Source organism: Sebastes umbrosus, chromosome 22, assembly GCF_015220745.1.
Source record: "Sebastes umbrosus isolate fSebUmb1 chromosome 22, fSebUmb1.pri, whole genome shotgun sequence".
Classification (NCBI taxonomy): domain Eukaryota; kingdom Metazoa; phylum Chordata; class Actinopteri; order Perciformes; family Sebastidae; genus Sebastes; species Sebastes umbrosus.
In genome coordinates, this window is record NC_051290.1 from 4,245,588 (window position 1) to 4,364,312 (window position 118,725).

General features: G+C 38.8%; 10 protein-coding genes and 1 long non-coding RNA gene across 16 annotated transcripts; 6 read left to right on the top strand and 5 right to left on the bottom strand.

Moving 5' to 3' along the window:
- Positions 1-401: 401 nt before the first annotated feature.
- cd99l2 (CD99 molecule-like 2) lies at positions 402-13,524 on the bottom strand. 4 transcript variants are annotated; one of them, XM_037758344.1, is made up of 10 exons: positions 13,188-13,522; positions 8,514-8,570; positions 7,806-7,862; positions 6,737-6,859; positions 5,132-5,212; positions 3,267-3,338; positions 3,028-3,087; positions 2,802-2,921; positions 2,087-2,152; positions 402-1,086 (listed from the first exon to the last, which is right to left on the bottom strand). In XM_037758344.1, exons 1-10 carry the CDS (start codon positions 13,246-13,248, stop codon positions 1,025-1,027), a joined length of 759 nt encoding a protein of 252 aa, XP_037614272.1. In that variant the 5' UTR covers positions 13,249-13,522; the 3' UTR covers positions 402-1,024. The 4 variants fall into 4 exon arrangements, with proteins under 4 accessions (XP_037614272.1, XP_037614273.1, XP_037614275.1 ...); XM_037758345.1 differs by having other exon boundaries at positions 3,028-3,084; positions 13,188-13,521; XM_037758347.1 differs by lacking the exon at positions 5,132-5,212 and having other exon boundaries at positions 13,188-13,524.
- A 3,171-nt stretch (positions 13,525-16,695) lies between these two features.
- On the top strand, positions 16,696-26,463 carry arrb2b (arrestin, beta 2b). The gene is made up of 14 exons (XM_037758343.1): positions 16,696-16,811; positions 20,633-20,663; positions 20,757-20,817; positions 20,929-20,973; positions 21,060-21,256; positions 21,900-22,027; positions 22,137-22,272; positions 22,363-22,447; positions 22,612-22,684; positions 23,758-23,895; positions 24,032-24,115; positions 24,200-24,276; positions 24,584-24,638; positions 24,979-26,463. Exons 1-14 carry the CDS (start codon positions 16,780-16,782, stop codon positions 25,067-25,069), a joined length of 1,233 nt encoding a protein of 410 aa, XP_037614271.1. The 5' UTR covers positions 16,696-16,779; the 3' UTR covers positions 25,070-26,463.
- med11 (mediator complex subunit 11) lies at positions 26,415-30,445 on the bottom strand. Its single transcript, XM_037758349.1, has 3 exons — positions 30,178-30,445; positions 27,992-28,122; positions 26,415-27,219 (listed from the first exon to the last, which is right to left on the bottom strand). Exons 1-3 carry the CDS (start codon positions 30,245-30,247, stop codon positions 26,989-26,991), a joined length of 432 nt encoding a protein of 143 aa, XP_037614277.1. The 5' UTR covers positions 30,248-30,445; the 3' UTR covers positions 26,415-26,988.
- A 1,327-nt stretch (positions 30,446-31,772) lies between these two features.
- Positions 31,773-43,749, top strand: pelp1 (proline, glutamate and leucine rich protein 1). The gene is made up of 19 exons (XM_037758333.1): positions 31,773-31,972; positions 32,669-32,733; positions 33,027-33,132; positions 33,459-33,608; positions 33,779-33,850; positions 33,951-34,010; positions 34,093-34,249; positions 34,596-34,728; positions 36,874-36,961; positions 37,122-37,210; positions 37,313-37,426; positions 37,545-37,695; positions 38,268-38,421; positions 38,514-38,569; positions 38,671-38,804; positions 39,226-39,328; positions 39,507-41,147; positions 41,958-42,320; positions 43,313-43,749. Exons 1-19 carry the CDS (start codon positions 31,796-31,798, stop codon positions 43,403-43,405), a joined length of 3,906 nt encoding a protein of 1,301 aa, XP_037614261.1. The 5' UTR covers positions 31,773-31,795; the 3' UTR covers positions 43,406-43,749.
- A 4,656-nt stretch (positions 43,750-48,405) lies between these two features.
- On the top strand, positions 48,406-81,379 carry alox12 (arachidonate 12-lipoxygenase). The gene is made up of 15 exons (XM_037758341.1): positions 48,406-48,706; positions 52,110-52,256; positions 52,340-52,541; positions 53,592-53,673; positions 53,773-53,895; positions 54,976-55,082; positions 55,169-55,341; positions 55,454-55,597; positions 56,592-56,795; positions 57,673-57,759; positions 57,884-58,053; positions 58,146-58,267; positions 59,145-59,245; positions 59,333-59,503; positions 80,504-81,379. Exons 2-15 carry the CDS (start codon positions 52,110-52,112, stop codon positions 80,681-80,683), a joined length of 2,013 nt encoding a protein of 670 aa, XP_037614269.1. The 5' UTR covers positions 48,406-48,706; the 3' UTR covers positions 80,684-81,379.
- Positions 61,082-64,045, bottom strand: LOC119481444 (calponin homology domain-containing protein DDB_G0272472-like). Its single transcript, XM_037758340.1, has 2 exons — positions 61,711-64,045; positions 61,082-61,378 (listed from the first exon to the last, which is right to left on the bottom strand). Exon 1 carries the CDS (start codon positions 63,782-63,784, stop codon positions 61,769-61,771), a length of 2,016 nt encoding a protein of 671 aa, XP_037614268.1. The 5' UTR covers positions 63,785-64,045; the 3' UTR covers positions 61,082-61,378; positions 61,711-61,768.
- LOC119481443 (calponin homology domain-containing protein DDB_G0272472-like) lies at positions 68,731-71,621 on the bottom strand. The gene is made up of 2 exons (XM_037758339.1): positions 69,287-71,621; positions 68,731-68,954 (listed from the first exon to the last, which is right to left on the bottom strand). The coding sequence occupies exon 1, from the start codon at positions 71,358-71,360 to the stop codon at positions 69,345-69,347; it is 2,016 nt and encodes a 671-aa protein (XP_037614267.1). The 5' UTR covers positions 71,361-71,621; the 3' UTR covers positions 68,731-68,954; positions 69,287-69,344.
- On the top strand, positions 68,852-76,782 carry LOC119481452. Its single transcript, XR_005205189.1, has 2 exons — positions 68,852-69,182; positions 76,410-76,782. It is a non-coding gene; the product is annotated as an uncharacterized LOC119481452 (long non-coding RNA).
- Positions 81,380-82,015: 636 nt separating the features above from the next.
- rnaseka (ribonuclease, RNase K a) lies at positions 82,016-86,121 on the bottom strand. Of its 2 annotated transcripts, XM_037758350.1 has the most exons (5): positions 85,913-86,121; positions 84,898-84,980; positions 83,570-83,696; positions 83,375-83,425; positions 82,016-82,984 (listed from the first exon to the last, which is right to left on the bottom strand). In XM_037758350.1, exons 1-4 carry the CDS (start codon positions 85,985-85,987, stop codon positions 83,402-83,404), a joined length of 309 nt encoding a protein of 102 aa, XP_037614278.1. In that variant the 5' UTR covers positions 85,988-86,121; the 3' UTR covers positions 82,016-82,984; positions 83,375-83,401. The 2 variants fall into 2 exon arrangements, with proteins under 2 accessions (XP_037614278.1, XP_037614279.1); XM_037758351.1 differs by lacking the exon at positions 83,375-83,425 and having other exon boundaries at positions 85,913-86,099.
- A 2,935-nt stretch (positions 86,122-89,056) lies between these two features.
- si:dkey-6n21.12 (schwannomin-interacting protein 1) lies at positions 89,057-96,026 on the top strand. 2 transcript variants are annotated; one of them, XM_037759627.1, is made up of 7 exons: positions 89,057-89,447; positions 90,834-91,140; positions 93,183-93,307; positions 93,673-93,775; positions 93,894-94,019; positions 94,146-94,263; positions 94,596-96,026. In XM_037759627.1, exons 2-7 carry the CDS (start codon positions 90,871-90,873, stop codon positions 94,694-94,696), a joined length of 843 nt encoding a protein of 280 aa, XP_037615555.1. In that variant the 5' UTR covers positions 89,057-89,447; positions 90,834-90,870; the 3' UTR covers positions 94,697-96,026. The 2 variants fall into 2 exon arrangements, with proteins under 2 accessions (XP_037615555.1, XP_037615554.1); XM_037759626.1 differs by having other exon boundaries at positions 89,066-89,443.
- Positions 96,027-97,255: 1,229 nt separating this feature from the next.
- On the top strand, positions 97,256-102,242 carry si:dkey-6n21.13 (P2Y purinoceptor 3). The gene is made up of 2 exons (XM_037759279.1): positions 97,256-97,612; positions 100,332-102,242. The coding sequence occupies exon 2, from the start codon at positions 100,384-100,386 to the stop codon at positions 101,788-101,790; it is 1,407 nt and encodes a 468-aa protein (XP_037615207.1). The 5' UTR covers positions 97,256-97,612; positions 100,332-100,383; the 3' UTR covers positions 101,791-102,242.
- The last annotated feature ends 16,483 nt before the right edge of the window (positions 102,243-118,725 follow it).

Below are 118,725 nucleotides of genomic sequence, written 5' to 3' on the forward strand. Positions count from 1 at the left end.
GGGCTGTGCGCTGCTTTTCATTGGAAGTGGAAAACTAATGAAATTTAATTAAATAAAATAATAAAATAAAATAATTAAATTATATTAAATTAATTTAATTTAATTTAATTTAATTTAATTTAATTTAATTTAATTTAATTTAATTTAATTTAAAATTGAATTTAATTAAACTATTGTCTACACAAATGTAACCTGGTAGCTAATGTCATGATTCAGTGATTTTTTTTAAAGAAATTTCAAAGACTTTAATTATCATCTATTTACCAGCAGACATGTAAATAAAGCATATTAATTTACTTCTTTTTCTGGAAATGTATTAAATTACCAGCTATTGGGAAATAGTGGAATATAATTATTACATTTTTAATTTTTTTTTTTTAAAAAGATACATTTTGAGGTAAATATTGGGTTAATTTGGCAGTAATTCCCCCAAAAATTCAAATATTTGCTAATTATCATGAAATTTGCAGACCTGTAAATAAATTGTTACCCAGTAAACTAATCCGCCTGACTACCTGTGAACTCAAAGAAGCTCGACACACACCCATAGAGGAGTTTCTTCCTCCAATGTATAATAAGATTAACCGCTTTTTGTATTTTTCTTTCCATTATTCCTTCACTGTGTCCGGAGCTCAAAATGCTACAACTAAAGCCCCAGCTCACAGCAGAGGAATCACAACATGCTGAAGGCTGGATAACTGTAAACCAACACTGTTAATGGTGTTCAAACAGAAAACAATAAATAACTATATACACATACATTTTGGCAAAGTTCGAGTACACTGTCGGCCATGTTTACAGCGGAGAATTAACAAAACGATCTGGTTCACATTCAGCGCAGACGGACTGCAACACCCCGACGGTTACAGCACAGAGCTGCAGGATCAACGAGGACATGCTGCACAATAGACTAGAGGTCTATCCTGTAGCATGGCTGTGTGTGTGTGCAGGGAGAGGTGGGGGGGTGTTTGGGAAAGAACGTGTGTGGTGTGGTGTGTAAGTGTGTGTGTGGTGTGTAAGTGTGTTACACAGCATTCTCTTCAGTGGGAGGTTCAGCGTTGGGCGGCTCCAGAAGAGTCTGCTGGACTGCAGAGGCAAAATAAAACAGACAGTAGTTTACACACAGATCATCTCTATCAGATATTACAAGAGACATTAGATCAGAGGCCTGTACTACGAAGCGAGTTCAACATCTCCAGGGTATCTTCTCATTATCTGGCTTCACTAACCCGAACAAACGAGATCACGCTAAGCGGTCCTACGATGGTGGTTATCAACTCGGTAAATCAAACCAGGGTTTCTCAGTCTGGCTGTGAGCGCGTTCACATGAACGGGGAGGTGTTTGCAGTTTATAACCAATCACAGACATGAACAAGACTACTGACTTACAGACAGACAAGCAGAGCGGCACTTTTTACAAAGGAAGAGTGAACTATATTAGACACATACGAAGAAGTTAAACACTTAATCCAGACTAAAAGTAACACAGTTGAAGCTGCCAAATGCAGGAAGAACAGCTGGCAAAAGAAAAAACTCCCAATGTGTGAATGCTGCGTCCCCGTCTTCGGCGGTGTGAAACGGACTCAAGAGGAAGTAAAAAAGTATAAATAGAAAACATAATTCAAAGCGGTAAACACCCACAGCATAAATCCAGATGTCCTTCCTGCATCTGTCAGTTTAAACTGTGTTGTTTTTAGTCTGGATTATGACGGTAACTTCTTCATATTTGTGTAATATTACCATACGATCCCCGCACTGAGCTCTGATTGTTCAGTAGGAGGTGCTTTTATACGAGTTGATCTTTTATCTGGAACATAACTCCGGAGCGGGTTAGCCGTTCAGCATCAGTTACCATGGCGATCTACCACGGTAAGAAGTGAACCAGCTTCATAGTATGGAAAATCCTGAAGGGTTAACCCTGAAGTTACCTTGATAACGCCAAATCCTGCTTCGTAGTACAGGCCTCATATCAGCTAGTAGTATGCAGTGAGTGTAATGTCAACAAGCTTTTTAAATGTTGTATTAATAGCTTCTTATTATTAAAAGGAAGAAAAAAAGGTCTTAGTATTAGTAGAGATGTGTTTACCTTGTGGTTCTGTAGCCACCACGGCCTCGGGGTTCTCAGCCTTCACCATGTCGGTATTCAGGCTCTCTGTCACGACACAACAACACATCTTAGTGAGCATCAACAAGTACAAGTACTGAGCCACTGCTGCTACAACTACTGCAACTGTATGTACAGCTACAAAGCCCCTTCATTGCCATTTTCCATCCATCCACCAGATGCCCTCGGACGTTTCCTCCTTGTCCCCATCACTCACCTGACTGCCCCCCCCATCCACACACCTGCTCCCACTTCCCTCATCAGCCTCTCAGCCCGGTTCCATTCACTCCCTGTCAGACCATCCTAGTTTGCTTTGTTGGTTTCTTGTTTTTTGCTTATCAGAATGTTTACCTGTACCTGTAAGCTAGTCCATCAACAAGTCACTGAGCTCATCCTCCTCAGCCTGAATAACCAGCTGTGACAGTAAGTCCAATATTCTCTCTTCCTTTAGCTCCGTTTAGCTCAACTAGTCTCTAACTGTGTCTGTCTGGTGCTGAGCAGGTAGTGTCATCGGCTTTATCACAGCTTCTCACTGAAATCCAGGTTGATGGAGGTGGACAGACTGCACCAAAACAGTTAAGTTACGGGTCGTAAAACCGAAACAATGAGCTAAAAGAGGCCAAATAGCTCTGTGGAGCTAAGGGGAACTAGTTTTAGTATTGTCATTTTAGCCGTACAAAAAAGTAAAATCACTTACGTTGTATACCGAAACACAGCTTCTTCTTCTGGTAGGAGACGTAGCTGGTGATTGCGCCCATCAGCGCCATGGCAACCGCACTAACAATCCCTGCAATGGTGCCCACTTCTGCTGTGGTCTCTGCAAACACACACACACCCACAGGTATACATACATTAGAGTCCGGCAGCCGAACAGACAAGACGTGCATTTATGAACAAACACACTATGGACAGAATAAACCCACCCCCGTTGTTGTCATTTGATCGTCGATTCATTTCATCGTCGTCAGTCGGACGTCCACCTGTGGGAACACAGAATAACAGCAGGGTTAAATTCCTCAGCTACGGAGCCTGGATTTTCTATAAAAGTGCAGACGTTACTGTTGGGAGAAGTCCCTGCATGTTTCGAATGCATTCAGGCTGACAATAATAATTCCCCCTTTTAAATCATAAAACTATTTGAGTGCACAGATTCCTACATTACCTTTGCCTTTGTCGGGTTTGTAGGTGTCGTCTTTACCAACATCCCGCAGATCATCGTCAGAAAGTCCAGCACCTGAAAGAGGAGACAGATAGTCACCACACTGAGGATGAACGCAGTCACTACATGATAAACTATCGCTTAAAAGAAGCTGCTTAAAGGTACAGGATATTGCTTCTAGAGAGAGAGCCTTCGCATTTTCACGTCGGCCACCGTAGTTCTCATACACGCTTGGCACACGGGAGAAGTTTCAGTCGGTTGCAATCTGCAACCTCACCGCTAGAGGCTGCTAAATCCTACACATTGCACCTTATTTTAAAAAGTATAAATAGTAGAAAACAAGAAAAGTCGTAGCATTAATGTCCTTAAAGGGCTGAATATTTTGATAGTTGATTCTATAGTATGCAGAAGTAGTTAAAGTCTAAAAACACGTACGGAAGAAATAGAAGAAGTTGAACTACAAAATGCATTTCCTGCTGAAAATGTGTGGAAATGCTGACAGCTGAAATTAATTGCAAAGCATTGCTGAAAACACGGAACTGAATTGTCAAACTGGCAGAGTAGAAAGCTCAACTGCATGACCCAAAATGTATGCCGTATGCAGAAGTAGTTAAAGTCCAAAAAACGTACGAAAGAAATAGAAGAAGAATGCTAAATCAGCATTTCAACAAATATAAACAGAGAATGAAATATATAAAATGGTTTAAAAGCATACGAGGAAGGACTTCAACTAATAAAATCGTGAAACTAATTTTGGTCTTCAGCAGTTAACCTCAAAGAAATGCAGAAATAGCATGCAAAGGACAGTGTTGCTCAATCAGCAGAGTGGGAGGGGATAATGAGCAAACAGATGAAAACAATGAGCTCCCTCTCTTGACATGGAAGAGTGTTATTTAGTTCTTCTGTAGCACTCAACAACGGAGTACTTATTCAAGCAGACTGAGGGTTCAATTGTGCAGATGGTGAAGCAACCGTCTAAAGTACTACTGCTTAAGTACTTCTTTCAGAGTCCGTCCAGTGCGACACGTCTGGCTCACAAAACTTGGACCGAGCTGTCAAACTAGGCGATCTAGCTCTAAAATGAAACGGGATTAAGCTGCGGCATAGCCTGTCTCTCGCTTAAAATGTTTTCAGAAGTAGATTTTCGTGGATTGTTTAGACCAGATGTCAGCAGCCTGCGGCTCCGGAGCAGTCATATTATGAAAATAAAGTCAAAGGTTTACGAGAAAAAAAGTCATAATATTATGAGAGTTAAGTCATAATATTATAAAGTAGTAATTTGACGTGCTATTTTCTTTCTTTCTCGTAAAGTTATGACGTAATATTCAATGGTAATTAGGTGATAATTAGCAAGTAACATATTTGAAATTTCTCCTTTCACCCTAAATTCACCTAATTACCATGAAATTTGCAGTAAAATTAAGTGTTACCCAACTTTGTTAGAATTTCCCCATGACATCTGGACACTAAATAACTTAATTTTAGAAGGATGTGATATGTGGGAGAGTTGGAGAACTTGAATGGAGACACATGTGTTACGTAACAAGTCCCAGTGTGGATGAATGGATCGGTTGGGCTACAGTATATTTATTGAAGGCGGGGGGGTTCTTTATAATCTGGTACCAACACTCAAATTAATTTAAAATGCCCAGCCAACCTTAAATATACTCACTGACAAACCACAGATAATGACTTACTACCTATTAAAGCCGCTACATGTAGAACTTGTATGTGATGACATTAAACTATTCTGACGTCAGAGGTTTTTAGACAGATTCTGAAATGTTCATATTCTACACATAGCGGCTTTAATTCCACATGAAGTGTTAGCTACGAATACTAATCCGACGGTAGACACTCCCACCCACCTCCCTGACCCTTGTTCTTATCCTTGCCACCAATGTCATTGTTGGGGTCCAAGGCGTCAGACAGGTCAAAGTCATCGGCAGCTGTAGAGGTCAAAAGGTCGGTGATCAACGTTAGTGCAAAAGTAAAGAGCAAAAGCAGGAGTCTAAAAAAACATTACAACAAATAAACTGAGAGGGTAATAATGACTGTAATTAAAGAACTACAAGACTCTTTAATCAATAAAATAATGTATGCTGTAGCTAAATTTATATAAAGATGGACGACATGACAGATCCCTAAAAGTGAAACCAAAACATCTGGATCGCCCCCTGGTGGCTGGCTGCAGTAATGGTCATAAACCCCGCCCCCTCCGTGTTAGCGGATGAGCCAAACTAAAAAGTTAAAGTACACGTCAAATACATTTTTCCCAAAGATGATTTCTGTCATTTAAGGTAGTTCTTGTCACGCTGATGTACGTTCAAGTATAAATTTTTCTGATAAGTTTGGTTTTAATTAGTTATGTGATGCTATAAAAAGAGGGTGTGATGTAACTTTAACTTTCTATAAACCGTGATTGTCTGTTTCGAATATAAGGATCTGTACATATAAAGACTAACTGTATATAAAAGAAGATCTTTATGTCTATACCAGGGGTCAGCAACCTTTACTATCAAAAGAGACGTTTTAGGCCCGGGATATTTTGGCTTCACTTTTGTACAGTGGGAGGAAGTCGTCCAGACCAGTCGGCCATCTTTATATATATATATATATATATATATACAGTCTATGTGAACTAGCTAACATACGATATAAGCTGTTCGTCTGGTACCTCATTAATAATTCAACGATTTTTTATAGCATAACTCCTGACCTACTGGTGCCTTCAAATGGGGTCGTGTTTACGAGTTGTGACGTGTTTGTTGACGTTGTCAGAAATGGCGGAGGCCTTGGAAGTTAATTTTTTGGTACATAATAAGTGAATGTATTGTCATTTTAGTCGTATATTGTAATAATAATTTATATTGTAATAATTTTATAATATGTCCGAGGAATATGTTGATATTCCCAACGGCCTCTTTTTCCTCTGTCATTATGTTACCCACTTGCTAGACGCCAACAGTAATGTTAATATTGCCGTTGCTTAGCAGTGGTGTTCTCACGACTTGAACGCCGAGCATATCGTGTACACGACTTCCCACGTTGTAAAACACGAGTTTCATTTGAAGGCACCGTACATTCAAGCTAAACTACACATACAGTAGACTAGCTGTTGCAACAGGCTGCTTGTACATAATGGAGCTTTCACACAATCAAAATGTTATGTGTTGCATACATGTAATCATTTTATTGTTCTGTTAAGCGACTGCCCAAATTAAACTCTGCACTTCCTGCAAGTATTTCACAATAAAAGCCTACCAGTAAATGGAGGCATTATTCCATTTGAGGAGCTTAACACCTGATCTAGTGGAACTGAATTAGTGCGATAGAGCAGTAATCATATAAAGAAGGAGGACTACAGGTAAACATGGAGGAAGTGTTGAATTTAGATTAACAGAGAATTAAAAGAAGCAGATCAGAAAACTGAAAGTAGAAATTATAAAGCAGGGGTAGTTAGAAATTAAGACCTGGTTTGGGTTTGGGTTTGAGCGGGGCCTTGGTAGCTGCGGGGGCTTTAGGCACGACCTTGGGTGGGGCTTTGGTGGTCGTGGTGGTGGTGCCGACGTCAAAGAAATCATCCAGACTCAAGTCTGCACAGAACATTGAAAGCACAAATCTGTAGACCCAGTGACCTCAGTTATGAAAAGTGCACCGTGAAGTGTTTCTATGTCATAGTCGGGGTGGAAAACACAAAATGTAAGACAGTTGTTACAGTTGAAAATAGTGTCGCTAATACAGTAAAAAACTTTGTAAAATACGGTAACACTTAATTTTACAGGTCCGCAAATTTCATGGTAATTAGGTGATAATTAGCAAGTATTTGGAATTTCTTTGGAATTACTGCCAAATTACCCCAATATTTACCTAAATGTTTATTATAAATTACTTTATTGTAAACATTATTTAATAATTATATCCAATAGTTGATCATGTATTTAATATATTTCCAGGAAATTAATTAATATGCTTTTTTCCATGTCTGCAGACATGCTATTTTAGCATATAATTATTAAATTATGTTTATAATAAAGTCATTTTCAATATATTTTGAGGTAAATATTGGGGGCAGTAATTCCAAAGAAATTTCAAATAGCTTACTTGCTAATTATTACCTAATTACCATGAAATTTGCAGACCTGTAAAATGAAGTTTTACCTAAAATACTTCCTGGAGAACAGTATTATAACAGGTCTGGTTCTGCCCAAGGTTTCTACCCGTTAAAGGGGAATCATACCTAGTGCATGCTCATGGAGGGTCTCTTGCCGGGTCTCTAAATTACAGAGTACGGTCTAGACCAGAGGCCTGTACTACAAAGCAGGATTTACGGTTAGCGAGGTAACTTCAAGGTTTTCAGTCCTACGACAGTGGTTCACTTCTTACCGGAGGTACAACGCCATGGTAACTGATGCTGAAACACCTGACCTGCACCGTCCTGTCACTGTTCCTGGTTAAGCTGGTGTTGTATTTACATCATATTATATAGTTATTATAATAGAATTAAATGATGATTGGATTAATAGTTGTGTTGCTTCTTACCTCCTCCTGTTCCTCCACCTGGTGCTGCTGGCTTGGGCGGCTTAGGAGCAGGGGTCGCTGTTGTGGAGGATAAATTATGTATTAAATTTATGCATCATGTCATATAAAAGTTTTTACTTGCTGTCATTCATAAGTGGATATTGTATTGTACTTAACGTCTTTGCTGAACTTTTTTCAATGCATGCTACACATTTTTTTTTTTATTTCAGGGTGTATTTTTCTCACTGTTCCAGGCAGCCATTATAATAGTAATAATCCACAATTAAAACGCCATACTTTATTCATTCATGGAGGTTTCCAAGTCACTGCATGTTCTACAACACTGTCCGGCACATATTTCAGAATAAAAGCCTTGTGTTAACAAATTAAGGAATTCTGTCCACAGAAAAAAAACGCTTGAGGGCTTTTATTTTGAAATGAAAGCAGGAAGTGTTGATTTAAAAATAAGTCTTTACTTTTTTTTCATCTCCGTAACATATTCTACAGATGTCTAGACATTGAAACTGTAGTAATGTAGACGCGCGTCTCACGCAGGCAGTGTGGCTGCTCTAACCTGTTAACACGGACGGCGAAATAAAAAACAACAGGTAACGCAGCCGCCACGCGCCGCTGATGTTCCTGCTGTGTCCACGCTGTAAGGGTCTTGCAAACTACACACATACGGGACTTTAACATTTAAACAGGTGAACAGTGTTCTATTGTACTTACTTGGTTTACTCTCATCATCACCCAGAGCATCAGACAGGTCAAAGTCCTGAGAGAGGACTACAATCCAGAGAGGACAGAGAGAAGGACAAGAGGACACATTACTCAATCTGACACATAAAACCAAAAAGGATTCAACACATACTTTAGAAAAATGTTGAAGCTGGTCTCTTTTGATTTAAGCTTTTTTTTGTGGAGGTGATTAGTTTTCCAGGTCCTGCTGGTGTTACTGTGTCACACACACACACACACGCATACATACATACAAAACCCCCGTCCCTGGTGCCAAACTGGGCCCATAGTGCACTAATCCGCACTGTTTGTTGTCTGGATTGCAGAACAGAGATCATTTACCAGAATGGTACACAAAAGAATCAGAGACAAACAAACAGTAGCTAACCTCATTGGCTGCCACTCATAAACAAGCAAATGGTGTGTGTGTGTGTGTGTGTGTGTGTGTTTGTTTATCTGCCTTTGTGGGGACCAATTTGAGTTTTAGACCTTCAGAGTGAGGACATTTTGGCCGGTCCTCACTACCTCAAAGGTCTGTTTGAGGGTTCAGACTTGGTTTAGAGTTTCAGGTGCACCGATACGACATTTTGGCCCAATTCCAATCCGGCCCCTCCACCCTCCCTCTCCGTAATGGAGTGAACTCCGTTTGTAGTCACACTCACAGCTGAATGAAGCTCCTTCATTAAGGTGGAGGGTAGAAATACAGCAGCCACTTTGGGACGAACTTCCCTCTCTTCAGCAAGGAAATAAATATCAGAATCAGAAATACTTTATTGATCCCCGGGGGGGAAATTGAGGTCCGTTTTGCTCCCTTTCTAGAATATAAATATATAAAAATAGAGAAATATAGATAATAGAGAAAATATAAATAAGAAACATATATAACAACAGTGCAAATAATAATGCTGAAAAATAGGATCTATGCAAATGATATAAATGCACGCATTTATAAAAATTCAAGAATAGTGCAAAATAAGAATATTAGTTTAAATGTACTGTATAAATAAATGCAGTGTTAATGCCGGAGTAAACCAGATTATTGCACAGCTGAATGAATGCACTAAATTATTGTACTGTTAAGTCAGTATTGCACAGCTGAAAATATAATAAATTATGGGGTTATAACTCCTGATAGGGTAAAAAAAGGATTGGAATTGGGCCTTTCAGTCCCGATAGCAATACCTGGACTTTGGGTGTCGGCCGATACCGAGTACCGATTCAATACCAGTGTTTAATTAATAAGCTGTATGCCTCAATGTGTGGAAGTGACTGGGATCACTCTGTTATGTGTAATTCAAAATGAGGCTTGACTTAGACATCGCTTTCCTAACTTCGTAAAACAAAATGTGACCAATAAATACATAGATATACACGTATTTTAATTGTTCTTAATTATTAAAATGATGAATCATACACCAACAAATTAATCTTGATTTGATAAGGACGCAAATGATTTTGGTTTGATTTTATAAATGTCTTTAGTTATACCTCATTCCATATAGAACCATTTCCTTGCTAAGATGTACATTTAATATTAATAAAAATAAATAAACAAAACAGAAATTTTAAATTATGCGGCGTTAATGAATAAAATGAAGATTTCCTAAATTAAAGGGTAAACAATAAAACTTATACACTCCATCTAATTGTGATTTAAGCAGTAGTTGCTGCTCCTATCCGTTTCTATCTGTTTTTCGAATCTGACAGTCACATCTAATTTCCTCCCCGGAAATCAATTCTTATCTTATCTTATAACTTCAGTCCAGCCTTCCGGTTTTGGCTTCCTATCCATGCTAGGGCAGATTTTAAACTGCTCCTCTTGATTATTTGTTTGGTATTTTTTCCTTTATTCAATAGATGACAGTAGAGACAGACAGGATATATCTATAAGCAACAAAACTATTTAGTTAGGCTTTGGAACAGATATACTTGGTTAGGTTTAGGTAGGGATGCACCGATACCACTTTTTTCAGACCAAGTACAAGTACTTACATTTGGGTACTTGCCGATACCGAGTACCAATACGAGTACTTCTCTGTGCCAGAAGACCCTCGTTAACAGCCAGCTGGAGGGTGTGAGCGACGAACGGTAGGCTGCGGAGTCCCGCATACGAGACGGTGCGCCGCGCTCGGCTCTAGGTCGGCTTGGAAAGGCTCGGGGCGGATCGGGCTCGCGGCTGCAGCTTTACAGCGCTCCCCGCCCAGACCTCGCCGCACTGTGATGGGGCTCCCTGCTACCGGTGCGACTGTCGAACCGCGTCGTGCCGCGGCCCACGTAAAAGGCGCCAGGGGTCTGTGGCGTTGTCGGCAACCCACCCGACTCGTCTTGAAACACGGACGCCCGAGTTAGAGGGTGCAAGCAAAACCCCGGGGTGCAATGAAAGAGAGGGCCGGCGCGCGCTGGCTGAGGTGGAGCGTGAGGACCCGAAAGATGGTGACGAGAGGTTAACGTCACGCTGCTGTAAAGTGGTATCGGTGCCGTTGTATCGAAGCCGTTTTGCAAGTACGAGTAATGAGCACAGTATCGGACCGGATACCCGATACTGGTATCGGAACCGTTGCATCCCTACAAAGCAATTAATACTTGTTAATTGTTACATACTGTATAGTACCTTTTAAGGTATGGCTCGGCACATGATTCCAAAGCCCCCTGAGGCAAATCAGTGATTTAAAATAAAATAAAATTGATATTACCTTGTGATTACATTTTTTTTTTTTTAAATGTTTATGTTGGTCTGTGACGAAAAAATGTAGTCTCCTGTCTCATCCTCCAAGCCGCCCCACCCACAACATAGGGTATCGGCCAGATGTGACTTATCCACACTAATACAGCTTCCTCAGTATTTAGGTCAACAAACAGCAATCCCTGGCCACATGTTACCATACTGTACGTTGAAAAGATTCCAATGACCTCCACACAGTGAGGTATACTGACTTAAATTAGCAGGGAAAGAGAGCACTGGTATTGGATTCAAGATTCAAGCCCTTTATTGTCATTGTGTAGTACAACAAAATTAGATTGTGACAATCCCATAAGTGCTAATGAAAAGATAATACAATAAAAAAAGAGAGTGCAATATAAATATTAAAAATATAAAAGATAATACAATATTAAATATAAAAATACAATATGTATATTGATGAGATGACAGTTTTGCCAGATTATTACACAAAGTGTCCGTCAGATAATTATATTAATATTGCTATTGGATATATATGTGCTCCATATATGAATCCAGACAGGGCCGGCTTAAGGAGTAGGTCAAATAGGCGGTCGCCTAGGGCGGCACCTTTCGTTAAAAGAAAATAATAAAACAAATCTATGGTGCTCATAGTGACTGATAACGCCTATTTAGTGGCCTGATAACAGTCAAATCTGGTGCATTATCAGGGGATAAATCACAGCAGCAGGTATGGGCAGAGACGGAAGTTCCGCCTACATTCAATCCTTACCAACACCTAATCTTGACCTACTGACTTTAAAATCAACCATAACATAACTACCGTTTTAAATCTTATGCATACCTAAACCCAACCCCTCCTCCCGGCTTGGCGAGCCAAAATCAATTCACCTAATTTGCATCTCATTTGCATAATTTCCCCTCATAGCATTGCATTAACTAGCCGACCACTGCAGCTTTGCAGTCAGTACACCTTATTAAAATCTATCATGCAGACCTTTTGAAAGAAATGTAATCCTCATATACAGTGCAATCAAATGTCAGGAGCTCCTCTGCACCTGGTAGTAGTCTGGATCTCATACTAATACATCCATGCTCTGTGTAATGGTGGTGATGGAGATAACTGGGGTGTGGGGACACGTGCTATACGGTGACACAGAATGAAATCATCTAGCTGCTTTTAAATGATTCACCCCTTAAAGTGACTAACTTTTCATATTAATCATCACTGCATGCAGGTGACATCATTGTCAGAATAGCATGTGCAGCTGCAGACAGACAGACAGAGAGGAAACTGTGGGTGGTGCCACATCACTATGATCTTTAAAAACTATATTATATTATATTATATATATTATATTCAATTTAATGTTAATAACTAAAATTACTGGATCTGCTATTACAAATTCTATAGAATCATTTAATGTGTAATTACTACTGAATCTATTAGGTTATGTGGAGCAAATGGAGCCATAATAACTGCTTCAATAATACAATATATTATAATATATATAGTATGTATAATAAAAGATATATTGTTCTGCATGCACATGTAATAATCTTTTTTAACGGAGAGGAAACTGTGGGTGGTGCCACATCACTTTGATCTTTAAGAATTAACATTATATTCTATTATATTCTATTATATTCTATTATATTCTATTATATTAATAACTAAAATTACTGCTGTTACAAATTCTATAGAATAATTTAATGTGTAATTACTGAATCTATTAGGTTATGTGGAGCAAATGGAAGCCATAATAAGTGCTTCAATAATACAATATATTATAATACATATAGTATGTATAATAAAAGATGTATTATTCTGCATGCACATGTAATAAAAGGTGTGTTTTTTTTCATGTCTATCTTGCAGGCCGGTGGATGAACCGTTACTCCGGCCTGCAGAATCAAAGTGCGGCACAAAAGGCGCAGAACATGTGGATGATGTTGAGGTGTTGCAGGACAAAGCGGTTTATTACCTTGGAGAGGCAGCAGCAGCGCCAGCAGCAGACAGAGCGACCACGGGGAGCGGGGAGCCATGACTCGGGTAACGGTAAACCAGAGAACCAGAGAACAGCCGGTTAGAGAGAAGAGAGAGAATGAGCTGCTGTCACCGGTGCGTCTGATTCTGTTGGTTCAGCTCCGTCTCGCTGTGAAAACCGCATACAAGGCGTTCACTATATTCACTATGTTCACTATGGCACACTGGGACACTCCCACACAGGGCCCACACTTCCTGCAAAGCCTTTCACAATAAAATACTCGGTTTGCCAACAATAAAAAATAAAAAGTGAAGAATGCCAGTAACACTAAATTTTTTTTTTTTTTTAATAATGCATGATTTAATATGAAGTTTCAATCATGTCCTGCAATTTGGGACCTTATTTTGGAAAAAAAATATGAACGGAAATCAACGGGGAGAGATAAATATTTTTGTTTATCCCATTTGAATTGCGCCATGAATCACACATATGATGTTTGTCAATTTCAAACATAAGTTTTTTATAATATTACGACTTTATTCTCGTAATATTACGACTTTTTTTCTCGTAAACTTTATTCTCATAATATTATGACTTTATTCTCATATTACCACTTTTTTCTCGTAATATTACGACTTCATTCTCATAATATTACCACTTTTTTTCTTATAATATTAAGACTGTTTTCTTCGTAAACATTCGCCCACGTTTCCTGCCACACTCTTCAAAATAAAATACTCGGTTTGTCAATTTAAAACATTATTTTTTTAAATATTATGATTTTATTCTCATAATATTACGACTTTATTCTCAGAATATTACAATTTTTTTTCTCGTAAACATCTGACTTTATTCTCATAATATTACGGCTTTTTTTCTCGGAAAGTTGATGACTTTATTCTCGTAATATTACGACATTTTTTTCGTAAACTTCTGACTTTATTCTAATAATATTATGACTTTATTTTCATATGAGGACTTTTTCTCGTAAACTTATGACTTTATTCTCATAATATTATGACTTTTTTTCTCATAAACTTATGACTTTTTTTCTCGTAATATTACGACTTTTTTTATTGTAAACGTATTACTTTTTTTTCTCATAATATTACGACTTCATTCTCATAATATTACAACTTTTTTTTCGTAATATTAAGACTTTTTTTCGTAATTTTACGACTTTTTTTCCCATAAACTTGTGACTTTTTTTCTCATAATATTACGACTTTTTTTTCTCATAAACTTCTGACTTTATTCTCATATTGCATTTTTTTTTTATCGTAAAACAAATGACTTTATTCTCATAATATTACAACTTTTAGGTTGGTTCAGCTCCGTCTCGCTGTGAAAGCCGCATACAAGGCGTTCACTATGTTCACTATGGCACCCTGGGACACTCCCAAACAGGGCCCACACTTCCTGCCACACTCTTCAAAATAAAATACTCGGTTTGTCAATTTAAAACGTAATTTTTTTAAATATTATGATTTTATTCTCATAATATTATTACTTTATTCTCATAATATTACGACTTTTTTTCTCATAATATTACGATTTTTTTTCTCGTAAACATATGACTTTATTCTCATAATATAACGACTTTATTCTCATAATATTACGGCTTTTTTCTTGGAACGTTAATGACTTTATTCTCGTAATATTACAACTTTTTTTCTCATAATATTACGACTTTTTTCTCATAAACTTCTGACTTTATTCTCATAATATTATGACTTTATTCTCATATGACGACTTTCTGTCGTAAACATCTGACTTTATTCTCATAATATTACGACATTTTCACATAATATTACGACTTTTTTTCTCATAATATTACAACTTTTTTTCTCGTAAACTTCTGACTTTATTCTCACAAACGTCTGACATTATTCTCATAATATTATGACTTTTTTCTCATAAACGTCTGATATTATTCTCATAATATTACGACTTTTATTCTCATAATATTACAACTTTTTTTCTCGTAAACTTCTGACTTTATTCTCATAAACGTCTGACATTATTCTCATAATATTACAACTTTTTTCTCATAAACGTCTGACATTATTCTCATAATATTACGATTTTTTTCTCATAAACGTCTGACATTATTCTCATAATATTCCGACTTTTTTTCTCGTAATATTCCGACTTTTTTTCTCGTAAACTTCTGACTTTATTCTCGTAATATTACACCGTTTTTTCTCGTAAAGTTATGACTTTATTCTCACAATATTACGACTTTTTTTCTCATAAACATATGACTTTTTCTTGTAAATTTATGACTTTTCTCGTAAACTTATGACTTTATTCTCATAATAATACGACTTGTCAATTTAAAACATGATTTTGCAAGTCAAGAAAGTCAAGAAAGTCACAGTTTGTCGTAGGGAGAGCGACCACGGGGGAGCGGTGAGCCATGACTCCGGTTAACGGTCAACACATAACAAGAACAACCGGTTAAAGAGAAGAGAGAATTAACAGGTTTATGTTTTTCTGCAGCCTGCGGTTGGGTCAGCTCAGTCTCGCTGTGAAAGCCGCATACAAGGCGTTCACTATGTCCACTATGGCACCCTGGGACACTCCCACACAGGGCCCACTTCCTGCCACTCCTTTCAAATAAAATACTCGGTTTGACAACATTACTTTATTCTCATAATATTACGAATTTTTTTTCCGTAAACATCTGACTAAGCAGTACTCTACAGGATGATTCTGAAAGCATTCGAGGCGAGAAATACGCATAAAAATGAAAAATATTTATAAATATAACTTTTTTTTAAATCAGATTTGCTCCATTTCTACCCACTGCAGCTTTAAAGGTCCCATATTGTAAAAAGTGAGATTTGCATGTCTTTTATATTATAAAGTAGGTTTAAGTGCTATATAAATACTGTTAAACTATCAAAACGCTCAATATATGGACAAACACACACAGCCCGTATTCAGAAATTGTGCGTTTGAAACAAGCCGTTAGGGATTTCTGTCCATTTGTGATGTCACAAATATACAATATTTAGACCATTACATGGTTTTAAACATAAACATTCTAAATGTGTCCCAGTTTATTTCCTGTTGCAGTTAATGTGAATGACATCAGCTGATAGGAGGTAAACAAGGACCGACAACTGTTGCCTAGCAACGCAATTCCGTTGAAATGCACTAAAACGGAGTGTTTCAGACAGAGTGTAAATACAGTTATATTCAGGCAGACAGTATGAGGAAAATAAAGATTTTTTTTAAACATTACAGCATGTAAACATGTTCTAGTAGAAACACAAAATACAAGTATGAACCTGAAAATGAGCACGATATGGGACCTTTAAGTAAAGTACTTCTTCCACCACTTGGTGCAAGTACAAGTACCTCAGAAATGTACTGAGAGGCTTTACGCATGCCGATCTGCAGGTGTATCTTGTTTGGTTGGGTTTGTGTTCATCATATAACATGTAGGCGTGGTTTTTGTCTCTAAACTGCGCTAACAGGCGGAGATTATTCCAAAAGGCAGCAGCAGCAACACTCTGGAGCAGCACAGACCTCAGACCTGCAGCTTATATCAGACTACTAGTGTCCACACAGCTCTGAGGAGATGGGGGACAAAGGGGACAAAGCGGGGACAAGGTAAGACAAACATCTAGTATCAAGTTGTCTAATAATCTGGGCTGTCAGTGTCACAAAACGGGAGAATAATAGAAGTCGCAGCTTCTCTCCGTTAACTCGTGAGGAGCGAAAAAGGGGAACTAACCAAAAGCCCCTTTAAAAAACACGTAATTTTCTTAAATACATGAATAAATATAGATTAAAGGTAATGCCGAATTGAAGAGTGGATGCCAAGAAATACAAACAAGTGTAAAGTCGTGTCTGTCGTGTGTGCAGATGTTGAGCAGAGTGAATTTGCTGTTAAATGTTTACATTTTTTAACGGAGTCTGGCGTAACTTCCTCATAGGTGAAAACGGGGCGTATGTGGGAGTTTTTGCATCTTAATAGAGTAATAATCGCTTTTTCTTTCACTTAAATGATTATTCAAGGTATATATAAGTTGTATAAGAAAGAAGTTAAACTTTGTTGAAGCCACAGGTGTTTTATTTAGGCGTTTTTAGCGTTTTATTCTGTTTTACAAGCTGCAGTTTAACTTAAATATCCAATTGGATACAGAGAGAGACCGGAAGTCCCGCCCCTTCCGGTCCGAACCACCATGGGACCTTATTATGGGAAAATAATATGACAGGAAGTCAACAGAGAGAGATAAATATTTATTTTTATCCCGTTTAAATTGCGCCATGAATCACACATATAATGTTTGTCAATTTAAAACATAATTTAAAAAAAAAAAATGATCGTAAAGTTAATGACTTTATTCTCTTAATATTACAACTTTTTTTCTCATAAACTTGTGACTTTATTCTCGTAATATTACGACTTTTATTCTCATAAATTTATGACTTTATTCTCATAATATTCCGAATTTTTTTCTCGTAAACTTCTGATTTTATTCTCATATTATAACTTTTTTATCACAAACGTAATGACTTTATTCTCATAAATATTACAACTTTTTTCTCATAAACTTAATGACTTTATTATCATAATATTATAACTTTTTTATCACAAACGTAATGACTTTATTCACATAATATTACGACTTTTTTCTCGTAAATTTCTGACTTTATTCTCATATTACAATTTTTTTCTCATAAACTTATGACTTTATTCTCATAATATTACAACTTTTTTTCTTGTAAACCTATGACTTTATTCTCATAATATTACGACTTTATTCTTGAAATCTCCGATTTATTAATTTTCCCCTCAATGTGGCCCTAATACTCCGTCATAAGACTCTGATTATTTCTTGTGTTGTGGAAAAAATGAGCATCTTTTGGAGGTCAAAGTCTGCCAGGCAGTTGGATCATTTCCAAATCTATCAATCAAAACTCCCAACATTTGTTTTGTTTTCCATGTAATTCCACTTGTGGCTAAAACAGTAGAGTTTGAGCAACATTTAAATGACATTGTGGTGATGTATCCTGTCCTTAGTGCTGACCGCAGTAGCTCCATGCCCTGCTGAGTTTTATTATGATTACATGTTGCCTTTAGGATAACGGGTTGACAGGAAGGGGTTCACATGTCCCGTGTTAAGGAAGTAATGTTGTTGATAATCAGGATGTGCATTTTGTTCTTTGCCCCTGTTTTCTTTCCTCAGAATGTAAAAGTGCAGCACATTCCTGGACAGGGACATGCTAATGTCTTTAAAACTGCTGCAGTGTGCAAAAAAACTCAAAGCAGACACGTCCTGAATGGTGTGCTCTGCTCGTAGGCCTGTAGCAGTCTTTTTCTACAATCATGTACATTATAAAGACAGTTTTCAGTTTGTGGTCGTAAACATAGACTGATTGGCTGATTAGTCTCAACACTTGGTCACAATATAATAATTCCTGGGAAACACATTACTGGTCGAACACTGGCCACATTTCCTGGAATACGCTTCACCCTCTTCCTGTTTAGCTTCAGAACAGACACTCTGCTCTTTTCTCTCTGCTTTGCTTTTGACCGGCTTTCTCAACTCTCCACAACACCGACTGTGAGCAAACTCTGAATTTAACCCCTAATATACTTGATTTCAAAGGTGTTTAATGCGAGATTTATGGAGGACGGAACCTGCCAAAAATAAATGAATCAATAAATAAATGACTGAAAAAATAATGAAATGTCTTTTAAATGTAGCAAAAATAATATTAAAAATAAATGTAGCCATTAATTAATGTGATAAAAAAATTGACACTTTTTTCATTTATCTTTGTATTTATTCCCTTATTTATTTATTTACTCTTCTGTTTAATTTTCCCTTTTATTTATTTATGTATTTATTTTATTTTTTATTTTTTTAATTTATTTAGCATTTCTTTTTAATTTCTTTTTGCATTCATCAGTTCTTTTGCATTTTTTTTTTATTATTTTAGCATTTATTTTCAAATGCATGCATCTATTTTTATTAATTTTTGAATTTATTTTGCATTTATTTTTGCATTTATCATTTATTTTGCATTTATGTATTTATGCATTTATTTGTTCTATGTTTAATTGTCCCTTTTATTTAATTATGTATATATTTTTATTTATTTATTATTTATTTATTTTATATTTATTTTTAAATATATGTTTTTATTTATGCACAATTTTCCCTTTGCATTTATTTCCCTGAATGTATTTATTTTTGTATTCATTTCTTTACAGATTTCTTTATGCATTTCTTTTTAATATTACTTTTTCTGCATTTAATGACATATTTATTTATATTTTGAGTAATTTATTTATTTATTCATCTATTTTCAATTTTGGCAGGTTCCGTCTTCCATAATTTGGAGTATTTGTATTGCCTCTGCACAACTCTGTTTGACCGTTTGATTGGAGTTTGCGAGTGATTGACAGCTGCCCCCCGTTGAGCCAATAGGAACGCTCTCTCTCTCTCTCTCTCTCTCTCTGAAATGACCTGTGATTGTTCCCATACAAATAGTCTAGCCTCGTTGATGATATCTAACACTGAGAGAATCAGAGGGTGGAGATTTCCTTAAAATGAATAGTTCCTCGAGTGTGTTTCTCTAAAAATCTTTTCTCCTATTGTTCTTTGTTAAGTGCTGTTGTAATATTGATTGATGTCTCCCTCAGGATCAGAACTGGTCCTTACTGTGTGTACTGTAATCTGATCAGGCACACAAGCACCATACTGTCGCTGAATCCGCTCCGTTCTGCTGCACGTATAGAGGCTGTTGAGAGTAAACGTCATCCAGGATCAGTTTAGAGACGCTGTGTGAGACTCCAGAACAGTTGTAGTTTAATGCTCACTTTCTGCTGACCTTCCTGTCCTACAGTTCATTGTACTGTCAGCCACCACTGCTGCTTTCTAACTGCTCACTTTGTGTTTACACCAAACTCAAGCATTGGTTTACTGCTGCACAGTGTGTGTGTGTGTGTGTGTGTGTGTGTGAAGGACAGGAAATGTGACATGATTATACGGTGCCATCAGTGTGTATCGGAGTGTAATGAGAGCTACAGTTCCTACTCTCACAGCTTGTTGTTGTCCATCCCAGACACTCTGACTACAACATGTTTCACTTGTTTACTCTGAAACTAAAGACAATGTACAAATATTGTCCCTGTAGTGGTCATGTGACCAGCGTTAGTATTACTGACCGGCGTTGGAGGTTTGTCATGTTTTAGGTTAGGTCATGGCACCAATGACGAGCTGAAGATCTTGCCGTTCTATAGCTGTATTGGTTGTGATTCTATCATGAGGGCAAGAGGGATGAACTTTGACCCTGAAGTGACCATGCTCCTTTTATTTGGTTGCTCATATCATAGCATTAAAAAATACAAATTAATCCCAAATTTGAGTTTTACATACGCACACTGTTAATAAGATATGCTCTCGCTCTTTCTACAGAGTCTTTAAGAAGTCCAGCCCCAACAGCAAGGTAGGATATATGTGTGTGTGTGTGTTTCTTCCTCTCTGGAACACCTCCTGTTGTAGATTATTATCCTAATAATCACTCTCTTTCTTTCCACAGCTCACCGTTTATCTCGGCAAGCGAGACTTTGTTGATCACTTAGACCACGTGGATCCAGTAGGTGAGTCGAAACGCACACACACAGGCAGGCATGTACGCACATCTTTATGTTTACTTAGGCCACTTTTGGGGACATTATATGGAATAACACTGATTCCTCTGTGTTCTGCAGATGGAGTGCTCCTTGTAGACCCAGAGTACCTGAAAGATCGAAACGGTAAGACAGCCTGAAGGAAGACGCACTAAAACCGACTTAATGAGTGATTGACCTTCCATTCAATCGGTGTCTTCGTCTGTCCCCAGTGTACGTGACTCTGAACTGTGCGTTTCGTTACGGTCGGGAGGACCTGGATGTCCTGGGCCTTTCCTTCCGGAAGGATCTGTACGTCAGCACCATCCAGGTGTTCCCTCCCGTGGAGGAGAAAAAGATGCCTCTGAGCCGGCTGCAGGAGCGGCTGATGAAGAAGCTGGGTCGGCATGCCCACCCGTTCCACTTCACTGTAAGACTTCTAAACACAAACACCACGACCTCTGCTTCACTCTGACACTACTACAGACCAGCGTACCCAGCCTCTACCATAGACATATATACATAGACGCCGCATTGGACGCTTCAGCTCGTTGCAGCGATACGTCAAAGTGGGCGCCATATTGGACAGGGCAAGACTGGCCTGTAACTTTATACAAGTGAATGAGGGAGCTGACGTTAATGTCAGCACCATAACGTCTACATTTCTCATTATCATTATGATATTATGTTAAAGGGTTTATGATCTACGAGGAATAGAAAAATAAAGTTTTGTCTCCGGTTATTTAGAATCTCGATAGTTCAGGAGACGAGTGTGTACCGTAGGCTTACATGAACTAATTAATGTTTATTTTAGATTTATGACTAGAACAACTCGACTCACAGTGCTGAGCAGCATCTCAAATTCATCATCAGGTTCTCAGCTTTCAGATGATGTACACCACTTCTATGTGACATCGACTGTTGACCTGCTATCTCCCCCTAAAGAACCCCCTAAAAAAGAGAAAAATGGGTCTATTGTGGGTCTCAGAGGGTTAAGATATTTTGAGCATTATAGTATTGTTATGCATCTAGAGCTGCCATGTAGAGTTCACCTTGTTTTTTACATGTGTCAGATCCCCCAGAACCTGCCTTGCTCAGTAACCCTCCAGCCGGGCGCAGAGGACACCGGTAAGGCGTGTGGCGTGGACTATGAGCTCCGAGCGTTCTGTTCTAGATGCGTGGACGAGAAGATCCACCAAAGGTTTGACACATATTCAGACATCTGACACTACAGCCAAACTAACACTCATCTCCATCAATGTGCATATATATATATGTATATATATATGAACCTGCTGTGTGTTGTGTAGGAACTCTGTGCAACTGGTGATCCGGAAAGTTCAGTACGCTCCAGAGAAGCCCGGTCCACAGCCGATGGTGGAGACCAGACGCAACTTCCTGATGTCCGATAGATCTCTATACCTGGAGGCCTCGCTGGATAAGGAGGTACAGTAACTCACACACTTTGATGTGCTGTTTGATGACTGGGACACACACTATGCTAAGAAGTGCCTGTCTCTCTCTCTCTGTCTCCAGCTGTACTACCACGGCGAGCCCATCAGTGTCAACGTCCACGTCACCAACAACTCCACCAAGAGTGTGAAGAGAGTGAAGATATCCGGTAACTCCACCTTCTCTTACACACGTTATTATCACTTCAAGTCAACATTGGGAGCTACAGTTAAAGTCAAGCATTGCATCTGCTGTGATGTGACTCAGATCTGACTTGGGAGACAGATGAGAGCTAAAGGAACTACTGAAATAATTCTCCTCTCCTCCTCTCAGTTCGTCAGTGTGCTGACATCTGTCTGTTCTCCACGGCCCAGTACAAGTGTCCAGTTGCCGTGGTTGAAGCAGAGTGAGTTCTTCTATACTGATATCCTTCTTTTCAACCATTTCATAGTCATTTTGCATCTCTTTGTAGTTATTTTGTGTCTCTTTGTAGTAATTTTGAGTGTCTTTATAGTTGTTTTGTGTCTCTTGTGAACATTTTGAGTCTCTTTGTAGTTGTTTTGTGTGCATTTGAAGTCATTTTGAGTCTCTTTGTAGTTGTTTTGTGTGCATTTGAAGTCATTTTGAGTCTCTTTGTAGTTGTTTTGTGTGCATTTGAAGTCATTTTGAGTCTCTTTGTAGCTGTTTGTCTCTTTGTAGTTGTTTTGCCCCTTTTCATAGTCATTTTGCATCTCTTTGTAGTTGTTTTGTGTCTGTTTGTATTTGCTTTGACCCTTTGTATAGTCTTTGTGAGTCTCTTTGTAATTGTTTTGTGTCTCTTTGTAGTCATTCTGTGTCTCTTTGTAGTTGTTTTGCCCCTTTTCATAGTCACTTTGCATCTCTTTGTAGTCGTTTTGTGTCTCTGTAGTTGGTTTGTGTCTCTTTGGAGTTGCTTTGTGTGTCTTTGTGGTCATTTTGAGTCTCTTTCTGGTTGGTGCCGGTCTCTTTGAGTGACATTTTGTATGTGAAGGCCAGGGGGAACCTTGACACTTGACACTTTGCCTGGTAGACCCGTTTAGTAATCCATCCATGCCTGGCCATCTAGCCGTTATGAGCATGTTCGCACTTCTCAATATTAACAAAGGGGTTCCACAAGGATCAATTTTAGATCCTGTTCTCTTTACAATCTATATTAATTATGAAAAGCACATAATAAATTGTCAAATGTGCAAGTATGCAGATGACACAATTTTATACGCAAACGCAGACACAATTGAAAACGGAATTAAACACCATCAACATATCTTAGCAGCCTCCTGAAGTATTGAATTTATATCCCACTAGTGCCGTCTTCTGCAGTCAAGAATGAATTTTCGTGCTCAAAGTCTCATTTTGTTTTCATTGCAAGCTTTCAGTATGTAGGAACAGCATGGATCACTCTTTAACTTTCCCATTTTTCTCTTTTCTCCCTGACCTTTACCCCCCCACCCACAACCTCAGTCACCAGATTTCTCCCAGCTCCACCTCCTGCCAGGTCTACACTCTGACCCCCATGCTGGGTACCAACAGGGAAAAGAGAGGTCTGGCCCTGGATGGAAAGCTAAAGCATGAAGACACCAACCTGGCCTCCAGCACAATGTACACACACACACACACACACACACACCTGCATCAAAAGGGTCTACTTTCAATGCAAAGAAGCACACAAACTCATGGATATGAACAGTATAGTGACGGATTGTGTCTCTCATACCTGTGTGCGTGTGTCCTGCAGAGTAAAAGAAGGCACCAACAGGGAGATGATGGGGATCCTGGTCTCCTACAGAGTCAAAGTCAAGCTGGTGGTGTCTCTTGGAGGGTAGGTGAACACACTCAAGTTTTCACAGGTAACAAGGGTGTTCAGAGAGTTAATTGTATATCTTGTATTTGTGTGTGTGTGTAGGGATGTTGCGGCGGAACTTCCTTTTGTCCTGATGCATCCCAAACCTTCAGAGGAGCCCAGCTCCCAACCACAGCCAGGTAGGACACACAGAGGTCCTGTTCAGACCTGGTATTAACACGCGTCCTCAGTGATCCGAACACAAGCGGACAGCCTTCAGGACGTCGTGTTCAAACCTGGCATTAGAATGCGTGTCCACATGAGTAACCACTTGTGATCTGATCTCACTTCCTCGCTCTATATGCACATAAACACGTAGTAAACACACGGCTAATACAGCAGACGTTGTGACATTATATCACAGGAATGTCAGTAGTAATATCCTACATATTCGAGAGTATTAGTATTAGATTGTAATTTAATGACTCACTGTGTTCTTGTTTCTAGTTGAACCAGAGGCTGAAGCTACTGTGGATACAAACCTCATAGAGTTTGAGATGAAGTAAGTGTGTGTATAAAGAAAGTAAACTAAACTTTTCTCTCTATATTTCTCACTCCCAGACTGCAGAGTGTCAGGTTGTGATTTGAGTCCTCTGATCATGTAGCAACGTAATTTACTAGAGCGAGAGACGCTTTGCGAAGTACCCGTATGTGCTGGTTTGATGTATAGATAAGTATCATATCATCTGCATACACATGAATCTTTACTGGACTCCTATTGTGATTGTGGGACTTCAGACTTGAACCAACCTACAGCATCTTTACCGATACCTATTTGCCTTCATTTCTGTAGTAATATCTACGTATATATAGCTTATTTTGATGACGTTCTCTCTTTTTAGTCCCCCCTCTCAGGTTGATGACTTTGTGTTTGAAGAATTTGCTCGCCTGGGGCTAACGGGGACGAAAGATAAGGGCAACCCCTTCTGTTAGCAGGGTTATACCTGTCTTGAGTGGGAGGTTACAGGACGCCTCAACCCGAGCAACCCAAGAAGAAGAAGAAGAGCATCCTGAGTCTGGCCCACTGTTTGAATTGTACCAATGGTCAGTGACTCAGGTAACTATAGTGTCAATTTAACAGGAGTTTATTGAGTGAAGTTACAGCACAAGATGTGTTTGCTGCTTGACTCTTTTCATTCCGCTGATATCAGTGTTGTACATGGTGCTGTGATTCAGGATTTATAATTCTAGCCTTTACACAAAGGAATAAAAGTGGTGTTTTCTATTGATGATAGATCAGTTGTTGTCTTCAGGGGAACCTCTGCTTCCTATTGATTTATCCTTAAAGCTGGGCATACACTGTACCAATTTAGAAATGTTGTTGTGTAACTCCTATTCCTACTATACGAGTAGATCGTATAGTAGAAACATCTGTGCCATCCTGTCTGCTGAAACATCTTAAAAAAAGAGGCAACGGCGTAACGTTATATGGACTCGCTGTGGCGAGGAAGACGTGGACAGTATGGCTTGTCCATTTTGCAGAAAGAATTGGAGGTCAGCTAGCTACGTTTTACTCACTGTATCTATTGTAACCTATATTGTTATCTTGATAGCTACACTCCGATTACTGTAAAAACAGTATAAAAAAGGCACCGACGTTGGGGAATTAGCTCGTGGCTCTGCTTCAACTGTGCCAGAAATTCATGCCCCCCTGTACACTGCACGGCAAACGACGCCCGACGAAGCGGAAATTCGTGCCGCTCAAAATTCGTGCCAGAAACGGGCTGAAATAGTACAGTGTATGCCCATCTTCAACCTCTTTATAATGAAATAAATCAAATGTATTTGGAGCAGAACAAGCTAGAGGATAGAGTTAAATAAGCAGGAATGATTTTATTTTTATAGTTTTGTATTTTGCATATCAGTGGAGTAAACTAACAGTGATTTAAACAGATTTCTTTTTTTATGTCTGTTGAACAGCCAGGGATTTTTTTTTTTATCTAGCTTTGGCCTTCCAGTGTTCAGCAGTGGTGGAATGTAACCAAGTACATTTACTCAAGTACTGTACTTAATAAGTCCAATTTTGACATTGGCTATAATGTCCTTCTTGTGTCACAGTCAGTGTTCGTCTCTAAACAGGCTCTCGTGTTTTTGTATCTATGAAGATGCATGATTTTAGATAATGAATGTTTTTTTTATTTTTTCCATGATGTAAATGTGTGCTATATAAGTGTAAGATACCACAGCTATTAACAATATAATCAAACCAAAGATTTATAAAAAACACGTCGTTTGAAGACTTCACAATATACAAAAGAACATATTACAAGACACTCCATTGGATGTATTGTTATTTTACTCAATAAAATGAAATCAAATGTACCAAATATCTTGTCAAATGCGTCTTGAACTGATGTAAAACATGACAAAAAGCTTTGAAATTACAAACTTCAGTGAACGGTGGACAGCTGCATGGCACATCATTAACTACGATATTGTCGAGCAAGCAGAACGAGTCCAGATTTAAGAACGTGCAGGACGAGTAGAGGGCCTTTTTGAGCGTTAATGAGGACAGTTTGGCGGACATCACTGAGGTTTTGAAGACAAAAGAAGTCGCTTTTCCTCTGTTAGATCCCTCCCTGTATGATGCGGGTGCCAGATCACAAGATCACAACAAGTGCTGAAAACATATGCTGAAACATTTGGTATGAAATGTCTTTGTATTAGAGGTATCTTTACAAGGTCACATGAATAGAAAAAAACACCACCAAACAACAAAAAATATACCCAGAAATGCACTTAGAGGAAAAAACAAAGTTATTTACAAGAGTTTTTCTTTACGTTTCTTGTAATAAAAAAGGATCTATGAAAAGATTTTAAGGCTGGTAGCAGATACGGTCACATCTCTGCTCTCATGTCTGCTGCTGCTGCTGTTGCTGCTGCTGCTGTTGTTGTTGTTGCTGCTGTTGCTGCTGTTGCTGCTGCTGTTGCTGCTGCTGCTGCTGCTGCTGCTCCAGCATCACTTCACAGGTCCGTCCCAGTTCTCCCAGTTTGACCTTGGCATATTCCGCTCGGTTCAGTGCCATCTGACAGTCCTTCCTCGATGAATAAGTGGAACCTTCATGAGGTTGACCGGTGGCTACCTGGAGGGAAAAGATGGGAGGATTACTGCTTTGTTCTACTGATGTCATATCATTACCTACAGTTTACTTTTCAGTTTTAAAGGGGACCTATGTCCATTTTCAAAACTCATACATGTTATTCCTATGGTCTAAATAGGGCTGCACAATTATATGAACATGATCTCCTGAGATATTAACGTTTTAAAATGCTGCATTCTACTCATAGAAATCTCTGCTGCATATCAAATCAAGCGCTTCCTAAACTAACAGCCACCAGCCGGTGAACGAGATGTTTTGGCTTCACTTTTGGGTATAGATATTATCTATACAACCAATGTGTTTATGATTAAATTAAGAGCATTAAATTGTTTAATGCTAATGTTTGCTAATTTAGCAACATTAAAAGCTGGATATTTCAGTATAAAAGGGACGGTGTGTAGGTTTTGTCGGCATCTAGCGGTGTGGTTGCAGATTGCAACCAACTGAAGGTACGTGTCCACAGCCTCCGTCCTTTCCACGCTTCCCATTCATTGTCTATGTAAGCGGCCGTGCAATGCATTCTGGTAGCGTGGCGGCGCGATTCGAGAGACGGGTCGTCACGTCGCCCGCTCTTCATTTGCATAAAGTTGAGGTCTAGGCTACTTTAAGCAAATCACGGGCGTTTCCTCTGGAAATTCCTGAAAAAAACGTTTAAAGCGTTGTCGATCCAAAATAAAGACAGACATTTTCTGTTTCACAACTGAGAACACAAATAAAAACACTACTACTAGTACTACTACTGTGTGTGTTTGACCTGTGTGAGGTAGCGGATCTGGCCGCTCAGTTCGTTCTCCACTCGGTTGACGGAGCTCTGGAACTGGACCAGCTGTCTGTCCAGGAGGCTGGCGTTGTGTTTGTCTTTGGAGAGCTCCAGCACTATATTACCTGCCGGGGAAGCAAACAACATAATAGATCGGTTTTATTATGACCACACATGTTAGCAATGCGAGTTGTTACATTGAAATCTGTGAGGTCACCATTTCATCTGAAAAAAAACATAGATGCATTTTAATATCTTTAATTTAAAGCAGCAGTAGGCGAGATTGGAGCATTTAAGATTTAAAAAAGTTATTTTATTCTCGTAATATTACGACTTTCCTTCTCGTAAAGTTATGACTTTATTCTTGTAATATTACGAGAATTTTTCTTGTAATATTACAAGAATAAAGTCATAACTTTACGAGAAAAAAGTCGTAATATTACGAGAATAAAGTCATAACTTTACGAGAAAAAAGTCGTAATATTACGAGAATAAAGTCATAACTTTACGAGAAAAAAGTCGTAATATTACGAGAATAAAGTCATAACTTTAAGAAACAAAAGTCGTAATATTACGAGAATAAAGTCATAACTTTACAAGAAAAAAAGTCGTAATATTACGAGAATAAAGTCATAACTACGAAACAAAAGTCGTAATATTACGAGAATAAAGTCATAACTACGAAACAAAAGTCGTAATATTACGAGAATAAAGTCATAACTTTACGAAACAAAAGTCGTAATATTACGAGAATAAAGTCATAACTACGAAACAAAAGTCGTAATATTACGAGAATAAAGTCATAACTTTACGAAACAAAAGTCGTAATATTACGAGAATAAAGTCATAACTACGAAACAAAAGTCGTAATATTACGAGAATAAAGTCATAAGTTTACGAAACAAAAGTCGTAATATTACGAGAATAAAGTCATAACTTTACGAAACAAAAGTCGTAATATTACGAGAATAAAGTCATAACTACGAAAGAAAAGTCGTAATATTACGAGAATAAAGTCATAACTTTACGAGAAAAAAAGTCGTAATATTACGAGAATAAAGTCATAACTTTACGAAACAAAAGTCGTAATATTACGAGAATAAAGTCATAACTACGAAAGAAAAGTCGTAATATTACGAGAATAAAGTCATAACTTTACGAGAAAAAAGTCGTAATATTACGAGAATAAAGTCATAACTTTACGAGAAAAAAGTCGTAATATTACGAGAATAAAGTCATAACTTTACGAGAAAAAAGTCGTAATATTACGAGAATAAAGTCATAACTTTAAGAAACAAAAGTCGTAATATTATGAGAATAAAGTCATAACTTTACAAGAAAAAAAGTCGTAATATTACGAGAATAAAGTCATAACTACGAAACAAAAGTCGTAATATTACGAGAATAAAGTCATAACTACGAAACAAAAGTCGTAATATTACGAGAATAAAGTCATAACTTTACGAAACAAAAGTCGTAATATTACGAGAATAAAGTCATAACTACGAAACAAAAGTCGTAATATTATGAGAATAAAGTCATAACTTTACGAAACAAAAGTCGTAATATTACGAGAATAAAGTCATAACTTTACGAAAGAAAAGTCGTAATATTACGAGAATAAAGTCATAACTTTACGAAACAAAAGTCGTAATATTACGAGAATAAAGTCATAACTTTACGAGAAAAAAAGTCGTAATATTACGAGAATAAAGTCATAACTTTACGAAACAAAAGTCGTAATATTACGAGAATAAAGTCATAACTTTACGAGAAAAAAAGAAAATAACACGTAAAATTACTACTTTATAACATTATGACTTTATTCTTGTAATATTACGACTTTTTTTCTCGTAAAGTTATGACTTTATTCTGGAAATCTCAGATTGTTGTTTTGCGGCTCTTTTGATAGTAAAGGTTGCTATATCCTGGCAGTAGTGGATGAGAGAAAACAACCAATCAGAGAAAGGTTATTATAGAATTTTTAGCCCATTGATGACAACAACTTGCTGCCTACTGAAGCTTTAATGATATAATCACTAAACTGTCAAAGAAAAGTAAAAGATGGGCACATTTTCTGCTGACAGCCGTCAGAAATGATGTGTTGCTGGTCTTATAAAGAGTCTTTCTGCTGTCTAAATCGTGTAATAATGATGATGTTGTGTGTAACGTGTCCTCACCAGCGCACTGCAGGATCATCGCTATCTCCTTCTCCACCTCCTCCAGAGCTCTCAGCCTCTCATTCGCCATAAAGAGGACCTGAAACCCGCTACAAGAACCAGAACCAGTCCTACTGTAGTCCACTCGGTGTTGGTTCCGGATAACTCGGTGTAAACAGGAGTAAACTAATCTGCTTTAACTTCTACTAAAGACTGAAGCATCACCTGAACTCTGCACAATAACAACAAAGAAGAGCGCACTAAAGAGACGTCACTTCCGTCGTTGCACACTTGTGACGTCGAACGTTTTGCAGAGAGGCTGGGTTCCTGCAGAAATATTATATTCGGTTGCTATGATTACAGTGACAAAGACAGTAATGCATTTTTTTTTTTTTTACAAAAAAAAGCTTAATTTCTTTGTATTTATGAAAGAAATGGAATGATATCTGTCAACACTTTCTTCCTCACAAAAAAAAGCAATGAAAACAATGAATGTATGCAATATCTTTAATGTTTTTAAGTGAAATTATTGTCATACTCTCGCGTGGTCGAAAAAAAGTCAGAAGTTTACGAGAAAAAAAGTCGTAATATTACGAGAAAAAAAGTCGTGATATTATGAGAATAAAGTCGTAATATTATGAGAATAAAGTCGTAATATTATGAGAATAATGTTGTAATATTATGAGAATAAAGTCGTAATATTATGAGAATAATGTTGTAATATTATGAGAATAAAGTCGTAATATTATGAGAATAATGTTGTATTATTATGAGAAAAAAAGTCGTAATATTACGAGAAAAAAGTCGTAATATTATGAGAATAAAGTCGTAATATTATGAGAATAAAGTCGTAATATTATGAGAATAATGTTGTAATATTATGAGAATAAAGTCGTAATATTATGAGAATAAAGTCGTAATATTATGAGAATAAAGTCAGAAGTTTACGAGAAAAAAAGTCGTAATATTATGAGAAAAAAGTCGTAATATTACGAGAAAAAAGTCGTAATATTATGAGAATAAAGTCGTAATATTATGAGGATAATGTTGTAATATTATGAGAATAAAGTCGTAATATTATGAGAATAAAGTCGTAATATTATGAGGATAATGTTGTAATATTATGAGAATAAAGTCGTAATATTATGAGGATAATGTTGTAATATTATGAGAATAAAGTCGTAATATTATGACAATAAAGTCGTAATATTATGAGAATAATGTTGTATTATTATGAGAAAAAAGTCGTAATATTATGAGGAAAAAAGTCGTAATATTATGAGAATAATGTTGTAATATTATTAGAATAAATTCGTAATATTATGAGGATAATGTCATATGTTTAGTCGATGATGGAAATATTACATTGGGGAATCTGCTAGGAAAGACACCTAAGAAAGTACACTTCTAATTAATTACGTAAGAGCAACAGGAATAATGGAGAGAATTTAATTATTATTATTATTATTGTTATTATTATTATTATTATTTTTAATTTTAATTTTATTTATTTATTTATTTATTTTTCCTGCACAGTCTGCTGCTCCACGCTCCAGTCCGGTAGGTGGTGGTAACGCACCTCTAATAAACACCAAAGAAGAAGAAGAAGAGGTCACTTCCGTTGCACCCTTGTGACGTCATGACGCTTCAGAGCAGAGAGAGAGGCAAGATGGCTACCTCCTCCTCTGCCTGGCTGCGTGCTCCCTCTGCGATGCGACTCACGGAGGGTTTGGTGTCGGTTCTGAAGGAACAGCGACCAGAATACCTACCGGCTCTGCTGGCCAACTACAGAGAACACGGAGTGTTTCAGAACCAGGTGAGAACCAGACCAGAGGAGAACACGTGTTACCATGGAGATGACTAGTTCACCTGTTAACTAGCTGTTACCATGGAGATGACTAGTTCACCTGTTAACTAGCTGTTACCATGGAGATGACTAGTTCACCTGTTAACTAGCTGTTACCATGGAGATGACTAGTTCACCTGTTAACTAGCTGTTACCATGGAGATGACTAGTTCACCTCTTCACTAGCTGTTACCATGGAGATGACTAGTTCACCTGTTAACTAGCTGTTACCATGGAGATGACTAGTTCACCTGTTAACTAGCTGTTACCATGGAGATGACTAGTTCACCTCTTCACTAGCTGTTACCATGGAGATGACTAGTTCACCTGTTAACTAGCTGTTACCATGGAGATGACTAGTTCACCTCTTCACTAGCTGTTACCATGGAGATGACTAGTTCACCTGTTAACTAGCTGTTACCATGGAGATGACTAGTTCACCTCTTCACTAGCTGTTACCATGGAGATGACTAGTTCACCTCTTCACTAGCTGTTACCATGGAGATGACTAGTTCACCTCTTCACTAGCTGTTACCATGGAGATGACTAGTTCACCTGTTAACTAGCTGTTACCATGGAGATGACTAGTTCACCTGTTAGTCTGTTAACTAGCTGACATCTGGAGGTGGAGGTGTTTTAACACCTGTGTTTGTTGTTTCTCTGCAGGGCTCGAGTGCTGTTGGGGGTCTCGTGGGTTTCAGCAATGCCAAACTGGGCTCGAGCAAGACCAGGTGAGAACACACCTCGTGTCAGGTGGATCTATGAATCACATTATCACACCTTAGTCACTGGTGTTACACTGAATAACTCTCTGTTTGGAGGTACCTTGAGAGGAGGGTTTGGTGGTTGTATGGAAATGTAATCTCTCTCTCTGTCTCTCTGTCTCTCTGTGTCTCTCTGTGTCTCTCTCTCTGTCTGTCTGTCTGTCTGTCTGTCTGTGTGTGTGTGTGTGTGTGTGTGTGTGTGTGTGTGTGTGTGTGTGTGTGTGTGTGTGTGTGTGTGTGCGCGTGTGTGTGTTGTGCAGGTTTGAGGGTCTCTGCCTGCTCTCCATGCTGGTGAAGGACAGCTCCAGTGATCTGTTCCAGCAGCACTGTGTTTCCTGGCTGCGCTCGCTGCAGCAGGTCATACAGGTGAGATGAGACATGACACACACATGCACTAGGGATGTCACCATACCAGAAATCTAGTAGTCGTAGAAAAAGAGTACCGTCACATTTTTAGAATTTTGGCATCGACTTGGTACCGAAGTATCGGTTCTCGTGACATCCCTATCTGTGTTTCAAGACGGGTCGGTTGGGTTGCACCGTCAATGCAGAAACGATATATCGTGCAGCCCTAACATGCACACACAAACACAAAGCTGTCCTCTTCCTGAATTAAAACCTGAATTATGACAAACTGGAAACCTGAAATTCTCCCCAGCCTAACACCTTCTCTTCTGTTTTTGATCCCGTAGTCTCAGGCTCCGGTTCAGACCATCCAGCTGGCGGTGAACATCCTGAAGGACTTACTGCAGTACTCGTCACAGCTAGCAGAGCTGGCCAGGGAGGTCGGCCTCAACTCCATCCTGGGCATCCTCACATCTCTGCTGGGCCTCAAGACGGAGGTGAGGGGACACGACATGGCCACCTCACAACATTTAATACTAGGGATGCTTAAAATGCTTAATGTCGGTTAACGGTTAAACGGTTAATTATGGACATCCCTAGCATAGAGATGAATTGACAGTGAAGAGAGCTCTAATAGTAACCAGCTTTGTTCCTCCTGTGGTCTCAGTGTGAGCTGGCAGCCATGGAGGGGATGACTGCCTGTATGACCTTCTACCCCAGAGCCTGTGGATCCCTCAGGGTAAGATACACCGATGAACACATGAGATGAAGAAGACAGAAGTGAAAGATTTCTCGATGTAGAAACTTTGAGTTAAAGAGTCTTTTTTTTCTTCTTTTAGGACAAACTGGGGGCGTATTTCCTCTCCAAAATGGACAACACGAACAAGAAGACACAAGAGGTTTGTGATTCTCTGAAACATGAAGCTGCTTTTTTCTGAAGACATTTCTTCCATCTAACTCTCCTCACTGTCGTTGTGTCAGATGGCCTGTCAGTGTTACGGTCGCCTGCCCTGTCTGGGCGGCCTGTTGGACAGAGGCGTGGGCGCCGGCAGAGCCGAGGGCTGGACCAATCAGATTCACTGCCTGCTGGCCTCGGCCAATGGCCTGCTGGCTCAGATCTACCAGGGTTCAGAAACAGGTACGCGTTTCTATCGGTGATGGTCGAATGTTTCTGTAGAGCCAGGGATGATCTAATTCTCTATCTTTATATATAATAGAGAGACAGACCATGAGAGCCAAATTAATTGAAATTATGATTTCTTAGATTTGTTTATTTCTCTCTTAACCTTCTGAGACCCACAACAGATCCGTTTTCTAGTTTCTGAACCTGCTAGAGCCTCTGAAAGACAGTAAAGTGAGTCTGGATCGCGGGTCTCAAAGGGTTAAAGCTGTTCAAACCCTCGGTGGCAGTGATGATATACATCATGTGTCGTACTCTGTTGATGCAGTTTGTTTTAAAAGCTCTCGCTGTTTGCTGGTGACAGATGGAGCGGTGCAGTACGAAGGTCCGGGCGTGGAGCTGGCCTTCTCTCATCTTGACCAGTCGGATCCTCTGCTGCTGCTGCAGCTCCAGCACAGATACACAGCCGTCTGCCTGGCACTCAAACACACACTCAGGTAACACACACACACACAAACAAACCTTCAAGGGAAATCCACCTTTTAAAGGGTCAGTTCACCCAAATCACAAAAAAATATATTAGGGCTGTCAAATTTCTTGGCGATTCTTGGGTTGTAGCGGGCTCAGTTTTTAAGCTGGAGTGAAGATACTGGTATCATATGAAACAACAACAAAAAAAAAGAATCCATCGGTACCAACCATGTCTTAAAAGCTTGTTGAGAAGGAGGTTAAATAACGCTTCAAACTTGCGCTACATTTTGGCGAGGAAAAACTGTCACGACCATTTTCAAAGGGGTCCAGTACATTTTGAACAGATAAAAACTGCGATTCATTTGTGATTAATCGCATTTAAGTACGGACAATCATGCAATTAACCACAATTTAATATTTTAATTGATTGACAGCCCTAATATAAATATATATAGCGGGTAAAATAAGTATTGAACACGTCACCATTTTTCTCAGTAAATATATTTCCAAAGGTGCTATTGACATGAAATTTTCACCAGATGTTGGTAACAACACAAGTAATCCATACATACAAAGAAACCAAAACAAACAACTTCAGAAATTAAGTTATGTGTAATAATGTGAAATGACACAGGGAAAAAGTATTGAACACGCTTACTGATATTTATTTAATACTTTGTACAAGAGCCTTTGTTGGTAATGACAGCTTCAAGACGCCTCCTGTATGGAGAAACTAGTCGTATGCATTGCTCAGGGCTGATTTTGGCCCATTCTTCCACACGAACAGTCTCTGGGCCTCTTCTATGAACTCTGATCTTCAGTTCTTTCCATAAGTTTTCAATTGGATTCAAGTCAGGTGATTGGCTGGGCCATTCTAGCAGCTTTATTTTCTTTCTCAGAAACCAATTGAGAGTTTCCTTGGCTGTGTGTTTGGGATCATTGTCTTGCTGAAACGTCCACCCTCGTTTCATCTTCATCATCCTGGTAGATGGCAGCAGATTTTTATCAAGAATGTCTCGGTACATTTTTCCATTCATCCTTCCTCCAATTATGTGAAGTTTGCCAGTACCGTATGCTGAAAAGCAGCCCCACACCATGATGTTCCCACCTCCAAACTTCACTGTTGGTATGGTGTTTTTAGGGTGATGTGCAGAGCCATTTGTCCTCCAAACATGGTGTGTATTATGGCATCCAAAGAGTTAATCTCATCTGACCAGACTATATTCTCCCAGTATTTCACAGGCTTGTCCAAATGTTGTGCAGCAAACTTTAAACGAGCTTCAACATGTTTTTTCTTCAGCAATGGAGTCTTGCGTGGTGAGCGTGCATACAGGCCATGGCGGTTGAGTGCATTACTTATTGATTTCTTTGAAACAATTGTACCTGCTAATTCCAGGTCTTTCTGAAGCTCTCCACAAGTGGTCCTTGGCTCTTGGACAACTCTTCTGATAATTCTTTTCACTCCTCTGTCTGAAATCTTGCGAGGAGCACCTGGTCGTGGCCAGTTTATAGTGAAATGATGTTCTTTCCACATCCGGATTATGGCCCAAACAGTGCTTACTGGAACATTCAGAAGTTTAGAAATGCGTCTGTAACAAATGTCATCAGTATGTTTTGCAACAATAAGGTTGCAAAGGTCTTGAGAGAGCTCTTTGCTTTTACCCATCATGAGATGTTTCTTGTGTGACACCTTGGTAATAAGACACCTTTTTATAGGCCATCAGTTGGGACTGAACCGGCTGATATTAATTTGCACTGACAAGGAGTCGGATTAATTTCTAAATACTAATAGATTTCAACTGTTGTCTTGGCTTTCCATGCCTTTTTACACCTCCCTTTCTTCATGTATTCAATACTTTTTCCCTGTGTCATTTCACATTATTACACATAACTTAATTTCTGAACTTATTTGTTTTGGTTTCTTTGTATGTATAGAATATTTGGGTTGTTACCAACATCTGGTGAAAATTTCATGTCAATAGCACCTTTGGAAATATATTTACTGAGAAAAATGGTGACGTGTTCAATACTTATTTTACCCGCTGTATATGTGTGTGTATATATATATATGTATATATATATATATATATAACGTTTTTGTTCAGAAGAGCGCTCCAGTTTTAGGATTATACTTCTTTATCCATACCAGCTCTTATCTCTCTGTCCTTCAGGGTGGATCCAGCCTCTGCTGTCCGTCTGCCTGTCAGACCGATACTCAACCTGGTGTGCCGAGTCCTCGCCGTCAGCTCCAAGAGCATAGTGAGCACACACACACACGCACACACTGAGTATTTCACATTCAGATATTTAGAAGATGGTGGTGGCGTATAAGTGGAAAAACAGAGGATGTAATCTATATTTTTGAATACACGTGCAAATTATCAATATTGATCCGTGTTTTTCGTTGACTTTGTGTCAGAATTTAACAGGAGATGGCAGCGTGAGGTTGCTGGTTTTGCCCATCATACACACCAACACACTGGAGGTGTTATCAGCTCTTATCATAGCGTGAGTACTGACACACACACACACACACACACTCACTCTTTGCTCTTTAATTCATAGACTTGTATATCATATGCTGTGGTGCTGACACTGCCTGTCTTGCAGTGTGCGTAGCGGCATGGTCCAGTACGCTGCTGTGCTACAGAGGCTGTTCTCTCAAACGCTGTCTGCCTGGACGCCGCTAGCTGAAGCCAGTCTGGGACAGCAGAGAGCCTACAGGTAACGTACTGCAGCCGATAACAACACAGGATACACACTGGTTCGTTAAGGGGTCGAGGCATGGAAGAAGGCTGGAACATCAGATCATGTCTTGTGCGTCTCTTCTTCATCCTCACAGCTCGGTGCGGGTGTCGGTGTACAGGACCGTAGAGCTGTGGGTCCAGGTGGCCGGAGCCTCCGCTAGCATCCTTCAGGGAAGCCCCGGCCACTCCGAACTCCTGTTCAGTCACCTGCTTAGTGACATCACACCAGGGGCGGAGTCTGTCAAGGTTAGTTCCACGTGGTTAGTTTGAGCGTATTTAGAGATTAAGGCTTTCAATCGATTAAAGTATTATTAATTGATTTACCAATCGCATGATTGTCCATAGTTAATCACGATTAATCGCACAACAGCATCCAAAAACAAATTCAGTGATTCAGAGAAATCAACTGTGTAGTTTTTGAATATTGACAGTTTTATGATATTAGATGGCGAATTGAACATTCGCTCCAACGTTTTCGAGTTTAGAAGCTCCACAAACTGCCGTGACAGCTAGCTAGAGCGCCTGCCGGGGTCGCTACCTCGCCAGCCGGGCAGTCACGCTCACCGCTATGAGCTGGCTGGAGATCTCTAGAGACCGGTCTGTAGATGATGAGGGGCTTTTATTTACTTGTTGACTCATAGTTTGTTTAAATATCACAACACGGATGTCCATTATAAATTAACAGGAACCTGTGATTATCTGCCTTTCTGGAGTTGAAAAGCTCCACAATCGCCAGCCGCTCAGAGCCAGTAGTTTGAAGGAGCAAGTGTCTCCTGTTTGTCTTCAACTGTCCCTCTGTGTTCTGTCCTGTCCTGCAGCTCCGGGCCGGTCTGTCAGCAGATGCGGTTCCCGGAGGGAAGCCAGGCCCGCGGAGGACTAAACCGCTGGTCATCGCAGACACCATCGGGCCGTCACTCCAGAGGAAAGGAGACCTCCTGGCCAATCAGGACACTTGTCTTTCAGCCCTCAGAGGTGAGATGCTGCCTCGCTTTGATTACATCCTGTAGAATAGACTCGTATCTGTCTGGTGTCATCACACCGATTACATTTTTTTGTCTTCACAGCACTGAGGCACATCATACTGACCAGCGGTACACTGCTGAAAGACGATATCCACAAGGTAAATGTCATCACGTAACCCCCCCCTCACCTCTACTGCAGAACGAACGTCTCATTCTCTTTTTCACTGTGAGTTTTTTCCGTTTTCTTTTTCTCTCTCAGCGTCTCCATGACGTCGTGCTGCCGCTGTGTGTGCGTCTCCAGCAGCAGCAGACCAGCAGCAGCACTTCATGTGAATCAGCAGGGTGCGTCAGCGGGCAGTACAGCAGCGCCCTCACCCGACAGGAGCTGTACAGGTACTAGATTTACACGTGCAGAGCTTTTGGTTGTTACTTTTAATGTAGAGCATTATTTCTGTAATAAAGTCGCTGCAGGCAGAGCGCCAGAATTCAACCTTTTCCTTCACATGATTTAACTTTGTCTACCAAAGGTGTATTTAAATAATGTTTAGTTTGGCTTGCAAGTTGTAGAAGATGAGAACTAGGGATGCACCGATACCACTTTTTTTCAGACCGAGTACAAGTACTTACATTTGGGTACTCGCCCGCACCGTCAGGGAGGTGGAGCGTGAGGACCTTAAAGGTAGTGACGAGAGGTTAATGTTGCGCTGTTATAAAGTGGTATCTGCTAGTGTCGGTGCATCCCTAATGAGAACGATGAAGGCTGTTGTGTCGTGTAGATGGGTTCATATCAGTGTATTGTTGTTGTGGTTTTCAGGCTATTGCTGGCTCTGGTCCTGGTCCCGTCACCCTGCTGGCCTCCACCTCTGACCTGCGCCGTGTCCATCCTCAGCAGCGGACGCAATGACCGCAACCTCAAGGTGAGGAAGGGAGGAAGAGTGTAGGAGGAAGACCTGCTGAATGACCGGGTCATGCACTTGATCAGTTTTTAAAAAGGGGGGCGGGGTGTCAGTAGAACAGGACCAGAAGTTGCGGTGTGTCCTGTTGCTGTCCGTCATTTCACAGTGTTTAACGCGTCTCTCTCTGTGCTCCTCTCAGGTCTCTACATTCTGCGCCGAGGCTCTGACCGTTTGTAACGCCCTCCTCCACCCCCGCACTCCCTCCATCGCCCTCCCCTTACCGCCCCTCACCCTGAAACCCACCCCCACCGCCCCAGTCCTCCCCTCCTCCCAGGGACCTACCGCCGGACTCACTTTGCCAACGCTCCTAGGAGGCCCCGCCCCCGGTCCTCCCTTCCCCACCCGCCACTCCCTCGGCCTGGGTCCCACCTCCCTGCTGGGCTCTCTGGAGAACCACCTCTCCCTGGTGCCGGGGCTCCCGGGCCAGGCCCCTGCCCCGGGAGACATGATCCTGTCCCCGCACGCGCACCACCATCAGGACCCCGCCGGGCTGGGCCTCCCGGAGGGGCAGAGACCCGTGTTCGTCCGCTACGACAGGGAGGAGGCGGAGGACGTGGAGATCTCTCTGGCGAGCGACTCGGATGACAGCGTCGTCATCGTTCCTCCGGGGATGCTGAACATGGAGAACCAGCAAGATGAGACGGCGGCAAACTCTCAGAACATGACCTCCGCTGCACCAGGAGGCGCTGCAGTCACACTACCAGGAGGAGAGTCCGTCACCATGGTCCCCACCACAGCAACAACAACCACAATAGACAGGGTCTCGCTCCCCAACGACCTCGCCACCTCCTCCCCGCTACTCACCACCTCCACCACCCCGATCAACTCCTTCCCGCCTCCCAGCTCCTCGGTGGTCTCCCTGGTTCCACCGTTGAACTCCAGCACGCTCCCGGCTCCGCCCGGCGGTCTGGGTGACTCGTTGCCCGGCCGACCCCAGCTCCAGCAGATGCTGATGCAGCCCTCGGCGGCGGGCCAGCCCGGCGCCATGGCGCTACCACTCCAGATGCACCAGCTGCAGAATCAGCTGAGCCAGCAGGGACGGCACCTCCACCAGCACCAACCGCCGCCCGCCAGCAACGAAGACTCCGCCGTCATCAACATTAACAGCACCGACGAGGAGGAAGAAGAGGAGGAGGACATGGAGGATGACGAGGAGCTGGACGAGGAGGAGGACGGGATGGACGAGGAGGACGAGGAGGAGGAAGTGAGCGATTTCGCCGAGGACGAGTTCTACGACGGGGAAGAGTACGACGAGTTTGAGGAAGAAGAGGGGGAAGAGCTGGAGGAAGAGGAGGAGGAGGAAGAGGACGGGGATATACCTCCACTGGAGGGAGCGGAGGACAAGGCTGGGGAGGCGGGGATAGAGGGGGGGAACGTGCTCCGAGCGGCGGTGGATGAAGCAGGGATGGCCGGGTTCAGCGTGGAGGGAGAAGCAGAAGGAGGGATCGAGGAGATCCAGACCAACAGGACGCTGTTTGCAGAGGACAGGATGAAGGTGCAGAAGGTGGAGAGCATCGGCGTCCTGGAGGAGGCCCGGGAGGGCGAGGGGGACGGCGAGGAGGACGAGAGTGAAGGGATGGACGACCCCACCATGCCGCAGATCCTGTGCGTCACCGGAGGAGCGCTGGAGGAGAGGGAGGAGACCGAGGAGGAGGGAGGCGGAGCGGCAGGAGGAGGAGAGCTGCAGGACGAGGCGACGACGAGGTCGTGGGAGCAAGGAGCCAATGAGATCGAGCTGACAGCCGCCGCAGAAGAATGCTCAACCAATCAGAATCAACAGGTCGGTACCAGGGATGTTAATAATTAACCGTTTAACCGATGGGTCAGCAACCTGCAGCTCTTCAGCTCCTCTCCAGTGGCTCCCTGTGGATTTTTAAAAATGGAAATGAATAACTGTTTTTTTGTTTATATTTTATTTTTTATTTATCATTGTTGTAGGACTATGGTACGACGGTACGACGGAGTATTAGGGCCACATTGAGGAATAAAAAATAATCTGAGGTTTCGAGAATAATATTCAGTCATAATATTAGGAGAAAAAAAGTCATATTACGTGAATAAGGTCATAGGTTTACGAGAAAAAAGGTCGTAATATTATAATAATAAAGTCATAGTATTATAAATTAGTAATTTTACATGTTACATTTTACATGGAATTTATTCTCGTAATATTATGCCTTTTTTTCTCGTAAAGTTATTAATTTATTCTCGTAATATTACGACTTTATTCTGGAAATCTCAGATTGTTGTTTTGCGGCTCAAGACAGATTTTTTTATTTTTTATTTTTTTGCCTAAAACGGCTCCTTTGATAGTAACGGTTGCTGACCCCTGCTTTAACCGATTAATGGTATTGTTAAACGGTTAACCCTCTGAGACCCATAATGGACCCGCTTTTTTGTCTTTTTTAGAGGGGTACAGGGGGTCTTTAGGGGGAGATGGCAGGTCAAATGAAATTTGGTCCGACTGTGGTCCGTGCGGCTCAAAGTTCGGGCCAGAAACGGGCTAAAATTGTTCAGTGTATGCCCATCTTTAGATAAATAAAGCTGTTATGAGCGCCCCACCTAAAGCTGACTCTCTTCAACTCAACAGGAGCCGGGAGCAGAACCTGCACAAGAAGCCACCGTGAGTGGCGACCGGCCACCCAGTCGTCAGGAGGAGGAGGAGGAGGAAGAGGAGGAGGAGCTAGCAGCTGTTGAAGAGGGAGACCCCCCCATAGTAGTAGCAGCAGCAGCAACGGATCCCGAAACCTCAACAGACCCGACTACAAAAGAGGAACGAGAGGAGACGACGGACGCCGAGAAAAGAGAGCAAGTGAAGGCAGAGCAGCAGGAGACGGAAGGAGCAGGAGGCAGCGGAGAGAGTGATGGAGAGGAGGAGGGGAAAGGAGTGAAGAGGAAGAGAGACGATGCGCACAGGGAGGAAGAGGCGGGGCGAACCACGGAGAAGAAAAAGGTATGAAGTCAGGGCTGATTTTGGATTTAGTGGTTTTCCTAGTTAAATATTACGTGCCTTGAAAATTAATTTAATTTCTTAGACTGAAATAAAAAATAGAGAAAACAACCAATCAGCTTGCTGGACACATAATATAATATTAATAAGTATGTTTTCTTTAGTGTTTAATCACCTGGAAATAAGAGTCGTTAGCTTAGAATGAGCCGTTCATATCTACATAAAGACGAAACTCTGCTGTATATTTGACAACACCCGCTGCCGCCATTTTGGACTGACAATGCTTATTATATTTATAATAATTTATTGTTCAACACAGACCAGTTTGGTAGAATATGACAATAGAATAGAACTAATTGTGTTTGAGTGACATCCCCCTCATTTGCATAATGAGGCAGAAATGTGTAAAGAAAAGATGCCAAATAAATAAGTTTGTGGGGAATAAATAAGGGATGAAATGCAAAGGGAAAATCATACAGTAAATAAATACATACATTTATAAAAACGAAATTTAAATACATAAATATATAAAAAAATAAATGCATAAATATATAAAAATAAATGCAAAAATTAATAAATCCATTTAAAAAAAATATATAAATATATAAATAAATAATGCAAAAATAAATAAAGAAGCAAATTAAAACTGAAACGTCAATTTCAGAAGCGAAGAGACGAAACTCCGGTGTTTTTTTTAATAATATTTATTGTTCAACAAAGGCCATTTCGGTAGAACATGACAATAGAATAGAAATCATTTTGTTTTACTTTTGTATGGCACTTTTTAGGTGTTTAGACGTTTTACTGGACTCGGCTTTCACTTCTTAGCAATATACGTTCTACGATGGCGACGGCCAAAATGTCGAACTCGACATAAAAAACCCTACACATAGGGTCATTGTGTAATTATTTCCCATAGTTAGTTTGACTACATTTTTCCCTTCGTCATCTGTCGACATGTCTCAGCAGTTGTCTCTCTCTCTCTGTCCCTTAAGCGGGATGAAGAAGCCATTGCGTCCATGTTGGCCGATTTCGTCGCCTGTCCACCCGACGACGAAGACGGCGCCTCCGGATCGAACCGCTCATAAATATTTACCAACCCTGGACTGATTTGACGTTACCATGGATACAGCAGATACTGCTGGGATACTGAATCATTAGTGACATTTCCCAAGTTTTAGTTACCTCCATTACATCATGACACCACCAACTTTTTACTCTCATCCAGCTTGAAGTAGTTTAACATGAAGCTAAGAGAAGTAGCACATAACTTCAGTCCCAAGTACAGCTGCCTTTTGTTCTTGTATACAGTACATAGTATCCTACAGTTGGTGTATCCAGTGATTTTCTCGGATTTATATGTATCTTGTGTGCTCTTTATGTTTTGTCATCACTGTCATATGCTTTGTTATAAAAGAAAGTAAAAAAAAAAGTTGTAGTTTTGTTTCCTAAACCTAAAGAAGTTGTAGTTTTATTGCCTAAACTTAAAGAAGTTGTATTTTTGTTGCCTAAACCTAAAGAAGTTATAGTTTTATTGCCTAAACCTGAAGAAGTTGTAGTTTTATTGCCTAAACTTAAAGAAGTTGTATTTTTGTTGCCTAAACCTAAAGAAGTTATAGTTTTATTGCCTAAACCTGAAGAAGTTGTAGTTTTGTTACCTAAACTTAAAGAAGTTGTAGTTTTCTTGCCTAAACCTAAAGAAGTTGTATTTTTGTTGCCTAAACCTAAAAAAGTTGTAGTTTTCTTGCCTAAACTTAAAGAAGTTGTAGTTTTCTTGCCTAAACCTAAAGAAGTTGTATTTTTCTTGCCTAAACCTAAAGAAGTTGTAGTTTTCTTGCCTAAACCTAAAGAAGTTGTAGTTTTCTTGCCTAAACCTAAAGAAGTTGTATTTTTGTTGCCTAAACCTAAAAAAGTTGTAGTTTTCTTGCCTAAACTTAAAGAAGTTGTAGTTTTCTTGCCTAAACCTAAAGAAGTTGTATTTTTCTTGCCTAAACCTAAAGAAGTTGTAGTTTTCTTGCCTAAACTTAAAGAAGTTGTAGTTTTATTTCCTGAACCTAAAGAAGTTGTATTTTTCTTGCCTAGATCTAAAGAAGTTGTATTTCTGTCGCCTAAACCTAAAGAAGTTGTAGTTTTGTTGCCTAAACCTAAAGAAGTTGTATTTTTGTCGCCTAAACCTAAAGAAGCTTTTTTGTTTGTGTTCAAAATGTGACGTTACAACGTGTTGCTTTTAAGTTTCACTTTCACTTTTACAACATAGTAGGTGTAATAGGCCCCAAATGACCAACATCTATGGTGCTTATAGCGACTGATAGCACCTATTTAATGGCCTGATAACAGTCGAATCGGATGATATAGTAGTACATACTGTAGTAGACTGGACTGGAGTCCCTCTGGGTTCTGTTCTGTTCAAATAGATATTTGATGATGGTCTTGCCTGCGTCACACATCTGTTATAAATCAGGGAGTAGGGGGACAAAGGGAATACCGAATCGAGCCAAATAGTGATTCAGAGTGTTCGGACCTCAGTTTGACAGCTGAGACAACACTACAGGGAGGCTTTGGGTGTCTGAATGTGCATAAACTTGAACCATATTGAAAATCTGTAGAGCAGGAAGGGTTCCAGCTGTGTTTGTTGCCAGTATCTTCTGTTTTGGTCTGATTTGTAACAGTCTTCCTGGTAGAAATAACGGGACGCAAGTCTTGGCAGGTACAAAACCAGTTCAGCCACATAATAAATCCACTTCTTAAGTTTCTGTCCTGAAACTTAGGAATCAGGTGTGGTTATTTATGCAGGACAAAACCTGCAAAAATAAAAAATAAATATGTCATTGAATGTAGCAAAAATAATATTAAAAATAAATATAGCCATTAATTAATTGATAAAGTGTGACATAAATTGATATTTCAGTTTTAATTTGCATCTTTATGTATTTATCTTTGTATTAATTCCCTTATTTATTTGCTCTTCGGTTTGATTTTCCCTTTTATTTATTTATTTGTATTAATGTTTTAATTTATTTATTTTTGCTTTTTTTTGCGTTCTTTTTTTAAGATTTATTTTAAAATGTATTTATCTATTATACATTTATTTATTTATTTTTGCATGGTTTACCTTTGCATTTCACCCCTTATTTATTTCTGTATTTTGTGTCTTTATATGTTTCTTTTGGGTCTTTATTTACCTTTGTATTAACTTCCTTATTTATTTACTCTTCTGTTTGATTTTCCCTGTTAATCATTTATTTGTATTAATGTTTTAATTTATTTATTTATTTTTAAATTTATTTTTAAATGTATATATTTATTTAATTATTTATACTTTTATTTATTTCTGCATGATTTTCCCTTTGCATTTCACCCCTTAATTATGTCTGTATTCTTTTCTTTATACGTTTCTTTACACATTTCTTTTTAAATTTCTTTATGCATTTGATGCTCGGGAAAACTCTTTAACTGGTTGGTGAACAAATACTTGATTGTTATCGCTGCATACGGCTCCACCTCCCTGGCAGTCGACGCTCCATGTCGTATAATCTGTGGGAAAATCTAACATATAGAGTACGTTTTGTTCTGGCATGTAAGGACAAGAGTTGAGCCAGAAGTAATTGCATACCAAGACAGAGAAAAATGAGCTCAAGGCCGAGAGGAACAAAGTGAGCATTCTTAGAGGCCCAGCTCAGAAGGATCAAACTGAATGATGCCTCCGTTCTACTACTAGTATCACAGAACCTAAGATAAGCTAAAACTCCACCTCTCTGGAACGTCCCTCCTTCAGACCACTTTAGTACCGCCGTTTGGCCGCTACGAAAACTGCCATCAACGACCGGCGCTCTTCCTGAGGGGCTTATCTTTCTCCCCTCACTGGCAGCATCCATCATGGAGAATCCCCTTTATGAACCTAACCCAGGGGTCAGCAACCTTTACTATCAAAAGAGCCGTTTTAGGCAACAAAAAAAAAATCTGTCTGGAGCCGCAAAACAACATTCTGAGATTTCCAGAATAATGTCATAATATTACGAGAAAAAAGTCGTAATATTATAAAGTAGTAATTTTACGTGTAATTGTCTCTTTTTTCTCGTAAAGTTATGACTTTATTCACATAATATTACGACTTTTTTCTCTTAATATTATGAGAAAAATGTCATAACTTTACGAGAAAAACATTCGTAATATTACGAGAATAAATTCATAACTTTACGAGAAAAAAAGTCGTAATATTACGAAAATAAAGTCATAACTTTAGTAGAAAAAAGCAATACCACGTAAAATTACTACTTTATAATATTACGGCTTTTTTTCTCGTAAACCTTTGACTTTATTCTCATAATATTACGACTTTATTCTCCAAAACTCAGATTTATTTTATTTTCCTCAACGTGGCCCTAATACTCCATCGTACCGTCGTACCATAGACCTACAACAATGATAATTAAAAATGAAAATATAAACAAAAAACATTTATTCATTTCCAATTTTAAAAATCCACAAGGAGCCACTGGAGAGGAGCTGAAGAGCCGTATGTTGCAGACCCCTGATCTAACCAAACCATTGTACATACGATGAGTGATGGGAAGAGGAAGCCAATATTAATTTACTTTGTTCAAACTTTCACACGGTCAACAGTCTGTTCATTACACTCCCACAGACATGTACATCCTGAATGCGGTCCTCAGGGTTACAACATAGCTGTGTTTCAGGGCTGGTTACATCATCATCATCATCTGGAGGATGAGGTGATGTGACCCAGGCTTCTCATATTACTAAATGGCTTTTTAAGAATTTTTGAGAAATTTGAGGCGGAGTTAGCAAGCTGTGACGACAGCGTGACGGCTGTGACCCCGTGACCAAGCAGACGCCACTGGGCATGTCCGATGGCCCAGTGGATGCAGAAGATCGCCGGAAGATTGGGGTACTTTTCCAGTCGGAAGTCGAGCCATTTTGGCTTCATGCGCCACTGAGCAACTCTCATAGGAATGAACGGGGCCCCGCCTCCAACGCTGTATCCAGTTCTGTTAGTACATCTATGGTTTTGCAATCTTATTTGTGTAGCCAAAAATCACAAATTTGCCTCAGGGGGCTTTACAGTCTGTACAGGATACGACATGCTCTGTCCTAGTATGACCCTCTTTGTTCAAACCTTATCCGATTGATAAGGAAAAACTTCCACAGAAAAAACCCTAACAAACAGGTAGAGCCAGAGCAACACGACCTCCTCTCCACGCCAGATAGATAGAACCAGAGCAACAGAACCTCCTCTCCACGCCAGATAGATAAAGCCAGAACAACACGACCTCCGCAACACGACCTCCTCTCCACGCAAAACAGGTAGAGCCAGAGCAACACAACCTAATCTTGTATTTTATGTTTCTATTAGAACATGTTTGCATGCTGTAATGTTCAAAAAAAACTTTATTTTCCTTGTACTGTCTGCTTGAATATATCTGTATTCACCCTCTGTCTGAAACGCTCCGTTTTAGTGCATTTCAATGGAATGGCAACGAAATTGCGTCGCTAGGCAACAGCTTGGGTCCATGTTTACTTCCTGTCAGCTGATGTTATTCACATACACTAAAACAGGAAATAAATAAACTGGCACACATTTAGAATGTTTACGTTTGAAACCGTGTAACGGTCTAAATATTAGTATATTTGTGACATCACAAATGGACAGAAATCCTAACAGCTTGTTTCAAACGCACAATTTCTGAATATACGGACTGTGTGTATTTCTCCGTATATTCAGCGTTTTGATAGTTTAACAGTATTTATAAAGCACTTAAACCTGCTTTATAATATAAATGACATGAAAAAAATCTAATCTAATCTAACTTTTTACAATATGGGACCTTTAAACTTTGGAGCGTTACTTCACTTCACTTTATGTACTTCTTTAAATTCAGTGTGAGAGAATGTGACGTTTTTCTCAGCTACTGTTGGTATGCTGCTGCTGCTGCTCTGTAAAGTGTGTTATCAGATAGGCTCATCCTGTGGTGCAGCCCAGATATTGACCCAACTTCCCTTTTGCAACTCCCTCTCTCTCTCTCTCTCTCTCTCTCTGTCCCTCTCTCTAGGTGAGACTACACAAAGCACTGAGTGTGTGAGCAGCAGAGAGTTCAGTAGAGCTGTGAGGTAACTCCTCTCCTGCTGTACAGAGTCAAACTGCGCCAGAGAGAAAACAGAGAGGGAGGATTTCTGCATTCTTACATGCTGACCAGGTAACTGTTGAACTTACTGACCTGTGAGGACTTTTTAAAAGAGAAGAAATAGGATCCGGGGGGAGAAAGGAACCAATAGGGAGGTGCCAAAATACAAACAAAGCCAGAGGAAATCTCTTTTTGGAAGAAGAGGACAGGCTAATACTCATCTGGGAAAACAGTCTGGACTATAAGGTGAGTGAGACTCATGTGCCGCAATCAACAAGTTAAAACTTTAGAAATTAAATTAAGCTGATGTGCAAACTCTTTACTCTTTCAAAGCCTAATATTCCAGGCATCTGTCCTGTCAACCTGTGTAAAAATATAGATAATATTATTGTTAAGATGCTGATTGCATTGAGTTTACTCCGTTAGGTTTGCAGGGACGTTTTGACACTGAAGTGTTGGAAGCTATTGCACTCTGGCTGACACTGCTGTGGGAAACACAGTTTCATCACTGTGTTTGGTAAAACCTGCAGTGTTGACTCAATGCGTAGGAGTGATTATCTGTTCAAAATATACCTTAAAGGGAGATCTGTCAAGTATTTAATACTCTTATCAACATGGGAGTGTTGCAAATATGCTGCTTTATGCAAATGTATGTATATATTTATTATTGGAAATCTGTTAACAACACAAAACAATGACAGATATTGTCCAGAAACCCTCACAGGTACTGCATTTAGCATAAAACAATATGCTCAAATCATAACATGGCAAACTGCAGCCCAACAGGCAACAACAGCTGTCAGTGTGTCAGTGTGCTGACTTGACTATGACTTGCCCCAAACTGCATGTGATTATCATAAATTGGGCATGTCTGTAAAGGGGAGACTCGTGGGTACCCATAGAACCCATTTACATTCACATATCTGGTGGTCAGAGGTCAAGGGACCCCTTTGAAAATTATTAACTAATTATTAATTAATTACATTAATAATTAGCTGTTTTCCCTAACTTCCCCAAACGTATTTATTTCTGTATTATTTTCTTTATACGTTTCTTTTACGTCTTTATTTATCTTTGTATTAATTTCCTTATTTATTTACTCTTCTGTTTGATTTTCCCTTTTATTTAGTTATTTATTTTATTAATGTTTTTATTAATTTATTTTTACATTTATTTTTTATTTATTTATTTATTAATTTTTAAATTCATTTTATATTTATTTTTAAATGTATGTATTTATACATTTTTTTTTTTTTATTTCTGTACGGTTGTCCCTTTGCATTTCCCCCCTTATTTATTTCCCCAAACTTATTTAGTTCTGTATTCTTTTCTTTATACGTTTCTTTTACGTCTTTATTTATCTTTGTATCAATTTCTTTATTTATTTACTCTTCCTTATATTTATTTATTTTTATTAATGTTTTAATTTATTTATTTTTTGCATTCATTTTATAAATTTATTTTATATTTATTTTTAAAGGTATTTATATATTTATTTATACATTTATTTCTTTATTTTATAAATATATATATATATCTCATGAATATATAAACACATATATATATGTATATATATATACATATATATATGTGTATATATATATATATGTGTGTTTATATATTCATGAGCTCAGAGCTTGGAAAATGATTAATTAAACAATTCTTTAATTTAACAATATCCTTTCTATCAGTACAAAAGTAATAGCAAAATGTCTCCATCTAAGCCTAAATTAAAATATATTTAATGTGTGTGAATAACACCTAACACCATATATCTACTGTCAGATATGTATGCAATGACAGCAGGTCTTTGTCACGTCCTGCCACAGGTGTGCGGCCTGAAGAGCTCTTATCTGTTGTCACATCAGCTCATTTGCGTCTGTGTGGTTTAAACATTTGCTTACTTTTGGAAAACATATTCAAATTGACCATGACCAGGCAATATTCATATCAGCATGTCAGTGCCCGATGTGACAGCTACAGTGACAGCTGAGGGAGCGTTTGATTCCTATGACATGCTGGATGATGTAAAATCTTATATGCAACAGCTTAAACTGTGAATCATCATCATCATCATGAGTGTTTGAGACTAAAGTGTGTCATCATCTTCAGTAAACATTTCCTGTAGAAGCATGTGGGTTTCCTCTGAGATATCACCATATGATATGATCATCTTATCTAACTACTAATACTGCCTTGTTGACAAATTGTGGTTGTGCAGCGAGCAGAGTTTTAAAGCTAGAGTTAAGATACTGTTATCATATGAAACTAGAAAAACCTAATGAATCTATTGATACCAACCATGTCATGCTATCTTGTCACGAAGGAGGTTGAATAACACTCCAAACTTGTGCTAATTTTTGGTGAGGGAAAACTGGCATGGCATTTTCCAAGGGGTCCCTTGACCTCTGACCTCCAGATATGTGAATGCGTGAGGGTCTGAAAAATGTCTGAAAAAATGTCTGAAATTTGTTTTGAAAAATGTCCAAAAAAGTCTAACAAAAAGTTTTAAAAATTGTCTGAAAAAGTCTGAAAAATGTCTGAATAATGTTAAAAAAAGTCGAAAAAAAGTCTGAAAATTGTTAGAAAAAAAATCTGAAAAACGTCTGAAAAATGTCAGAAAAAATGTCAAAAAAAGTCTAACAAAAAGTTTTAAAAATTGTCCGAAAAAAGTCTGAAAAAATGTCTGAATAATGTAAAAAAAAAGTCAAAAAAAGTCTGAAAATGTCAGAAAAAATGTCCAAAAAAACCTAAAGAATCCATCGGTACCAACCATGTCATACTAGCTTGTCGTGAAGGAGGTTAAATTACGCTCCAAAACTGGCATGGCCATTTTTAAAGGGGTCCCTTGACCTCTGACCTCCAGATATGTGAATGCATGAGGGTTTTTGTCTGAAAAATGTCTGAAAAAATGTCCGAAAAAAAGTTTGAAAAATGTCCAAATAAAGTCAGAAAAAAGTCGAAAAAATTTCCAAAAAAGTCTGAAAAATGTTCAATAAAAGTAAAAAAAAGTCTGAAAAATGTCAAAAAAGGTAAAAAAAAGTCTGAAAAAAAGTTCGAAAAATGTCCGAAAAAAATAAAAAAAAGTCGAAACATTTCGAAAAAAAGTTTGAAAAATGTCAGAAAAAAATGTCCCAAAAAGTCGAAAAAAAGTCTGAAAATTGTTAGAAAAAATGTCTGAAAAAATGTCCAAAAAAACCTAAGGAATCCATTGGTACCAACCAACCATGTCACACTAGCTTGTCATGAAGGAGGCTAAATAACGCTCCAAACTTACGCTAAATTTTGGCGAGGAAAAAATGGCATGGCCATTCTCAAAGGAGTCCCTTGACCTCTGACCTCCAGATATGTGAATGGTTCTATGGGTACCCACGAGTCTCCCCTTTACAGACATGCCCACTTTATGATTATCACATGCAGTTTTGGGTCAAGTCATAGTCAAGTCAGCACACTGACACACTGACAGCAGACAGTTATGAGCATACATACATTTGCATAAAGCAAACATATTTGTCCCCTCCCATGTTGATAAGAGTACTACATACTTGCCAAATCTCCCTTTAAGCAACATTTTAAACAGATAAAAAATTAGTGATTAACCCACTTGTTATCAGTTGAACTTTGTGTGTGTGTGTGTTCATGTCCTTAGATGGAAGTCTACACGGTAACCGTAGCAACGGGTAAATCAGAGTATTCAGGCACCAACAACTACATCTATGTGACCCTGGTGGGGGAGAACGGGGAGAGTGAACGCACCGTGCTGGACAACCCTGGACTGGACTTCTGTCGAGGAGCAGTAAGTGTGTGTGTGATGGTGATGTGAGTGTTTATAACCAGCGATCGCAGGGATGATTTTTCTCCTTTCTCTTTCTCCGTCAGGTGGACCAGTACAAGGTGACCAGCCCTTCACCTTTAGGCCCCCTGCTACTGGTCAGACTGGAGAAACAGAGGTACTGGTTGGAAGATAACTGGTTCTGTAGCTACGTAACGGTGGAGCCTCCAGGCGGAGACAAAGCGCTGACTTTCCCGTGTTACCGCTGGTTTATAGGAGACGTCAAGGTGGAGATAAGAGAGGGAACAGGTAGGAAACACTCTAGGCATTCAGAATCAGCCGATTATTAGACTGTTGTCAGGCTATTAAATAGGCGTTATCAGTCGCTATAAGACCCATAGATGTGAGTAAATAGGGGCCTACTACACCTAGCAGTAGGTTTTATCATCTATTGACATGTTAGATCACCAAAAGAAGGTATAAAAGAACACAACAGCGACCTTTAGCAACCTAAAGAAGTTGTAGTTTTGTTGCCTAAACCTAAAGAAGCCTCTTTGTTTGTGTTCAAAATGTGATGTTTCATTCAGTTTTACATGCTACATGTTCACTTTTAGTAGTAGGTGTAGTAGGCCCCTAATGTCCCACATCTATGGTGCTTACAGCGACTGATAACGCCTATTTAATAGCCGATAACAGTCGTATTGGGTGCACGAACTCAACTCCTAATGGTCAGCTGAGAAGGTACCGTTGAGCTGCAGCTATGCCATTCAAATTTCTCCTGATAGCCGAGCATCAAGTTCTATTTTTGTCTTGGCAACAGGGACATGCAAAACCTGCTGTGTGGACTGATCATTCGTTCAGCTGTTTTATAATGTTTAGTCTAACTCAGCCTGCTATGAACCCACCTGAGCAGAGATGGATGCAGTAGTGTAAACAAACTAAATATCCGTTGTAGCACGAAATCGGCACTGATCCCAATCTTGGAACAAGGGTTGGACAAGACGCCGTGGTAGCATCCCCTGCTTTATGGTCTATCTGACTCTAAATGGGACCATAATTTACTAAATGAACACCATGCTGTATTGAAGAAGACTTGAAACTAGCAATTGAGACCATAAACTCATGTTTACAATGTTTACTGAGGTAATAAATCAAGTGAGAAGTAGGCTCATTTTCTCATAGACTTCTATACAATCAGACTTCTTTTAGCAACCAGAGGAGTCGCCCCCTGCTGGCTGTTAGAGAGAATGCAGGTTTAAGGCGCTTCAGCGTTGGCTTCACTTCTCAGACCTCAGAGTTTGGTCTGAACTGTTGCTAAAGATGCTCTTTCCTGCCTCCCCTCTCTTCCTGTCTCCGTAGCGAAGACACTGAAGGACGAGTCCTTACCTCAGCTGCTGGCACACCGGAAGACGGAGCTGCAGGAGAGACAGACGACCTACAGGTCCAAACAACACAAAGCTTCACTTTCTGGACTGGATGTGTTGTTAAAGATTTTTTATGTATTGATGTTTGTATCACGCTGTGTGTTTCTGTCTCTCAGATGGGTAACCTGGGCTCCAGGGGTCCCCAGATGCATCGACGCTGAAACGGAGGAAGATTTACCCCAAGACGTCCGCTTTGACAACGAGAAGAGGAGCGACTTTGAACATTCATTACAATATGCGTAGGTCTTTCTATACTTGTGAGGACCAGCACTGACATCATGTATTTGCCGGTCTCTAACCTTCACAACTAAATGCCCAACCCATACCCTAACCCTAACCTAAACTTAATACTAACCTTGTTTTAGAGCATGCACTTTTTTTTAAATCACTTATAAAATTAAGCAGTGACATAGACTTGGCATTTTTTAAGGTTTGATATTTTAAATCAATAAATTCTCTATAAACAAGGACGCCACCTGCAGGGGAAATTTTCTAATTACCCTGTAGCAAATGTTTTTATAGCAGCTTATTTTCTATATATATATATATATATATTAATATTATATTTTCTTAAAACTCTTTTTAAATATTTCCTAAAAAAAACAGCACTTATATTTATTTATTTATTTATGTATTTATTTATGTATTTATTTATTTTTGTATTATTATTATTATTATTATTATTATTATTATTATTTATACTAACCTATGGCTAGTATTGTTTGGTGTGTCTTAAATTAACTTAACTTAACAATTTTATTTACAGCACATATTCTCTTAAAATAGCACTTATATTTATTCTTTTAATTTTAACCCAAGCTGTGAATTGTTTGGTGTGTTTTATATTTTTTTTATATATAAATATATTATTTTTGATGAGTTTTAAATTTTACAAAATATCTGTATTCATATTTATTTTATCTATTTATTGGGGCTGCTATTTTAACATTTCTCTTTTAAAGAAAGGGGCTGATTAGACCATATTTCATGAGAGTCTTACAGTTTTTTAAACCAATCTCTCCTCTGTCCATCTTGAGCTAGTGGACTCAATTGATTTTAGGGGTTTTAGAAAACATTATATATTTTTTTTTTATGATGGCATTTTAAAGTATTTTACTCACCTCAATAAGAGTGCTGTATTTTAACCCAAACCTAACCTAAACTTAATTCTAAGCTTGACCTTAAAACCAAGTCTGAACCTTCAAACAGTCTTTTAAAGTAGGGGCGGCGACAATGTCTTCACAATGCAGAAATGTCCTCATTATGAGGGTTTAAACTATGAACAACAAATATAAACATGCGCCCTTTCTTCTCTTCAGCTTGCTGGAGTTGTCCCTGAAGAAGCTGGCCATCCGGTTTGGGAGGTCCTGGAGCGACCTGGACGATTTCAAACGGATCTTCTGGAAGCTGCGAAGCCCCATAGCTGGTGGGTAAATACACACTACACATCATATTTGTTCGAATCTGTCCTACTGCTGCTTTAATTACACACCCAGTATGTGTTTGACTCAGAGTACTGTATGGAGCACTGGAAGGAGGACGGGTTCTTTGGCTACCAGTGCATGAATGGCTCCAACCCAAGAATGATCCAGAGGTGCAAGAAGCTGCCGGAGAACTTCCCGGTCGTAGCCGACATGGTGCAGAGCTCCATGGCTCCCAGGACCAACCTGGACAAAGAACTCAAGGTGGAGAAACGCTCTACAGCCGCCTCCACCATCTATACAGGCTTTAATAATTCACCTCATCCTCTGCTCCTTCCATGTCCACATTCTTCTTCTGCTTATATCACCTGTCCAGGCAGGGAATATCTACCTGTTAGACTTCGCCATCATGGATGAGATTCCCACCAACACCATCAGGGGTAAACTTCAGTACATCGCCGCTCCGCTCTGTCTCCTGTACCAACACCCAGACGACGGACTCATACCTATCGCTATACAGGTATATATCCTCATTCACACCCATCATTCCCATAGACCGAACTCAACATGTTACTGATGTGCATGCACACAATCACACCGGCACAGATTATATTCAATGAATAGTTATTAAATATTTAATGAAAATCTGAGAATATTGAATGAAAAACTTAGACATCCGAGATTAGTGAATGCATCGTGAGAATGCTGAAAATACGAGAATATTGAATGAAAACCTGAAACTATTGAATTTAAATCTGACAGAAAAATATATACAATCAAAGAATATTGATAGAGAATACTGAATGTAAACCTGAGAAATATTTATAAAATCTTAGAAAACTGAAAGAAAAATCGGAGAATTTTTTTTTGTAAAAATCTGAGAATACTGAATGCAATTTTCAAAAATATTATGGAAATCTGAGAATACTAAAGGTAAACCTGAGAAATATTTATTAAATCTTAGAAAACTGAAGGAAAAATATGAGAATACTGAATGTATATCCGAGAAATATTCATTAACTCTTACAAAACTGAAAGAAAAATCAGAAATTCTTTTGGAAACTGAGAATCATGGATGCAATTTTCCAAAATATTATGTAAATCTGAGAATACTGAATATAAACCAGTGAAAATGTTATACAAATCTGAGAATTGTGAATGTAAATCTGAGAAATATTTATAAAATCTTAGAAAACTGAATGAAAAATCTGAGAAAACTTTTGTAAAACTCTGAGCATACTGAATGCAATTTACAAAAATATTTTGGAAATCTGAGAATACTGAATGTAAACCTGTGAATATTTTATAAAAATCTGAGAATATTTAATGCCAACATAAGAATATTTAATGTAAACCTGAAATAACATTATGAAAACTCAATGCAAACCTGCAAATACTGAATGTAAACTTAACAACACTGAATGTAAATGTCTGACGATACTGAATGGACGCTGAGAATATATGAACATCAAAGAAAGGCTGTTTATTTGATAGTTTCCCCTCCTCGTCCTCAGCTGGACCAGACTCCGGGCCTGGACACGCCGATCTTCCTGCCCAAAGACCCGCCCCTGGCCTGGCTGTCGGCTAAGATGTGGGTGCGTCACTCTGAGTTTCAGGTGTTCCAGGTGCTGTCTCACCTGCTCAGGACTCACCTGGTGGTCGAGGTGTTCTGTGTGGCTACTCTGAGACAGCTTCCTGCTGTGCACCCTATATATAAGGTCAGTCATATTATTGTGGGGATGTGAGATTCAGCTATATGTTAACAGACCACTGGGGAGGGACCTGTTTTTTGTTTTTTTGGGGGGGGGGGTTTCAAAATAAAAACCCCAGAAGGTAATTGTATCTCAACAGGGAACTCAAGACAAGTTTTTTTTTTCAAAATAAAATCTCTACAGAGTAACTCTATCTGCTATATTCTGTCTAGCGACTTACAGTTTTAAAAGTTCTAGCTACTACTACTACTACTACTACTACTAGTGCTGTTGCTACTAATACTACCACTAATGCTCCTGCTTCTGTTCCTTCTGCTTCTACTGCTACTGCTACTAGTGCTACTACTACTACTAATACGACTACTGCTGCCACTACTACTGCTGATGCTACTAATACTATTACTACTACTACTGCTACTGCTTCTACTACAACTGTTGCTCCTGCTGCTGCTCCTTCTGCTACTACTACTACTACTACTACGACTACTACTACTGGTACTACTACTACTACTACTACTACTGCTACTTTCCACCCAAATACCACTTTCTGTCTAACGACTGATAAAAAAAAAAAATTCTACTTGTAGTTTTAAAGGTTCATTCCAGCCAAACAGTACTTTCTGTCTAACGAGTTAATTGATTTCAACTTCCACCTTTGACAGTATTACAGTTTAACTTCCTGCTTTTCTAGCTTTCAACTCTGCCAGTTTTACAATTCAGTTCCGTATTTTATAACATTGAGGAGGGGTGGAATTACCTGTACTCTGATAGGTCACATGGTAAATTCAGAATAGGCAATAGACTCATGTCGCTTTCTCTTTTTTAACACAAATATTGTTTTTATTGACTAATTTATATTATTTTCTGTGTCTTCCTGCTGCAGTTGCTGGCCCCTCATCTGCGCTACACTCTAGAGATCAACGTTAGGGGGCGCACTCAGCTCATCTCGCCGAATGGCATCTTCAAAAGGGTGCGTCGTCACCTCCACTTCCACCTCATCACAGCCACAATATTGACCTTTGAAATAAACACACAGTGCTGTGTGTAAAAAACAATCTGAAGATGATTATTATGATAATGTTGGTGTTGTGTAGGTCGTGTCTACGGGTGGTGACGGCCTGTTGATTCTGGCTCAGAGGGAGTACAAGGTGCTGACCTACCGATCCCTCCAGCCCAACAATGACTTCAATGACAGAGGAGTTTCACAGCTCCCCAACTATTTCTACAGAGAACACGGTCTGATGGTGTGGGAGGCCATTCTCAGGTAGATAACACACACTGCAACGAGGTCACAGAGGTCATATTCATTACATAAATGTATGGTATATTATTATAATTATGTGCCTCTTCCTCCAGCTTTGTCTCAGGTATGGTGAACCTGTACTACCAGTCGGACCGTGATGTGCAAGAGGACCTGGAGCTCCAAGCCTGGATCAGAGACATTGCACTGGAAGGCTTCACAGAGCTCCCCAACTTTGGTCAGTTATTAATATCTTGCATTTTTTATCCTTAAAGGTCCCATATCGTGCTCATTTCGAGGTTCAAACTTGTATTTTGTGTTTCTACTAGAACATGTTTACATACTTTAATTTTTAAAAAACACTTTATTTTCCTGCTTGAATATACCTGTATTTACCCTCCTGTCTGAAACGCTCCGTTTTAGTGCATTTCAACAGAATTGCAACAGAATTGCGTTGCTAGGCAACAGCTTGGGTCCATGTTTACTTCCTGTCAGCTGATGTTATTTACATACACTGCAACAGGAAATAAAATGGGACACATTTAGAATATTTACGTATAAAACTTTGAAATGGTCTAAATATTGTAGATTTGTGACATCACAAATGGACAGAAATCCTGACGGCTTGTTTCAAAGGCTCAGTTTCTGAATACGGGCTGTGTGTATTTCTCCGTATATTGAGCGTTTTGATACTTTCACTGTATTTATATAGAACTTAAACCTGCTTTATAATATAAAAGCAATGAAAATGTCACTTTTTTTCAATATGGGACCTTTAATACTTGGCATTCATGTTAAAAAGCACACTTCCAGAAGGGCATTTTTACAAAGATATTAAAGGTACTATGTGGAACTTTCAGAAAATCCTTGTTACCGTTGAGTGAAATGCAGTCAGCATCCTGTTGTTCATATTTAGATTAACGTTACTATGTGTAATGTTATATTTTATTTGGACCAATGCCTCCATAATATAAACTAGCTTGCCGTTTGCAAATTACTTTATCAGCTAAGCATAAAATATGTAAAAGTTTTTACTAATATTAGAGGAATCATTCACATAAAGTGCTGTCAGAAATGATATATAATGTGTGCGTGTAATTCTTGATTGTGTTCAGGTCTGCCCAGTAAGCTCAGCACCAGAGAGGAACTGTCCACGCTGCTGTCGGTGTCCATCTTCACCAGTACAGCCCAGCATGCTGCTACCAACAACGGACAGGTGCTGAACACCTTCAGTACATACTTACTGACCAAAGTCAGACATCCTTTAACTCAATCTCTCTCTCGGTTGATGTTTTTTTTGCAGTTTGACTGGTGCGCCTGGGTCCCCAACACCCCGTGCACCATGAGACACCCACCACCAACAGACAAGGATGCTGTTACCATGGAGATGATCATGGACACCCTCCCTGATGTCAGCCAGTCCTGTGTGCAGATGGCTATCACGTGGCATCTGGGACGAGCACAACCGGACGCAGTGAGTGTCCATTTCTGTCTGGTTTACGTGGTAATAGATCGCACAATAAATGAAGTTAAAGGGTTGAGTACGGAAGCCCTGAGAGGCAAGTATAATACCAGAAACCTTGCAAATTGCGGCTGTTTGAAAGGTGTTGTAACACCGAAATAAACCTTCTTGCTTAAGTTCTTACGCCACTTTAGACTTTTAGTAAACCTGCAAAATGTTGCTGAAAGAAGGTGTTTTTTGTTTGTTTTTTTAACTTCTTTTTATTTCCATACATTGTTCCATTAAGTAGGGATGAATAATATTTTTTCGTCCATAGGCCAAGGGAAAACATAAATGTACAGGGAGGAAAAATAACATGTTTATTTATACTTATATTAGGAGAGAAGAGAAGAGAAGTATAGAAAAGGAATTGAAAAAGAATAAATAAATAAAAAATAAAATAAAAATGAGAGATAAAGTTAGAAAATTGAAAGAAAGGAATACAAAAAAAATAGGAATAATAAACAAAAATAAATAAATAAAAACTAAATAGAGAAAATTAAATAGGGAAATAATGATAATAATAATAAATAAATAAATAAATAGATAAATAAAAATAAAAATGAGTGATAAAGTTAGAAAATAGAAATAAAAGAATAAAAAAATAAAATAGGAATAATAATAAATAAATCAAAACGAAATAGAGAAAACTAAATAGGGGAAAAAAATAATAATAGCAAATAAATAAATAAATAAAATAAAGAGAAACAAAGTAAATAGTGATAATAAATCACAACAAATAAATAAATACCAACAAAAATTAATAGAAGAATAAAAAATGTAAATTCCCAAGTTATTACATATTAATTTAGTTTACATCAATTAAGAAAAATGAAGTTATTGGAGACCACTTCGTTATGAATACATCTGTCCTTAGGTGTAACCTTGCCGTGATGTTTTCCATGTAGTAAAAGGAAGGTGTTTTTAATTTAATTATTTTCTTTGTAACTCCAGATAAAAACAAACTTAGAAACCAACATATAAAATCAGTTGCTGTTTATTTTCAGGCTATATGAGAACTCATCAGTTCTTGTCTCCTGATCTACACATCAAACAAAACATTCAATGTTTGTACACATGACACACGCGGTGCAACTTTTTCAACATCAACCGACCAACAAACATGACAAGATGATCTATTTTATTATTTATTTATTTTTAAAAAGAGATGATTTTTTGTAGCAGAAGGTATTTCGACGGGCCTCACAGACCCGTAAGCATTAGTAATCATATATTTGTGAGGACCAGTTTCAGTTTTAGACCAGAAAAGTGAACTCACTTCACTTCACACAGTCAAAAACCAAGTCATACGCCGCCTAAGAGCTGTTTAGGGGGTTAAGACTGATCAGTCCTCACAAGTATACAAGAACTTGTGTGTGTGTGCATTAGTAATCATATATTTGTGAGGACCAGTTTCAGTTTTAAACCAGAAAAGTGAACTCACTTCACTTTTCCATGTAAAAAACCAAGTCATACGCCTCAAAAAGCCCTCTTCAAAGGGGTTAAGACTGATCAGTCCTCACAAGTATACAAGAACTTGTGTGTGTGTGCATTAGTAATCATATATTTGTGAGGACCAGTATCAGTTTTAGACCAGAAAAGTGAACTCACTTCACTTCACACAGTCAAAAACCAAGTCATACGCCGCCTAAGAGCTGTTTAGGGGGTTAAGACTGATCAGTCCTCACAAGTATACAAGAACTTGTGTGTGTGTGCATTAGTAATCATATATTTGTGAGGACCAGTATCAGTTTTAGACCAGAAAAGTGAACTCACTTCACTTCACACAGTCAAAAACCAAGTCATACGCCGCCTAAGAGCTGTTTAGGGGGTTAAGACTGATCAGTCCTCACAAGTATACAAGAACTTGTGTGTGTGTGCATTAGTAATCATATATTTGTGAGGACCAGTTTCAGTTTTAAACCAGAAAAGTGAACTCACTTCACTTTTCCATGTAAAAAACCAAGTCATACGCCTCAAAAAGCCCTCTTCAAAGGGGTTAAGACTGATCAGTCCTCACAAGTATACAAGAACTTGTGTGTGTGTGCATTAGTAATCATATATTTGTGAGGACCAGTATCAGTTTTAGACCAGAAAAGTGAACTCACTTCACTTCACACAGTCAAAAACCAAGTCATACGCCGCCTAAGAGCTGTTTAGGGGGTTAAGACTGATCGATCCTCACAAGTATACAAGAACATGTGTTTGTGTGAGTGTATGTGGTGCGTTTTTTTCGCCTCAGTGTTGAGTCGTGCAGCAGAAGAGCCTCCTGAGCCACTTGTTCTTTTTCTTGGCGATCTGGTTCTGTAGATCAGCCAGCTGGGTCTTCAGGGTGCTCTCCGACTCATTCCACTCCTGCTCCTTTTCACGCAGAGTCTCGTTGAGGTCTTCTGTGGCCTGAAGGAGGGATGACTTGTCCTTCAGCTCCCGCTTAGTCTTCTTCAGAGTAGCCGCGAGAGTGGAGTTCCTCTCTTTTTCCTCAACAAGCTGAGCAACAAAGGAGGCGGTCTGAGCTTCATGCTTTCTAGTCAGATCAGCCGTGAGGTCCTTAAGCTGTGCTGAGAGGGATGAATTTTCCTGCTCAGCTTTCTTCAGAGCAGCCGCGAGCTTCTTTTTCTTCTGCCTTTGTCGTTCCAGCTTAGACAGAATGAGGGCGATGTGTTCCTCTGTCGCCGCATTGGTGGTCTCCACTTGCTGCTTCTCCAGCTCTTCTTCGACATGCGCCTCTTCGACATGCGCCTCTTCCTGCCACCGGATCCGTCCGGCCTCGATCTCACACTCAGCCTTCTCCAGAGTAGCCGCGAGCTTCTGTTTCTTCTGCTTTTGTTGTTCCAGCTGAGACAGAATGAGGGCCATGTGTTCCTCTGTCGACTCCTGGATGGTGCTTTTCTTGTTGGAGGGCTGAGTCCGCGGCAATTGTTTGGACTGATCCACAACTTTTGCCAACCCTTCGGTCTCCACTCGCAGCATCTCCAGCTCTTCCTCAACCAGCGCTATGTCCTGCTGCTGGCGCCATCCGGCCAACAGCTCCCACTCGGCCGCCTCCAGAGCATCCAAGAGCTCGGTGTTTCTCAGTTTTTGCTCATGAAGCTGAGCAACAAAGGTGGCAGTCTGACCTTCCAGCTTTCTAGTCAGATCAGCCATGAGGTCCTTGGTGATTTGGATCCGAGCATCCGGCTGGGCAAGATTGGCACCCTGAAGCTGTGCTGAAAAGGATGAATTTCCCTGCTCGGTCTTCTTCAGAACAGCCGCGAGCTTCTGTTTCTTCTGCTTTTGTTGTTCCAGCTGAGACAGAATGAGGTCGATGTATCCCGCTGTCGCCTCCTCGGCGGTGCTTTTCTTGTCTTTACAGAAGAAGCAGGTCTTAGTCCGCGGCGAGTCTTCAGACTGATCCACGACTTTTGACAACCTTTTGGTGTCCACTTGCTGCTTCTCCAGCTCTTCTTCGACCTGCGCCTTGTCCTGCTGCTGGTGCCGTCCGGCCTCGAGCTCCCATTCGGCCGCCTCCAGAGCGGCCGCGAGCTCTGTGTTTCTCAGTTTTTCCACATGAAGCTGAGAAACCAAGCAGGCAATCTGATCTTCCTGCTTTTTAGTCAGATCAGAGAGGGATGACTTCTCCCGCTCGGCCTCCTCCAAAGCAACCACGAGGGCGGTGTTTTCCTCTGTCTGCTCCCGAAGCTCAGCCACAAGGACGGCTCTTGACCTTTTTCTGGTCTCAGGAGGACAAGGAGGAGGCTTGCGACGCAGCTTGGCCTGCTCCTCCTGTGCTTGGACAGCTTCTCTCAGCTTGCTCAGTTCACAGTGTATCTTTTGTGATTGAGTCTTCTCGCTTTCCAGAGCTTCTTCCAGTTCCAACTCGATGAAGGTTTTATTGACCTTTTCAGCGCAGAGCTCCTGTTCAAGGGCTTTAATCTCTCCCTTCATTTCGTTAAGCAGTATCTGCTGGTCTTTTATGAACAGCCACTGCTTAGCACCTTGTCCATGGGCGTTCTGGAGCGCGCCTCCGAGCCGCTCCAGCTCCGATTTCATGAACTCCATATTCATCTGCATTACTTTTCTCTCACGGCTCCAGTCGACGTCGTCCTGTTCTCGGAGCCGAACGTGGAAACTGGACTGGAGGAGGTTTCTCTCCTCGGGTGCACTTTGGGTTCGCCCCGCCTCGCCGTCCTTCAGTTCACAATTAAACTGACCTTCCGAAGAACCGGAGTGGAAATCTTCTGAAGGGTAAACCTTGGATTCAACGTATTCCGACATGACTTCTGTAGGATCAGTTGATATTCTCCTCTGTCAATGTTTTTCCGTTTGCAAAGTGCACGAACGTGTGACTGTCAAACTTCTCTGAGTGGAATAATGTCTCTGATTCACACTTGGTGCCAGTCCTGTACTTATACACTAAATATGGCTTAATTACATCATTCCGTTCCATCCTGACATTATGATGTCATATAGCAGAGAGGCTTTTAACTCCAAATGACATCGTTCCATCTATCCTGCAGTCTGCTGTTGCCATGGATACCAGTTTGTTTATGTTTGAATGTATGAATGTGATGCTTTCTGAGGATTTTCTAAAATATGGCAAAGAAAGTACTACAAAGAAATGATGGATGTCACATGCCCACTTTATGATAATCACATCCAGTTTTGAGGGCAAGTCATAGTCAAGTCAGCACACTGACACACTGACAGCTGTTGTATTTTTATGCTAAATGCAGTACCTGTGAGGGTTTCTGGACAATATTTGTCATTATTTTGTGTTGTTAATTGATTTACAATAATAAATATATACATACATTTGCATAAAGCAGCATATTTGCCCACACCCATGTTGATAAGAGGATTAAATACTTGACAAATCTCCCTTTTAAAGGTCCCATATTGTAAAAAGTAAGATTTTCATGTCTTTTATGTTATAAAGCAGGTGATATATAAATACTGTGAAAGTATCAATACACTCAATCCATTTTATCCACTTTAGACTTTTAGAAAATCTGCAAAATGTTGCTGAAAGAAGGTGTTTTTTTAACTTCTTTTTATGTCCATACATTGTTCTATTAAGTAGGGATGAATAATATTTTTTCGTCCATAGGCCCAGAGAAAACATAAATGTTCAGGGAGGAAAAAAAACATGTTTATTTATACTTATATTAGGAGAGAAGAGAAGAGAAGTATAGAAAAGGAATTGAAAAAGAATAAATAAAATAAAAATGAGAGATAAAGTTAGAAAATTGAAAGAAAAGAATAAAAAAAAAAAATTAGGAATAATAATAAATAAAAAATAAATAGAGAAAAATAAATAGGGAAATGATAATGACAATAATAATAAATAAATAAAAATAAAAATGAGATAAAGTTAGAAAATAGAAATAAAAAAATAGAATAGGAATAATAATAAATAAATCAAAACGAAGGACTTCCGGTGACGCTGGAATGTAGCAGACGTGTTGGCCTCGCTCTCCCGCGAATTCACTCTAAAACAGTACTTTTCCATAACCCCTGAGATTTAAATAGCATATTTTTGAACAGTACCTGCTATATTAAGCTCCTGCAACACCGGCATAATGTCAAAATCAGCGAAGTCTAGGAAGGGCGATGCCGAAGCTCCGAGTATGTGTGGTAGCGTTAGCTCATGCTTAGCCGACATGGCAGGCCTGCTAGAGGAGCACAGAGCTAGCATCTCCGCTGATTTTAAAACAGTCTTCGCGGCCCTCGAGGTGAAGTTGAACATCACCCAGGCTGCAGTAACTGAGCACAGCCAACGTATAGACTCTCTGGAGTCAAATGCTGATCTGCAAGATCGGAGAATTCAAGCGCTGGAGGAGCGATGCACGGCCCTAGCCGATAGCAACGCCAAGCTAACGGAAAAGACCGCGGACCTGGAAGGTCGGAGCCGAAGGAATAATATCCGCATTGTCGGTCTCTCGGGCTGTATTCGAAACCGCATACTGCATACTACTGAGGAGCGCAGTATACAGTACATACTGCGTTCCTGAGTAGTATGCAGTATGTGACAGTTAAAGGGATGTATTTAGCAGTATGCTAGACGAGGCTTTAGCCTTTAAACCAGCTCTTAAAGCACTAGACAAAAAAACAAACTTGTACCACTATTATAATATTATCAAAAAATACAACTTTGATTTTGTTGTTTATGTTATGCTTGTTTACTTTATAAGATACTGTAGGTTTAAACTATTTATTCTAACAGCTCATAATGAAGTCCGACAAACAGGATCATCAACGAGGAGAGACGGGAAATATAAAATATTCATCCACAACATTTACTTTACTCAAACTGCTTTTTCAGTTACAGAAACAAAAAACTGATCTCCCTCCAGATATGAGAGAAATGTTAAAAAAGTGTCATGTTGTCTCATCAGGAATCTCTCTGCCCCGTCAGAAGCTGCTCTTTCCCTCGCCACTCTGCTGCTCTGTAGCCGCTCTGTGAGCGCCACTGGCCGGCTCTCCAGCGAGCTACGCCCGCGGGCGATTGTGGAGCTTTTTAACTCCAAAAAGGCAGATAAACACAGGTTCCTGTTAATTTATAATGCACATCTGTGTTGTGATATTTAAACAAACTATCCGTCAACAAGGAAATAAAAGCCTCTTGTCTACGAGGCCGGAGTGAGCTCCAGCAGCTCACAGCGGTCTCTGAGCGTGACTACCCGGCTTGCTGGCAGCGACCCGGGCAGGCGCTCGCTGGCTGTCACGGTATTCTGTGGAGCTTCTAAACTCAGACAACGGTGGAACAAATGTTCGATTCGCCATCTAACTTCGTAAAACTGCCGATATTAATATTCTACACAGTTGATTTCTCGCCTCAAAAACTTTCAGAAGTGAATTTAGTGTTGAAATGGCTACAAAAAACGTAAAAAAACGAGCAGCTTTTGGCTGCTGTTTTTGTACTCGTAGCCTGTACTGTTCCAGCGCTTTGCATTGTGGGATACAGTAGGCGAGGTAGACTGGTCCGATGCATACTGGAGAATTTTTCCAAATCAGTACGTCATCTGGGTATTTTTGGCATACTGGAGATTTTGCTTTTGTTCGCATACTGCATACTACATACTACATTTTGGCCAAATCAGTACGTACTACTAGTATAGTATGCGGTTTCGAATACAGCCCTGGAGTCTATCGTACTGTGAGTACACATGTCTGACTGTTCTACTTGGCTGGGGCCGACACAACAGGACATATGTTCTGCATATGTGAACCTTGTTCTTCCATTGGAGCTATTGCTCCGCTAGCCATCAGGACACCATAAACTGGGTGACCAACTTTACATCGATGTGCATTGCTGCAGACGCATTGACTGTTCCACTGTTAGTGTTCTCCAACGTTACACAATGTCTCTTTTATTGTGACTATCTGTCTATGTTATGGAACACTACTGTTTTCAACATAACTAGTTCAGTATTGATTAACCTCACCGCAGGTCTAATAATCCATTGTTGGTAATGTCCTGCAATGTTCTATACTGCCTATTTCCAAGAGTAAGCTCAGACTTTGTTCTTAAAGTATATACATGTATATATTTTATTTTTTATTTTATTATTTTTATTTTTATTACACATATATCTTTGCTTCTTTCTCTACTATTATTATTTATTTTTGTATCTCTATCTTTTATTTTCCTTGTACTATTATATTTTTACTACAGAATTTATAGCTAAGATATGCTGCAGTGCGGCCTTATTTTTTTTATACCATTAATGCACAAAGACAATGCTAATACTTAACATAACCTCTTGTTATACTACTGGCTATATCGCCGCGGCACCTGCTCCGGTTCTCGTTTTTTTTCTTCTTTCTCGTCTTACCCTGTTGTGCTCAGACTCTAATAGAGCTATTCAAGTACTGATAGAGTCTCCTGGTTTACACCATTGGTAATGTTCCCTAACGTTCTATATTGCCTTATACCATGGGTAAACCTAAGTTGTGTTCTCGAGGCAGTCTACCTGTTGTTCTTTCACTTCACTGCTATTACTTTCTTTGCGCGGAATCGGTAAAGTTATTGTTCATATACTGTTCATAACGGTTTACATTTGTTAATGTGTGGGTTTAAATGAAGAGATGTGGGTGCCGAGACGTCTTTAGAAGGAAAGCTGACAAAGAAAGGTATGTTGGTGCCAATTTATTTGGCAGAAAAGGTTTTTATTATGGGAAATAGAGAGATAGGGGGGTGGGTTTGTCTGGCGGGGAGGGATAGCACAGGGAGGGTGAGCCAGACTGGGGTGGTTGGGATGACCTCTTTGCTTGTCTACTCTTCATCTGGGAGTCCTTGTTGGTTGGACTCACGTACACTACCTTGTGTGTTTTTGTATGTTGCACTTTTTTTCTTTATTATTGTTTGTTGCTGGCACTCTAGGACCGACCTGGCATATGTGCGCGACCCCTTGTCTAGTATCCCTCACATCCTTCCACTCCTTAAATCTTTTGGCGCGCTCGGGTTATAAATTAAATATAAAAAAAACCAAATGTTTTCCTATTAACCAACTGGCTGCTGATTTACCACCGCCGTCAATACCTTTTAAATTATCTAAAACAGGATTTAAATATCCAGGCATCGTTATCACCAGATCGATCCGCTCGCTACAGGATCAAAACCTTACAGCACTCACGGCGGCAGTCAAATCTGATTTACAGAGGTGGAGCCGTCTACCGCTTTCTTTAATAAAATTTTTTAACATAAATCAAAACGAAATAGAGAAAACTAAATAGGGAAAAATAATAATAATAACAAATAAATAAATAAAATAAAAATAAAGAGAAAATAAAATAAAGAGAAACAAAGTAAATAGTGATAATAAATCACAACAAATAAATAAATACCAACAAAAATCAATAGAAGAATAAAAAATAAAAAATCCCAAGTTGTTACATATTAATTTAGTTCACATCAATTAAGAAAAATTGAGTTATTGGAGACCACTCGTTATGAATACATCTGTCCTTAGGTGTAACTTGCAGTGATGTTTTCCATGTAGTAAAAGGAAGGTGTTTTTAATTTAATTATTTTCTTTGTAACTCCAGATAAAAACAAACTTAGAAACCAACATATAAAATCAGTTGCTGTTTATTTTCAGGCTATATGAGAACTCATCAGTTCTTGTCTCCTGATCTACACATCAAACAAAACATTCAATGTTTGTACACATGACACACGCGGTGCAACTTTTTCAACATCAACCGACCAACAAACATGACAAGATGATCTATTTTATTATTTATTTATTTTTAAAAAGAGATGATTTTTTGTAGCAGAAGGTATTTCGACGGGCCTCACAGACCCGTAAGCATTAGTAATCATATATTTGTGAGGACCAGTTTCAGTTTTAGACCAGAAAAGTGAACTCACTTCACTTCACACAGTCAAAAACCAAGTCATACGCCGCCTAAGAGCTGTTTAGGGGGTTAAGACTGATCAGTCCTCACAAGTATACAAGAACTTGTGTGTGTGTGCATTAGTAATCATATATTTGTGAGGACCAGTTTCAGTTTTAAACCAGAAAAGTGAACTCACTTCACTTTTCCATGTAAAAAACCAAGTCATACGCCTCAAAAAGCCCTCTTCAAAGGGGTTAAGACTGATCAGTCCTCACAAGTATACAAGAACTTGTGTGTGTGTGCATTAGTAATCATATATTTGTGAGGACCAGTATCAGTTTTAGACCAGAAAAGTGAACTCACTTCACTTCACACAGTCAAAAACCAAGTCATACGCCGCCTAAGAGCTGTTTAGGGGGTTAAGACTGATCGATCCTCACAAGTATACAAGAACATGTGTTTGTGTGAGTGTATGTGGTGCGTTTTTTTCGCCTCAGTGTTGAGTCGTGCAGCAGAAGAGCCTCCTGAGCCACTTGTTCTTTTTCTTGGCGATCTGGTTCTGTAGATCAGCCAGCTGGGTCTTCAGGGTGCTCTCCGACTCATTCCACTCCTGCTCCTTTTCACGCAGAGTCTCGTTGAGGTCTTCTGTGGCCTGAAGGAGGGATGACTTGTCCTTCAGCTCCCGCTTAGTCTTCTTCAGAGTAGCCGCGAGAGTGGAGTTCCTCTCTTTTTCCTCAACAAGCTGAGCAACAAAGGAGGCGGTCTGAGCTTCATGCTTTCTAGTCAGATCAGCCGTGAGGTCCTTAAGCTGTGCTGAGAGGGATGAATTTTCCTGCTCAGCTTTCTTCAGAGCAGCCGCGAGCTTCTTTTTCTTCTGCCTTTGTCGTTCCAGCTTAGACAGAATGAGGGCGATGTGTTCCTCTGTCGCCGCATTGGTGGTCTCCACTTGCTGCTTCTCCAGCTCTTCTTCGACATGCGCCTCTTCGACATGCGCCTCTTCCTGCCACCGGATCCGTCCGGCCTCGATCTCACACTCAGCCTTCTCCAGAGTAGCCGCGAGCTTCTGTTTCTTCTGCTTTTGTTGTTCCAGCTGAGACAGAATGAGGGCCATGTGTTCCTCTGTCGACTCCTGGATGGTGCTTTTCTTGTTGGAGGGCTGAGTCCGCGGCAATTGTTTGGACTGATCCACAACTTTTGCCAACCCTTCGGTCTCCACTCGCAGCATCTCCAGCTCTTCCTCAACCAGCGCTATGTCCTGCTGCTGGCGCCATCCGGCCAACAGCTCCCACTCGGCCGCCTCCAGAGCATCCAAGAGCTCGGTGTTTCTCAGTTTTTGCTCATGAAGCTGAGCAACAAAGGTGGCAGTCTGACCTTCCAGCTTTCTAGTCAGATCAGCCATGAGGTCCTTGGTGATTTGGATCCGAGCATCCGGCTGGGCAAGATTGGCACCCTGAAGCTGTGCTGAAAAGGATGAATTTCCCTGCTCGGTCTTCTTCAGAACAGCCGCGAGCTTCTGTTTCTTCTGCTTTTGTTGTTCCAGCTGAGACAGAATGAGGTCGATGTATCCCGCTGTCGCCTCCTCGGCGGTGCTTTTCTTGTCTTTACAGAAGAAGCAGGTCTTAGTCCGCGGCGAGTCTTCAGACTGATCCACGACTTTTGACAACCTTTTGGTGTCCACTTGCTGCTTCTCCAGCTCTTCTTCGACCTGCGCCTTGTCCTGCTGCTGGTGCCGTCCGGCCTCGAGCTCCCATTCGGCCGCCTCCAGAGCGGCCGCGAGCTCTGTGTTTCTCAGTTTTTCCACATGAAGCTGAGAAACCAAGCAGGCAATCTGATCTTCCTGCTTTTTAGTCAGATCAGAGAGGGATGACTTCTCCCGCTCGGCCTCCTCCAAAGCAACCACGAGGGCGGTGTTTTCCTCTGTCTGCTCCCGAAGCTCAGCCACAAGGACGGCTCTTGACCTTTTTCTGGTCTCAGGAGGACAAGGAGGAGGCTTGCGACGCAGCTTGGCCTGCTCCTCCTGTGCTTGGACAGCTTCTCTCAGCTTGCTCAGTTCACAGTGTATCTTTTGTGATTGAGTCTTCTCGCTTTCCAGAGCTTCTTCCAGTTCCAACTCGATGAAGGTTTTATTGACCTTTTCAGCGCAGAGCTCCTGTTCAAGGGCTTTAATCTCTCCCTTCATTTCGTTAAGCAGTATCTGCTGGTCTTTTATGAACAGCCACTGCTTAGCACCTTGTCCATGGGCGTTCTGGAGCGCGCCTCCGAGCCGCTCCAGCTCCGATTTCATGAACTCCATATTCATCTGCATTACTTTTCTCTCACGGCTCCAGTCGACGTCGTCCTGTTCTCGGAGCCGAACGTGGAAACTGGACTGGAGGAGGTTTCTCTCCTCGGGTGCACTTTGGGTTCGCCCCGCCTCGCCGTCCTTCAGTTCACAATTAAACTGACCTTCCGAAGAACCGGAGTGGAAATCTTCTGAAGGGTAAACCTTGGATTCAACGTATTCCGACATGACTTCTGTAGGATCAGTTGATATTCTCCTCTGTCAATGTTTTTCCGTTTGCAAAGTGCACGAACGTGTGACTGTCAAACTTCTCTGAGTGGAATAATGTCTCTGATTCACACTTGGTGCCAGTCCTGTACTTATACACTAAATATGGCTTAATTACATCATTCCGTTCCATCCTGACATTATGATGTCATATAGCAGAGAGGCTTTTAACTCCAAATGACATCGTTCCATCTATCCTGCAGTCTGCTGTTGCCATGGATACCAGTTTGTTTATGTTTGAATGTATGAATGTGATGCTTTCTGAGGATTTTCTAAAATATGGCAAAGAAAGTACTACAAAGAAATGATGGATGTCACATGCCCACTTTATGATAATCACATCCAGTTTTGAGGGCAAGTCATAGTCAAGTCAGCACACTGACACACTGACAGCTGTTGTATTTTTATGCTAAATGCAGTACCTGTGAGGGTTTCTGGACAATATTTGTCATTATTTTGTGTTGTTAATTGATTTACAATAATAAATATATACATACATTTGCATAAAGCAGCATATTTGCCCACACCCATGTTGATAAGAGTATTAAATACTTGACAAATCTCCCTTTTAAAGGTCCCATATTGTAAAAAGTAAGATTTTCATGTCTTTTATATTATAAAGCAGGTGATATATAAATACTGTGAAAGTATCAATACACTCAATCCATTTTATCCACTTTAGACTTTTAGAAAATCTGCAAAATGTTGCTGAAAGAAGGTGTTTTTTTAACTTCTTTTTATGTCCATACATTGTTCTATTAAGTAGGGATGAATAATATTTTTTCGTCCATAGGCCCAGAGAAAACATAAATGTTCAGGGAGGAAAAAAAACATGTTTATTTATACTTATATTAGGAGAGAAGAGAAGTATAGAAAAGGAATTGAAAAAGAATAAATAAAATAAAAATGAGAGATAAAGTTAGAAAATCGAAAGAAAAGAATAAAAAAAAAAATTAGGAATAATAATAAATAAAAAATAAATAGAGAAAAATAAATAGGGAAATGATAATGACAATAATAATAAATAAATAAAAATAAAAATGAGATAAAGTTAGAAAATAGAAATAAAAAAATAGAATAGGAATAATAATAAATAAATCAAAACGAAGGACTTCCGGTGACGCTGGAATGTAGCAGACGTGTTGGCCTCGCTCTCCCGCGAATTCACTCTAAAACAGTACTTTTCCATAACCCCTGAGATTTAAATAGCATATTTTTGAACAGTACCTGCTATATTAAGCTCCTGCAACACCGGCATAATGTCAAAATCAGCGAAGTCTAGGAAGGGCGAAGCCGAAGCTCCGAGTATGTGTGGTAGCGTTAGCTCATGCTTAGCCGACATGGCAGGCCTGCTAGAGGAGCACAGAGCTAGCATCTCCGCTGATTTTAAAACAGTCTTCGCGGCCCTCGAGGTGAAGTTGAACATCACCCAGGCTGCAGTAACCAACACGGCCAACGTATAGATTCTCTGGAGTCAAATGCTGATCTGCAAGATCGGAGAATTCAAGCGCTGGAGGAGCGATGCACGGCCCTAGCCGATAGCAACGCCAAGCTAACGGAAAAGACCGCGGACCTGGAAGGTCGGAGCCGAAGGAATAATATCCGCATTGTCGGTCTCTCGGGCTGTATTCGAAACCGCATACTGCATACTACTGAGGAGCGCAGTATACAGTACATACTGTGTTCCTGAGTAGTATGCAGTATGTGACAGTTAAAGGGATGTATTTAGCAGTATGCTAGACGAGGCTTTAGCCTTCAAACCAGCTCTTAAAGAACGGCAAAAAAACAAACTTGTACCACTATTATAATATTATCAAAAAATACAACTTTGATTTTGTTGTTTATGTTCTGCTTGTTTACTTTATAAGATACTGTAGGTTTAAACTATTTATTCTAACAGCTCATAATGAAGTCAGACAAACAGGATCATCAACGAGGAGAGACGAAATATAAAACATTCATCCACAACATTTACTCAAACTGCTTTTTCAGTTACAGCAACAAAAAACTGATCTCCCTCCAGATATGAGAGAAATGTTAAAAAAGTGTCATGTTGTCTCAACAGGAATCTCTCTGCCCCGTCAGAAGCTGCTCTTTCCCTCGCCACTCTGCTGCTCTGCAGCCGCTCTGTGAGCGCCACTGGCCGGCTCTCCAGCGAGCTACGCCCGCGGGCGATTGTGGAGCTTTTTAACTCCAAAAAGGCAGATAAACACAGGTTCCTGTTAATTTATAATGCACATCTGTGTTGTGATATTTAAACAAACTATCCGTCAACAAGGAAATAAAAGCCTCTTGTCTACGAGGCCGGAGTGAGCTCCAGCAGCTCATAGCGGTCTCTGAGCGTGACTACCCGGCTTGCTGGCAGCGACCCGGGCAGGCGCTCGCTGGCTGTCACGGTATTCTGTGGAGCTTCTAAACTCAGACAACGGTGGAACAAATGTTCGATTCGCCATCTAACTTCGTAAAACTGCCGATATTAATATTCTACACAGTTGATTTCTCGCCTCAAAAACTTTCAGAAGTGAATTTAGTGTTGAAATGGCTACAAAAAACGTAAAAAACGAGCAGCTTTTGGCTGCTGTTTTTGTACTCGTAGCCTGTACTGTTCCAGCGCTTTGCATTGTGGGATACAGTAGGCGAGGTAGACTGGTCCGATGCATACTGGAGAATTTTTCCAAATCAGTACGTCATCTGGGTATTTTTGGCATACTGGAGATTTTGCTTTTGTTCGCATACTGCATACTACATACTACATTTTGGCCAAATCAGTACGTACTACTAGTATAGTATGCGGTTTCGAATACAGCCCTGGAGTCTATCGTACTGTGAGTACACATGTCTGACTGTTCTACTTGGCTGGGGCCGACACAACAGGACATATGTTCTGCATATGTGAACCTTGTTCTTCCATTGGAGCTATTGCTCCGCTAGCCATCAGGACACCATAAACTGGGCGACCAACTTTACATCGATGTGCATTGCTGCAGACGCATTGACTGTTCCACTGTTAGTGTTCTCCAACGTTACACAATGTCTCTTTTATTATGACTATCTGTCTATGTTATGGAACACTACTGTTTTCAACATAACTAGTTCAGTATTGATTAACCTCACCGCAGGTCTAATAATCCATTGTTGGTAATGTCCTGCAATGTTCTATACTGCCTATTTCCAAGAGTAAGCTCAGACTTTGTTCTTAAAGTATATACATATATATATTTTATTTTTTATTTTATTATTTTTATTTTTATTACACATATATCTTTGCTTCTTTCTCTACTATTATTATTTATTTTTGTATCTCTATCTTTTATTTTCCTTGTACTATTATATTTTTACTACAGAATTTATAGCTAAGATATGCTGCAGTGCGGCCTTATTTTTTTTTTATACCATTGATGCACAAAGACAATGCTAATACTTAACATTACCTCTTGTTATACTACTGGCTATATCGCCGCGGCACCTGCTCCGGTTCTCGGTTTTTTTCTTCTTTCTCGTCTTACCCTGTTGTGCTCGGTCTCTAATAGAGCTATTCAAGTACTGATAGAGTCTCCTGGTTTACACCATTGGTAATGTTCCCTAACGTTCTATATTGCCTTATACCATGGGTAAACCTAAGTTGTGTTCTCGAGGCAGTCTACCTGTTGTTCTTTCACTTCACTGCTATTACTTTCTTTGCGCGGAATCGGTAAAGTTATTGTTCATATACTGTTCATAACGGTTTACATTTGTTAATGTGTGGGTTTAAATGAAGAGATGTGGGTGCCGAGACGTCTTTAGAAGGAAAGCTGACAAAGAAAGGTATGTTGGTGCCAATTTATTTGGCAGAAAAGGTTTTTATTATGGGAAATAGAGAGATAGGGGGGTGGGTTTGTCTGGCGGGGAGGGATAGCACAGGGAGGGTGAGCCAGACTGGGGTGGTTGGGATGACCTCTTTGCTTGTCTACTCTTCATCTGGGAGTCCTTGTTGGTTGGACTCACGTACACTACCTTGTGTGTTTTTGTATGTTGCACTTTTTTTCTTTATTATTGTTTGTTGCTGGCACTCTAGGACCGACCTGGCATATGTGCGCGACCCCTTGTCTAGTATCCCTCACATCCTTCCACTCCTTAAATCTTTTGGCGCGCTCGGGTTATAAATTAAATATAAAAAAAACAAATGTTTTCCTATTAACCAACTGGCTGCTGATTTACCACCGCCGTCAATACCTTTTAAATTATCTAAAACAGGATTTAAATATCCAGGCATCGTTATCACCAGATCGATCCGCTCGCTACAGGATCAAAACCTTACAGCACTCACGGCGGCAGTCAAATCTGATTTACAGAGGTGGAGCCGTCTACCGCTTTCTTTAATAAAATTTTTTAACATAAATCAAAACGAAATAGAGAAAACTAAATAGGAAAAAATAATAATAATAACAAATAAATAAATAAAATAAAAATAAAGAGAAAATAAAATAAAGAGAAACAAAGTAAATAGTGATAATAAATCACAACAAATAAATAAATACCAACAAAAATCAATAGAAGAATAAAAAATAAAAAATCCCAAGTTGTTACATATTAATTTAGTTCACATCAATTAAGAAAAATTGAGTTATTGGAGACCACTTCGTTATGAATACATCTGTCCTTAGGTGTAACTTGCAGTGATTTTTTCCATGTAGTAAAAGTAAGGTGTTTTTAATTTAATTATTTTCTTTGTAACTCCAGATAAAAACAAACTTAGAAACCAACATATAAAATCAGTTGCTGTTTATTTTCAGGCTATATGAGAACTCATCAGTTCTTGTCTCCTGATCTACACATCAAACAAAACATTCAATGTTTGTACACATGACACATGCGGTGCAACTTTTTCAACAACCGACCAACAAACATGACAAGATGATCTATTTTATTATTTATTTATTTTTAAAAAGAGATGATTTTTTGTATCAGAAGGTATTTCGACGGGCCTCACAGACCCGTAAGCATTAGTACTCATATATTTGTGAGGACCAGTTTCAGTTTTAGACCAGAAAAGTGAACTCACTTCACTTTTCCATGTAAAAAACCAAGTCATACGCCTCAAACTACCCTCTTCAAAGGGGTTAAGACTGATCAGTCCTCACAAGTATACAAGAACTTGTGTGTGTGTGCATTAGTAATCATATATTTGTGAGGACCAGTATCAGTTTTAGACCAGAAAAGTGAACTCAGTTCACTTCACACAGTCAAAAACCAAGTCATACGCCGCCTAAGAGCTGTTTAGGGGGTTAAGACTGATCAGTCCTCACAAGTATACAAGAACTTGTGTGTGTGCGCATTAGTAATCATATATTTGTGAAGACCAGTTTCAGTTTTAGACAGGAAAAGTGAACTCAGTTCACTTCACACAGTCAAAAACCAAGTCATACGCCACCTAAGAGCTGTTTAGGGGGTTAAGACTGATCGATCCTCACAAGTATACAAGAACATGTGTTTGTGTGAGTGTATGTGGTGCTTTTTTTTCGCCTCAGTGTTGAGTCGTGCAGCAGAAGAGCCTCCTGAGCCACTTGTTCTTTTTCTTGGCGATCTGGTTCTGTAGATCAGCCAGCTGGGTGTTCAGGGTGCTCTCCGACTCATTCCACTCCTGCTCCTTTTCACGCAGAGTCTCGTTGAGGTCTTCTGTGGCCTGAAGGAGGGATGACTTGTCCTTCAGCTCCCGCTTAGTCTTCTTCAGAGTAGCCGCGAGAGTGGAGTTCCTCTCTTTTTCCTCAACAAGCTGAGCAACAGTGGAGGAGGTCTGAGCTATATGCTTTCTGGTCAGATCAGCCATGAGGTCCTTGTTGGCTTTGATCCGAGCCTGCAGCTGGGCAATATTGACATCCTTAAGCTGTGCTGAGAGGGATGAATTTTCCTGCTCGGCCTTCTCCAGAGCAGCCGCGAGCTTCTGTTTCTTCTGCCTTTGTTGTTCAAGCTGAGACACAATGAGGGCGACGTATTCCTCTTTCGCCGCATTGGTCTCCACTCGCTGCTTCTCCAGCTCTTTTTTGACATGCGTCTCTTCCTCCCACCGGATCCGTCCGGCCTCGAGCTCACACTCAGCCTTCTCCAGAGCAGCCTCAAGCTTCTGTTTCTTCTGCTTTTCTTGTTCCAGCTGAGACAGAATGAGGGCGATGTGTTCCTCTGTTGACTTCTGGGTGGTGCTTTTCTTTTTTTTGCAGATGAAGGAGGGCTTAGTCCGCCTCAATTGTTCGGACTGATCAACAACTTTTGCCAACCCTTCGGTCTCCACTCGCAGCTTCTCCAGCTCTTCCTCGACCAGCGCCATGTCCTGCTGCTGGAACTCCAGCTCTTCATCGACCAGCGCCATGTCCTGCTGCTGGCGCCGTCCGGCCTCCAGCTCCCACTCGGCCTCCTCCAGAGCGTCCAAGAGCTCGGTGTTTCTCCGTTTTTGCTCATGAAGCTGAGCAAGATTGGCACCCTGAAGCTGTGCTGAGAGGGATAACTTTTCCCGCTCGGCCTCCTCCAGAGCGGCCGCGAGGGTGGTGTTTCTCTGTGTCTGCTCCTCAAGCTGAGCAACAAAGGAGGCAGTCTGATCTTCATGCTTTCTAGTCAGATCAGCCATGAGATCCTTGGTGGTTTGGATCCGAGCATCCGGCTGGGCAAGATTGGCACCCTGAAGCTGTGCTGAGAGGGATGAATTTTCCCACTCGGCCTTCTTCAGAGCATCCGCGAGCTTCAGTTTCTTATGAATTTGTCGTTTCAGCTGAGACACAACGTAGGCGATGTATTCCTTTATCTCCGCAAGGGTGGCGTTTTTCTTGTTTTTACAGAAGAAGCAGGGCTTCTGAACGTCTTCAGACCAATCCGTGACTTGTGCCAAACCTTCGGTCTCCAGCTCTTCTTCGACATGCGCCTCTTCCTGCCGCCGGAGCCATCCGGCCTCGAGCTCACGCTCAGCATTTTTCAGAGCAGCCGCGAGCTCCTGTTTCTTCTGCCTTTGTCGTTCCACCTCAGACTCAATCTGGTCAATGTATTGCGCTGTCGCCTCCTCGGCGGTGCTTCTCTTGTCTTTACAGAAGAAGCAGGGCTTAGTCTGCGGCGAGTGTTCAGACCGATCCACGACTTTTGCCTTCTTCGTGAGGGTGTTGGTCTCCGGCAGGGCTGCGTTGCAAGCCTCCTCCTTGGCCTGCTCCTCCTGTGCTTGGACAGCTTCTCTCAGCTTGCTCAGTTCACAGTGTAGCTTTTGTGATTGAGCCTTCTCAATTTCCAGAGCTTCTTCCAGTTCCAACTCGATGAAGGTTTTAGGCAGCTTATCAGCGCAGAGCTCCTGTTGAAGGGCTTTATTCTCTCCCTCCATCTTGTCAAGCTGGAGCTGCTGGTCTTTTATGATCTGCCTCTGCCTATCACCGTGTCCCTGGATGTCCTGGAGCGCGCCGCCGAGCCTCTCCAGCTCCATTTCCATGACCTCCATATTGTACTGCATTACTGCTCTCTCACGGCTCCAGACGCTGTACTCCTGTTCTAGGAGCCGTTTGTGTAAATTGGTCTGGATGAGGTTTCTCACCTCGGGTGCACTTTGGGTGAGCCTCTCCTCGTCTTCTGAAGGGTAAACCTTGGATTCAATGTATTCCGACATGACTTCTGTAGGATATCAGTTGATATTCTCTTCTGTCAATGTTTTTCCGTTTGCAAAGTGCACGAACGTGTGACTGTCAAACTTCTCTGAGTGGAATAATGTCTCTGATTCACACTTGGTGCCAGTCCTGTACTTATACACTAAATATGGCTTAATTACATCATTCCGTTCCATCCTGACATTATGATGTCATATAGCAGAGAGGCTTTTAACTCCAAATGACATCGTTCCATCTATCCTGCAGTCTGCTGTTGCCATGGATACCAGTTTGTTTATGTTTGAATGTATGAATGTGATGCTTTCTGAGGATTTTCTAAAATATGGCAAAGAAAGTACTACAAAGAAATGATGGATGTCACATGCCCACTTTATGAAAATCACATGCAGTTTTGAGGGCAAGTCATAGTCAAGTCAGCACACTGACACACTGACAGCTGTTGTATTTTTATGCTAAATGCAGTACCTGTGAGGGTTTCTGGACAATATTTGTCATTGTTTTGTGTTGTTAATTGATTTACAATAATAAATATATACATACATTTGCATAAAGCAGCATATTTGCCCACACCCATGTTGACAAGAGTATTAAATACTTGACAAATCTCCCTTTTAAAGGTCCCATATTGTAAAAAGTGAGATTTTCATGTCTTTTATATTATAAAGCAGGTTTAAGTGATATATAAATACTGTGAAAGTATTGAAAGGTTCAATCCACAGAGAAACACACACAGTCCGCATTCAGAAACTGTGTCTTTGAAACAAGCCGTCAGGATTTCTGTCCATTTGTGATGTCACAAATAAACAATATATAGACCATAGATATAAAACTGTTTTATATTTAGACCATTTCACAGTTTTAAACAAAAATATTCTAAGTGTGTCCCAGTTTATTTCCTGTGGTAGTGTATGTGAATGACATCAGCTGACAGGAAGTAAACAGCTGTTGCCTAGCAACGCAATTCCGTTGCAATTAGTTAAAACGGAGCGTTTCAGACGCATACAGGCATATTCAGGCAGACAGTATGAGGAAAATAAAGGGTTTTATGGAGATTAAAGCATGTAAACATGTTCTGGTAAAAACATGAAATACAAGCATGAACCTGAAAATGAGCACGATATGTCCCCTTTAAGGTACATTTTGAACAGATAAAAAATGTGCGATTAATTTGAGATTAGTCGCGATTAACTATGGATAATCATTTGATTAATTGCGATTAAATATTTTAATCGTATGACATCCCTAGTATCTAGTAATAATAACAAGAAAATATGTCATAATAACATAAAATTAGCTCATTATTTTTATTCAGCTTCACCTTTTCAGTCTCATTACCACTGACTTTGCACACGCTGGTCTTTCAGACAGCACATATAGAGGCCGTAATGTTCGTGAATATTTTAGAAAATGTACATAATGTGTTATATTAGTTATTTCAATCCATGTTAGCTCCTCTTTCTTCAGTTTCAGCTTCCTGTTTTCTCTCCTGCCTAGATTCCTTTGGGCCAATACACAGAGGAGCACTTCACGGAGGGGCGGGCCCAGGAGCTGATTGACAGGTTCAGAGCGGAGCTGAAAGAGATCGAGGGCCACATCATGAGTCAGAACGAAGGACTGGAGCTTCCGTACCTCTTCCTGCTGCCCAGCCGCATAGAAAACAGCATCACTATATAGAAAGACTTTCATCTCCCCCGTCCGTACGGTATGTGGTAGTATGGCGCACACCGGACACCTCTGAGATTTGTTTTCACCTTGACCTTAAATTATTTTTTTAGTTGATAATTGTTTGAAGAATTGTATCTACTGTGATATATGGAAGCCCTGAGGGCAAAAGAGAAAATTTTCTACGTTGGATTTAAATTGTTTTCTCTCCTGTGTTTATGATTAAAGAGCAGATGGAAAAAGGTTTCGCCAGGATAATCTTTTAATTAATTAATTAATTAAATCTTTTTTTTAATCTGTAAAAACAGGTGTAAAAAAGCATTCAGGTTTTCTTCAAGGTGAGTTTTAATTTACATAACTTGTTAACACACAATATATATATATGTACCTTGTGTTTAAATTTAAATTCACCTGGAAGAAAACATGAATGCTTATAGTCCTATTTAGAGGTGTATGGAGGACCACAAGAGTCACGGAAATAGTAATTTAATTGATTGATAACTAATTGTACAATAACAATAGGCATTCCTAAATTTGTTTACAGATTTATTTATTAATCTAGGAATATTTGGACTAAATTACAGACATTATTTGACATTTTAATGGGCAATACAAATAATTATAAAAAATTATTTACTAATTAATTAATCCATCGATAAATAGTTCAAATGAAAAAGGGATTTACAAAAAACACCATAAAACAGTCAATAAGTGCATCATTTCAAAATACATTTCATAAATATATAATGGAATAACAAATGTATGAATGGCTATTTTTATTGTATTAGTTATTAATCAATTAAATTCTTTATTATTATTATTTTTATTTATGAGATGCTTTATTACTACTTCTGTGACTCTTGTGGTTCTCCATAGTGGTTCACTTTATATATATATATATATATATATATTTTTTTTTTTTTTCATTTGGTGAAAAAAAAAAGTTCTTTTGGTGATAAAAAAAATAAAACTTTTTTTTCATTCTCTGAATTAATTTGGTAAAAAAAAAAAAACACCCACCAAAACATTTTTTTTTCATCTGGTGAAAATAGTTTTTTTTTTTTTTTCATTTTGTGAAAAAAAAAAGAAATTAATTTGTGGATTCGGTTGAATTCTTTCTAAAAATCTAGTGTACTCTTGCTAGTTTCTCAGCATTACCGACCCGACCTTTAAGTCATAAACACAGGAGAGAAAACAATTTAACTTACAAAAGGATAACCAGAATTTATTTTTTTCTGGTTTGCCTCTCAGGGCTTAGACGTAATGAGTCAATGTTGTAAAAAAAACAAACGTGAGAAAGTCCAAGTAGGGGGAAAATACTTTATTTGTATGAATATGTGACCATTTATGATTTCTATGACATGTTTAATTGAACAGGCGATGTACCATAAAATTTATTTAATGGTTTCAGCATCTACCACAGCCTTTCTTTTTTTTTTTTTTACCGAATTGCAAGCATAGTTGAAGCATGAAATATACCTTTCTGAGTAAAATGTTGTAAACATCTCTGAAAAGTTAATATCAGGTGGTCAACATGGACCAGGAGTCAGTGGATTGCTGGAGAAAGACCAAGAAGGACATTTACATCTGACACCAGAGACGCTGGTTACCGTCTCCCTCCATATGCAACCGCCTGTTATCATGTGACTGAAGGTCCATCACAGCTGAGCAACATCCACCCACTGATGAAGACCGTGAGATGCGGATGAAAGCTCGTACATACAAGCTCATTTTGTCGGGCTACACTCTGATTCGTTTTGTAAGTGCATTCTTTTGATTTTATTATATAAGCAGATATTTTCATGTATAGGTATTTAACATTTTTCTAGATAAGCTTTGAAGAAGTGAAAAATTCAGACTTGTGATAAATAAAAACAATCGAATCAAGCTGACTCCACATCCCTTTATGTTTGAAATGGATGCTGGACTGCAACCTTTGACACTTGATTTTAATGAGCAGCATTGCAAAACACGACTGGCAATAATCAGAAATACATTCTCTTGTCAAGACAAAATAATTTACAACCTTTTCATTTTTTTTTTTTAACAAGAATAATCACTGAGACTCGCTCCAGTCGGTAGTTTTTACGACAAACAATCAAATCATTTCAGCACTTGTGATCAGAGGTAGAATTAATCTCATCTTAAATACATAAAGGTGCAAAACATCATAGTTTAAACGTAGTTTATCATTAGGAATCAATAAACCCTGAGATTAAACCCTGAAGTCAGTGATCGGAGAACAGGTGAGCGTCCAGTGCTGCTGGGAGCTCTTCTTCAGTCCAGCAGGTGGCACTAGTGCACCAGGTACTCCTGAAGAAGAACAAGTCAAACATTAAAGTTGCATGCATTATGTTGCTGTATTTTAACAAAATGTCATGAAAAGTAAATGATTTTTGTCACAAAGGTCTTCAAATTATATTGATCAAATCTGAAGTTGATCGGGTGATATCTCTAGGAGGAGTTCGTTAAAGAACAGTGCCTGGAAATGGCAAAAAATAACCCTAAAATAGCACATTCACTTCAAAATAGCCGACTTCCTGTTGGGTTTACGGTATACCTCCAAGAGGCTTTTCTGTACGTCTCAACATGTTACATACACCCACCAAATTTCATACATCTTGGTGAAACCACTACGAGGGGCTCAATTCTAGCAATTTGTCACCTCCGTGCAAGAGACCCAGAAAATATAAAATGTTTCACCCGTCCTGAGACATGTGCCAACTTTGGTCAGTCTCCGAGCACCTTTAGCTCCTAAAAAATACAATTAACTGGCATAAATAATAATAATAAACACTACTACAGTTTCAATAGGGTCTTCTGATCATAATGTGTGTTATATTTAATGTTCAAACTGACAAGATTTTAACAAAGAAAAAACCAAATAAATGAAATCACCTTCTGTCTGTTGAGCTTTATCTGGCAGCAGGAGAAAGCTCCAACCACGACGTAGATACCAGCCGCTATGAAGCAGTTGTAGCCCACCTTGTTGTACGCCGCGTAGATCATCTGAGGAGGGTTCGTACTGAGGGGGGAGGGGACATGACAACATGTTCATTAAATTCACTTAAAGCTGTTACTGCTGCCATGTATGCATGTGTCTGTGTGTGTGTTGAAGGTGCAATGTGTAAGATCTGGCCAGAATTTGACTTTAAAGGTCCCATATTGTAAAAAGTGCGATTTTCATTTCTTTTATATTATAAAGCAGGTTTAAGTGCTATATAAATACTGTTAAACTATCAAAACGCTCAATATACGGAGAAATACACACAGCCCGTATTCAGAAATGGTGCGTTTGAAACAACCCGTTAGGATTTCTGTCCATTTGTGATGTCACAAATATACAATATTTAGACCATTACACGGTTTTAAACGTAAACATTCTAAATTTGTCCCAGTTTATTTCCTGTTGCAGTGTATGTAAATAACATCAGCTGACAGGAAGTAAACATGGACCCAAACTGTTGCCGAGCGACGCAATTCCGTTGCAATTCTATTGAAATGCACTAAAACGGAGCGTTTCAGACAGGAGGGTGAATACAGGTATATTCAGGCTGACAGTATGAGGAAAATAATGTGTATTTTGAACATTACAGCATGTAAACATGTTCTAGTAGAAACACAAAATACAAGTATGAACCTGAAAATGAGCACGATATGGGACCTTTAAAGCCTTTAACAGAATGTGACGAGGTCACACTGTTGACGTTATGTCAAAGACATCCATGTATTGTGTTGCAGAGATATCTACTGAAATGAGCCCGCTATCCGGCCTATCCTGTCTTGTAATACCACTTGCATGCCATAGACTGTATATATAAGAAGTGGACGTAGTCACCGTGATGTCACCTGTTGGTTTGTGGACTGCCGTTTAGAAGCCTCGAGTTATTGGCACAGTAAACACACAGATGACTCATGTAAACTATAGGACGCAACACGTAAATATTATATGATAGCAGTGTTATTTTGACTGACTCTAGCGGTTTGGTTAAATTTTGTGTATTCTTGCCTTGCTGTTAGTTAGTAGGTTTTTGTTTTTTTTAAATATATATAACTGAAAAATTTAAATTGAATGGTCCCAGTAGTAGAGGTGAAATGCTGCCCCCTATTTGTTTGAAGCAGGTGTTACACATTGCACCTTTAAGTAAAGAGATGTATACAGGTCTCAGTGCAGCTGTATAGTGCAGAGATGTGAAGTGAAGGGTAGTAGACAGTAGAAGACTTACTCTTTGAAGGTCTCGTTAACGGTCACAGAAACATCTTCAATCAATATTGCTGAATGTGTGGTGAAGAAAATCCCCAACATGGCCTGAGACACAGAGACACAGAGAAGAATGAGATCCTACAGTCGACATGGCAGCGTTGTTATGTAAAGTTTAACTATATAATGTAAAGTTTAACTATATAATGTAAAATCTAACTATAGATTACATTAAAACGGAAAACACTATTTTACATAGTTTGGATACTTGGATAGTTGGTAAAAACATTTTAGGCCATATATATACACACACACACAAATATACATACACATACAGTATATACATATGCATACATATACTGTATACACATACATATAAACATATTTACACACATATATACATATACATACAGTATATACTTGCATACATACATATACTGTATACACATACACATTTATGTACACGTATACACATATGCATACACACACATATATATATACACATATATATATATACACATATACACATATATATACATATATATATATATATATACACACATATATATATATATATATATGTGTGTGTATGCATATCTGTATAGGTGTACATATATATATACACACTCACACACTTTACATTATATATATATTATATTATATATATTATATTTAATATATATATATATAATTATATATATATATTATAGATAATATATTATCTATATATATATTATAATATATTATCTATATATATATTATAATATATATATATAGATAATATGTATAAAATATATAATATATAACTCAGTTTGAGCACATACTGTTTTAAAGTAGTGTTCAACTTTATGGTCACCGGAAGTTGTAATCTGTGGTTCTGTGTTTGTGATATTTATATCAGTGAGAGTAGAAATTAAACACAAAACAACTCATTACTATGAACCTGGTTTAGACGCGTCTCAGCAGCACTGAGTTGTGTTTTATCTGCAGACTGTAGAACATGAAGTTAAGAGAATAAAACAGTAAAGATAAACTCTCACCAGCATGATAACTCCCCATATGCTCAGCACCATGCCGCAGGCGGCCAGTTTAGGTCCACAGATCAGCCCTCTCATTGTTAGTCTCGGTTCTGTTCTGAAGATAAACTGGTTTCTGGTTTAACAGTCAAACAGTCACTGGTTCATCAGCTGACTGGGACCAGCACCGGATGTTCACACCGGATGTTCAACAGCTGGTCACACAAAAAGGTGAATTACTGACTTAAATATTTAATTTAAATATGCCGAATTATATATATTTCATTTGATGATTAGATGTACGCTAAATCAAACGCAAATATGTACATTATTATAAAAATGACTGTATAAATCACGACGCTGATGCTGCGTTCAGGTAAAGTCGGTAAAATGGGAAGAACAGGAAACCCCCCTCTACCTTGTGGTTACGTCACACTAGATAGTTGGTATGCCTCAGTCATTGGTATGTGTTTATCTATAAAAGCATTCTGGGTTTAGTTCCTTCTTACTTGTTTTCTCTTTTAAAAAAGGAAAACTGGAAGTCATAATCTTCATTCGATGGACATTTTACAATTTGCAGTTCCCAAAGTAGGAAAGAAAGCTTTTAGGTTTTCGGCACCTAGTGCTTGGAATAATGTACAATCTGATCTTCAACTTCAAAACGTAGTTACCTTGAATGAGTTTAAGGCTCTGGTGAAATCGCTGCAGTCCAGGTTGTCTGTGTGCAAGTGTATATATTAACGCCATATTGGAACTGGCAAGACTGGCCTGACTTTTTTCTCTCGTAAAGTTATGACTTTTTCTTGTAATATTAAGTCATAACTTTACGAGAAAAAAAGTTGTAATATTACAAGAATAAAGTCATAACTTTACGAGAAAAAAGTCATGATATTACGAGAATAAAGTCGTAACATTATGAGAATAAAGTCATAACTTTACGAGAAAAAAGTCATGATATTACGAGAATAAAGTCGTAACGTTATGAGAATAAAGTCATAACTTTACGAGAAAAAAGTCATATTACGAAAAAAAAGTCGTAACATTATGAGAATAAAGTCATAACTTTACGAGAAAAAAAGAAAATAACACGTAAAATTACTACTTTATAATATTATGACTTTATCCTCATATTACGAAAAAAAAGTCGTAACATTATGAGAATAAAGTCATAACTTTACGAGAAAAAAAGAAAATAACACGTAAAATTACTACTTTATAATATTATGACTTTATCCTCATATTACGACTTTTTTTCTCGTAAACCTTTGACTTTTTTTCCTCATAATTTTATGACTTTATTCTCGAAATCTCAGATGTTTTTCCCCTCAATGTGGCCCTAATACTCCGTCGTAGAATATAAAACGACTTGTTGAATATCGGTTGAAAAATGTAGACATTATCGTCCACTTCTATGTATTTATGGCACCAGTCTTGCCCTTTCCAATATGGCGGCGACGTTAACTAATAATTATCAAGAAGGCATTTATTTTGAAAAGGAAGTGACAGGAAGTCCCCAGAGTTGAATTTCCTTTTCCCAACTTTTTTTTTCCTTGTAGCGTGAAATTCCTAAAGTTTGTGTCTTTTGTTTGTATGTCTGGACCGAGAGTGAGTGGAAATCTGGCACCATAATAGCCCAAAAAATTTGAATAAAGTCAGAACTTTACAAGAAAAAAAGTCGTAATATTATGAGAATAATGTCAGAAGTTTACGAGAAAAAAAGTCGTAATATTATCAGAATAAAGTCAGAAGTTTACGAGAAAAAAAGTCGTAATATTATGAGAATAAAGTCAGAAGTTTACGAGAAAAAAAGTCGTAATATTATGAGAATAAAGTCAGAAGTTTACGAGAAAAAAAGTCGTAATATTATGAGAATAAAGTCATAAATTTACGAGAAAAAAAGAAAATAAGACGTAAAATTACTACTTTATGAACTTCTGACTTTATTCTCGTAATATTACGACTTTATTCTCGTAATATTACGACTTTTTTCTCGTAAACTTCTGACTTTATTCTCGTAATATTCCGATTTTTTTTCTCGGAAAGTTATGACTTTATTCTCGTAATATTACGACTTTTTTTCTCGTAAAGTTATGACTTTATTCTCGTAATATTAAGACTTTTTTTCTCGTTAAGTTAGGACTTTATTCTCGTAATAATACGACTTTTTTCTCGTAAAATTATGACTTTATTCTCGTAATATTACGACTTTTTTCTCGTAAAATTATGACTTTATTCTCGTAATATTACGACTTTTTTTCTCGTAAAGTTATGACTTTATTCTCGTAATATTACGACTTTTTTCTCGTAAAATTATGACTTTATTCTCGTAATATTACGACTTTTTTCTCGTAAAATTATGACTTTATTCTCGTAATATTACGACTTTTTTTCTCGTAAAGTTATGACTTTATTCTCGTAATATTACGACTTTTTTCTCGTAAAATTATGACTTTATTCTCGTAATGTTACAACTTTTTTTCTCGTAAACTTCTGACTTTATTCTCGTAATATTCCGATTTTTTTTCTCGTTAAGTTATGGCATTATTCTCGTAATATTCCGACTTTTTTTCTCGTAAAGTTATGACTTTATTCTCGTAATATTAAGACTTTTTTTCTCGTTAAGTTGTGACTTTATTCTCGTAATATTAAGACTTTTTTTCTCGTTAAGTTGTGACTTTATTCTCGTAATATTCCGACTTTTTTTCTCGTTAAGTTGTGACTTTATTCTCGTAATATTAAGACTTTTTTTCTCGTTAAGTTGTGACTTTATTCTCGTAATATTACGACTTTTTTCTCGTAAAATTCTGACTTTATTCTCGTAATATAACGACTTTTTTCTCGTGAAGTTATGACTTTATTCTCGTAATATTACGACTTTTTTCTCGTAAAATTATGACTTTATTCTCGTAATGTTACAACTTTTTTTCTCGTAAACTTCTGACTTTATTCTTGTAATATTCCGATTTTTTTTCTCGTTAAGTTATGGCTTTATTCTCGTAATATTCCGACTTTTTTTCTCGTAAAGTTATGACTTTATTCTCGTAATATTAAGACTTTTTTTCTTGTAAAGTTACCTGGATGTTAACAGCTGGTCAAAAAATATATATATTGTTTAAAAAAAAACAACAACTAATAATCATCAAGAAGGCATTTATTTTGAAAAGCCAAGTGACAGGAAGTCCCAGAGTTGAATTTCCTTTTTCCCAACTTTTTTTTTCTTGTGCGTGAAATTCCTCAAGTTTGTGTCTTTTGTTTGTATTCTGGAGAGAGAGAGAGGAAATCTGGCTCGATAACAGCCAGAACAAACCTGCAGAGACGCCATGATGGTAAAGTAAGTGCGCAGGTTGAGAAGAAAGAGATGTGAACGGTGTCTTTTGTCTGGTTGAAGAAGAAGAAGAAGAAGAAGAAGAAGAAGAAGGAGCTCCTAATGGAGAGGACTGGAAGAGGGAAGATACCGAGGAGGAGTTGAGGAGTTGAGGAAGGAGCGGCTGTTAATGTGGCAACAAAGTCTCAACTAACTCTGACATCGAGAGCAACAGAACAGAGGAGAAAGTGGTGAGTTTTAACAACTAATGACTCTAATAACTCTCTAATAACAGCTTTCAAACACACCTTTGTTAGTATAACTTTGTATTTAGTCAGAGCTGTTACTAAACTACTGAGGGCAGGAGTCCAAGTCCCCAAACCTCAACCTCTACTTTTTTTCTTGACATTTTATTAATTAATTAATTAATTGGATGTTTGAATTCAAATACAACCCATACAAAAATCTCATATATATAGCCATATATGAACATATGTATTAAATACTGGTACATATAACTTTACATATATGTACATGTTTGAGATTCAGATGTATGTTTTACACACACTTACACACCAAAAACTGACAACAACTGCACTATACTGTATAATGACTGTGCAATATCATTATCATTATTACTACTCAGGTGTAATTCATACTGTGCAATATCATTTTCCACTTGTGCAATTTTGTTAATAGTCTGTTTATTGTCAATACTGTATATACTGCTCCTATTTTTATACTTCCTTCTATTTAAATGGTTAATTTTTTTTTCTGTGTTAGCTGATGCATCTTGTTTTTTGCACTATCACCTTTGCTGCTGTACACTGCAAATTACCCCACTGCGGAACTAATAAAGGAATATCTTATCTTATCTTATCTATTTAAAGTTATATATGCAAACATATTTACTTTAAGTGTGAATATGTGGCAAACATATTTGTTTTGCACATATATGATGTAATGTATGTAAACATACATGAATTTTAGATAATAAGATGTGCAATATATAGTCAATTATTTAATTAAAAAATATGTAGTTAACATATTCATATTTTTGATACATTATTTTTATGCAAACCTGTTTCCTCAGGTTGTATATATAAAAATATACAGATATATTAATGTCTTTATTGTATATAATAGTAAGACACTTCTTTATTTTAAAATTTTATCCAAATAATATATTTGGATCCTTAGTATGAGTATCATATATAACTGTATATCATTTACGTATAACTGAATATAGTGACTTATATGTCTGAGACCTATACAGACATATTCACACTGCTGTATATATAGTTTACATATTTTGTCATATATCAGATTTATGTATGGGAATGTTGTCAAATGTCGTCTAAACCAAAGCAGTCGTACAAGAACTTAATCTAAAGTAAATTTTGTTTAAAACCAGGGCTGTGTGTTGGCAAGAATCTGTGCGATACGATACGTATCATGATATGGAGGTTACGATTCAATATACTACGATATATTGCGATACTGTAAGCAGGGCGATATATTAATTTAATTTTAGTAAAACTGCTATAGTATAAAGAACACACCACCATATACTATAAAATATGAGTTTTTACGGCTACAGTCCTGATTTTGACATCATTACAATCTTTTTTCCACCCCTAGCGTTGGACGTTGGGCGTAGAGCGCTTTGACTCTAGAGATGGAGGGAGAGAAGGAGCGACAGAGGCAGCAGCAGCGGGAAGATGAGAAGGAGAGCAACGAGGCCGAAGACGACAGGAGGAGCGACGAGGACGCCGACAACGAGGAGGAGGAGGAGGACGAAGAAGATTCAGAGGGCGCCGCGCTGGTCTGGCAGGAAGGCTACGGCGAGGACAATCTGGGCCTTCCCATCATGCACTGGGAGGCGCTGAGCCTGCGCATCGCTGAGCTGGAGAAGCAGGAAGAGGAGAAAAAAGAGAAGAGGGCAAAGGTCAGTTTGATGTTTAGTTCTGGGAAACTCTCACTTTTATTGACTGTAATAGAAACCACGCAGGGAAAAGTCAAAGTACTCTCACTGTCCTCGGTGGAGCGCATGGTCTGTTAACGCTGAGTTGAACCACAGATATAAAACAGTAAATGCAACATTACGTCATAACTAAAGGGGTTAACCGTCCACCATCTTACCTGGGTATTGTTTACAATCGCCACCTACGGGCAGCAACTGGTTATCAGCTGTTCAGCACCGAACTGCTCCACCAAAAGGACCAAAGGGACCAGAGAGGCTGGCACCACTTTACACACATCAGTATAGAGTAGATAAGACATTCATTTTTTTTTTTTTTTACTTATGGCTCAACTAAAACTACAAAAAGGTTAGTGAACTAGGTAACTTTACCGTTAGCTACCAAGCAACGGAGTTCTAAGACAAAGTTATTGCTGAGTTAAACAGACACAGGCTGTATTCAAAACCTCAAACTATACTAGTAGTACGTACTGATTTGGCCAAAATGTAGCATGTAGCACGCAGTATGTAGTATGTAGTATGTAGTATGTAGTATGTAGTATGCAGTATGTAGTATGTAGCATGTAGTATGCAGGATGTAGCATGTAGTATGTAGTATGCAGTATGCAGTATGCAGTATGTAGTATGTAGTATGTAGTATGCAGTATGTAGCATGTAGCATGTAGTATGAAGTATGTAGCATGTAGTATGCAGTATGTAGTATGCAGGCTGTAGCATGTAGTATGTAGTATGCAGTATGTAGTATGCAGTATGTAGTATGCAGGCTGTAGCATGTAGTATGCAGTATGTAGTATGCAGTATGTAGTATGCAGGCTGTAGCATGTAGTATGTAGTATGCAGTATGTAGTATGTAGTATGCAGTATGTAGCATGTAGCATGTAGTATGAAGTATGTAGCATGTAGTATGCAGTATGTAGTATGCAGGCTGTAGCAGGTAGTATGTAGTATGCAGTATGTAGTATGCAGTATGTAGCATGTAGCATGTAGCATGTAGTATGAAGTATGTAGCATGTAGCATGTAGTATGCAGTATGTAGTATGTAGTATGTAGTATGTAGTATGCAGCATGTAGCATGTAGCATGTAGCATGTAGTATGCAGTATGTAGCATGTAGCATGTAGTATGTAGTATGCAGGCTGTAGCATGTAGTATGTAGTATGCAGTATGTAGTATGCAGTATGTAGCATGTAGCATGTAGTATGAAGTATGTAGCATGTAGCATGTAGCATGTAGCATGTAGCATGCAGTATGCAGTATGCAGTATGTAGTATGTAGTATGTAGCATGTAGTATGAAGTATGTAGCATGTAGCATGTAGTATGCGGTATGTGGTATGTGGTATGCAGTATGTAGCATGTAGCATGTAGTATGCAGTATGTAGTATGCAGGATGTAGCATGTAGTATGCAGGATGTAGCATGTAGTATGTAGTATGTAGTATGCAGTATGCAGCATGTAGCATGTAGTATGCAGTATGTAGCATGTAGTATGCAGTATGTAGTATGTAGTATGCAGTATGTAGTATGCAGTATGTAGCATGTAGTATGCAGTATGCAGTATGTAGCATGTAGTATGCGAACAAAAGCAAAATCTACAGTATGCCAAAAACACACGGATGTCATACTGATTTGGAAAAAATCTCCAGTATGCATCGGACCAGTCTACCGGCTCACAGACCGCTATGAGATGGCTGGAGCTCTCTAGAGACCGTTCTGTAGACGAGGGGCTTTTGTTTCCTTGTTGACGGATAGTTTGTTTAAATATCACAACTCTAATGTCCATTATAAATTAACAGGAACCTGTTTATCTGCCTTTTTGGAGTTGAAAAGCTCCACAATTGCCCTGCAGGTGTAGCTCGCTTGCCATGCAGGCTAGTGACGCTCACAGAGCGGCTACAGAGCAGCAGAGTGGCGAGGGAAGAGGAGAGGGAAAGAGCCTCCTCTGACAGGGCAGAGATATATTTATTCTTCATAGTGTTGCCCCTGGTAACACGTGTCTGGTCTGGTTTCCAGAGTGGAGTTTCTCTGGAGCGAGGCAGAGCTCCAGTGAGCTGGACGGAGGAGAGAGGGAGGAGATCAGAGAGCTGGGAGGACGGAGACGACGCCTGCAACAGCCACGTGCTGGCACTCACCTCCCGGTACACACACACACACACACACACACCTCTCACCATGACCTATTATTACTCATGAGCATTATGTTATGTGTGTGATGTCATCTGGATTTGGTGAATCATCTCTTCGCCTAACATGCCCAAATCTGACTGGAGAGGTTTTGATTGTATAAGAGAGGAAGAATACCAAGAAGTCTAGATGTTATTGAGTCTTAATTTACCCAAATACAAATAAACATATGAGACTAAAACCATTAAAACCAGAGAGGTGTTGGCGTGCTGCGGCTGCTATAAGGCCACCAGATGTCACCAGATGTCACCAGATGTCACCTTGCTGCTGAGTTTGAAGCTTTTCTTCACTTCTTCTTCTTCTGTTGTGTGTCCTCCAGCCTGCAGACTCAGATGAATCTCCAGCTCTGCTTCATCAACAACAGTGAAAGTGAGGAAGAGGAGGGCGAGAAGGAGGGAGGGATAAGCGAGAAGGAAAGCAGGGTAACTACCCCGAACAATCACTAAACAATACGACCGTTTAGATCAGAGGAGCTGAAACTGACAGAGCCACCTTGTTGTTTCATGTATATCTTCATCATCTGTCTATCTGCTGATGAAGAGAGGGACGGTCCAGGTCCAGAAGAACCCTCAGCCTGCTGCCAAGCCAGAGAAACCCAGAACCAGAGGCTTCAGGAACACTCTGAGGAACCTGAGAGACCGGCTGAGAACCGACCACAAGACTCTGGTGAGAGCTGGATCCTCACTGAGGCAGCCATGATGTTCTCCTTCACTCCCAGATACACTTCATCACACCTCTCCTCCTCCTCCTCCTCTCATCTCCTCTCCTCCTCTTCTCCTCTCCTCCTCTCAGGCTGCAGCTCACAGTGAACCAGTGGTCAAGAGGAGACATGTGGATCGCAGTGATTTACAGAACTTCAGCATTAAGGACCTGAACGCTCTTCATACGTCTCTCAGCAAGACTATACAAGGTACCACCAACTCACAGCGAGTAAATCAACACATCCTGCTTTCATTTCAAAATAAAAGCCCCAAAGAATTTTTTTCTGTCACTTCATTTGTTAACACAGGGCTTTTATTCTGAAATATGTGCAGGACAGTGTTGTAGAACATGCAGTGACTTGCACAGTTCCATGAATAAATAAAGTACGGGTTTTTAATGTTGGATTATTACTATTATTTACAGATAACCACACATTTCTTAACCTTTTTCTGTCTAAAATAAATATAAATGATATTTATAATGAAATGAACCGGCCATTATGAAAGGCAAACTCTTTTATTTCTCATCTGTCCACGTCAGACCTGAGCTCAGACCTGGTGGGTCGCCTGCAGGTCCGAGACCAGCTGAGGACGGAGCAGGACGCCATGCTGCTGGAGGTCCAGGACCTGACGTCGCTGTGAACCAGCCGTCGCCCGTCCGAGCGGTCGCGTACCACAAACCTTTTTTGAACGAGTGTCGCAGTCTGTGAACATTGACGGTGTCTCAGTGGCCTCCACAAAACATCTCAGTCAGTCCCTCCTGATGCGGGTCTGACCAGCCAATCACTGTGAAGAGTGTCACTCCCTGAAAGGACATTCTCAGTATTTTTTTAATGTTATTGTCCGTTATTGTATATTTATAAGGGAAACCTTGTCTCACTAGAGGAGAGTGGTTTAAAACTCACATGTCCGGCATGGTCACGATGTCAGAGCCGTGCGGTACGGTCAACAACGCAACGTCCAGGCAGCGGACGGAGGCCTTAAAGGAACACGCTGCCATTTTTATTAGGGAAATATGCTTCTTTGCCTTCTTCCTCAGATTAGAGGATCAACACTAGCGATGGGTCATGATTTTAGATTTTTCGAATAGTCGTTAAATTATAACAAAATCAAATAGTTTATGCGTGCGTGCATGCGTCACATCTTTTCTACTGGCTTATAACTGCAATATAAAAGGGATTCCTGTTAAGAAGCTGCTAACAATCGAACAATCTGTCTTTGTTTTCTACGTTGTGTAGTTCTCTGATCTGTTAACTCGTGTATGTTTTTAGGTTTACGTTAGTAAAGAGCTAATTGTGATCTTATCTACAACAAATTAAGCACATTTTTGTTTTATTTTCTTCTTTATGTAAGGGGAGATATTTTAATCTTTTTATTCAATCAGTTAGTTTTGTGACAGTCTCGGCACAAGTTTTTTCATATATTTGTGAAACCGCTCAGTGAACTACATCTCTCGTCTCGCACAATATATACGTCACCAACGCTAGATAGTTAGCTAACGTAGCTATGTTCTTTTGGTTGTGTCGTCTTTCTAATTATGTATTTTCACAGTCTGAGACTTCAACAGTTTTACAACAAACTTTCTTGACCTTCAAAATTAATCTTTTAAATTGACAAACATCATATGTGTGATTCACGGCGTAATTCAAACTTGATCAAAAACATATTTGTCTCTCGTCGTTGAACTAACGTACATGTTTAACATGTATGGATCTGGAAATGAGCACGATATGTCCCCTTTAAACTTTTATTTACAAGCTAATGTAAAGAAATGTTCAGGTAAACATGAATAATTTAGATTTAGTTGTTAGTCTTGTATTAATCTGTGTATTGAAAAACGAATCCTGTAGATTAACTTGATTGATTGCACGCTCCAATACGTTGTTTTTTTGGTGGTGGTTCGACCATTTTGTTTACATTTGACAACAGATTGTGGCTTTAAATGAATAAAGTCAATCAGTTTCAGAGAGAACATTATGTGTGCAGTGTTTTTATAGAGTTGGGGTCAATCCATTGGTACCAACGATGTCATGCTAGCTTGTCGATAAGGAGGTTAAACAACGATCCAAAATTGGGCTACATTTTGGCGAGGAAAAACTGGCATGGCCATTTTCAAAGGGGTCCCTTGACCTTTGACCTCAAGATATGCGAATGAAAATGGGTTCTATGGGTACCCACGAGTCTCCCCTTTACAGACATGCCCACTTTATGATGATCACATGTAGGTTTTTTTTCATGCAGTATAAATGTGTTATTGTGTCCTATTCTAAAATGGTGTATCTGAATATTTCTGCATACTGGGGTCCCTAAACAGTCTTGGAATTACATAAATTGTGTATCACTGTAAAGCTGAGACTCTTGTGGATCCAATGAGCCCAACTGTATTCATGTGTGATGATGTTAGTCCCCATAGTAGTAGTATTTTTTTTTTTTTTTTTAAACTTGACCTCACTGTATAAAATGACCTGTGGTGACCTCTAGGATAATCACAGCCTCATGAAACTTTACAGCCACAAACTAGAGACCTAGAGCATTCAGAGGCTGGATGGCTTTCCTAGTTAGATTGATGATAAGGGGGTTTCTGAGCAGTTTACACAACAGAAGTGCTCCCCATCCAATCGCCGAAAAATGCAATTCTTGCAGAAATCTTAAAAAATGTCAAAAGTTTTTGATCCCAAATCACAGCATGGCTTTTTCTATGGTGTTCCTCAAGGTCTTGGTGTCTTAATGTGGTATTTTGGAGGGATTATTGATTGTTTTTGTCAATTCTCATGTGGTAAAAAAATGGTTAAATTTAGCATCAAAATCTGAGTAACAAATGGTATCAACCTAAAAATTGCTGCAACAACTTATGAGACATGATAGAGCATGGGGATGACATCAACTTGACACACAGTGCTGAGCTGCATCTCAAATTAATCTCCAGGTTCCCAGCTTTCAGATGATGTACACCACTTCTATGTGACATCTACTGTTGACCTGCTATCTCCCCCTAAAGACCTCCCTAAAAAAATCTATTGTGGGTCTCAGAGGGTTAAGGTACATTTTGAACAGATAAAATAAAAAAAATGTATGTATGTATTGATGAGACCCATTCATCTTTTGTGTTGTCAGAGTGATCAGCCCGCTATTGCGAAACATCCAGCTCAGCTCAACAGGTGAGAAGAGAGGGAGACACATGCACACACACACACACACACACACACAAAGGTGAAGCGGGGAAGAAGAATTGGATGACACAGTGAGGGACGGAGGGAGGGACTGAATTACCATAGAAACTGCTCAGACTGTTCGGAGAAGCAGCAGAAAAAGGTGAAAGCTGAAGTGGTCCAACTGTCAAGGTCACTGTCACCGATCACCCAAACTGCTGTCACACCGATATCACTGCTGATGTCTTCTTCTTTTAAATAACCAGGAAAAAAACTATTTTAAAAGCTGCTGACGCCGCTGCACTGCGGTGCAAAACAACCTTTTGGATGTTTTTGCATTTTCTTGTGGTTATTCTGATGGGCGACAGAACGGGAGCCATATGGAGTAAAAAGTCATCGCTGGTCTCAGGTAAGCTCTTTGTCTGAACAGCAGATTGCAGTGATGCAGGTATTTATGAGTTTGATGCTCCTAATGCGTCTCTCAGGGGGTTATTTTTGGTTCAGAGTGTTTGCTAAAGCAGTAAAACTGTATTTAATCATCAGGTCAAGATTTTTTTCTTTAATTACATTAAAAAGGAACATTTCTTAATGAGATTGAATATGAACTCAGGCAGATATTACGTCAGGATGGAGCGGAGGTTTCTCGGAAGCTATTAGCAAGTTCCTGGAAAACAACCTCTTTGGATTTGGCCTCCATACGGTCCAGGAAATCTTTAGCAGAACAGTAATTGGGACATTGATTTTGTTATTTTGTTAAAATAGATTTTCTGTGTGTCCTTAAAAAGTCTTCAGTTTTACAACTATCAGGCTCTAAAAGTCACAGAAATGTCTTAAACTTGAATTTCAGACTTAATTTTAACATGACGATTATATCTAATTTGATAATTTTTTGCTTTTGGTCACCACTAGGATTTGATCACCTATAAAATCCAAGATAATCTCATGCTAACCTCATGTTTAGGTTCTAGAAACATAGAACCTAAATTTATGGTCTGAAAGGGCCTCGATGAACTGACCAACCTTTCCAACACAGTCTCACGGCAGTTCTTGAAATAGTTATAGTAATACTACTTAGTTAGATCAAGGAAAAGATCAACTTGGTTAGGGTTAAGCGTTCAACTACTTAGTTAGGTTTAGGAAAAGATCGACTTGGTTATTTAGGCAACAAACTACTTAGTTAGGTTTAGGAAAGATTGACTTGGTTAGGTTTAAGCAACAAAACTACTTAGTTAGGTTCAGGAAAGATCAACTTGGTTAGGTTTAAGCAACAAAACTACTTAGTTAGATCAAGGAAAAGATCAACTTGGTTAGGGTTAAGCGTTCAACTACTTAGTTAGGTTTAGGAAAAGATCGACTTGGTTATTTAGGCAACAAACTACTTAGTTAGGTTTAGCAAAAGATCGACTTGGTTAGGCTTAGGTGTTCAACTACTAAATTAGGCTTAGGAATAGATCGACTTGATTAGGATTAGGCAACAAAACTACTTAGTTAGGTTTAGGAAAAGATCGACTTGGTTAGGTTTAGGCAATAAAACTACTTAGTTAGGTTTAGGAAAGATCAACTTGGTTAGGTTTAGGCAACAAAACTACTTAGTTAGCTTAAGGAAATGATCACGGTTTGGGTTTAAATAACACCGGAAGTGACAAAACTTAAGTACGTAAGTTACGTGACAAATACATCTACTTTGACTTGTGGTTTTGACTTTGACCCACCCATCTACCTCGACTTCCTCCCTACGCGGCGTTCATTGTTCTGTAAAATGAAGCGTTACCCAACGGGTTACGCAACTCAAGCAACTTTCAAGAGTTTGTTCGATATCTAAAAAAAAACTAAAAATGTGTATCATGCCTTTGTACTTAAAGACCTATTTAAAAGAGCACACTACCTGAATGATAGTCTGAATGGTTTACTACATTGATAGGAGGTTATTTCATTAATAATAATAACAGTTAAACAGCAGAAAGCAGGTCTAAAACGTCCTACTTTATTCTTGTTTTTAGCTTCAGAATCGCTAAACTTCAGCACACTGATGAGACCGCTCAGGTTGTAAAGATCATGTTTAGGTTACGGGGCGTAGAGACCTTTTACTTCTTATTTGTGTCGTACTGTTAATATGTCATGTTACTGGTTGACACATTACCCTTATTTCCTTGAAGTGGTGGTATAACACACACCCAGTTGCACCTGCCTGTGTGCTGATCCTAATATGCAGGTGATGGTGAGCTGAAGCATCGCCTGAGTGAATCCTGTTTTGTTGACTTTGACGACGCTGCGGTCCATCTATATGTGACACAATAACAATGTTTAGGATTGTGAAGACAGGCACTCAATGGGGGAGTGAGACCAATGTACAGAAGAGTGCATGGAGACACCTAGGGGGAAGTGTGGTTACTTATTGGTGAGTTAATGGGGTGAGAAGAGACTGAATCAGCAGCATACCCTTGTACACAGGAAGGCAAACAAGCACTAAGAATCAGCAGCATACAACAGGAGGTCACCAGATTGTGCAACAGCCCTAGTAAACAGTCAAAGGGGGAGGGGAGGGGGGAGGTGCAGGGAAGCTCTATTTCTTTCCATTAGGTTCAACTAATATCAGCATGCTATGGCAATGATCATCACATCCAGTATAAATGTGGTATTTTAGCCTATTTTAAAATGGTGTGTTTGAATATTTCTGCATACTGGGGTCCCTAGACAGTCTTGAATTACATACTCAAGGTCTTGGTGTCTTAATGTGGTATTTTGGAGGGATTATTGATAATTTTATCAATTCTCGAGTGGTAAAAAATGGCTAAATTTAACACCAAATCTGTGTAGCAACCCACAAATTGCTGCAACAACTTATGAGACATAATAGAGCATGGGGATGACCATCATATACTTCTATAATAATGTTCTAAACCCTTATACACTCTTAAAATTCATTTTAAATATCAAATTAATCTTCAGGTTCCCAGCTTTCAGATGATGTACACCACTTCTATGTGACATTTACTGTTGATCTGCTATCTCCCCCTAAACACCCCCTGTACCCCCCTAAAAAAGACAATCTATTGTGGGTCTCAGAGGGTTAAGCTGATCCTTAATGAGTACAGATGGATGACTAACTTGTCTCTTTATCTCTATAGGTGAACACCCACTCATGGATCTGACCATCTGAAAATCACTCCATCCCTCACAATGTCATCCAGAGGTGGACTTCTTCCCAACATCTCGGTACTCAATGACTTACTCACGACCACTCTACCTCCGTCTTGCAGCATAGACGAGTCCTACAAGTACATCTTCCTCCCAATCTGTTACTCCTTCACCTTCCTCTTCAGCATCACCCTCAACTCCGTCATCCTGTACCGCTCCTTCCGCCGCACCAAGCGCTGGAACGCCTCCCTGATCTACATGGTGAACCTGGCCTCCACGGACTTCATGTACGGCCTGTCGCTGCCGTTCCTCGTGGCCAGTTACGTCATGCGCGACCGCTGGGTCTTCGGAGACTTCATGTGCCGCCTGGTCCGCTTCCTCTTCTACTTCAACCTCTACTGCTCCATCTTCTTCCTCACTTGCATCTCCGTCCACAGGTACCTCGGCATCTGCCACCCGATGAAAGTCATCACGCTGGAGACCAAGAAGGCCGTCAAGTGCACATGTGTTCTGGTTTGGATCGTGGTGTTTGCGTTGACCTGCCCCATCTTCCGGTTTGCTCAGACTGGTCATTTGACGAGATCGGGAGGGCTTGGCGGCAACGCGAGCAGCGTCGACAACCCAAGCCACGAGGTATCGTCAATGAACGCCAGCTACGGCAACACGTTAGGGGTAAATGAGGAGTACCAGAACTGTTGGGACGACGCCATAGATAAGGAGTTTCCTGATTACGTACCCTACGGCATCATACTCCATGTGCTGGGCTTTTTTCTGCCTTTTTCCATAATCGCTTGGTGTTACTCTCACGTCGTTCTGACCATATTTAAGACTCTGCACTCTCAGCCCTCATCCTGCAGAGCTCGGAGAGACGGAGGACACGAAGGACTAGAGAGACGTAGCCCTGCGATACTCGTAAGAGGAAGAAGAGGAAGCAACGGCCTGTCGAGGACGCTGGGAAGAGACGAAGGGATGTCCATTTTTCTCGGAGCCCACTCCCCTTACGCCAATCGCAGACGTAAATCCATCAGAACCATCATCACCATCACCCTTCTCTTCGCTCTGTGTTTCTTCCCCTTCCACGTTACCAGAACCATCTTCCTCCTGCTGAAAGTGACCAAAGGCGTCCCGTGTCACACCATGACCATGGTCTCCATGTGCTACAAGATCACGAGGCCTTTGGCGTCGTTCAACGCGTGGCTCAACGCCCTCCTCTACTTCCTGACTAAAGACAAGGGCGGAGCTCACTGCTGCCAGGCGGTGAACACCACCACCGCCGCCACCGCCACCACCCCCACACAGCAACACGGCGGGCTCCTGTTGCCGCTGAGGATGATGGGAAAAGGAGAGGACGCAGAGGAGGGTGAAGACAGGATTGACAATAAGGAGAATAAAGCGTTTCACAGTCCATTGTACATGAGCAGAGCAAAAGTCAGATATATAGTTGAGTAAATGTTTTTTCATGAGGAATGAATTTTAGATGCACTGTTCTGTAGGTGTTACTGGAAAATAAAATATATGGTAACACTTCACTTTACAGGTCCGCAAATTTCATTTTAATTAGGTGATAATTAGCAAGTTTTTTCTTTGGAATTACTGCCAAATTACCCCAGTATTTACCTCACAATGTATCGAAAATAACTTTATTATAAACATGATTTAATAATTATATGCTAAAATAGCATATAATTGTTAAAATAGGGCCCTTAAGCTTGAGAAGCGGCTGCTCTTCATCGGAGGTGGAAAACTAATAGAAGACACTTCTGATCAGGTACAAATCTCACCATTACCTGACAGCTAATGTTTTTTTAAAGAAATTTCAAAGAAGTAATTTGCTTATTATTATTATTTTTATTATTTTTATTATTTTTTATTCTTCTTCTTTATTATTTTTATTCTTCTTTTTTGTTATTTTATTTTATTATTATTATAATTATTATTATTATTATTATTATTATTATTATTATTATTATTATCTAGTTATCAGCAGACATGGAAATAAATCATTTCAATTAACTTTGTATTCTTTTCCTGGTAATGTATTAAATAAATAACTATTTATTACTGCTTATTGGGAAATAGCGGGATATAATTATTAAATAATGTTTATAATAAAGTAATTTTTTATAAATTTTGAGGTAAATATTGGGGTAATTTGGCGGTAATTCAAAAGAAATTTCAAATAGTTTACTTGCTAATTATCACCTAATTATCATGAAATTTGTAGACCTTTAAAATGAAGTGTTACCAAATATATAATATGAGCACTGTAGCAAAAGTAATGATTAAAGAAGACCCCAGCAAGAATCCTAATGTACCTTTTATTTCTACCTGTATGTGCTGGTCTGCTAGAAGTCATACTTTGAAAGTTACCCAGCGACTGCAAATGTGACACCTCGTTATGGTGATAATCTGTTATTTTCTTTTACAGGGTGTATATTTATAATGTGTTCCAGATTAAACATGCTACACGGGGATCACTAATTTCCTATTTGACTGGTTTCATGACATGTTGACAACCCTCATCCTGCACTAATCCATATGGGTTTGTTTTATCATTAACATTTTTGTTGTTATTCCTGTATCGCTCTCTTATTCTACATGCTCTTATTTTCTCTAAATGAATTATTAATGCAGTGTTAGTACTTATTGTTTTTTTTGTAAATATGATACACCTTTTATGTGATAATGCACTTGAATAAATCTTGACTGGACTTAAACTGAAGTGTCAAAGAAATGGAAATTGTATTTATTGATATAGATTTTGTATAAAGCTCCTCCTGGCGCCCTCTGCTGGTGCAAAGTAGGTGAAAGGAGGGCCTTTTCCCAGGTGACTATAATTTACACATAAAAAAACCCATTTCACAACCTCATAAATTGAGAAATTATTATTTATTTTCTCTGGGTTTTAACTTTTACAATGAAAAATATATAACATGGTTTTGTATATTTTCTAGCTTGTCGTGAAGGAGGTTAAATAACGCTCCAAACTTACGCTAAATATCGGTTTCAAAGGGGTCCCTTGACCTCTGACTGCCAGATATGTGAATGTAAATGGGTTCTATGGGTACCCACGAGTCTCCCCTTTACAGACATGCCCACTTTATGATAATCACATGCAGTTTGGGGCAAGTCATAGTCAAGTCAGCACACTGACACACTGACAGCTGTTGTTGCCTGTTGGGCTGCAGTTTGCCATGTTATGATTTGAGCATATTTTTTATTCTAAATGCAGTACCTGTGAGGGTTTCTGGACAATATGTGTCATTGTTTTGTGTTGTTAATTGATTTCCAGTTATGAATATATACATACATTTGCATAAAGCAAACATGGAGCCCATTCCCATGTTGATAAGAGTATTCAAATATAATTAATATAATCAAATATAATTTGACATCAAGATCACTCAAATTGACCAAAAGGATGAATTTCTATGAGAGAAACCATTATCAGCCGGCCAATTTGGTGGCCATCAGTGTCCCCTCTGGAATCATCATGCCAAATTTGGTGCTTGTATCACTATTTGCACGATTTGACTGAAAAATGAAAAAAAAAAATTCAACTATTTTTATTTTTCTGTTCTATATTCATAATTTTTGTATATGCACCAATATGCCAAATTCCTTGTGTGACTTGTTCAATTCACAGCTAGTTGCCAAGGAGAGATTACATCTCTTATAATACTAAAAGTTCATGTTTTGAAGATGTTTAACCTTATTGGTATATTATTGTGTATAAAGTTTGACTTGTCACAAAGATATGTGCACACATGCACGCTCAGTTCAAGTGTTTTTAATGCAGCAACAAATTGGTCAAAACTTAAACAGGAATTAAAATTACAGTATATAATGTATATAGTATATAAACATAGAATTGAATTGAATAGATTTTTTTTTTTTTTTTATCACTGACAACGGGGGTTGTCAGTGATAAAAAAAAAAAAAAAAATCATCACGGTTAACAAAACATAAGAAAAAGTCTATAAATTGATCAGATTTTTATATTTGTGCGGTTGACAATTGTATGTCTCAGACGTCACTATACAACAAAAATTAGTTTTTGAAGTGTCAGAAAATAAAATTGCTCATCACAAGTCTTTAAATGTCTGTTTTCTTGGCCAACAGTCCACAACCCAAACATATGTTTGACATTTCTGACTTCAACTAATAATTGATTATCAAATTGTTGACGATATATTTTCTATTGTTCGACAATCCGTTGAATGAATGCATCATTTCAACATTAGACTGCACTATAAATTTGTTGTAAGTGCAAACTTTGAGTTGTGCTGTATTGGGCTACAAACTAATGATTGTTTTATTATCAATTAATAATTCTATACATTTTTTCTTGCTTATTGAATTAATTGTTTGGTCTCTAAATTGTCAGAAATAATGAGGAATGCCCACTCTAAGTTCCCCATGTCTGTTTTATCCAAACATCAGTCCAAAACCCAAACAATGATATAAAAACAGTCCAATTCTCACATCGGAGATGCTCTAAATTGTCAGAAATAATAAGAAACGTAAGTAAAAGCCTATAAATTGATCAGATTTAACAAATGTTGTTGTTGTCTTTGTTATCTTATGATATTAAAAGTTAATGTTTGAAGATGTTTAATCTTATTGGTATTATTATGTATAAAGTTTGACTTGTCACACATGCACGCGCACACATGGACGCTCACACACACACACACACACACACACACACACACACACACACACACACATACACACATGCACGCTCACACGCGCGCTCCCTATAGGCCGGTTAGAAAAATTCAAATCTCAACCGCCCAGCAGAATCTCCCGTCCTGCACCGCGGCCCCTAGAAAAAGCCGAGTGACGGTTTATTTTTTAAAATTTACACATAAAAAATAAATAAAAATCACAGGAGCGATATTATTGAAAAGTGACGACGGGGATCGATCGCTCTGGTCGATACGCACATTTTGGTACCGGTGAAATATTTCTACTTGCCCGTTTGAATTTCTATTTATTTTTTTGGTGTGTGTGACGGCTGTTGTTGGGGAGAAGAGGAGCAGAGCAGCAGGTTGGCGCCACTTTCAAATCCTCCACTGACACAGAACGAGAGTCCCGCTTCTAATTCACATCAACACAACACTCTAATTAGATGTAACATTCTAGAACTCATTACTGTGAGGAGAGGAATACCTGAACACCTGTACATTAATGGACTGTTTCTCCTTCAGAAGGTAAGTAAATATTTTATATTATTTTTTATTTTATTTTTTTGTGAAATACTTTTTATTAATATGTATTGTTAAATAATATGTTGCCTTCTTTATAGTTGTATGGAAAGAGTGAATTTTGGTGTTACTGTACAGAGAAAGTAGTAGTTGTGTAACCTGCTTAGTCAGTAATGTTTAAAACAAAAGGCTGTGTCGCATTATAAAATAGAGCTTTTAACATGGTGTCTTTATCTCTTTTCTACATTGATTTCACTACACAGGGCTGACATTAACATTAACATGGGAGGAATTGTTTTATATTTCTGTACTAAAGAGTTTTGGGGAGATAAGTGGAGTTAAGTTGAGGAAGCGGACACTCCCCCAGTCAGTCACAGTCACACAGCCCCCTCCTCCCCCTAAAAGACCCCACAGACCCAGCTCACTTCTTCCACTAACTAAATACACTTCTAAAACTACACTTTTTATCTGTGTTAAAAACGGGAACAGCTACTTCTGCACTTCTTCTGCTTCGGACTGAATTCGGAGGCTAAACTAGTTTAGTCCAGTTTAGCTTTTGAAGAAAAAGGAAAAAAAAATAATCTCGTCGGTTTAGAAGGAGAACTGACTCAGCAGTTTACTGACGAGGGCTCGCCCTGTCTGTCAACCTGCCAACACTATACAGCACACTGTCCAATGTTACACGGGGTTCTACCGTGAGTTCTAGAATGTTACATGTAGTTCCACCGTGAGTTCTACAATGAGTTCTAGAATGTTACATGTAGTTCCACCGTGAGTTGTAGAATGTTACATGTAGTTCCACCGTGAGTTCCAGAATGTTACACGGTGAGTTCCACAGCTCCTTATAGCTACAGTGTTACAGGTGCAGTTAACTAAACACTAGTGTTCTGCTAATAATGTATCTAATAAGCCACTAAGCAGAATGTCGAACGTTCCACGTAGTTCCACAGCTCCTTAAAAGCTTCACTGTTACAGGTGCAGTTAGCTTAACATAAGTTAATGACTTGTATTTTGCTAATAATGTATCCATAGCCCACTAATTATTACTAATTATCGTTATTAATCTCCACATTATTATAAAATGTAAATTTGGAGTTACATTAACAAAACAGACCCTTTCACAAAATAGTAAAAAAAGAAATCCACACTTTACAAACTAGAATATGTTGTGAGCCATAATACTTTTACTTTAACATTTCCAGAAAAATGTAAACTAGTAGCATTGGACCTAACCCATTATGTATAATAATGACAAGCATAACCATGTACAGTGCAGGCAGTTATTAAAGTAATACAGACAGCCAATATGGATTAAATAGGAACAATACTGGTCGGTGGAGTAATAATATGTGGGACTCTGATAGTGAATGCATTAAGAAGTCCACTTATTCCTCCAGCTCCCTCCTACTGCTCAGCAATAATTTAGTTAATATACAGAATTGGATAAACTGTAAAAATACAACCATCTCAGCCCTACATTTAAGTTGAGTGTAGATAATCATATAATGTCTCTTGTCTGTCTTGGAATTGTTTAAAATTAGTTTTTTTTTGTGAATTACCTTATGAGATATTGAAGGGAAGTCTTATAAAAGGTGCAGTATCTCTGAGAATGTCCATTTCTGAGATAAATACAGTTGAATATTGCGAAAACGTGTGCTCGCATAAAAGTAAAATGTCTTTACAAGGGCTGCAACTATTGATTATCTTTATTGTCAAATATTGATTACTCTTATTTCATAGATTTCATCAGTAAAAAGTCAGAAAGTATTCTCCGTCACAAGTTACCAAAAGTTTTTGTCTTTGCACTACAATTTACAATGAGATAGATCAGGGGAAAAAACAGAACAGAACGTCTTCACATTTTAATTTTTTTTCAAGACATGATCAAAATGGCCATCCGTGTATTTCCTGTCAACCGACTGACTAATTGTCTATTTATTTCAGTGCTACATCATATTCAAAGAGGTGATGAGGAGTAGGCTATAAAATGAATTAACGACAAAAGGATTGATTGAGAGGATTCTCATAATTCTTTGACTAGATTAAGAAGAAACTGTCTGCACTGAACGTGAGACTATATATAGAGTGTTGAGAGTGAAATGTAGCATTCAAATAGTCCACTGTTACTGGAATACTGTCCTATTTACATTACATTAACATGTATTTATCAATTTAAATGTGCCATCCGGTTTACCCTTGCTAGGATGAACATAACTTTACATTAGTACAAATGTCTTTTTAATTTAAAGGAAGAAATCTACTGCGCTGTTTAGGGCAGAAACTACTGATATTTTACATTACGGTCTATAAAATGTCAGAAAATAATAATGGGGGGGAAATTCCCATCCCAGTTTCCAGGAGACAGAGGTGGTGTTCAGATTGCTTGTGTCTCTGACTAACAGTCCAAATATATTCAGTTTACAATGATGTGAAAAACAGCACATCCTCACATTTCAACCTGATGATGTTTGACATTTTTACCACATAAATTACAATTTTAAATTGGTTGATTTTTAAAGGACGAGAGCAGTTTAATGATGCACAAAACTAAAGCTGGATCTTGATATTGAAATTCTTTGATACTGAAGTCAATGAATACCTTTTGTCAATGACTTACTTTGTTGAGTAAACACCTGTTTTTCTATTTTTGGTGTCAGCAGCGTCTTTAATGTCGTTTCAATACAAACGGTCATGCAAGAACTTTACCAAAATAAAACTACAGAATAAAATGAACAACGATTTGACTTCAGGAAATAATAGATTAAAGTGGTGTTATAATCTGAACAGGATATTCAACTTTTAGGTGACTTTTAGTTTGGGATTAGAACACATTTATATAAAGACATTTTTAAGGAACCATGCGTAGCATAATGCCTTAATGCATTACATTATTATCACCCTGCAATGATAGGATGGGGTTAACCTGGAGCCTGCTGGTCATTATTACACAATGTTTGAGTGAGATCACTTCTAGTGAATGGAATTAGGGTAAAATACTCTGTCTTTAGGGGCTTCAACGAGTGTTAAACTGGACAATTTGTGTCTGGTTGAGGATTTTTTTCAAGTCTGAATTCCACCAACACACTGAGAGCTTTTTTTTAACATGCACTATGCATTTTTTTTTTTTTTTTTTTTCTGTGTGTGTGTGTGTGTGTGTGTGCACACGGGTAACAGAAAGGGGGTGGGCCGGGCCTCTGTGTCCTCCTGGTAAAACAGTGTAGTTTGAGAGCAGCACTTTCAGCAGACTGAGGGCCGGCCTCCTTCCCGCCGACTCCCATCTCATGACCACATTACATGAGAAAATACAGCAGAGTCCGGCAAAAACACAGAGACCAAGCTATGAGTGCAATATCTCTGCTATTAAAGCCAGTCCACCTCCGTTCAGCACCTTTTCCTTCGGTGTGTAAAATCGGCCCGTTGCACTCACTCCCCCTCATGTCGTTGCTGTGGTTTTTATTTTGCAACTTTCCCCACAAACTTCTTTAAACCGTATGCATGAAAAAGGCAGAGAGCTTCCTCTCAGAGCCACACTTTCTTTCATTTTTATCTCCCTCCCTCTCCTCCCACCCCGAGTCTTTTTCTTTTTCTGACAGCCGAGCAGCTTGGCAGGCTTACAGCTCCAGCGCTCGGCGCAGCAGCGGCAGCCCCCATCGTCTCCCAACACAAATTAATTTTTAACTCCCGAACGTTAGCTCCGCCGGACCCCAGCTTTCACACCTGTCTCACACACACCCGCGGGGGCAGCCTTATTTTTTTTCAGATTTTTCGGCGCCCCCAAAAATGTTGATTTGTATTGTAGAAAGTGATGGCCAGGGAAAAAGGCTGCAGCCCTGTAGGTTTTTATGCCTACTGAGCCTCCTCAGTGTGTCAGTGTGCGTAGCTGGGGCTCCAGCGAGGCAGCAGGCAGCTCTGAGGAGGACACATAGCTAGGAGGTGAGGATGTGAAGGGGCCAGGAGGGAAGGATGAGGGGGGGGACACTCAGTTTTTGGGGGGCCAATTTTGGGGACTGGGACCCCCCAACCCAACCTCCCTGACACCCCCCTTCTTACTAGGAACAGGAGCAACCAGAAACCCTAAACAGGCCTTTTTCTCCCTGTCACTATAGGGTATATTCCCATTGATATGTGTTGTGTGTTTTTTATTTGAATATTGCCTAAATACATGTGTCTCTGTATGTGTGTTTCTTTTTAATTTTATATTTTTTTTTTAGTTATAAGTGAGGACTATGGTTTGGCCTTTTTGGGTAAGAGCATCCACACGAGCTGAGTGGAGAGAGAGAGAGGTTGTGTTCAGATTAGGCTGTATAGTTATAGGGCTAGTTAGTCCTTCCATCATTTGGGTTTATGATCTCAGCAAGCAGACGGTAAGTGAATCTATTTTTTTTTTCTTCCTCGTTTGAAGCGTTTAAAATGGCCTCTGAGAGCAGCAGGCCACAGAGGGGAGCTTTTCTCAGCTCTGCGTCGCTTCTTTCTCCTTCCTTTCCCTCCACTACAATTTTGCTTTTTTTTTTTCCTCGCCCCCCTCCTCAGTCTACCTCTCTCTCTCTTTCTCTCTCTCTCTCTCTCTCTCTCGCCGTTTCATGTTTTTTTTTTCTTCTTTGAATGAGGCTGCTGGAAGTTTGGGTCTGAATCTAAATGCTCGTCTGTTTTCTCCCTGCTGACATGACCTCTTGTTTCAAATCCAATCACCTTCCATCAGCTCCTCGTATGGGCTCTATAAGGCTTCACGTGAGCAGTCAGCATGAGTTACTCTGCGTTTTCCACTTCATCACGTCCACATTTGTTTCAAATGTTGACCCCCCCCCCAAATAGATTTTTTTTAAAGTGTATTTGATTTTCTATGAATGTTTGTGAGCATTTTTACCACTTCAAATCCTACTTTTCTGAAAGTTAAAATACATAAAGTTGGGTGTGGTGCTTACAGGCCATGATTGTCTCTCTCTCTGTTTTGATCTTTACAGTTAGAAAATGACTCTTGGTTTGCAGTTAAATTAATGTATATGTTGTATTTTAGTGTGGAAACAACAATCAATTAATTGATTAGTCAATTAATTAGAAACAAATGTGATAATTGATCACATCACTTTGGGCATTCATTAATTTCTGACAATTTAGAGACCAAACAATTAATTGAATAAGCAAGAAAATAAAATATATAATTATTAATTGATAATAAAACAATCATTAGGTGCAGCTCAATACACAACTCAACGTTTGCACTTACACTATGTACATATTGTATTTTAGTATGGAAACAATAGTCAATTAATTGATTAGTCAATTGACAGAAAATTAATCAGAAACAAATGTGATGATTGATTAATTTTTAGGCCAAAATTCTCTGGTTGGAGCGTCTCCAATGTGAGAATTGGACTGTTTTTATATCATTGTTTGGGTTTTGGACTGTTGTTTGGATAAAACAGACATTTAAAAACATCACTTTGGGCATTCGTCCAAATTTCTGACAATTTAGAGACCAAACAATTAATTGAATAAGCAAGAAAAAATGAATATGATAAAACAATCATTAGTTGCAACCCAATACAGCACATCTCAAAGTTTGCACTTACATTAATGTATATGTTGTATTTCAGTGTGGAAACAATAGTCAATTAATTGATTAGTCAATTGACAGAAAATTAATCAGAAACAAATGTGATGATTGATTAATTTTTAGGCCGAAATTCTCTGGTTGGAGCGTCTCCAGTGTGAGAACTGGACTGTTTTCATATCATTGTTTGGGTTTTGGACTGTTGTTTGGATAAAACAGACATTTTAAAAACATCACTTTGGGTTTTGGGAACTTAGAGTGGGCATTTGTCATTATTTCTGACAATTTAGAGACCAAACAATTAATTGAATAAGCAAGAAAACAATTAATATAATTATTAATTGATAATAAAACAATCATTAATTGCAGCCCAAGTTTCCACTTACATCCAAATTATAGTGCAGTCTAATGTTTAAAATGATGCATTCATGAACAGATTGTTGAACAATAAAAAATATATCGTCAACAATTTTGATAATCAATTATTAGTTGAAGTCAGAAATGTCAAACATATGTTTGGGGTTTGGACTGTTGGCCAAAAAAACAGACATTTAAAGACTTGCAATTTTACTTTCTGACACTTCAAAAAATTAAGTTTTGTTGTATAGTGATATCTGAGACATAAAATTGTCAACCACACAAATATAGAAATAAAACAAACCATCATTTTGTAGACGTCTATCCATTTGAAATCTGATTTTTGAGGCCACATTTATGATACTGATAATATTTTTGCATTAGTGGGATGAAGTGACTTCTCAGGCCTCTGGGTATTTTATCCATTAACAGTTTCTCCATACATTTACCAGAAAATGTACAATATATTTCAATATTGCCATATAAAAATTAAGCTAAATTACCCTGATAGAGGACATATCACCCACTCCTAACTGCTAATTAAAGACAAACAGTTTTGTTCCTCTTGTTCACACACACTCTATGTGTACCAGAGCTGAACAGGTTCCTCATTTAGCTCCTAACACTTAATGAGGTTCCTATTAGAACCCGGTTCTAGTTGTTTGGTGGAACAGCTTCATTGTGCTCCTCATGGCTCAGGTCTGGTTTGGTTATGTGGCATTAACATGGCTGCTCATGGTCACACAACTAACAACACTTTATTTATATACAGTTTATAGGCTTTTCTTTATGTTTTGTTAATTGTGATGATTTTTTTTTAGATTTTTTTTTTATTGCTGACAATGGGGGCCAATCTATTAAATTCAATTCTATGTTTATATACTATAAATATATACATTATATACTGTAATTTTAAATCCTGTTTTAAGTTTTGACCAATTTGTTGCTGCATTGAAAACACCTGAACTGTAATTCCTTTTAATTTTGAAGATTTTGTTTTTGCCAAGTTGTTGGTGTATGATTAATTATTTGAATAGTAAATAACAATTCACTGAATTTATGTTATGTTATCTATGTATTTATTTGTTAGATTGTGTTTTACAATGTTAGGAAATCAATGTTTAAGTCAAGTCTGATCCCAGTCACTTCCACATAGTGAGACATACAGCTTGTTAATTAAACACTCGGTATCAGATCGGTACACAAAGCCCAGGTATCGCTTATCATTTGTAAATAGTAAAAAAAATACCCATCCCAGTTTCTCAAATTCCAAGTTCATGTCTTTAAATGTCTTGTTTTGTCAGTCGCGAACCCAAAAATATTCAGTTTAATAGGATATAAAACAGGGAAAATCAAGGAATCTCCATATTTGAGAGGCTGCAAACAACACCGTTGACCATTTTTGCATGAAAAATTTACTTTAACGATTATCACAATAGCGGTTATTTTTCTGTCGATCCACTAATCCATTAGTAGACTAATCGTTGCAGCTCTAGTTTGCTGCTTTTCCTGTGTTGCATATCATGTTGATTGAATATCTTGTGTGTGTGCATACATTTGTGACAAGTCAAATGTTATACATAATACTTTATACATAATAATACCAAGTAGATAAGATTTAACATCTTCAAACATGACATTTTAAGTACATATCAGAAGACATTTAATCCCTGCTTGGCAACTAACCGTGAATTGCAAGTCACACAAGGAATCTGGCATATTGGTGCATATACAAGAATTATAGATATAGAACAGAAAAATAAAAATAGTTACAAAAATCTTATTTAAAAAAAATTTAAAATGTAGTCTACAGGCTGCAAAATTAAAAAGTGAGACAGATGTAAAGAAAGCAGGCGTATAGGATGGCATAAACTGTGCAGTGTAGAGATGCACTGATCTGAAATTTTTCAATCCCGATAGCGATACCTGGGCTTTGGGTAATTGGCTGATACAGAGTACCGATCCGATATCTGCCGGTTAATTACTGTGAATTTCTTACAGTGTTGTTACACATTTAGCTGAAGTGAGCTGCTAAAAGAAAGCACCTTTTTTAAGCAGCTATTATGCATCTGAATTACAATATTACGGTGTGTTTTATGAAATTAAACAGATTAATAGATACCTAAATTAACATGAAAAGAAATGTGAATGTCCCTGTTTATGTGTGTTTGGGTGTGTTTTCCTCCTGAGTGTGTGCAGTCTAGTCTGAGCCAGTAAATCGGACGGTCTCATGGTGTCCGGGGTGCGCTCTAGCAGCACATCATGTTTTGCAGATTATGTGCTGAATCACTCCAAATCATTATGTGCTGCTACCGTGAGCCTCGGGATTCCCAGCAACACACACCGACTGGGAACAGCTCCCGGTCTCCGCTCCCAGTCACTCGGACTGCACCGACTACTTTCTTGTCTTCTTAAAGGTCAAAGGTGACGCACGTCCTCTGTGTTTTCTGCTTCATCTGCATCACTGTATCCTCTGTAAAGCCCCATACGTAAATCTGATATGACAAAATATGTTAACTACATACATAGTATATATGTCTATAAATGTCTCACATATACTGTATATGTGTATGTGATGTACATATAAGTAACCATATAGGTCAGATATATTTTTAAATATTGCAAAAATTGCCACTTTCATATATGTTTCATATATTTTTCCAGATATACACATATATAATAATATATGTGCATTGTATAAATGTTAATATATGATTCAGGTTGTAATAAAATTAAAAAATAAAGAAGTATTTCGATAAAATAAAAAAAATTCAGGAGTGTCTTACCATTATATAAAATAATAATATATATATATTTTTTTTAAATATACAACCTGTGGAAACTGGTTTGCAAAACAATTTAATGTATCAAAATATTAATATGTTAACTATATATTTTTTTAAATTAAATAATTGACTATCTTATTTTGAACATATATCTAAAATGCCTGTATGTTTACATACATTACTTTATATATGTGCAAAACAAATATGTTTGCCACATATTCACACTTAAAGTTCTCCATAAATGTGGAAAATAAATAGTATATGTCACCTTTTGCTGCATGTTTGCACATATAACTTTAAATATATGTGTAAAACATGTATCTGAATTTCAAACATGTACATAATATGTACCAGTATTTAATATATATGTTCATGTATCAGATTTTTGTATGGGAGTGTAAGCCTGGGTTTGGAACAGCAGGAAAAGTGTGTTAAGTTTATGCTTTATTTTGTTCAAAAAGCATTTGTATGTAAAAAGAAAGTATTGTATATACGATCACAAATTCATGGTGTGTGTTTCAGTGTTGGTGTGTTTCAGTCATTGAGTATATCACTGTGGATAAACTGGTTGTCCTTTTATTCACCACACTGCGACAAACACTGTCCTAACAAGACATTCAGTCTGACCACAACCAACACATCATTCTGCCAACTGTTCCCAGTTTATATAGCATTATATTACATAAATGATCATAAAACATAAATGACTGTGAATTTGCATTGGAAACACAACATGGAATTGTAACTGATTGGCCAATGTTGTCACTTGTTTTAAGAAAATGTACTCTAGTCATTACCCCCTATAAGTGAGATAAAATATAATGTAATGTCATTTTATTTGTCTTTTTTACAATAATTGATAGGGATGCATCGATCTGACTTTTTCAGTCCCGATACCAATTTTGATACGATTTATTTTAATAGTATATAACAATTCACTAAATTTATGTTATGTTATCTCTGTATTTATTGGTCACATTTTGTTTTACAAAGTTAGTAAATCAATGTTTTTAAGTCGAGCCTGATGTTGCCTTAAACATAACAGAATGATCCCAGTCACTTCCACACAGTGAGGCATCCAGCTTATTAATTAAACACTGGTTTCAGTCGATACTCAAAGCCCAGGTATCGCTAATGATTTGTAAATAGTACAAAATGTCCATCCCAGTTTCTCAAAATCCAAGTTCATGTCTTTAAATGTCTTGTTTTGTCAGTCGCAAACCCAAAGATATTCAGTTTAATATGATATAAAACAGAGGAAAAGCAAGAAATCTCCATATTTGAGAGGCTGGAAACAACATTTTTCATCCATTTTTGCATGAAAAATTACTTTTAACAATTATCAAAAATAGCTGTTATTTTTCTGTTGATCGACTAATCCAAATGGGGAAGTTTCATGGTGATGTGTATTAGTTATTTTCTTTTTTTACCCTATTCACCTGTAGTGTCTGGTCATCAAAATGAGGTTTTTCTCAGTCTCTGAGCCAGAAATCTCCACTTAAACATACATTCTCAGAAAACTTGTAATTCCTCCATAAACCAATTTACCAATTTTGGGGAAAATTATTAACAAAATGAACCAGGGTCAAGTTTATTGAAATAATATAAGTAATATAAATAAGTGCATCTTCATGTTTCTTGTGAATTATCGGGTAAGGAAACATGGTGTGTGAATGGATTAATAAACTGATAGCACAGTTCAGGGGACATTTTTTAAAACTTCTTGAACATGTGTCTGGCATTCAGAAAAAATTGTATTCTCAAAAAAATAAAATAAATTTAAGAACAAGTGAGTCACAGTTGTCTTAAAAGTTTGATTTTAAAACACATCTCCTGGCCTGAACCTGATCCTCTCATAGCAACAAATGGAGCTTACACTGTAATTTATACTGTGTATGCTCTGCTTTGATTGGGTCATGGTCACAAGTTTTGTAGTATTCTGTTTTAATTTATCCATGTTGGCAGAACATGTTTAACAACCTGCGGTTAATTCTGTTTTCTTTCTTTTATTTGTTTCTTTCCAGCAGGTGGAAAGTGTCGCAGCCTCCCTGTAAAGATGTCGACTACCACGCTGTCACCGTATTCACCCAAAGTTACAGTTCAGCTTGAAGTCTGGGTAAAGTGTAATCTGAGATTTGTTTCGAAACACAATATACGTTAGAAAATAATTGCTGAAAACTAAATATTTAATCACGATTAATCAGTTTTTATCTGTTCAAAATGTACCTTAAAGGGAGATTTATCAAGTATTTAATACTCTTATCAACATGGGAGTGGATAAATATGCTGCTTTATGTAAATGTATGTATATATTTATTATTGGAAATCAATTAACAACACAAAACAATGACAGATATTGTCCAGAAACCCTCACAGGTACTGCATTTAGCATAAAACAATATGCTCAAATCATCACATGCAAACTGCAGCCCAACAGGCAACAACAGCTGTCAGTGTGTCAGTGTGCTGACTTGACTCACTTCCTGTTTTTAAATCTAATCTTAAAACTCACCTGTTCCTCTTTAGCTTCCCCCCTAGGGTTTTATAATTACTATGATTTTATAGTTGCTTTTAACTTATGTCAGGAAATAACTTGTCTATAATTGTATTAGTCCTATTTTTACACTTGTGTAAATTGTCTTAACGTTGTATTGTGATTGTTTTAACCTTTGTGTGAAGCACGTTGAGATTTCGCTGTATTTTAAAGTGTGCTATATAAATTAAATTCATTATTTTTATTATTATTACTTGCCCCAAAACTGCATGTGATTATCATAAAGTGGGCATGTCTGTAAAGGGGAGACTCATGGTTACCCATAGAACCCATTTACATTCACACATCTTGAAGTCAGAGGTCAAGGGACCACTTTGAAAATGGCCATGACAGTTTTACCTCGCCAAAATTTAGCATACGTTTGGAGCGTTATTTAGCCTCCTTCACGACAAGCTAGTATGACATGGTTGGTACCAATGGATTCGTTAGGTCTTCTAGTTTCATATGATACCAGTATCTTCCCTCTAGGTTTAAAACTGAACCCTCTACACTGTTTATATGTAATCAACCCTCATCTGTGATTGGCCGTGGTTTCAGAGCCTTGAGCGGACGATGCCCCCCGGCGCTTCAGAGCAGACAATACTGCTTATTTTTTCACGATTTTGAAAAACAATTTTATATACTAGGCGATATTTTTAATCGTTCAAATTTGGCTGGGTGATTAATAATATTTATCTGAGCTCAGAACAATTTTTTTTGCTTTACACAGACTTTAATCTATTCACACATGGTGAGTCATATTTTTACAGAAACAGCCCGTGTCGCCTAAAATAAACACTAGATGATGATCTATCCGGATTAAACTGTGCAGCCCTCCTTCAGTTGGTTCAAACTTGATGAAGACCTGCTACAAATATTATTATGAATCATTCAATCAGTGTGTCGGGCCGTAGCAGCACATCATTACTGGTAGTTCTTCTCTCCGCATTACCAGTATGATATGTGCTGCTCCTGTCAGACACACACTCCTCTTCATCACCATCTTCTTCTAACAAATGAGGAAATGTATTTGTACCTTTTTATACTATGTCTTGTAACCAATGAGAACACGTGTCATTTATTACATATTGGTCTGAGGCATGTTTGGATATTGAATGTTACACTGACTATTAATAAAAGTAAAAAAAAAAAAATGAAATGTCTGCTCCTTTCATGTTTTATTCTAAACTAATAAAAAAACAGCTGCCAAAGTCACCAAAGAAGTGAAAGTGGTCGTTCCATTGCAACATCAGCCCCCAGCAGCAGAGCTACACCTCTGCCATTTTGGACTGAAAGCGTCCGTCTACAAAGTAAAACAAGATCATTTCTATTCTATTGTCATAATTTTAATATTCCTACCGAAATGGCCTGTGTTATTACAATACAATACAAATATTATAAATATGCATACTATTAAAACTTACTGTAAGTTACTTTTTTTTCTTTGCCTCTTATTGAAAACTGGTAGAAGAACGAAGTGTATGCTTAGTCCTATTTAGAGCATGGGGTAGTGGTGCGCTCTGGTGGTCGAAATAAGTACAATAAGTTAACAAAAAGTAACTTCAAAAAATCAGCCTGGAAAACAAAATCCACCTGTTTTACAGATATTTTTCTGAATTTTTTTTTTACTTTTCTTCCACCTTTTTCAGACATTTTTTTTTTTTTACATTTTTCTGACTACTTTCCAGACCATTTAAAGACTTTTTTTCTGGACATTTTTCAGAAAAGAAAAAGAAGAAACAAACAAAACACTCATGGCATTTCAACTTAAATAATTAAGTTGTATATGCAAGTCTGGTATAAATATGTTTTTTTCGTATTGTTGCTGTTGCTATGGAAATATAGTGGGATACTTTTCTTCCACCTTTTTCAGACTTTTTTCTGACTATTTTTTGGATATTTTCTGACTTTTTTCTGACTACCTTTCAGACTTTTTTCAGAAGAAAA

Excerpts from the sequence above, each read along its gene's own strand:
- LOC119481443 (XM_037758339.1), bottom strand. The coding sequence starts at position 71,360 with ATGTCGGAATACGTTGAATCCAAGGTTTACCCTTCAGAAGATTTCCAC.
- alox12 (XM_037758341.1), top strand. The coding sequence starts at position 52,110 with ATGGAAGTCTACACGGTAACCGTAGCAACGGGTAAATCAGAGTATTCA. Across the intron at positions 55,342-55,453 it reads ACCTGGACAAAGAACTCAAG|GCAGGGAATATCTACCTGTT; the intron begins GTGGAGAAACGC and ends TCACCTGTCCAG. Across the intron at positions 55,598-56,591 it reads TCATACCTATCGCTATACAG|CTGGACCAGACTCCGGGCCT; the intron begins GTATATATCCTC and ends CCTCGTCCTCAG.
- rnaseka (XM_037758350.1), bottom strand. The coding sequence starts at position 85,987 with ATGAGAGGGCTGATCTGTGGACCTAAACTGGCCGCCTGCGGCATGGTG. Across the intron at positions 83,697-84,897 it reads GTTAACGAGACCTTCAAAGA|TACGAACCCTCCTCAGATGA; the intron begins GTAAGTCTTCTA and ends CTCCCCCCTCAG. Across the intron at positions 83,426-83,569 it reads TAAAGCTCAACAGACAGAAG|GAGCTAAAGGTGCTCGGAGA; the intron begins GTGATTTCATTT and ends TGTATTTTTTAG.
- si:dkey-6n21.12 (XM_037759627.1), top strand. The coding sequence starts at position 90,871 with ATGGAGGGAGAGAAGGAGCGACAGAGGCAGCAGCAGCGGGAAGATGAG. Across the intron at positions 93,308-93,672 it reads GTGCTGGCACTCACCTCCCG|CCTGCAGACTCAGATGAATC; the intron begins GTACACACACAC and ends TGTGTCCTCCAG. Across the intron at positions 93,776-93,893 it reads TAAGCGAGAAGGAAAGCAGG|AGAGGGACGGTCCAGGTCCA; the intron begins GTAACTACCCCG and ends CTGCTGATGAAG.
- med11 (XM_037758349.1), bottom strand. The coding sequence starts at position 30,247 with ATGGCGAATGAGAGGCTGAGAGCTCTGGAGGAGGTGGAGAAGGAGATA. Across the intron at positions 28,123-30,177 it reads GATGATCCTGCAGTGCGCTG|GTAATATAGTGCTGGAGCTC; the intron begins GTGAGGACACGT and ends CTTCCCCGGCAG. Across the intron at positions 27,220-27,991 it reads AGATCCGCTACCTCACACAG|GTAGCCACCGGTCAACCTCA; the intron begins GTCAAACACACA and ends TTTTCCCTCCAG.
- arrb2b (XM_037758343.1), top strand. The coding sequence starts at position 16,780 with ATGGGGGACAAAGGGGACAAAGCGGGGACAAG. Across the intron at positions 23,896-24,031 it reads AACCTGGCCTCCAGCACAAT|AGTAAAAGAAGGCACCAACA; the intron begins GTACACACACAC and ends TGTGTCCTGCAG. Across the intron at positions 24,639-24,978 it reads CTCATAGAGTTTGAGATGAA|TCCCCCCTCTCAGGTTGATG; the intron begins GTAAGTGTGTGT and ends CTCTCTTTTTAG.
- si:dkey-6n21.13 (XM_037759279.1), top strand. The coding sequence starts at position 100,384 with ATGTCATCCAGAGGTGGACTTCTTCCCAACATCTCGGTACTCAATGAC.
- cd99l2 (XM_037758344.1), bottom strand. The coding sequence starts at position 13,248 with ATGGCTCCCCGCTCCCCGTGGTCGCTCTGTCTGCTGCTGGCGCTGCTG. Across the intron at positions 8,571-13,187 it reads GCTGCTGCTGCCTCTCCAAG|TCCTCTCTCAGGACTTTGAC; the intron begins GTAATAAACCGC and ends TCTGGATTGTAG. Across the intron at positions 2,922-3,027 it reads ATCAAATGACAACAACGGGG|AGACCACAGCAGAAGTGGGC; the intron begins GTGGGTTTATTC and ends GTGTGTTTGCAG.
- pelp1 (XM_037758333.1), top strand. The coding sequence starts at position 31,796 with ATGACGCTTCAGAGCAGAGAGAGAGGCAAGATGGCTACCTCCTCCTCT. Across the intron at positions 38,805-39,225 it reads ACCCGACAGGAGCTGTACAG|GCTATTGCTGGCTCTGGTCC; the intron begins GTACTAGATTTA and ends TGTGGTTTTCAG. Across the intron at positions 42,321-43,312 it reads GAACCACGGAGAAGAAAAAG|CGGGATGAAGAAGCCATTGC; the intron begins GTATGAAGTCAG and ends CTGTCCCTTAAG.
- LOC119481444 (XM_037758340.1), bottom strand. The coding sequence starts at position 63,784 with ATGTCGGAATACGTTGAATCCAAGGTTTACCCTTCAGAAGATTTCCAC.